The 140,102-nt window shown below is 44.2% G+C and overlaps 2 protein-coding genes across 6 annotated transcripts; both read right to left on the reverse strand.

Moving 5' to 3' along the window:
- Positions 1-12,155: 12,155 nt before the first annotated feature.
- Positions 12,156-52,212, reverse strand: klf10 (Kruppel like factor 10). Of its 4 annotated transcripts, none has more exons than XM_033018977.1 (4): positions 51,677-52,212; positions 16,476-16,715; positions 14,739-15,711; positions 12,156-14,277 (listed from the first exon to the last, which is right to left on the reverse strand). In XM_033018977.1, the coding sequence occupies exons 1-4, from the start codon at positions 51,689-51,691 to the stop codon at positions 14,027-14,029; spliced, it is 1,479 nt and encodes a 492-aa protein (XP_032874868.1). In that variant the 5' UTR covers positions 51,692-52,212; the 3' UTR covers positions 12,156-14,026. The 4 variants fall into 4 exon arrangements, with proteins under 4 accessions (XP_032874868.1, XP_032874869.1, XP_032874870.1 ...); XM_033018978.1 differs by lacking the exon at positions 51,677-52,212 and adding an exon at positions 28,632-28,842; XM_033018979.1 differs by lacking the exon at positions 51,677-52,212 and adding an exon at positions 28,640-28,836.
- Positions 52,213-58,834: 6,622 nt separating this feature from the next.
- Positions 58,835-121,324, reverse strand: azin1 (antizyme inhibitor 1). 2 transcript variants are annotated; one of them, XM_033018983.1, is made up of 13 exons: positions 121,080-121,266; positions 99,718-99,858; positions 98,360-98,437; positions 94,560-94,762; positions 78,228-78,404; positions 77,904-78,076; positions 75,732-75,866; positions 65,082-65,163; positions 64,428-64,508; positions 61,311-61,476; positions 60,241-60,353; positions 59,668-59,879; positions 58,885-59,525 (listed from the first exon to the last, which is right to left on the reverse strand). In XM_033018983.1, exons 4-13 carry the CDS (start codon positions 94,668-94,670, stop codon positions 59,399-59,401), a joined length of 1,377 nt encoding a protein of 458 aa, XP_032874874.1. In that variant the 5' UTR covers positions 94,671-94,762; positions 98,360-98,437; positions 99,718-99,858; positions 121,080-121,266; the 3' UTR covers positions 58,885-59,398. The 2 variants fall into 2 exon arrangements, with proteins under 2 accessions (XP_032874873.1, XP_032874874.1); XM_033018982.1 differs by lacking the exon at positions 98,360-98,437 and having other exon boundaries at positions 58,835-59,525; positions 121,080-121,324.
- Positions 121,325-140,102: the final 18,778 nt, after the last annotated feature.

Raw genomic sequence — 140,102 nt, forward strand, 5'->3', positions numbered from 1 at the left:
GAGTAGGCCATTCGGCCCTTCGAGCCTGCACCGCCATTCAATATGATCATGGCTGATCATCCAACTCAGTATCCTGTACCTGCCTTCTCTCTATACCCCCTGATCCCTTTAGCCACATCTAACTCCCTCTTAAATATAGCCAATGAACTGGCCTCAACTACATTCTGTCCTAATAAAAAGGTCCTAATTAAAGTTTCCTAATTAATATTCACTTCCAGCTGGAGTTGAGGAGCTCTGAATGCTTTTCCATCAGTTGCAAACCCACAAACTGGATTGGACTTGCCTGAAATGGGCCCCATACTTTCTGAAGAAGGGTCTCGACCCGAAACGTCGCCTATTCCTTCCCTCCATAGATGCTGCCTCACCCGCTGAGTTACTCCAGCATTTTGGTCCACCTTCAATTTTTCCAGCATCTGCAGTTCTTTCTTAAAGACGCATACAGAATGGCCAGTTACGAGTTCCTATGAAAGAGGAATCCAATACAGAAGGTAAACTGATATTCCTGCTGAACATATTTAGAAGAGGCTTTACAATGTTCTATTCCTGAAACAAAATCTCAAATCTCCTGCAAGTATCTCCCAGTTTGGTGCTAAGGCTTCCAAAATTGGCGGTAACTGCAAAAGCTCTCTCTGCACTGCTTGATTGCAAAAGACTTACCACGCTGTTCGAAATGGGATCCCTGCTTATTCTTCCCAGACTGATCCCAGGGATGTCAGGACTTTCACATGAAGAAAGACTGGATAGACTCGGCTTGTACTCGCTAGAATTTAGAAGATTGAGGGGGGATCTTATAGAAACTTACAAAATTCTTAGGGGGTTGGACAGGCTAGATGCAGGAAGATTGTTCCCGATGTTGGGGAAGTCCAGAACAAGGGGTCACAGTTTAAGGATAAGGGGGAAATCCTTTAGGACCGAGATGAGAAAAACATTTTTCACGCAGAGAGCGGTGAATCTCTGGAACTCTCTGCCACAGAAGGTAGTTGAGGCCAGTTCATTGGCTATATTTAAGAGGGAGTTAGATGTGGCCCTTGTGGCTAAAGGGATCAGGGGGTATGGAGAGAAGGATACTGAGTTGGATGATCAGCCATGATCATATTGAATGGCGGTGCAGGCTCGAAAGGCTGAATGGCCTACTCCTGCACCTATTTTCTACGTTTCTATGTTTCTTTAGTCCTATGCTATATAGTGGCTCGCCACAGCTGTACACATCGTTGCTCTATTTGAGTGTTAAGTGCAAGGTCTGCAGTAGTACATGGATTATCCAGCAATGGGGATTGCAGTAGGTGTTGCATTGTCTGGGTCTGTGTGCCACAGTCACAGCTTGTTGTACCCTCGATGTAGCCCCGTTTATGTATTGTCACCCTTGACCGCCCGACCCCGGTTCGCAGTTGGTTGAGACATCTCCAGGTTCAGCCAATGTTCATCAGCATCTGCTGGTAAGGGCTCTGCTGCTGGTTTGCCCAACTTGGTGGAAATAGGGACAGTGGCTAGTCTGTTCTTCCCCATCTGGAGGCGAGCTTCAGTTGGTGTTGTTTCCAATGGGGTGACGCTGGTTAGGAGGCTCTTACGAGATTTTAACCGCCTAGGAGGGGGCACATGGTTGTGTAATGGGTGTCTAACGTCTGTCAGTTGTAGCAGACGCTCTGTCCTACTTGCTACCGCTCTCCTGGTTGAGCGATGCCAGCCAGTAGGTAGTTACGTTCCCTCTGAACATAATTCAAACCATTGACAATGAGATTCAGTGGCAGAATTTCCCTGACTGTTAGTCAGACTTGTCCTTAAATGATTTTATGAGTTTAAAAACATTTTGCACGTTGCTGTAAGTGCTGGTGAAATTGGGCAACGATGCGCTGATTGAACAGGGAAGCAGTTGAGCCCCTCCTTCACAAATCAGACATAGAAACTCAGTACCTGTATGAACAAGATCCAATTTATCATACTGGCTACATACAAAGGAAGGAGAAATAATGAAGGAAAATAGATAAAATGTCTCTAAATGTTTTTTGATGTTTGTTCTGTGAGGGGCGTGAATATGCAGGGAATGGAGGGATATGAATTACAGTGCCCTCCATAATGTTTGGGACTAAGACCCATCATTTAGTTATTTGCCTCTGTACTCCACAATTTGAGATTTGTAATAGAAAAAAATCACATGTGGTTAAAGTGAATATTGTCAGATTTTAATAAAGGCCATTTTTATGCATTTTGATTTCACCATGTAGAAATTACAGGAGTGTCCCTTCCCAGCCCCCCCCCCCCCCCCCCCCCATTTCAGGGCACCATAATATTTGGGACACACGGCATCACAGACGTTTGTAATTGCTCAGGTGTGTTTAAATGCCTCCTTAATGCAGGAATAAGAGAGTTCTCAGCACCTAGTCTTTCCTCCAGTCTTTCCATCACCTTTGGAAACTTTTATTGCTGTTTATCAACATGAGGAACAAAGTTGTGCCAATGAAATTCACCAAAGCCATTATGAGACTGAAAAACAAGAATAAAACTGTTACAGACATCAGCCAAACCTTGGGCTTACCAAAATTAACTGTTTGGAACATCATTAAGAAGAGAGCACTGGTGAGCTTACTAATCGCAAAGGGACTGGCAGGCCGAGGAAGACCTCCACAGCTGATGACAGAAGAATTCTCTGTAGCTGTGAGGAGGATGCTAGGAGGCTGCAAGGTGACTTGGATAGGCTGGGTGAGTGGGCAAATGCATGGCAGATGCAGTATAATGTGGATAAATGTGAGGTTATCCACTTTGGTGGCAAAAACAGGAAAGTAGACTATTATCTGAATGGTGGCCGATTAGGAAAAGGGGAGATGCAACTAGACCTGGGTGTCATGGTACACCAGTCATTGAAAGTAGGCATGCAGGTGCAGCAGGCAGTGAAGAAAGCAAATGGTATGTTAGCATTCATAGCAAAAGGATTTGAGCATAGGAGCAGGGAGGTTCTACTGCAGTTGTACAGGGTCTTGGTGAGACCACACCTGGAGTATTGCGTACAGTTTTGGTCTCCTAATCTGAGGAAAGACATTCTTGCCATAGAGGGAGTACAGAGAAGGTTCACCAGACTGATTCCTGGGATGTCAGGACTTTCATATGAAGAAAGACTGGATAGACTCGGCTTGTACTCGCTAGAATTTAGAAGATTGAGGGGGGATCTTATAGAAACTTACAAAATTCTTAAGGGGTTGGACAGGCTAGATGCAGGAAGATTGTTCCCGATGTTGGCGAAGTCCAGAACAAGGGGTCACAGTTTAAGGATAAGGGGGAAGTCTATTAGGACCGAGATGAGAAAAACATTTTTTACACAGAGAGTGGTGAATCTCTGGAATTCTCTGCCACAGAAGGTAGTTGAGGCCAGTTCATTGGCTATATTTAAGAGGGAGTTAGATGTGGCCCTTGTGGCTAAAGGGATCAGGGGATATGGAGAGAAGGCAGGTACAGGATACTGAGTTGGATGATCAGCCATGATCATATTGAATGGCGGTGCAGGCTCGAAGGACCGAATGGTCTACTCCTGCACCTATTTTCTATGTTTTTATGTTTCTATAATAAAAAAATCCCCAAACACCTGTCTGACAGATCAGAAACACTCTCCAGGAATCAGGTGTGGATTTGTCAATGACCACAGTAGCAGAAGACTTCATGAACAGACTTCATGAACAGAAATACAGAGGCTACACTGCAAGATGCAAACCACTGGTTAGCTGCAAAAATAGGATGGCCAGGTTTCATTTGCCAAGAAGTACTTAAAAGAGCACCAACAACCACAGCAGATGAGATGAAGATTATTAACATATATCAGATTAACATATATTGGCAAGAGCAAAGTATGGAGGAGAGAAGGAACTGCCCAAGATCCAAAGCATACTACCTCATCTGTGAAACACGGTGGTGGGGGTGTTATAGCCTGGGCATGTATGGCTGCTGTAGGTACTGGCTTACTTATCTTCATTGATGATACAACTCTATCATCTGATGGTAGTAGCATAATGAATTCTGAAGTAAAAAGACACAGCCTATCTGCTCAAGTTCAAACAAATGCCTCAAAACTCATTGACCGGCAGTTCATTCTACAGCAAGACAATGATCCCAAACATACTGCTAAAGCAACAAAGGAGTTTTTCAAAGCTAAAAAATAGTCAATTCTGATTGGCCAAGTCAATCACCTGATCTAAAGTCAATTGAGCATGCCTTTTAAATGTTGAAGAGAAAACTGAAGGGGACTAGCCCCCAAAACAAGCATAAGCTAAAGATGGCTGCAATACAGGCCTGGCAGAGCATCACCAGAGAAGACACCCAGCAACTGGTGATGTCCATGAATCGCAGACTTCAAGCAGTGATTGCATGCAAAGGATATGCAACAAAATACTAAACATGACTACTTTCATTTACATGATGTTGCTGTGTCCCAAACATTATGGTGCCCTGAAATGGGGAGGATTATGTATAAACACTGCTGTAATTTATACATGTTTAAGAAAGAACTGCAGATGCTGGAAAAATCGAAGGTAGACAAAAATGCTGGAGAAACTCAGCGGGTGAGGCAGCATCTATGGAGAGAAGGAATAGGCGACGTTTCGGGTCGAGACCCTTCTTCAGACTGATGTCGGGGGGGGGGGCGGGAAAAAGAAAAGAAGAGGTGGAGACAGTAGGCTAGTAGGAGAGCTGGGAAGGGGGAGGGGAAGGAAGGAGAAAGCAAGGACGATCTGAAATTAGAGAAGTCAATGTTCATCCCGCTGGAGCGTAAACTACCCAAGCAAAATATGAGGTGCTGCTCCTCCAATATGTGCTGGGCCTCACTCTGGCCATGGAGGAGGCCCTGGACAGAAAGGTCAGATTCGGAATGGGAGGGGGAGATGAAGTGCTGAGCCACCGGGGGATCAGGTTGGTTCGTGCGAACTGAGCGGAGGTGTTGGGCAAAGCGATCGCCAAGGCTACGCTTGGTCTCAACGATGTAGAGAAGTTGGAACAGCGGGTGCAGTAGATGAGGTTGGAGGAGGTGCAGGTGAACCTCTGCCTCACCTGGAAAGACTGCTTGGGTACTTGGATGGAGTCGAGGGGGGAGATAAAGCAACAAGTGTAGCATTTCCTGTGGTTGCAAGGGAAAGTACCCGGGGAGGGGTGGTTTGGGTGGGAAGGGATGAAGTTGACCAGGGAGGGACGAATTTCATAAGACCCGAAATGTCACCTATTCCTTCTCTCCATAGATGCTGCCCCACCCTCTGAGTTTCTCCAGCATTTTTTGTCTACCTGTAATTTCTACATGGTGAGACCAAAATGTATAACAATGGCCTTTATTAAAATCTGACAATGTGCACTTTAACCACATGTGGGGTTTTTTCTATTACAAATCTCAAGTTGTGGAGTACAGAGGCAAATTAATAAATGATGGGTCTTTGTCCCAAACATTATGTGCAGTTAGAAGGGATTAGTGCAGTAGTGTTCTATGTTTTAATCTCGTAGGTTTATCTCTGGTGACATGTGGAAGGGAGCAGTGTATCAGCCCAATGGGAAAGTGTGCTTTTAATAGTCAATCTTTCGTTCTATTAGCAGTAATGAGCGATTGTGGGAGCATCGGGTTGCTCTGTCATATCAGGTCACCTAAACCAAATGATCTCACCCACCCCCATAACTCAGCTAAATTAGTAATGCTGTTTGTACAGAGTGATCTCACCCACACAGCTCATTATGAGAAGCAGTTGCCCATACTGGGATCTGCACTTCCAATCCCTTCCACTAACATCAGTAGTCGCTCCTTGTGTTGAATGATCTCAATCTGTTGCTCATCTAACTGTCCCGCATTGAGCAATCTCATCTCATTAAGATAATATCAGTAATAGCCTTTGTATACCAAGTGATCTCACCCAACACACAGCTAACATCATTAACAGCCCCCTACAGAGCTATCTAGCAGCACCCACCCACCAATGACCTGCTTGTTGCTGCCCAGTCTGGTTTTGCCATTCTAACCTTCTCACAACCTTAGTCTAGACATAGACCAAAGAATTAAACCTCAACAATAGAACACTGTGGACTACCTCACCATGGACTCCTCTTCTTCCTAATTGTGTTCCTGAATCCCTGAAGGTGGAATCTCGTGTAGATAGGGTGGTAAAGAAAGCTTTTGGTGTGCTGGCCTTTATAAATCAGAACATTGAGTATAGAAGTTGGGATGTCCTGGAGGAGGAGCCATCCTGGGGAACGGCTGCTAACCAGCAGCTGTCCGTTCAATTCACTTTCTTTAATTAGTTTTTAGTGAATTTTGTCCTATGTTTGTTGGGGAATTTGACTTTTTTATGTGGGGTGGAAGGGGGAAACTATTTTCTAGGTCCCTACCTGGTCGGTGAGGCAGCTTTTTCCCCGGGCTACACCGTCAACCCGTCCTTGCGGCCTACCAGCGGGAGTGGAGCGGCGTTTTCCTGGCGGGGACCGCCCAGCACCTTCAGCTTCGGTGGCGGCACAGCGCTAGAGCGCTATCGCGGAGCGGGCGATGCCTTGCCTGGGTCGCCGCGCTGGGTCGCCGCGCTGGAGCTGAGACCGCCGTGATCAACACCGTCGAGCTGCGGGACTGTGGAGCGGCCAGACGCGGGCGGCGGTGCCGACTTTAACATCGGGAGCCTCGGAGCACCAACCGACGCGGCCCTGTCGGCTTCGGAATGCCACGGACTCCGGTAGGGAATCGGCCGTTCCAGCCGTCTCAGCCTCTGTGAGGACTCTCCCGACGCCGGAGCAACACCACCCGGCGAGAACGGCCAGGAACATCGGGCCTCCGTAGAGGCATCTGTGGAGACCTCAATAGGCCTGACTATGGGAGAACTGGGGATGGGGACTGGACATTGTGCCTTCCCCCACAGTGGTAACCATTGTGGGGGCATGTTTTTTTGTGTGTAAATTATTATTTTATTCTGTGTCTAAGATGGCTGCCGGAAGGGAGAGTGGACGCTGGCGCGGTTTAGCTGCCGCTGCTCTCTCTTCATATTGTGTTTTTGATTTTTGTCTTTGGATTGAATTCTGTCTTTAATTTGTGTACTGGTGATGTCTTTACTATTTATTTCATTCCGCTTACATGTTTTTACTCTATTTGCTAAATTTTGTAAGGTGTCCTTGAGACTCTTGAAAGGCGCCCATAAATAAAATTTATTATTATTATTATTATTATGTAATGTTAAAATTGTACAAGGCATTGGTGAGGCCAATTTTGGAATATGGTGTACAATTTTGGTCGCCTAATTATAGGAAAGATGTGAACAAAATAGAGAGAGTACAGAGGAGATTTACTAGAATGTTGCCTGGGTTTCAGCAACTAAGTTAAAGAGAAAGGTTGAACAAGATAGGTCTTTATTCTTTGGAGCACAGAAGGTTAAGGGGGGACTTGATAGAGGTCTTTAAAATGATGAGAGGGATAGACAGAGTTGATGTGGATAAGCTTTTTCCATTGAGAGTAGGGAAGATTCAAACAAGGGGACATGATTGGAGAATTAAGGGACAAAGTTTTAGGGGTAACATGAGGGGGAACTTCTTTACTCAGAGAGTGGTAGCTGTGTGGAATGAGCTTCCAGTGAAGGTGGTGGAGGCAGGTTCGATTTTATCATTTAAAAATAAATTGGATAAGTATATGGACGGGAAAGGAATGGAGGGTTATGGTCAGAGTGCAGGTAGATGGGACTAGGTGAGAGTAAGTGTTCGGCACGGACTAGAAGGGCTGAGATGGCCTGTTTCCATGCTGTAATTGTTATATGGTTAAATGGTTATGCATTAGTTTTTTTCTTCCCCGAAGCTTCTTTCTTAATACTGTTTTGTGATATATTATATGTAAGTTATGTATAAATTATGTTTTTTGTGTGTTTGTTAGTTTACGTGTGATACTGTGATACTGCTGCAAACAAGGTGTTCTTTGTATCTGTACCTCACCGTATTTGGCATTTGACAATAAGCTTGACTTCAGTTGAATTGACTTATTATCCGTGACCACTTCATTACCACACAAATTGTAATATCATTAGCAAAAACAGTGTACCAGGACCTATCCCTGTGGCACACCACTGGTCTCAGTCCCCCAATGTGAATCACAACCCTCTAATACCATCCTCTAGCACTTGCACCAAGCCCTTATTGTGTCTAACAGGCCAGCTCATCCTGGATCCTATATGGTTTAGCTTAGTTTACCGATACAGTATGGAAACAGGCCGTTCAGCCTACCGAGTCCACTCCGACCAAGGATACCCCATATCCTACACACTAGGGACAATCTACAGAAGCAAATTAACCTACAAGCCTGCATGTCTTTGGAATGTGGCAGGAAACTGGAGCAGCCAGAGAAAACCCATGCAGTCACAGGGAGAACGTACAAACTCTGTATTGACAGCAACTAGAGTCAGGATCGAACCCGGGTCTCGGGTGCTGAAATGCAGCAACTCTACCCCTAGGCCACTGTGCCGTCCCAAAACTTGGTCTGACCTTCCAGACTAGCCTATCACGCAGGATGTTGTCAATCATCATTGTTGAAAACATCAGCGGGCACGGTGCCTTACAATGCTACGTACGACAGTGATCGCAACTTCTACTGAAGTGTGAATGGCTGTTGGCTCGCTAGGAGCTCATCCGCCCTTTGACAGGTCTTGTTTTTGGTCCTTCTGGGGGTCCACAGCCCCCTCCTCACCTGGCAAACCAGGTGGGGGAGATGGTTTAGTCGCCGACTATCCGACCATGGAGCAGGTAGCACGGGATTACATGGTACCCGTGGCGGGGGAAACTTCCCCTGGTGTTGTCAAAGGCCTTGCTAAAGTCCATGTAGACAATGCCTCCAACTCTGTCCTCATCAGTTCTCTTGCCCAAACCCATGAGACGTGATCTCTACACATAAAGCAACGCTAACTATCCCTAATAAGTCCTTACCTTTCCAAATGCAGGTAGATATGTCTTTCAAAACCCCCTCCAGTAACTTTATCACCACTGATGTTAGACTCTCCAGCCTATAGTCCTCTGGTTTGATCTTCAAGTCAAGTTTATTCGTCACATACACATACAAGATGTGCAGTAAAATAAAAAGTGGCAATGATCGCGGACTTTGTGCAAAAAAACAAACAAACAAACTACAAACAGAATGGAACAGAATCACATATTCTTTTACATATTAAATATTGTGGGCGGAAGGAAAAAGGGAAACAAAACAAAAAAAACAGCAATTTAAAAAAACAGTAGAGTGGTTCAGTAAAGTTAGTCCCTGGTGAGATAGGAGTTTACAGTCCTAATGGCCTCTGGGAAGAAACTCCTTCTCAACCTCTCCGTTCTCGCAGCATGGCAACGGAGGCGTTTGCCTGACCGTAGCAGCTGGAACAGTCCGTTGCTGGGGTGGAGGGGGTCACCCATGATCTTATTGGCTCTGAAGTTGCACCTCCTGATGTATAGTTCCTGCAGGGGGGCGAGTGAAGTTCCCATAGTGCGTTTGGCCGAACGCACTACTTTCTGCAGAGCCTTCTTGTCCTGGGCAGAGCAATTCCCAAACCAGATTGTAATATTTCCGGACAAGAAGCTTTCCACAGCCGCTGAGTAGAAGCACTGGAGGATCCTCAGAGACACTCTGAATTTCCTCAATTGCCTGACGTGGTAAAGGCGCTGCCTTGCCTTACTCACCAGTGCTGCGGCGTGTGATGTCCATGTCATATCCTCAGAGATGTGGACTCCCAGGTATTTAAAACAGCTCACCCTATCCACAGGATCCCCATTTATCCTCAATGGTGTGTACGTCCTCGGATGATGTGCCTCTTGCAGTGCTTCTTAAATAATGGTACCTTAACCAGCCTCCCTGTCCCCCCCATCCTGCACCCCGGCTTCAAACAGTGCCTGACATGTGCTTGATGATTATACAAATATCTCTGCCTGCGCCCCAGTAATTTCTTTCCTAACTTTCCATAATGTCCTAGGCACCTCATGGTCAGTCCCCAGGGATTTATTCATCTGTATGTTTCAAAACATCTGTATTCTCTTCCCCAAATTCCTTCATTTCCATGAACCTCTCCATGATAAATATTGACAAACAGATTTTGTCCCTCTCCTGTGACTCGATACATTGATAGATACAAAACCAGCATCTGCAGTTCCTTCCCACACACTCCATACATTGATCCTGAAGAAGACCTAATCCCTCCCTAATATACCTTTTACTCTTAATAAACATAGCGAACCTCCTGGAATTCCTCTTTACCGTATCTGCCAAAGAAACATCATGCCCTCTTTTTCCCCCTATACCTCACATATGCCTCATTTTCCTGACCAGTGCTACAATATCCTTCACCAATCAAGGTTCCCTAATCCTGTGGGCTTCGCCCTTCACTCGAACTGGAACATGCTGGCTCTAACTTTCCCTACTTCACTTTTAACAGTCTTCCAGTTGCCAGATGTAACATATTTTCCCAGTCAATCTTTGCAAGTTCCTGCCTAATGCCTTAAGGATTAATCTTGGCCCAATTTAGAACTTTAATTGTGGAGCAATCCCATCTTATTCTATAACAATTTTAAAACTGAATAGAATTCTGGTCACTGACACGAAAGTCATCGGCCCTGCCTCATTTCCCAATAGAAGGGCCAGTTGCTCCCCTCCTGGTAGGGCTTTCTGTATATCATGAGAAAAACCTTCCTGGACACTTAACAAATTCCACCCCATCCAAGCTTAGAACGCTACAACGGTCTCGATCAATATTCAGGAAGTTAAAATTACTTACTACTACAATCCTATTATTCTTACAACAAACTATCTCCCTACATATTTCCCCCTCTAACTGCCACTGACTACGAGTGGGCCTCAAGTACAATCCCAACAAAGTGACAACCCCTTTCTTATTTTTAGGTCCCATCTATAAAGAATCACCAGATGATCCCTCAGGAATATCGCCTCCAAGGACCGCTATATACCACCAGGTGGCACCGTGATGGCAGCCTCGCCAAGTCTTTTTTAATTACTTTCGTCCCTTCCTAATTATCTTTTGTGTGTTTTAAAAGTTTGTGTTAATGTTCTCTGGTTTGTTTTATGTGGGGGTTGGGGGAAACTTTTTTCCATCTTTTACCTTGCCGGAGATGGGATTGTTTTCCGGGTCGTATCTCCAGTGGCTCTGCGGCCTAACATCATGGAGTTGGAGGCCTTGATCATGACTGACTTCGAGCCCCACCGCGGGGCTTGGACTTTCATTGGAGCCTGCGATCCCTTGCCTGGGATCGACGCTACAACCGCAGCCTGCGGACTTTAACATCAAAAGCTCAGAGTCTTGAGAGAGGCCGAGTCGGGAACTCCAACGACGCAGGTTTGACAAGCCCCGACTCGGGGTCAGATCGCCGGTGGTGGTGAGCTGACATTCCCCGATGCAGGAGCTTGATCGCCCCGACAAGGAGGCCCGCTGCCGGCTACGGAGTCAAGATCGTCCCGTCAACAGAAGGCTTGAGGTCCCTCCGATCCCGGGAGAACAATGACGGGAAGAGATTGAACTTTTTTTCACTTTCCACCACAGTGAGGTATGTGGAGAAGTCAATGTGGTGGATGTTCATGTTAAAATGTATTTTGTGTGTTCTGTTGTTTTTTATTAGTCTGACTGTATGGCAAACCAAAACATACTTGACTAATAAAGTATGATTATGATAATATTCTCCCTGATGAAAAACACAACTCCCCTTCCTCTCTTCCCACCATCTTCATCATGCCTGTAACATCTGCATACTTGAACATTGATCTGCCAGTCCTGCTCTTCCCTCAACCAAGTTTCTGTAATAATATCCCAGTCCCACTTACATCTGGTTTACAGCGTGCCAGTGATTAGATCAATAGAGGCTCAAAGGTTTCTTTCACAAGGTGACAGAAGTTTTGATGTTGTGGCAACAGTAGCTCATTAAATTCTCTTTTCCTCTTTGCCTTCTCCATTCTAGCTTCCTCATACGAGTGAGCTCCCTATATGTTGCAGGTACAAATTGTTCATCCTGGCGCTATGTGTCATTGTTCTAAAAGTGACTTTGTATCTCTTCTTCTCAAGATCTCTTCACCACATGATCTTGTGCCATCAGTCATTTCTCCATAAAGTGGTTGCTTTGATATTCTATATTTCTAAGAGAACATGTTGGTCTGCTAGCACAATGCATGTTAAAAAGGACAAGTACACATTGTATTTCCAGTATGTTTTTTTATGAATGAAGTTTATTTTTCAAATAAAAAATGTTCACTCAATTTTCTTAATTACATCCACACTTGGAGAATCAGGCACTAATTTCATCGCCATTATCCCTTATGTCTCTTTGCATTCCAACCCAATTACTCAACACCCAGTTCTGTTCCTATCATCAAAGGCATATTATGGTGCAAGTTGTTGGATATCCCAGGAACTACCCCCCCCCCCCCCCCCCCCGGCCAAAAGGAACTCATGCACCACTTGTATGTTTAATTCAGCCCTTCCTGGCTGGCTACATATCAATAATTGTATTAAATGATTACGTAAGTATCCAATCAAGTTGATAACTAGGCATTATGTGGCGGTAGGAAATCTGGGCCATCTATAATGTTTACCAGACTCCTTATCAACCATCACTGAGCTTTGAACAATGAATCCTGATATTTAAGATTTCCTTATCTCAATTGTTCTGCCTTTGTGTTGTTGAGAGAGAGATTCTACAGAGCTGTAACCACAGCGTGTAGTCAAGGCCCACAGTTTTCCATTTTATATCACAATACATGGTTAGAGGAAGCTTGTTTCCTATGATCTATCCCCAAAACGTTTCTTGATAAAACAAATATGCAAAATCATTGTAGCTGAATCATAAAACAGGTGCACTATTAAGTAAATACTCTGAAAGCAAGCAACAGATAAGGTATGGCATGTTCAGTTAATGCACCAAAAGGACATTGTCCTTACAGAAGAGTTAGTCTGTGCATAATACTGCCACAGGACGCAAAGGAATGAGACTGAACTCCAAAATGTAGAATGGAGAATGCCCCGAAAGCAACATAGACAGTTGCTAATTCTAACAGGGAGGAACCCCTTCTTTCGAGGAAGCAATGTGCTCTACATCAAGCAAAAGAAGTTCAGTAACCAAGTAGATTATTAAACAACATTGTGATAACAGTATGAAATAAATAAGCAGTCACATAAGTATTATAAAACATGTAAATGTATAAATTTAAGTGTAGCGTTAGTTATATCCCCATATTTGTGCAAGGTCTATGACAAACTTCCATCTTTGCTGAGAAAAAAGGACAGCAATTTTTATCCAAAACTTTACTTGTTACATTTGCAAATTTTAATAAAATATTCACAAAAATAACTAGCTTGAGTACTCGCCCATTTTAATCAGCATGTGGACAAACAATGGTCTTCCAGCCCTATGGTCATAACTTTATAAAGCAAAGATAAATATTGGGGCAAACATTTGTGGCAGGCACTGTGACCTGCTACAGTTGCCTGTTTCGAGTGATGCCCAATATTCAGCATCAGAACATTTGGCTGTACTTATAAATGATGATTAAAGCAATCCCACCTATTGCACAAATGGAAATTTCTACATCCATGTCCCCAACATAATGCAAAAAGTAAGTATATGGTACTACAGTGTCATTCCCAGATGCTCACTCAGCCTCTCTCAAACAGGGCCCCACATGCTCTCCAGCTTTTCCCATTACCCTTTGCATTCGCTGCCATGTGAAGATCTTGATACTTCACTTCTCTTTTCCTCCTTTCACTGCTGAGGAGTTGCACATGGTTATATAGCAACTAGTGGACATGGTTATATAGCAACTTGTCCCCTGCCATGCTCTGCTCAAAAGCACTTCAAACAGGCCTAGGTACGAGCAAGTACACCCATCAGTAGTGTGCAGCTTCTGTCTTCAACGGATGTGGCAAGAGATGGCGATTGACTATTGCACTAACCTCACCATTAAAAGACACCTTAGTTGCCACCTTCCCAAGATTTGCAATGTGCTTCTGTGCACACGGAAGCTGCAATTTCCACAAGGTTGATGTTAATGTGACTCCTTGGGCCACAGGGGTCACAGAGCAGATACTGGAGAAATGACATTGTTCAGCTTGCTCACTTCCATCTGCCAGTTCGGAAGTTTATTAGCAGAGAGGTGACGCCGAGCGTGCTTTGTCAAGTGATCGCTCCTCATGAATCGCCGTTCGCACATCGGGCACACAAACTTCTTTTCGCCTGTGTGCGTCCTGCGATGTCGGGAGAGCTCATCAGATCGTGCAAATTTCCTATCACAATCTTCCCAATTGCAACTGAAAGGTTTCTCACCTGTAACAGGATGCACAGCTTTATTTAAAATATATATTGGATACAACATGTCAAATCACAACATCAATTTTACCCTCAAATTGTAAAAGAAAAATACACATATCAAATTAAAAAATATTACTACCCTGCTTCTACTTACTCTGCTGCAATCCTTAATTACCATGTTATGAGACTACAACATTTGGTTGGTTTAATCTCTCAATTTCTGGGAAATAATGACATACACGGTAAATAAAGGTAATCTGAGAATTAAGAAAAGAACCAAGAGACAAGGAGATGGACACCACTGCACTAAGGCACTGACGCTTCCCCAGAGACAGTAGCGGCCTATCATTATTAATCTCCCAGTCCTCAATCAGTGGAGTTTCAAGAACATCTCACTTCACTGAACTCAATTCAACCTCGAGGAAACAAAAGAGTTTGATAGTATATTATAAGCTCTGAAAGTGCACTTTCCATACCTGTGTGAGTCCTTGTGTGGGCCTTCAGGTGAGAACTTTTGAAGTAGGTTTTCCCACAGCCTGGGTGAACACAGATGTGGCTGCGGTGTCGAGATACATCAATCTGTGCTTCTATCTTCTGCACAGGTGCCATGATCCCTGGGGCAGGTGCAATGGGAGAGAGTTTGGTACCATTGAGGCTGGTGACCTGTGGCTTTATGTGCTTGACTGTAGGCTGAGGCACGACAAACATCAAGGTACCCTTTGAGACCGGAGTTCCCATGAAGACAAGAGGAGCAGGGCTCAAGGCCATGTGTTTACCAGGAGTTTTGGGGATTACAGCAGTTACAACAGGGCTGCTTGTAGTGACTGGAAGCACTTGGCAGATGATAGGCAGCGGCGGGATACTGGAAGAGACTCGAGGTGACACCATCAATGAATTCTGCCGAATATGAGCATCTGCAGGAAGCTGGCTCCTTGAAAAGAGGGATTGTACTGTAGCTGGTGTGGAATTCATGGTTGAAGCTAAGCTTTGGTTTTGACTTTTATCTTCTTTTGGTCCTTTATTGGTTTCAATTACTGGTTTGATAGAAGAAATCAGTTCCTGCGATATACAGTTTCTCTTTTTACTGTCATTACTTTCCATCAATTCCTCTTCATTTCCACCCAATGCAACTGTCCTGTGTATTGCTTGCTGACCAGCAGACACCTGGGCCATCCCAACGGGACAAGATCCATCTGCACAGGGCAATATGTCAGCAGTATGACGAATAACACTTGTGGCTTGGGATCGTTGGCTCGTGGCCACATTGGTTGGAATTGGAGTCCTGGCATACATTGCATCGGTGGACACACTCACAGACGTTGCCGCAACCCTGCTGGTATGCCCGGATAAAGGAGCTCCCAACTTAGGTACAGTGGAAGGGAATTTCATTATAGGATGAACCATTTGAGATGCCTCAAAAGTAGGAGGACTATACGGTGGGGTTAAACACTAGAAACAAAGAAAACAAGAGTTGGAGTCAACCCATTCCTTTCAATACATTGTACATCTTACTTTTCCACACCAGTTTTCATTTAAAAACAGAACAGTGCGGCACTGAGAAAGTTCCGCATTCACTGATGTGGACAGGCGGTTGAGATATTAACTTAAGCCATTGTCTATCCATTGAGATGGATGCTGAAAATTCTTGAGAATGTAAATGGACAAGCGGTGCCCTGACTTCCTGACTAAAATACATCCAAATGCTACAAACTGCTGCTGGTTATTAATCTCACTGCTGCTTGTGGCGTTTGTTGTGCTCAGTGAAGGTGCCTTAGAGCAATGAACCATCCGTGAAGCACTTGGAATTTATGATGTAAAAGATGCTTTAACAAAGCTAATCCCTCTTTCTTTGCTGAATCCCTTCTCCCCCTTTCTTCAATGGGTGCATCCTGAATGCAGGGAAACCACAGCTTTATAGGAGCAAGCAGTGTTGGATACCTCCGCTTTCTTCATGCACAAATTAAATAAATATTTAGGAACTGCTGGTCAAGCCTGATCCTGATGTCCCCATGGTACTGATTTTCTGTTCCCCTGGTATTGGGACAGAGGGTAATTATATTGTCACCCAATGACTGTGTATGAGGTTCTCTGTTTTAATGGCTCAATGCATCCCACAGATACCGAATTTCCCCAATAAACCATTGAAAAGGCCATTTTTTCACAAGCTTGATCAACTCTTCTTAATAGTTTTAATTGCACCAATTGTTACTTACAAATAGGGGCAATGCATGGAAATCCTTCGAGCTGGACAGTAAACTATCTTCGGATTCCTCAGACATATCGGAGGCTGGTGTCAGTGGTCTCAGCTCAGTGTACCTTCTGGCCTCTGACTTCCAACTGCAGCTCATCGACATGAGTGCTTCGACCGCCTCAATGTCCCCCTGCTCTGTTCTGCTGCCCCAGCAATACTCATTGTCCTGGAACACTCGGAAACCCGTCTCCATTATTCTTTCCTGTTGATGGAAAAACATAAAGAGTTCTGGATTAACCGAGGATGTAGATTAATGATTATTTTCTTCTCCTAACATTTTACTCAAATAATACAAATAATTCAAGCCCAGATTGTTCTGATCAGCATCTCCGTACATGGTGCAGCATGATGAACTAGATGTCATAGTCTTACACAAAAACAGGCGACAAACAACAAATAAATCAATGTTGAGCTTTAATTTATTCATCATGTGTCCACTTCAATCTGAACATTATTTAATCCTGTCAACATTTTTAAATCAATGCAGCATTCCTCTCCATCGCCTCCTCCTGTTACCAAAACAAAGTTCCCATATCCTCCACTCTGCCTGTTCAGTTACTTTTCCTTGCCCCCAAACTGACTTAAATTGTAAAAGCTATTCAGCAAATGCCAGTCCTCTCAATAAAAAATATTAAAATCCAACACAACACCCAACTCTTTGAAAAGTTAATTTGGACTCCTTTTCCCTCCAAATATCACCCACTGCAGTCTTTTGTCTTAGATATACATATTAACACCCATTGTTCTACAAATCCATCTGAGTTTCTTCAGTCTTCAGCACCAATCCCAGCACTATCCCCATAACTCGAAATCACCTTCACCAAACCAACAAGGATACATTTGAGATGGCGAATACCATGTGTTGAATGGAAATAAAGGCATGTGCTGTTTGCATTGCATTTCCTGATAATATTCTCTGCCACAGAAGGCAGTGGAGGCCAATTCACTGGATGTTTTCAGGAGAGAGTTAGATTTAGCTCTTTGGGCTAACGAAATCAAGGGATATGGGGAAAAAGCAGGAACGGGCTACTGATTTTGGATGATCAGCCATGATCATATTGAATGGCGGTGCTGGCTCGAAGGGCTGAATGGCCAACTCCTGCACCTATTTTCTATGTTTTTATGAATAAAGTGTATTTTAAAATAAAAAAGATCTTGTATTATAAAGAAGATATTTGCTATAAAACTCAAGAGGTCAGGCAGCCTCTGTGGAAACTAAACAATCAACATTTTGGTTCTGAGAAACATTGATGGCTTTTCTTTCTAGCATTTAAGCATTCCAGCATCTGTTGCTATTTTGGTTTTCAATGTCCTGCATTACTTCTCCTCAAACTCTCATTTGAAACAATCCATATTTCAAACAGGAGTGCGAGTAATTATCATATTATCATTAAAAGGATTAAAGCCACAAACAAGGAGATTGAGGTCAGAGGAAACCTCTTTACCACAGAATTACAAAGCTTTGTAATTCATATGCCCAAATTACAGTTTATCTACCGCAACCTCCAAGTATTTCTCAGTTTCTATCAACCATACATTCCCTTACTCTTATTTCACTCCCATTCCCTGTTGCCGACATGGAATTAAATCTTGTGCCCTGGTCCATCAAGGGAACAATCACACTTCATCACAATTCCTTTGCAATATTATCTGCTTTTCTCCTGACTTGATCCTCATCATCACCAATGAAATGTTCATAATACTGTGGTCAGCTCTAGATATAATTCCTTCAGGCTTGTAAGTGCCAGTTTATGCGAAGTTCTGCTTCACATAATCCAAGCCATACTAGGTTTGCTCACCTATCGTTATAGGCACATGTTCATTATCAGAAATCTAAAATCCTTATACTCATACATCACATATTCTAGCCCTACTGGTCTCTACCTCCCTCAGCCCTTTTCGGCAGGGTTCCCTCCTAGTCAACTGCGTTTGCTACCACTCTCATCACCTTTAAAATCCTCCTCAAAAATTGTCTATTGATCCATAATTTTGAACATCTGCCAACCTGTGTTATCAATGAATGTTAATTTCTCTTGTCATCGCCTAAAGATTGCCCTGTTCATATAATTATGCCATTGGAAATGCAGCATTGTCAATTAATTTTAATACGCTAATGTTCTGTGTCATTTACTTCCATCAGATAATCACACCAGTGCCAGTCTAGGTTTGCACAACAAAATGGTACCGTTGTATGTTTTTAATTAACACAAAAAACTCTACAGCAATGCATAATGACAAGATTGCTCAGTTGAATTTCTAAATGAAATAATTTGTTCTAACTTGGTTTTACACAATTTGAGAGAGAAAAAAGGAGAATGTCTTCAGATGAAGTGGTCTTTGATGAAGAGCTATTAGATCAAGGACATAAAAGTAATTTAGCCCTGATTTTAGAATTAAAGTCATTTTTACTTAATACGTTAATCTTTATATTATTTATGGCTTAGTTGTGCTAAGTGCAAAGCAAATGCTAAGCTGATTTGGGTGGAGCATAGTTGAGCATTTTGAGGAACTGGAAGAAACAAAACATTGCTAGGGATGAGGCATAATTATACATTGGCTAGGTTAGGCAGACAGTTTATATTGTAATTATGGACATAGCAGGAGAAAATATTGGCAGAAATTTTGTATAACAAAATAATTTTGTATTAACTCATTATTACTTCAGCGACACGTTACATAATAATGATGAAATGAACCAGGAGAAACAAATTAAAGTTTTTATTTATTTATGTTTTAAAAGCATTACAAAATGTAAATCAACAGAACTACTGCAATACTACATACTTAAAGCGTCTCTATTTAATTAAAATGTTAAATGAGTGTTTTGCTTAGAAGAGATTAGTAGCTACATTCTGAAACTGATATCCATTTAACTCAATAAAGCTAATGCACAGTTTAAAAAGAGAACTCAAGTTACCCACAATTCTGTTTCATAATTTGAAAATGATGGGACTGCCTTCCCTTTTCTAAATTTAGAAACCTCTCTGTCAGTCAGAAGCTAATGTACATAGCTCAGTGCATAAATCATACATGCCTGTATAGACCTCGACTAATTCACAAATGTGGTTGTATGTACAACTGCTGCAGACAATGTTCAAATTTGTTTGGTGTAACTTTTCTGCTTCTGGGAATCTATTAAGACACAAGGAACTGCACATGTTGGATCTTGAGTAAAACACAAAGTGCTGGAGTAACTCAGCAGGTCAGGCAATATCTCTGGAGGGAATGGACAGGCAACATTTCAGGTCAGGACCCTTTTTCAGATTGAGTCACTTTGTGTTTTACTCTGGAAAACGAAACTTGTGTGGGATAAAGGTGACCAACTGATCAATGATATGTCTACTTCTGACCAATGAACTTTCCATTGAAAGTGATTTTAATAAAAAGCAACCCAGTGGCAGTAAGCCAATAATGTGTTGTTTAGCCACCGGGCCTGGCTGCAACACATACAAAACAAATATACCAATGATCTGAAAAATTAAAATCCCTTTAATCCCAACCTTGCAGAAAATATATTATTTTAAAATAAAATTGCATTGGAAAAAGACGTGCATTTAGGAATATTTCTCAAATGAACCCCAGTTGATTAGCTCTTTATCACATATCACATCACCCAGAGAGTTGTGAATTTATGGAATTCACTGCCACAGAGAGCAGTGGAGGCCAAGTCACTGGATGGATTTAAGAGAGTTAGATAGAGCTCTAGGGGCTAGTGGAGTCAAGGGATATGGGGAGAAAGCAGGCACGGGTTATTGATAGGGGACGATCAGCCGTGATCGCAATGAATGGCGGTGCTGGCTCGAAGGGCCAAATGGCCTCCTCCTGCACCTATTTTCTATGTTTCTATAGCAATAATCCCTGTTAAAATGTTTGACATTCTCTGGTCTCGGTACTGTTAAGAAAGCGTACTGTTAAAATGTCTTAACTAAATCTCAATCCACTTACAGGGAGACACTCAAATGCAGCAACATTAAGTTACAGGTAAAAGGAAACTACCAATGTACAACTACATTGTTCGTGCCTTCATGCTCTGGGATTTTAACGAACTGCGCACAAAAACTATTTCGCTGCACAACCAGGAAAGGGAAGTACATCATGACAGCTACACAGCATCAGCATTCTTTCTCAGTAAGACTGTAAATTCATTCTTTGGACTTGGGAAGAAAAATCTGCAAAAGGCACTCCCTTTAGCATGCAGCACAAATCCAAGTCCAGTTCAGACCCCTCACGTAGTTGTGAAAGGTGCCAAGGCTCTACATTGAAGTAGAGCTGGGGAATCAACATTGCTGGCCACAAATCCTACATTACAATTGATCAGATTTCAAAAGTACTCAATTGATTGTAAGGTGTTTTAGAAAATTCTGAAGTAATGTTGAAAAGGACCATACTTTTCTGCCCTACTCAGACACACCCCTCACCTTTGTTCCTACAACACTGCGATGATTGCATCGGCACGGTTTCCTGTTCTCATCCTGAAATGGGAACATTGCAGCTGTCACGACAATTTCTATCATCACCATCTTTCTGGAACCCTTCCTTTCCATGACCCCCCAACCCCCAACTCTCTCCCTCTATGATCCTGGAGAACAGAATGACAACAGTATTAGCCCACCGACTCCCACAGCACTTTGATTTCCATCCACACCACACCCTAACAGCCTCCTGCATTAACTATGCTATCCTCCATTTCTTATGCTGCCACGTTCCATACCAGTACTTCAGAGATGGCCTCAACTTCTCTCAATATAGGACTCCACTCTACAGTAACCGACAACTATGCACCTAATTTGTTCCTTCTCCTGATTTTTTGTTAACACTCATTCCCCATCTTTATAAAACCTTGACAAACGTTTCCCTGTCCCCATCTTCCATTTTATATCTCATATTCATCAGTATATCGAAGGTGAGCCCACTACCATAAACCTCTCCAACCGCACCATTGTTCTTCCTCCCAATATCCTAAGGGGAACTTTCTTTACATCTGCACTGCCTACTCCTTAATCAATTTCTCCTCCTCCCCTTCCGACCGCACATATTCATGCAAGCTTCTTTAATTTCCTCAGGTGCCAAAATGTTCTTTCAAGGTTAAATTGACATTTATTTGCATTTCTCTCAAATATTCAGTGCTTCTGATTCACTTGATGGAAGACCCAATACTGATGAGGTGACCACTTTGTGGAAATTTCCATTCAGTCTGCCTGATCCAGGGATGCCACTATCTCTTGGCTTCCTACACTACTCTAATGAAACTCAATGCGAGCTTGAACAAGGACGGCTCATCTTTCAACTGGGTACATATCAGTCTTTCAGATTCCACACTGGTTTAGTAATTTCATACCATAACCCAATGCCTTAAATTTCTGCCTAATGCAGCTTTAGGCATAAGCATATTTATACTCACTCTATGACCAACATCCCGTTGTCATTTAATCTCACCACCTTCCCAACACAGACCTTCTCTGTGTTTAAGAAAGAACTGCAGATGCTGGAAAAATCAAAGGTAGACAAAACTGCTGAAGAAACTCAGCAGGTGAGGCATTTATGGATCTCCATACATGCTGCCTCACTCGCTGAGTTTCTCCAACATTTTTGTCTACCCAGATCTTCTCTTTAGTCATTTCCTGTCACCCCTTCTCTTCCTGATTCTGCATATATTTAAAACCTACAAATATTTCATGAGAACTTGGAAAAAGGTTAACCTGAAACTTTAACTCTCCCCACAAATGCTAAAGATTGCAAGCATATGGTCTTTCTAAAATCATCTTCTGACAACCACTCGAGTTTGTCCTGCACAATTAACGTGGAAAATACCCGCAACTGCTTGCTCATATGGTGGTGGGAGAAACAATATCTATCTATCTTCTATACACAACTAAAACTTTGATCTTGTTATCTTCCGGTTTGCTCGGTTTTTCTATATGCGCAAAAACGGTACGCAATAGCGCTATGATTTTTCGCCAGCTCACTCACCTTTCTCGTGCTGCGAATGCACCAAGTTTCGTTCCGATCGATGGCTTATTGTAAAACTTAGCGAGGTTTAAAAATATTAAAAACCGCGCTGCGCAGGTCGATCTCCTCTCCTGCCAGCCAGGGCTGCGCAAATTAGTCTCTTCTCCTGTCACTTCACGGGACGGTCCTGTGCCATCGCGTCTTTACTGGAGCTGAGGGTGGCCGGCGGAGGTCTCAATTTTCGGAAGGACCGGAAGCGGCCCAGCCCGGCTCTGCACAGAGTCGGAGATGTCACCAAACGGAAAGCGGAGACTCTGATCCCAGCGAAGGGGAACAACCAGCATTCCCATCGCACCGCCAGCTCCAGCCCCTTCCCCTCTGGTCCCACTCGCTGGCTCCTGCCCCCCTTCCCCCGTGATACCCCCCTCTCCTCCATGGCTCTTCCCCAGTCTTTTCTCCGAGCTCTCACCCCCTCCCTCCTGCCCACACACCCCTCTCCCCCCACACATCCCCCTCCCCCCACAACCCCTCTCGCCCACACCCCCCTTCCCCCACAACGTCCCCAGCCCACGCACACCCCCCCTGCGCACACACTCCTCCTCCCGCCCACACCCCTCCCGCCGCCCACCCGCAACCCACCCCCCCCCGCCCATACACACCTCCCCTCCCGCCCACATACACACCCCCTTCCCCACACACCCCTCCCCCACAACTCCCACCCCCCCGCCCACACAAAACCCCCCTTCACTCGTCTCCCCCCCCCCCCGCCACACACCCCACTTCCCTCCCACACATGAAGAGGAGGGGGAGTGAGTGCTGGGTGATGAGGGGAAATGAGCCATGCCTGCGCAGTTAGTGGCTATGGGTGAGTGGTAGAATATTGCATTGGGGGAACGGGTTGTGTTGGGGAACCAGGCCTCCCGTGTGACTGGGACCCAACGGGTTCCACTTAATCCAATGTAAGAATAAATGGGAAGAAGGATGTTGTGCCTGGAAGGAAAGGAAAACTTGGAGGGGATAGTGGGGGATCCAGTGAGCAAGGGCATGACTAGGATAAACATAGTACAATGGGGCAATAAGCATTGGGTAACCTTTGACCATCAGTAGCCTAAAGCCTGCCAGAGTTACATTAGGAAAAAATCTAGTTTGACAAAAACATTAATGATGGATAGTAGTTGAAAGTCCAAGGACATGTGGGGAACAATTAGAAAAAAGGCATTATTGGTGAGAAAAGTTATAAGCTCAGCACCATGGGAATGGTCGAGAAGGAGGGAGACCAAGTGTTCAGAGTTTGTGAAAAAGACTATAAAACAATGACTAGACTATGACTAGCTGGAAGAAATTGCTACTCACACAATATCTGGCGCAAGTACCCGCAGCACATGCAGATTTGAGGTTGAGATCAGCATGTTGATAGTTATAGGGTTCAGGCAAGCACTAGAGAGGAGAAGGATCTTCTGAGGTACATGAGGAAGCCGGCTGCATCTTTGGAATAACATAGTGGAAGTTGAAAGAGATGGAAGGGGGTGGGAGAATGAATTCTAAGGTAGTCCAAGCCCAAGGAATGAGTAAAGAATGCTGCTGTTGAAGATGAAGTGTCTGCAACCAGGTAACTTGGAACTGTACCCAGTAGTTATAGTTCCATGTACTTAGCCAACTGTGTCAAACAGTGTCACAATCTACTAAGGATAAATTACTATGGTCAACTTGACACGATGATACTAAACACAAAAAAGTCATTGCCAAACATCCAAAGTTTTAGAGTATCAAATTCACTAGGCTCATACAAAATAAATTGATGATGGTTACAATGTCTTGGCTTCATCCAAAATAATTAATGCAGCATTTTGATATATTTGTGCGGAAAGCCAGAACCAGATTTGTCACATTCACTTGTAGATCAGAGAAAACTTGCAATTCAGAAGAAATCACATCTCTGCCAGATGAAAAAGAGCAAGTTACATACCCTCTTGCATCAGGTATGTAACACTGCATACTGCAGCATTTAAAGTAGTCATCAGCACAGACACAGGCCACTTGTTCCACAATGTTGATGCCAATCATTGAGTATCCATCTACACAAATCCCATTTTACAGTATTTTTTCGATAGCTTTCTATACCTTTGTGGTTTGTGCTTTTGTAGATATATCTTAAATATTGTGGTTGTGTCTTAGGCAATGCATTTCAGATTCCAACCACTCTCTGGCTGCAAAAAAATCTTCCTCCGTTTCCCTCTACTCCCTTCACCCCATAGCATATATCTATGCCCTATGACCTCCTTCGATCACTTCTGTTCCAGGGAAGACAATTCCAACCTCTTTGCTCAATATTCCCAGTTCGATGGCTCTCCTCTGCACCTTGAAGATAGACACAGAAAGCTGGAGTAACTCAGCGGGACAGGCAGCATCTCTAGATAGAAGGAATGGGTGACATTTCGGGACTCTTCTTCAGGCTGGTTAGGGATAAGGGAAACGAGAGATATGGAATGTGGAAAGATAAAGAACAATGAATGAATGCAAAAAAGTAACGATGATAAAGGAAACAGGCCATTGTAAGCTGTTGTAGGGTGAAAATGAAAAGCTAGTGCGATCTGGGTGGGGGAGGGATAAAGAGGGAATGCCAGGGCTACTTGAAGTGAGAGAAATCAATATTCATACCACTGGGCTGTAAGCTGCCCAAGCGAAATATGAGATGGTGTTCCTCCAATTTGCGTTTAGCCTCACTCTGACAATGGAGGAGACTGAGGATGGAAAGGTCTGTGTAGGAATGGGAAGGAGAATTAAATTATCCAGTAACCGGGAGATCAGGTTGGTTCAGTGAGCTGAGCGAAGGTGTTCCTCGAAACGATCGCCCAGTCTGCCTTTGGTCTCGCCAATGTATACGAGTCCACATTTTGAACAATGGATACAGTAGATGAGGTTGGAGGAGGTGCAAGTGAACCTCTGCCTAACCAGCCTCTCCTCATAACTGAAATACTCCAACCTAGTCAACATTCTGGTGAATATTCACCGTGGTGCAATCAGTGTATGGTGAACAAAACTGCACAGTACTCCTTCTTACACATAACCAACATTATATAAAGTTGCACCATAGCCTCCGTGCTTTTATTTTCTATTCCTTGGCTAATATGCCTCTTCATCAACTGTACTTGCTCATTCAGGGATCAATAGGCTTATACTTTGAGCTCCTCCTGTTCTTCAAGCCTTCCCCTACGATCCTACCATTCATGGTATATTACCTCCTTATCGGTTCTTCCAAAATGCACTTAAATGTTAAGGATTACTGCCTCTATTGTCCTTTTAGGCAGTAAACCCCGTGCTTCTAGCACTCTCTGCAACATTATTTTCTCCCCTCCCCACTGATTCTTGAACCTATTACTTGAAATCTATATCCGCTGATTATTAACTCTTCTTCTTAATAAAGAGGTTCTCTCCTGCCTTATCACGGCAACTCTTAATTGTGAGCACTCAAATAAATTTGTCCCACACCCACGGAAAGCAACCGCAGCCTATTTGCTAAAATTTCAGTTAACTTTAGGATCTCTAGTGCAATCATATCTTTCCCATCCCCTCATCAGTAATTTATGAAATGCTCAAGTTATGGTCTAATTGGTATTGCAGGTTCTAGCATTACCTTTGTGCTCTTATGTTCTATGCCCCAGTTATAAAGCAAAGCCTCCTATAGGAAGCAGCATAACAGAGAACACCCTTATCTATGGGCTGTTCCCATGAATGCTTACTGAGACAAACATCAACTGCTGACAGAAGAACATCAACTCAGTGAAAGATGTAAAATAAAAACAGAAAATGCTGGAAATGCTCAGCAGGTCAGATCGTATCTGCGGGAAAATAAACAGAGTTAATGTTTCAGATCGAAGACGTTTCATCAGCATCTTCAGTTTTCACTTACTCAATGAAAGATATACTTTGGTTTGCCTGAAATGTATTTATATTCCAGGGTAAGGTGATGTTCATGAGGGAAGACACAAAAGACTGCAGGTACTAGTTTCTAGAGCAAAAAAGCAAACTGCTGGAATAATGGGCCTGTCCCACTTAGGCGATATTTTGGGCGACTACAGGTGACTACCGCAAAATATTCAACAACTAGAACATTTTTGGCGACAGCGGCGACAATTTTTGCTGTCGTAGGTGACTTCCATTAAAACTAGTCCCTGGCAGTCGCCGAAAGAGTCGCCTAAGTGGGGCAGGCCCTTAACTCAACCACATGGTCTCACAGAACTCCTGTCAGGGTGGGCATACTTTGCAGAGATTTCACAATGGGGAAGTAAAATGAAGGCACAAAAGTCTGCAGATGCTGAAATCTTAAGAAAGTTGTTGAAGAACAGGAGACCTCTCTTTACATGGATCCACCCATCCATCACTTGCCGGCTCTTACCCCATCCCTTCCCCATACCTGTCTCCTAGCTAATTCTCGGACACTTCAGTCTTAAATAATGTTCCGACCCGAAATGTCATGCGTCCATTTCCCTCCATGGATGCTACCCCACCTGCTGAGTTGGTTGAGCAGTTTGTTTATTATCCACGAGTGAAAGCTGCTGTCTGGCACATTCCAAGATGCAAGAGAACATGCCGAGAGCAGAGATGCAATGAAGCTTGGTGCAGGCGCCACAAAGAGTTTGCGGGGTGTGCAGGAAGGACCAGTCTAGGGTCCACTGGACACTGAGGAGCTGCATCCTGTAAAGCAGCCTCTCAAATACTTCATGGACATATTGTTTAGAGGGAAATGAACCTTTGAAACTTTCTAATAGAATGTACTGGTTTGATGTCACTATGAATTAATAAAAAGATGTGTACTGATTATATTGCATATTCTGTACACATTTATGAATAAGGTATGTTTTCAAATAGATATTAATGAAAGTGTATTTTCAACCACGTTGATTCAGCAGCTATTTTTAAAGATCAGAGTATGCAGTCCGCACCTCGGTACCCTCCCATTTATTCTATTAAATATTTTACCCTTGTTCCCCTCCCCAAATTAACGCCCTCACTCTTCCTCTACCATACCCTGCAAGCATTTAACGTTATACGTCTTATTAGGAGCCCCCTAGATCGGCTTCCCTTTGCAGTGTTTTAACACAAAGTCAATGATTTGGCTTTTAGTTCAGATGTACGTCCGTTACGGCGATCTGGGTTTATACTTAGGTTCCTAGAGAGTGTAAAAAAAAATGCAAACATCCACGCAGGTACTCTTCGGCAGCAATCTCCTCACTCACCAACACGAATGATGAGCAGAACAAGAGCCCTGCCCCCGCCCCAGCTAGAGTCTGCGGGAGGAGGATTGGCGCAGATCCGAGCCCACGTGAAGGCTGCGTGCTGAGCCGTGTGCGAACTTGAACCAGTCACCGCGGCAACCTTTCACCCACTTCCAGACAAGCTTCAACTCACACTCCCCTCCCCCGGAAAAAAAAGGCAGAAAATAGGCAGCGGCGTCACTTGCACAAGTGCAAATGATTCGTAGGGAAAACCCAGCACTGAATGCTGCAAACTATTGTGCAAGATTGCAGGGGGAAAACATCCCCTTGTTGACGAGTTTAAACCTGGAACCGGCATTCGATAGACGTGCATTCAATTTAAAACGAACTCGTTTATTCCCTGAAGAAGGGGTTCGGCCCGAAACGTCGCCTCTATCCTTCGCTCCATAGATGCTGCCTCACCCGCTGAGTTTCTCCAGCACTTTTGTCTACCTCCAGTTTATTCCCATTGACACCGGATGGGTGAGAAGGGATGAAATCACTAGGCATTTAAAAAAAATTAACAAATACAACACAAACCTCTGAGCAGCAATATCCAATGGTATTGCTGCTCAGAGGTTTGTGTTAGCAACTGAATAAACCTTCGTTAGAATGAAACATTTACATAAAAGTTCTCTAAACGCCTACATTATAATAGACTAGTTTTCACCAGAGTCACCTGCAATGAGTGAAATTATTTTGGATTCAGCCAAGAAAAGCGGTACGACTAGTATGACAAGATTATATTCTTATATTCTAAAAGCAAAGATACTAGAGGAGCTCCTTTAGTATCTTTGATGAAAAATACCAAATAGATTCACTGAACATTAATCCCCGGGGAATCACAAAACGGATCAAGGGAATTGGATGAGAGGGGTTGGACTCTCTTTATTCTACTCAGAAAGGAGAGATACTCACTCACACGCAGCCTAAGCGTTGCCTTTCACCGGTGAAACTCATGCATTGGGCGCAGACGCGCTCTCTCAGAGACAGCACCGTGGTGCAGACACTACTGTTGCTGTTGCTGCTGCTGTTGTTGTTGCTGCTGCTGCTGCCACCTTTGCAGCTGTTGACACCGGCTGCTCGCGCCCCTGCCCGGCCCGGGTTCCATTCAGGTGGAGCGCGCGGGGGCGGGGGCGGCGTCGATGGGCCCGGCCAATCGGATGGACAGGCGTGCAGCGCGGCGGCCAATGGAGGGGCGCGAGCTGCGTGATCAGCGGCTGGCGGTTGGCATGACCGGGCGGTGGGGCCCGCGCTGCCTCGCGCGCCTCCCGGGGATGTGCGAACCCGTGTGGGCTCTTGCCTGCTCCAGACCTGACTCAGTCACAGCACATGCCCTGACTCACCACGCACCATAACCATGCACCACACAAACAAGTAAACAACTGCAAAGAACAAAAAGCACCACGTCTGATTGAACAAACAAGAGGACATGATTTGAGAATTAAGGGACAGAAGTTTAGGGGTAAACATGAGGGGGAACTTCTTTACTCAGAGAGTGGTAGCGGTGTGGAATGAGCTTCCAGTGGAAGTGGTGGAGGCAGGCTCGATTTTATCATTTAAAAATAAATTGGATAGTTACATGGACGGGAAAGGAATGGAGGGTTTTGGTCTGAGTGCAGGTAGATGGGACTAGGTGAGAGTAAAGGGCCTGTCCCACTTGCATGCGTCTAGCGTGACCAAAGGTGGTGGCTTGAGGCGTACGGCCTCGCGGGGCCGGCCCCACTTCCAACCGCGGAGCCGTCTGGAGTTGTGCGGTGCTGGTCCCGACATCATACTCACCAATCAGCTGGGCAGGAGGCGGGCCGACTGAATTTGGACGTGGCACGGCGGCGGGTGGTTACGTCATCACGCAACGGCACACTGGGCGGTGACGTCATCGCGCAACGCCACTCGCTAGGCGGACGCCATCAAGACGCTGCGTACGTCCTTCGAGGCGCTGCGTACGACGTCGAGACGCTGCGTACGGCCTCAATGCGGCTGCGGGCCGACAGGCCATTGCTGCGCGGAATTTTTGGACAGTGTCAGTTTTTTGGAGCCCCGCGCGATGTCGGGACCAGCCCCGCACAACTCCATATGGCTCCGGCGATCGAAGTGGGACCGATCCCGCGAGGGCGTACGGCTCAAGCGACCATGTTGGGTCGCGCTCGCCGCATGCTGGTGGGACAGGCCCTTAAGTGTTCGGCACCGACGAAGGGCCTAGATGGCCTGTTTCCGTGCTGTAATTGTTATATGGTTATTTAGACGTGCAGGGAATCAGAACTTTCTTCATGTGTAGGAAGGAACTGCAGACCCTTGTTTAAACCGAAGATATACACAAAAATCTGGAGTAACTCAGCGGGACAGGCAGTATCTCTGGGTAGAAGGAATGGGTGATACTTCGGGACGTCTGAAGAAGTGTCTCGACGCGAAACGTCACCCATTCCTTCGCTCCAGAGAAGCTGCTCGTCCCGCTGAATCACTCCAGCTTTTTGTATCTATCTTCAGAACTTTCCCAAATTACATTGATATGAAGAGAATATGGCTCAGGAGAAAGAGCAAATTAAAGTGAGTTGATCATGTGAGTTGATCATGGGGAACAAGGATATGGCGGACCAATTGAATAACTACTTTGGTTCCGTCTTCTCTAAGGAAGACATAAATAATCTGCTGGAAATAGCAGGGGACCGCGGGTCAAAGGAGTTGGAGGAATTGAGTGAAATCCAGGTTAGCCGGGAAGTGGTGTTGGGTAAATTGAAAGGATTAAAGGCCGATAAATCCCCAGGGCCAGATAGGCTGCATCCCAGAGTACTTAAGGAAGTAGCTCCAGAAATAGTGGATGCATTAGTAATAATCTTTCAAAACTCTTTAGATTCTGGAGTAGTTCCTGAGGATTGGCGGGTAGCAAACGTAACCCCACTTTTTAAGAAGGGAGGGAGAGAGAAAACGGGGAATTACAGACCAGTTAGTCTAACATCGGTAGTGGGGAAACTGCTAGAGTCAGTTATTAAAGATGGGATAGCAGCACATTTGGAAAGTGGTGAAATCATTGGACAAAGTCAGCATGGATTTACAAAAGGTAAATCATGTCTGACGAATCTTATAGAATTTTTCGAGGATGTAACTAGTAGCGTGGATAGGGGAGAACCAGTGGATGTGGTGTATCTGGACTTCCAGAAGGCTTTCGACAAGGTCCCACATAAGAGATTAGTATACAAACTTAAAGCACACGGCATTGGGGGTTCAGTATTGATGTGGATAGAGAACTGGCTGGCAAACAGGAAGCAAAGAGTAGGAGTAAACGGGTCCTTTTCACAATGGCAGGCAGTGACTAGTGGGGTACCGCAAGGCTCAGTGCTGGGACCCCAGCTATTTACAATATATATTAATGATCTGGATGAGGGAATTGAAGGCAATATCTCTAAGTTTGCGGATGACACTAAGCTGGGGGGCAGTGTTAGCTGTGAGGAGGATGCTAGGAGACTGCAAGGTGACTTGGATAGGCTGGGTGAGTGGGCAAATGTTTGGCAGATGCAGTATAATGTGGATAAATGTGAGGTTATCCATTTTGGTGGCAAAAACAGGAAAGCAGACTATTATCTAAATGGTGGCCGACTAGGAAAAGGGGAGATGCAGCGAGACCTGGGTGTCATGGTACACCAGTCATTGAAAGTAGGCATGCAGGTGCAGCAGGCAGTGAAGCAAGCGAATGGTATGTTAGCTTTCATAGCAAAAGGATTTGAGTATAGGAGCAGGGAGGTTCTACTGCAGCTGTACAGGGTCTTGGTGAGACCACACCTGGAGTATTGCGTACAGTTTTGGTCTCCAAATCTGAGGGAGGACATTATTGCCATAGAGGGAGTGCAGAGAAGGTTCACCAGACTGATTCCTGGGATGTCAGGACTGTCTTATGAAGAATGACTGGTTAGACTTGGTTTATACTCTCTAGAATTTAGGAGATTGAGAGGGGATCTTATAGAAACTTATAAAATTCTTAGGGGGTTGGACAGGCTAGATGCAGGAAGATTGCTCCCGATGTTGGGGAAGTCCAGGACAAGGGGTCATAGCTTAAGGATAAGGGGGAAATCCTTTAAAACCGAGATGAGAAGAACTTTTTTCACACAGAGAGTGGTGAATCTCTGGAACTCTCTGCCACAGAGGGTAGTCGAGGCCAGTTCATTGGCTATATTTAAGAGGGAGTTAGATGTGGCCCTTGTGGCTAAGGGGATCAGAGGGTATGGAGAGAAGGCAGGTACGGGATACTGAGTTGGATGATCAGCCATGATCATATTGAATGGCGGTGCAGGCTCGAAGGGCCGAATGGCCTACTCCTGCACCTAATTTCTATGTTTCTAAAGGATAATCGAAAGGATTAGATAAATTGACATTGTAACCTCAAAATTAAGACAGGAAGCTTTATTTTCTAGAGCTAAGTGTGTGCAAATCACTTTTATTTTCATAATAGAAAACAATGGCCAATTGGGTCACTCTAGAACATCAACATGGCTGTGAAGGACCCTTAGAAACAAAGAACCACAAATGCTGGTTTACAAAAAAGACACCAATTGCCGGAGTAACTTAGTGGGTCAGGCAGCATCTCTGGAGAACATGGATTGGTGACGTTTCTGGTGCAGACCCTTCTTCACATTCTTGCTTCAGACCCTTGCTTGTCAGTTGCCATCCACTGCACCAGGTTCCAGGCCTATCCGGTTCCCAGCTACAGGATCTCTCTTGCCCCATTACTGGCCAGACTTTAAAAAAATCGAAACAGGTCTTATGGCCCAACCCACCCATCCTGACCAAGATGCCCCATCCAAGCTAGTCCCATGTGCCCACGCTTGGTCCATATCCCTCTAAACCTTTCCTATTTTATGACATTTTCCTATTTCCGATTTGATGGATGGCTTTGCAGGAATCAGAAAATGATGTGCAATTATGCTTCTGAAGAAGAGGTGCTGACTAATAATGTTATTGTCAAGGGACCTTTAGGGAGTGTGACCATAAAGTGTACTATTTTACCTTTGGATTTGAACAATGTACAATTAGGGCCTTTAAAGTAGCAAACGGAGATAAAAGATGCCAGAGTGTTTAATCGTCATATGCATCCAATCAGAACAATGAAACTCGTACTTCCTGTAGCTTTATATGTAAAAGAATATGTGTGTGTTTATAGTTTGTTTGGTTGTTTGTCTTTTTGCACAAAATCCGCGATCATTGCCACTTTTCATTTCACTGCACATCTCGTATGTGTATGTGACGAATAAACTTGACTTGACTTTAAAGGCACATTGAAGCCACAACATGACAAATAAATATACATAAACAGTAATGTAATAACATCAGTTATACGAGGTAACCAAACAATAATAGTTTAAAAGATTAAATACATAGTGCAACCTTATACAAAGTCCATACTAGTTTGGTACTGAAGTAGGCTGTAGTTAGGATTGTGAAAGGTGTTTCGAGGACCCAATGATTGATGCAAAGAAACTGTTCTTGAACCTGGAGGTCACAGTTCTCAGTCTTCGGTATCATCTTCCCAATGGTAGCTGTGAGAAGAGAGCATGGCCAGGGTGGTGGGGGTCTGATGATGTTAGCTGTTTTCTTGATGCAATACTTCCTGTCGATCCCTTCAATGGTGGGGAGGTCAATACCTGTTATGGAGGACAATTGCCACCACTTTCTGCAGCCCCCTTCGTTCTTGGGCTTTCGAATGACCAAACCATGCCGTGATGCAACCAGTCAGTACACCCTCCACTATAACTGCAGAAATTCGATACAGTATTCGGTGACATGCTGAATTTCCAATTCTTCTAAGGAAGTAGAAGTTTTCTTTGTGATTGCATCAACCTGCTGGGCCCAGGACAAATCATCCGAGATGTGCACTCCAGGAACTTAAAGATGTTGACTCTCGTTACCGCCATTCCACTGGTGAAAACAAATACATGGTCTCTCAGGTTTTCCTTCTATTAAGGTATGTTGGGAGATTTAACTGTCTTTGATTGGGAGAGTACATGTGACAATGGATGGGCAAAGGTTAGCATTTAAAGAAATAGTGCACGAGTTGCAAACAAATATTTCTTCCTTTTAGGCAGAAAATCACAAAAGGAAAATGATTACTCAGCAGCTGATTAGATAAATTAAGGATAGTGTTAAATTAAAAGAAGTCTTGTTGAGTTGCCAGAATTAGAAGGGGACTGACATTGGGAACATTCTGGAATTCAACAAATGTTGAATATGAAGAAAGAAAGAATATGAAGCTACACAGGTAAGAAATATAAGAGAAGAGTACAGGAACTTTTATCAGTATTTAAAAAGTGAAGCCAATTTTGATCCTTACAAGCAAAGAACAAAGAATTTACAATGGAGATACGGACTGTAACCAACTACCGGAGCAGCCCCCTCTCAAGCGGAAGTGCCGGCACCTCCCTAGCTGATGACCTGAACTCTTTCTACGCTTGTTTCGAGATGGGCAACATCACCCCAGGCTTGCTGGCTAATGACAACACCGCCAGCGTGCTGGCTAACAAAGCTGGAGGGAGGTCCATCGCTGGGGATGTGTACACATTCACGTTGTCCGAGCTCAACGTGAGGAGGGCTCTGACACGTGTGAACACGAGGAAAGCTGTAGGCCCAGGTGGCATCTCGGGGGGGGGGGGGGGGGAACTCAAGTCCTGTGCTACGCAGCTAGCTCCGGTGCTCACTACAATATTCAACCTCTCCCTGGCTAAGTCCGTGGTCCCTGCCTGCTTCAAAAGATCCATCATTGTACCTGTACCAAAAAATGCCTCCCCAGCCTGTCTGAATGACTGCTGTCCGGTGGCCCTCACCTTGGTAGTCATGAAATGCTTTGAGAGGCTGGTTAAGAAATACATCTGCGCCTTCCTCCCTCGCAACATGGACCCGCTACAATTCGCATACCGACCGAACAGATCCACGGATGATGCAGTCTCCCAGGTTCTGCACACTGCTCTCTACCACCTTGACAGCCAGAAGGGGGGCTACGTGAGAATGCTGTTCATTGACTACAGTTCAGCCTTCAACACTATAGTCCCACCAGACTTGCTGAGAAGCTGCTGCAATTGGGGCTCAACACCCCCGTGTGCCTGGGTCCTGGACTTTCTCACCGCCAGGCCCCAGTTAGCCAAGATGGGAGTAAATACATCGAAGTCCCTCACCCTGAGCCAGGATCCCCCCAGGGTTGCGTCCTCAGCCCCCTACTGTATTCCCTGTATACACATGACTGTGGCCAGGTTCAGCTCCAACTCTATAATCAAGTTTGCTGATGACACTGTGGTGGTGGGCCTGGTTTCCGATAACGATGAGAAGGCCTACCGGGAGGAGGTGGCTGATCTGGCACTCTTGTGTCAGAACAACAGCCTCCTCTTGAACATCAAAAAAACTAAGGAGCTGATCGTGGACTTTAGGAGGGCACAACATCCGAGGACGTACACACCATTGAAAATAAATTGGGATACTGTGGATAGGGTGAGCTGTTTTAAATACCTGGGAGTCCACATCTCAGAGGATCTGACATGGACGTCACACGCCGCAGCACTCGTGAGTAAGGCAAGGCAGCACCTTTACCACCTCAGGCAATTGAGTAAATTCAGAGAGTCTCTGAGGATCCTCCAGTGCTTCTACTCAGCGGCTGTGGAAAGCATCTTGTCTGGAAACATCACAATTTGGTTTGGGAACTGCTCTGCCCAGGACAAGAAGGCTCTGCAGTGAGTAGTGCGTTCGGCCGAACACACTATGTGAACTACACTCACCCCCCTGCAGGAACTATACATCAGAAGGTGCAACTCCAGAGCCAACAAGATCATGGGAGACCCCTTCCACCCCAGCAACGGACTGTTCCAGCTGCTACGGTCAGGCAAACGCCTCCGTTGCCATGCTGTGAAAACAGAGAGGATAAGAAGGAGTTTCTTCCCAGAGGCCATTAGGACTGTAAACTCCTATCACACCAGGGACTAACTTACTGTACCAATTTACTGTTGTGTGTCTTTTTAAATTGCTGTTTCTTCTTTTTTTTTCACTCCCACAAATATGTAATTCCATTCTGTTTTGTAGTCTATTTGCACAATCCGCAAGCATTGCCAATTTTCATTTCACTACACATCTCGTATGCGTATGTGACAAATAAAATAAACTTGACTTGACTTGAGATAAGAAAATGTCAGAGGAACTAAGCTGTTAATTTGCATCTGTCTTTATGTAAGGATACACACAAAACCTGCTGGACATGTCAGAGAGTCATGAATCTAGCGAGTATGAGGACTGAAGGAACCAAGTAATGGTAAAAAAATAGAACGAGAGATTCTGTGAACTTGTGGGCTAATAATCTCCAGGATCTGGTGATCTCCAGTACATCCCAGAGTTTTGAAAGAGATGGTAGATACACCAGTTATCATCTTCCAAGCTTTTGTCTCTGGTCTCTGCTTGTAAAGGGCTCATACTTGGCTTCACTTTTTAAAGTATTCATAAAAGTTCCCATGATTTGGAGAGAAGCAAATGTGGCCCCCACTATTTAAGAAAAGAGGAAGAGAAAAACAGAACTGCTGACCCATGACAGTGGTCGGGAACGTACAAATTATAATTTATGGTCTTTTATGTTGAAAATATTAAACATAAACAATGGCATTGAGCAGAGGAATTCTAATCCTGTTTCATATGTCTTTATCAATTCAAAGAATTCGTTTTTTTTTCACTTAAATTTTAATTGATTTTTAAGAGATATTTTCAAAACAGTGCAACACCATCACCATCAATAAAACAAAGTAAGAAAAACAGCAATCAAAATAAAAAAATATGCAGATAGGGGAAATTTAAAAACTGGAATAAGACCGTAATTAAAAATAATTAAATTAAGTACCAAATTAAAAAAAGAAAAACCATTACATTGATTAGTTATCTGGAGATAATTCAACATTCATACAAACATATCATCTAGTTCTATATAACGCAATCTTCCCATATCTAGCTCGGCATTTATCTAATTGGTGTCATGGCTCAAATAAAGAGTCCATTTTTCCCAGATCTTCTCAAATGAATTCTCCTCGACTCTCAAGGAATATGTCAATTTCTCCATATTAAAGATGTCTCGCACAATTTCTAACCACTGTTCCTGTTTTGGACTTTTTTCATTAAGCCACTGCCTGGTAATAGCCTTCTTACTTGCTGCAAGCAAAACTTTAATCAAATATGTATCTTCTATTTTTACACTATTTTTAATACGCCCCAGATACATCACAGGGCAGGTATATGGGATTTTATAACCCAAGATATTATTTACAGCTGCATTAACATTTTCCCAGTATGGCCTTATCTTTACACAGTTCCAGAAAATATGCGAGTGGTCTGCCTCCGTACTCCCACACAGCCTCCAACAGTGTTGTTGGACAGCAAGTTGTCTGCTTTTTATTTTGGGTGTTATAAAAAAGCGAGATAGATTCTTCCAGCAAAATTCTCTCCATACTAGTGAGCTTGTGGATGAACATTGTGTTTCACACATTTGATACCATTCTTCTTCTGTTATTTGAATCTTTAATTCGGCTTCCCATTTTGTTTTTATGTAGAGCATTGATTCTCCCCCGCTTTCCACCAGAGCTTGGTAGAAAGCAGAGATGACCCGAAACCCCTTCTGTTTGTATGCATCCACAATCACCTTGATCACATTATTCGAAGTTTCATCTAGTTCTGGCCTTATCTCTTTTATAAATTAGTCTCTTAATTGCAAGTATCTAAAAAAATCTTTGTTTTCGAGACCATACTTTGACTTTAAATCTTGGAAGCTCATAAACTCGCCATTTTCTGAAACTGTATACATTGCCGTTATGCCTTTTTGTGCCCATTCTTTGAATTTTGAATCATACAACCCTGGCTTAAACTTTGAGTCATATGCGAACCACTTCAATGCGTGAACCCCTTTTTATAATTTGTATTTTTCCACTATAACATTCCATATTTCTAACGTAAATGCTACTATAGGATCCATAGCATGTCTCAAAGCCCCTCTCAGATATTTGTCTCCCACCAAAATCTGGGTCTGGTAACCCTGTATCTCCCTTTCCATCGAGATTCATAATCAGGTCTACACCAACAAGCCAGAGGTCTGAGTTGAGCTGCATAAAAGTATTTCTTCAGATTTGGTAAAGCCATTCCACCCTTGCTTTTCGGCAGTTGAAGTGTTGTTAATTTTATTCTTGTTTTTTTGCTATTCCAAATGAATCTAGAGATCATTTTATCCCAGGCTATGAATTTATCTCGGGGGACATTAATTGGGAGAGATTGGAATAAATATAGTAGTTTAGGTAGGATATTTATTTTTACCGTTTGTATTCTGGCACTGAAGTCTAGAGGAAGGGTCGACCACCTCTCAACATCCTTTTTGATGTTTTCTTCAATTTTGTTATAATTAGTTTCAAACAAGTTGGAAAGTGTTTTGGTTATAGTTACACCAAGATACTGCATCGTTTTAGAGTTCCATTTCAGATTATATGCATCTCTGATTTGTTGGGATGGAGAATAATTGAATGAAAGAATTTGTGTTTTTGTTATATTCAATTTATACCCTGAGTAGTATCCATATGTTTCAAATAGGTTCATTAGATTTGGGAGACATATATCTGGTCGTTCAAGAAAAATAATGATATCATCAGCGAAAAGACCAATTATATGTTCTTTCCCCCCTATTTTGACCCCCTGCAGGTCTTCTCTCTGCCTTATTGCTTGTGCTAAGGGTTCGATATACAAAACGAAGAGAGTAGGAGAAAGACAGCATCCTTGCCTTGTGCCCCTCTCTAACTGGATCCTTTTTGATATGTTTCCATTTACCTTAATCCTAGCTGTAGGCTCCTGATATATTGTTTTAATGCACCGAATTGCATCTTCATTGAAACCAAATCTCCTCAGTACTTCATATACGAATACCCAACTAACACTATCAAAGGCTTTTTCTGCATCTAAACTGACCAGGACCATATTTGTATCCTTTTTTTGAGCATTATCCACAATGTGGAGGGTTCTTCTAATATTATCCTGTGTTTGACGCCCCCGAATAAATCCAGTTTGGTCTTCATTAATCAGATCTGGTACAAAAGTCTCGAGTCTTTTGCAAATGATTGAGGTAAATAGTTTGTAGTCTACATTTAAAATTGAGATTGGCCTGAAATTTTTACATTGCTCTTTGTCTTTGCCTTCCTTGGGTAAAATGGTAATAATTGCTTCCTTCCATGATGGAGGAGCCCTGCCCTCTTTAAGGGTCCAGTTAAAGCAAGACGGGAGCAGAGGTGTTAGCTCTTTCTTAAAGGCTTTGTACCATTCTGGTGGAAACCCATCGCTGCCTGCTGATTTACTAGCCTTGAGTCTACTGATTGCAGCTTCCAGCTCATTAACCGTAAATTGTGACGTAATGGTATTATTTTGTATCTCACCAATTGATGGCAGATCAAGTGAGTTAAGAAAACTTCTCATTGTCCTTTCGTCAGCTGATGGTGGTTTAGAATAGAGTTTCTTATAGTATTCTTCAAATATTCTTTCTATCTCATCTGGCTCATGTGATAATTGATTGGTTTTAGGATCTCTTATTTTATGAATTGTATTAGAGGCCTGCTGTTTACGCAGGCGTCTGGCCAGGGGTCTAGTTGCTTTTGGACCTGCTTCATAATAGGTCTACTTTACGAATCTTGCCCTTTTTTCCATATCTCCCCTGAGGATCTCATCTATCTCCCCCCTATTTTCCTTAATCTGTTTTAGTACCAACTGATCCTGTATGTTTTTATGTTTTTTCTCCAATTCTTTCAGTTTTTCTACTTTATGTTCATACGTAGCTAGCCGGGCCTTTTTTTGTGATGATGTCAGGGCGATCAGCTTTCCACGTATAACTGCCTTCATAGCATCCCACAGTATTACAGGATCCACATCCCCGTTATCATTTTCTTCTATGTACCTTTTTATCTCTTCCCTTATTTGTTCCACATTTGCCTTATTATTCAAAATACCCACATTGAGCCTCCAAACAGTATTTCTTTGTCTACTATTCAGGTGTACTGTCAAGCTGATCGCACTGTGATCAGATAACCATATAATAACTATAACAATTACAGCACGGAAACAGGCCATCTCGGCCCTACAAGTCCATGCCAAACAACTATTTTCCCCTAGTCCCACCTGCCTGCACTCATACCATAACCCTCCATTCCCTTCTCATCCATATGCCTATCCAATTTATTTTTAAATTATACCAACGAACCTGCCTCCACCACTTCCACTGGAAGCTCATTCCACACCGCTACCACTCTCTGAGTAAAGAAGTTCCCCCTCATGTTACCCCTAAACTTCTGTCCCTTAATTCTGAAGTCATGTCCTCTTGTTTGATACATCTGCCACCCCGATTTTACACTCTGTGATCCTGTGACTTTCACCCGTATTCATTAAAAAGTAGTCAATCCTGGAGTAGACTGAGTGAGGTACTGAATAGTGTGTGTAGTCCCTTTCTAAAGGGTGAAGTTCTCTCCAAACATCAATTAGGCCCATTTCCTGTACTGATGTGTTAATAAACTTGGTCAGATGCATCTTGGGTTTTTTTAGGCTTGTTGTATCCAAATTATGATTAATGACCACATTGAAGTCCCCTCCACATATCAAAATACCTTCATTCTCTAAAGCAATAATGTCAAACAGAGTTTTGAAAAAACATTTGGTACTCTCTGGGGGGGCATATACATTGATCAGTGTCACAACTTTGTTTTCCAACTTTCCTTTAACTAATACATACCTTCCCTCTTTGTCCCTGACTTCTTTATGGCATTCAAATTGGACTGCATTTGTAATAAGGATAGCCACTCCCCTCTTTTGGCTAGTTTTATAGGAACTATAAAATGCATTTCTAAAGCCAAAGCGTTTTAGTTTCTCATGTTCTTGTTGAGGCAGGTGGGTTTCTTGTAAAAATAGTACCTTGGGCCTTTTCTTTTTTCAGTTTAGCCAGGACCTTGCTCCTTTTAACTGGACTATTCATCCCATTTACATTGAGTGACACCAATTTGATAGTATTACGTGACATTTAATTTACCTACTCCTGTCTTGCATTCATAAATCTCCAGATAACTTGAAACTGTGCCGGTCTGAACATCTGGACAACATGTGCCAAATAAAAAAAATAAAATAAAAGAAAAAACAGTTGACTTCCAAGTAAGGGTGATTCCTTTCCACCCTGAGTCCCCGTTGGCAGGTATAGGGGAAAGCCTCCTCCCAGAGGGCCCCTCACTAGAGGTGAAACACTCCATTTCACGCATCCTAGTATCGTCCAACGTCATCCGATAGCACTTATTTTTTAGTCCAAAAGAATTTGTGACACAATAAAAGCTAGTTGGATGGGGTTTGCTCAGACTCCTGTAGTCGCTCTCTTGCTGTCTCACTCTCATCTTCGCTCCTCTTTCCAACTCTCTGCCATGTCAAAGCCTGGAGAAGACGCTCCATCTCTGGGTCCGCCAGCTCCTCAGCGCTGTAATCAGGTGTCTCCACGGAGTAGCCTCTCCTCCTCAATTCCTGCGCTGCATCTTGTGCACTATGATATGTGCATGTTCCTGAGTCCCAGTGAATACGCATCTTGTCCAGCGGGGTCTGGAAGCGGACACCTCTCTCCTTCAGGGCCCTCTTTATTCCCTTATATGCCTTGCGCTTCTGGACAACCTCCGTTGCATAGTCGTGGTCAAATGATAGACGTCGCCCGTCAATCATTATCTTCTTTCCCCAGGCCTTTTTCAATACCATTTCTTTGGTATTAAACTCCAGGAAATTTACCACTATAGACCTAGGTGGTGAATTACCCTTCCGGTTTGCGAGCCAAAGCTCTATGCGCGCGCTGGATCCGTACGTTGGTGTCCGTTGTTATTACGAGTTCAGTTTTTAAAAGTTGCTCCACAAATTCAGACATGGATTTGCCTTCTTTCTCTTCAGGTACGCCGTAGATGCGAATGTTATTTCGTCTAGACCGTCCTTCCAAATCAGTCAGTTTTTCTTGCATGGCTTTCTGTTTTTTCATAGATTTAAACAGCACATTTTTCACAGCCATGTTAATTGTCTCAGCCTCTTCAATTCGTGCTTCAGCTTTGTTTAGTCTAGTTTCATGGGCGTGGATTTGTTTGGAGTTTGCAGAAAGTTTATGATAAATTTCTTGCTTCAGTACTCTTAGTTCGGTTTTCATGTCTTCTTTGATTTCTTCTTTAAATTTATGTAAGTCCACTTTATATTCAGTCCTGAAGTCATGTATTTCCTTACTGATATTGTGTAGCATTGAGCGCACGGTTTCTGCCGAGTCATCTTTTGAGCTTTGTCCATCTCCGGTGAATTCTTTCTTTCTCGTCCGTCACGTTTCTTTTGACTTCTAGTTGTCGCTCCCCCACTCATTCCAAAACAGAAAACTGTGAATTATGTAGCAATTCGTGAATTAAGGGAGGCTAGTTTTAAACTTGCTATCGGGAGCTCGAAATTAAGCAGCCATCTGCTCGCGTCGCCACCGGAAGTGATTCAAAGAATTCTAATAGATGAATTAAACATGATTTTTTTTTTCATGGATCCATCTCTGCTCAATCATTATTATTTTCTAAGTGTCTTAATACAATCTCCCCGACGGTTGGTGACACCAACAATGTCACAATATCAAGTTAATGGTTCCCTGTTTTCTCTTATCCACCTTCCTTAAGCAGTGCTTACCTCTAATGGCAGGAATCAATAGAATTTTGGAAGATGCTAATCAGAGCATCCACTACCTGAATTGCCAATAGACAATAGGTGCAGGAGTAGGCCATTCAGCCCTTTGAGCCAGCACCGCCATTCAATGTGATCATCCCCAATCAGTACCCCGTTCCTGCCTTCTCCCCATATCGCCTGACGCCGCTATCTTTAAGAGCCCTATCTAGCTCTCTCTTGAAAGTATCCAGAGAACCGGCCTCCACCGCCCTCCGAGGCAGGGAATTCCACAGACTCACAACTATGTGTGAAAAAGTGTTTCCTCATCTCCGTTCAAAATGGCTTACTCCTTTTTCTTAAACTGTGGCCCCTGGTTCTGGACTCCCCCAACATCGGGAACATGTTTCCTGCCTCTAACGTGTACAAACCCTTTATAATCATACATGTTTCAATAAGATCCTCTCTCATCCTTCTAAATTCCAGAGTATACAAGCCCAGCCGTTCCATTCTTTCAGCATATGACAGTCCCGCCATCCCGGGAATTAACCTTGTAAACCTACGCTGCACTCTCTCAATAGCAAGAACGTCCTTCCTCAAATTAGTGGACCAAAACTGCACACAATACTCCAGGTGTGGTCTCACTAGAGCCCTGCACAACTGCAGAAGGATCTCTTTGCTCCTATACACAATTCCTCTGGTTATGAAGGCCAACATGCCATTCGCTTTCTTCACTGCCTGCTGAACCTGCATGCTTACTTTCATTGACTGATGAACAAGGACCCCCAGATCCCATTGTACTTCCCCTTTTCTCAACTTGATACCATTTAGATAATAATCTGCCTTCCTGTTTTTGCTAACAAAATGGATAACCTCACATTTATCCACATTAAACTGCATCTGCCATGCATCTGCCCATTCACCCAAACTGTCCAAGTCACCCTGCATTCTCATAGCATCCTCCTCACAGTTCACACTGCCACCCAGATTTGTGTCATAAAAACATAGAAATTAGGTGCAGGAGTAGACCATTCGGCCCTTCGAGCCTGCACCGCCATTCAATATGATCATGGCTGATCATCCAACTCAGTATCCTGTACCTGCCTTCTCTCCATACCCCCTGATCCCTTTAGCCACAAGGGCCAGATCTAACTCCCTCTTAAATAGAGCCAATGAACTGGCCTCAACTACCTTCTGTGGCAGAGAATTCCAGAGATTCACCACTCTCTGTGTGAAAAATGTTTTTCTCATCTCGGTCCTAAAAGATTTCCCCCTTATCCTTAAACAGTGACCCCTTGTTCTGGACTTCCCCAACATCGGGAACAATCCTCCCGCATCTAGCCTGTCCAACCCCTTAAGAATTTTGTAAGTTTCTATAAGATCCCCCCTCAATCTTCTAAATTCTAGCGAGTACAAACCGAGTCTATCCAGTCTGTCTTCATATGAAAGTCCTGACATCCCAGGAATCAGTCTGGTGAACCTTCTCTGTACTCCCTCTATGGCAAGAATGTCTTTCCTCAGATTAGGAGACCAAAACTGTACGCAATACTCCAGGTGTGGTCTCACCAAGACCCTGTACAACTGCAGTAGAACCTCCCTGCTCCTATACTCAAATCCTTTTGCTATGAATGCTAACATACCATTCGCTTTCTTCACTGCCTGCTGCACCTGCATGCCTACTTTCAATGACTGGTGTACCATGACACCCAGGTCTCGTTGCATCTCCCCTTTTCCTAATCGGCCACCATTCAGATAATAGTCTACTTTCCTGTTTTTGCCACCAAAGTGGATAACCTCACATTTATCCAAATTATACTGCATCTGCCATGCATTTGCCCACTCACCCAGCCTATCCAAGTCACCTTGCAGCCTCCTAGCATCCTCCTCACAGCTAACACTGCCCCCCAGCTTCGTGTCATCCGCAAACTTGGAGATGTTGCATTCAATTCCCTCGTCCAAATCATTAATATATATCGTAAATAGCTGGGGTCCCAGCACTGAGCCTTGCGGTACCCCACTAGTCACTGCCTGCCATTGTGAAAAGGACCCGTTTACTCCTACTCTTTGCTTCCTGTCTGCCAGCCAGTTCTCTATCCATATCAATACTGAACCCCCAATACCGTGTGCTTTAAGTTTATATACTAATCTCTTATGTGGGACCTTGTCGAAAGCCTTCTGAAAGTCCAGATATAACACATCCACTGGTTCTCCCTTATCCACTCTACTAGTTACATCCTCGAAAAATTCTATAAGATTCGTCAGACATGATTTACCTTTCATAAATCCATGCTGACTTTGTCCAATGAATTCACCACTTTCCAAATGTGCTGCTATCCCATCTTTAATAACTGATTCTAGCAGTTTCCCCACTACCGACGTTAGACTAACTGGTATGTAATTCCCCATTTTCTCTCTCACTCCCTTTTTAAAAAGTGGGGTTACATTAGCTACTCTCCAATCCTCAGGAACTACTCCAGAATCTAAAGAGTTTTGAAAAATTGTCACTAATGCATCCACTATTTCTGGGGCCACTTCCTTAAGTACTCTGGGATGCAGCCTATCTGGCCCTGGGGATTTATCGGCCTTTAATCCATTCAATTTACCCAACACCACTTCCCGGCTAACCTGGATTTCACTGAGTTCCTCCATCTCATTTGACCCCCGGTCCCCTGCTATTTCCGGCAGATTATTTATGTCTTCCTTAGTGAATACAGAACCAAAGTAGTTATTCAATTGGTCTGCCATGTCCTTGTTCCCCATGATCAATTCACCTGTTTCTGACTGCAAGGGACCTACATTTGTTTTAACTAATCTTTTTCTCTTCACATATCTATAAAAACTTTTGCAGTCAGTTTTTATGTTCCCTGCCAGTTTTCTTTCATAATCTATTTTCTCTTTCCTAATTAAGCCCTTTGTCCTCCTCTGCTGGACTCTGAATTTCTCCCAGTACCCTGGTAGGCTGCTTTTTCTGGCTAATTTGTATGCTTCATCTTTTGTTTTGATTCTATTCCTGATTTCCCTTGTTATCCATGGATGCACTACCTTCCCTGATTTATTTTTTTGCCAAACTGGGATGAACAATTGTTGTAGTTCATCCATGCAGTCTTTAAATGCCTTCCATTGCATATCCACCGTCAACCCATTAAGAATCAATTGCCAGTCTATCTTGGCCAATTCACGTCTCATACCCTCAAAGTTACCTTTCTTTAAGTTCAGGACCCTTGTTTCTGAATTGACAATGTCACTCTCCATCCTAATGAAGAACTCAACCATATTGTGGTCACTCTTGCCCAAGGGGCCACGCACAACAAGACTGCTAACTAACCCTTCCTCATTACTCAATACCCAGTCTAGAATAGCCTGCTCTCTCGTTGGTTCCTCTACATGTTGGTTTATAAAACTATCCCGCATACATTCCAAGAAATCCTCTTCCTCAGCACCCTTGCCAATTTGATTCACCCAATCTATATGTAGATTGAAGTCACCCATTATAACTGTTTTACCTTTGTTGCACGCATTTCTAATTTCCTGTTTGATGCCATCCCCAACTCCACTACTAGTTAGGTGGCCTGTACACAACTCCCACTAGCTTTATCTGCCCCTTAGTGTTTCGCAGCTCTACCCATATCGATTCCACATCCTCCAAGCTAATGTCCTTCCTTTCTATTGCGTTAATCTGCTCTCTAACCAGCAATGCTACCCCACCTCCTTTTCCTTTCTGTCTATCCCTCCTGAATATTGAATATCCCTGGATGTTCAGCTCCCAGCCTTGGTCACCCTGGAGCCATGTCTCCGTGATCCCAACTATATCATAGTCATTAATAGCTATCTGCACATTCAACTCATCCATCTTATTACGAATGCTCCTTGCATTGAGACACAAAGCCTTCAGGCTTGTTTTTACAACACTCTTACCCCTTATACAATTACGTTGAAAAGTGGCCCTTTTTGATTTTTACCCTGGATTTGTCTGTCTGCCACTTTTACTTTTCACCTTGCCACCTATTGCTTCTACTCTCATTTTACACCCCTCTGTTTCTCTGCTCACACATTTAAGAAACCCTTTCCCTTTAACTCCATCCTCAACTATCCCATTTAACACCCCACCCCACTTATTCAGTTTAAAACCACCCGTGTAGCAGTGGCAAACCTGCCTGCCAGAATGTTGGTCCCTCACCTGTTAAGATGCAATCCGTCCCTTTTGTACAGTTCCCCCTTACTCCAAAACAGATCCCAGTGATCTAAGAATCTAAATCCCTGCCCCGTGCACCAGTTCCTCAGCCACCATTCAGGTCCCGTATCTCATTGTTCCTGCTCTCGCCAGCACGAGGAACTGGAAGCAAACCGGAGATAACAACCCTGGAGGTCCTGCTTTTCAGCATTTTTCCGAGCTCTCTAAAGTCACACTGCAGAATATTCATCCCCTTCTTTCCGATATCGTTTGTGCCGACATGCACTACCACTTCCGGCTGTTCACCTTCGCCCTTGAGGATTTACTGCACTCTGTCCGTGACATCCTGGATCCTGGCACCAGGAAGGCAGCACACCATCCTCGAATCCCGTCTGTTGCTGCAGAAACCCCTGTCCGTACCTCTCACAATGGAGTCTCCCACTACAATGGCGTTGCCTGACTTTGGTCTATTTGGTTTTGGCTCAACAGCCCTATTTGCATCGCAAGCCAGTCCGCCGCTCAGTGTAAAAACGTCTTCAGTCCCGACAGCTTCTAAGTGGGTGAACATGTTCACAAGAGGTACAACACCCGGGGACGTTTGCATTCCATGCTTCCCTCCCTTTCTCACCGTCTCCCACCTTCTCTCTTCCAGTACCTTAGGTGTAACAATCTTACTGTAGGACTTGTCGAGGAGCGACTCCGTTTCTCGGACGAACCTGAGGTCATCCACTTGCTTCTCCAGTTCCCCAACACGGTCCTTCAGGAGCTCTACCTGGATGCACTTCTCACATTTGTAGCAGCCAGAGGCATCAGCAGTGTCCTTGACCTCCCACATACTGCAAGCATCACATTGAATCAGCTTGCCTGACATCTCCTTCTTTCGTCTCTCTCTCCAGCATGCCGCTCCCTAATAGCCGTCTTGTTTATATTGACTGATAAATTGCCTAATTTACCAATTTACAAACCAAATTCCTCAGTTTTCAACTGTTTCCCCCCCCCCCCTCTGACTCACTTCTAACTCCTCCCACTTGGGCTAGAGACAATCAGTGTTTTCTCTTGCTTATCTTCTTCTGCTGTTGCTTCCAAATTCACAGCAGTTCTGAGTCATCTGCAAATTTGCTAACATTGTTTTGAATCCCTTCATCTAAATCATTGATGTATATTGTAAATAGCTCCGGTCCCAGCACCGAGCCTTGTGGTACCTCATTAGTCACTGCCTGCTATTCTGAAAGGGACCCGTTAATCCCTACTCTGTTTCCTGTCGGCCAACCAATTTTCTATCCATGTCAGCACTCTGCCCCCAATACCATGTGCCCTAATTTTGCCCACTAATCTCCAATGTGGGACCTTACCAAATGCTTTCTGAAAGTCCAGGCACACAACATTCACTGGCTCTCCCTTGTCCATTTGCCTAGTTACATCCTCAAAAAATTCCAGAAGATTAGTCAAGCATGATTTCTCTTTCGTAAATCCATGCTGACTCGGACCGATCCTGTTACTGCTATCCAAATGTGTGGCTATTTCATCTTTTATGATTGACTCCAGCATCTTCCCCACCACCGATGTCAGGCTAACTGGTCTATAATTCCGTTTTATCTCTCCCACCTTTCCTAAAAAGTGGGATAACATTAGCTACCCTCCAATCCACAGGAACTGATCCTGAATCGATAGAACTTTGGAAAATTATCGCAAATGCATCCACGATTTCTAGAGCCACTTCCTTAAGTACCTTGAGATGCAGAATCATCAGGCCCTCATGATTTATCAGCCTTCAGTCCCATCAGTCTAGCCAGCACCATTTCCCGCCTAATGTGGATTTCCTTCAGTTCCTCTGTCACCCCATATCCTCTGGCCACTAGTACATCAGGAAGATTGTTTGTGTCCTCCTTAGCGAAGACGGATCCAAAGTACCTGTTCAACTCATCTGCCAATTCTTCGTTCCCCATATTAAATTCACCTTTTTCAGTCTTCAAGTGTTCAACTTTGGTCTTAACTATTTTTGTCCTCTTCACATACCTAAAGAAGCGTTTACTATCCTCCTTTATATTCCTGGCTAGCTTACTTTCGTTCCAAATCTTTTCTCCTTGTATTGCCTTTTTAGTTATCTTCTGTTGCTCTTTAAACATTACACAATCCTCTTGCTTCCCGCTCATCTTTGCTACGTTGTACTTCTTCTCTTTAATTTTTATACTGTCCCTGACATCCGTTGTCAGCCACGGTCGCCCCTTACTCCCCTTGGAATCTTTCTTCCTCTTTGGAATGAACTGATCCTGCACCTTCTGTATTATTCACTGAAATACCTGCCATTGTTGTTCCACTGTCATCCCTGCTAGGGTATCTTTCCAGTCAACTTTGGCCAGCTCCTCCCTCATTGCTCCATAGTCCCCTTTGTTCAACTGTAACACTGACACCTCCGATTTACCCTTCTCCCTCTCCAATTGTAGATTAAAACTGACCATATTATGGTCACTACCTCCTAATGGCTCCTTAACCTCAAGTTCCTTTATCAATTCCGCATCATTACATAACACTAAATCCAGAATTGCCTTCTCCCTGGTAGGCTCCAATACAAGCTGCTCGAAGAATCCATCACGGAGGCACTCCACAAACTCCCTTTCTTGGGGTCCAGTAACAACCTGATTTTCCCAGTCTACCTGCATGTTGAAATCACCCATAACAACCGTAGCATTACCTTCACTACATGCCAATTTTAACTCCTGATTCAACTTGCACCCCATATCTAGGCCACTGTTTGAGGGCCTGTACATCCCATTAGGGTCTTTTTACCCGTACAATTCCTTAATTCAATTCATACTGACTCCACATCTCCAGTTTCAATGTCACCCCTTGCAAGGGACTGATTTTCATTCCTCACCAACAGAGCTACCCCACCCCCTCTGCTCACCTGTCTGTCTTTTCTATTAAAGGTATAGCCTTGAATATTCAGCTCTCAGCCCTGGCCCTCTTGCAGCCATGTCTCTGTAATTCCCACAACATCATACTTGCCAATTTCTAACTGAGCCTCAAGCTCGTCCACTTTATTTCTTATACTCCGCGCATTCATATACAACACTTTGTCCTCAGTTTTCACCTCCCCTCTCACACCGCTCGCAATTGGCCCTGACCTTACTCTCTTATCCCTTCTCGAACTTTCCTTCCCATTAATTTGGGAGTCTTTGTAATTTTTCCTGTACTCACTTCCCCTTCATCTTTATACTCCCAATTTGTCCATCCCTCCCCACTATACAGGTCACCCCTACAGTCATGTCGTCATATACACCAACAACGGAACAATGCAATTATTATTCGCAGCGGAGTAACAGGCAAAGGCAATACACACAGATTAAATATAATAAACAAAAAACCCCAATAAATTAACAACCACGGTGGTGCTGCGGTAGAGTTGTCGTCTTACAGCGCCAGAGACCCTGGTACGATCGCGACTACGGGTGCTGTCTGTATGGAGTTTTACACTCTCCCCGTAACTGCGTGGGTTTTCTCCCACTCCAAAGTACAAAATTGTAGGTTAATTGGGTTGGTATAAGTGTAAATTGTCCCTAGTGTGTGTAGGATAGTGTAAATGTGCGGGTATCACTGGTTGGTGCGGACTTGGTAGGCCAAAGGGCCTTCCTTGCTATATCTCTAAACTAAAAATATACTAAACAATAATTGTGCAAAAAAACCTGCAGTCGTTAGTGCAAGTAAAGTCTAAAGAAGTTCATAGTTGAAGTTAGTATTGTGTGATTGAACCTGATGATTGCTGGGAAGAAGCTATTCTTGACCAGGTGATCACGGCTTTCAGACTCCTATGCTTTCTTCCTAATATGAAATGAGAGCACGGCCAGAGTGGTGCGAGTCCTTGATGATATTGGTTGCCTTTTTGAGGCAGCATGTTTGATAGATTCCTTTGATTGTGGGGACGTTAGTACCTGTGATGGACTCGGCAGTGTCTACCATTCTCTGTCATCTTCATTCCTGGATATTCGAGTTGCTGAACTAGATCTTGATGCAACTGGTCAGTATGCTCTCTACCATACACCTGTGGACATTCAAGAGAGTATTTGTCGACATACTAAATCTCCTCAATATTTTAAGAACATAGAGGCGTTGATGGGCATTTGTGATTACATTAATGTGCTGGGCCCAGGACAGGTATTCAGAGATGTGCATGCCTAGGAACTTGAAGTTGGTCTCTCGCCCACACTAACCCATCGACAAAGACAAGTTTGTGGATCCTCAGCTGTCCTCTTCTAAAGGTAACTGTCAATTCCTTGATCTTGCAGATGTTCAGAGCAAGATTACTCTTCTGGCACCATTCAATCAGAATTTAAATCTCCCTCATGTACCCTGACTCACCATTACCCGTTAGTCATCCAATAGCCACTTCTTTCAAAACTTTGAAATGCAGATCATCTATTGGAATTTGTTATACACTAATCTCAAACCTCTCACCTGAAAGTACTTCGCTCTATACCCTGGTGTATAAGCCTGCCTCCTTAAATGTATAAACTGCTCTCTGTCGCCCTGGATGAATACATTGTTATCTATTCACCTAGGTGTGTATTTTGTGCACTACTCATTAACTCCCCGACTCAATAAATTGCTCTCTACTCACTGGCTGCATATGCTGCCTTATATACTTCTGCATGCATTTAATACTGTGTCCCTTAATAAATGTACTCTGTCCCCCAGCTGCCTATACTGCTCTCTATCCACAGTGTTTGTGTTGTGGTCTCTGCAGTCTGTCTCTGTGTGTGGGTATCTAACCCCTCTGCTGTATGTACAGTCCCTTTGGTATTGGTATTGATTCATTATTGTCACAAGACAGTGACATTTTTGACTTTCATGCTGTCCAGTCAAATCATACTAGACATGAGTACGAAAAAAGATACACAAGTATAACGAGCAGTGAAAGAAAAAAATAATCAGAGAGCAGAATAGTGTTACAGCCACAATCAACTGGTATCTGTGTGGTTATCTTGGGACATTAACTTGGTCTGGCTGTTTATCTCGCTGGCTGTGGATACCTCACTCTATTCAATGAGCTGAATGGACAATCTGCACCCCTAGTGGATGTGCTGCTCTCTGTTCCCTAGACTGACAATTTCCACAAGTTCTCACCTTTACATAGTCCATCTCTGACTCTTCTCTTCCCACAGTGCAAAGGATGATCCAGGTGAAACACTGATTCACTTGCACTTCTTCCAATCTAGTGTACAGTGCTCGATGCTCAAAATTAGGTCTCCTCTATATCTGAGAAATAAACAGATTGGGTAACCAGTTTGTGGAGCACCTGTACTCTGTTCATCAGGGAAACCCTGAGCTTCGCCATTTAATTCACCATCCCACACCCCTTCTGACCTTTCCTTCTGCCTTCAGGATTGAAATCCAATGCTTGCTCGAGGAACAGCATCTTATATTGTGCTAGGACACATCTTCAACTTTAGAAACTTACCTTTTCATTCTGTGTTCATTGGAACTGACCACTTCTCTGCCACCATATTGGTTGTTTAATTTTTTTTTAAAATTTTTAGTACCGTTTGGAATTGGGAATCACCTAGGACTGTTTGTGAAGGCACGTCAGCCAGCAAATTTCCATTTGCACTGCAATGTGTAAATAAGGTGGCATTTCAGTTATATGTCATTATTGATCAAAGGCAGACTTGCATGTCAAAGGCAGACTTGCACGTCTGAAGAAGGGTTTCGGCCCGAAACGTTGCCTTTTTCCTTCGCTCGATAGATGCTGCTGCACCCGCTGAGTTTCTCCAGCTTTTTTGTGTACCTTGCATTTCTTTTGTTCCTTTCAAACGTAATGCATGGTGCTTCCAGTAGAGCTGCTGTCTTATGGCTCCAGAACCCCAGGTTTGATCCTAACCACCAGTACTGCCTGTGTGTAGTTTGCAGTCTCCCTGGTGGGCATGTCCTACAACCTTTCAATGAGCAATGTATTACTCAGACAAAGAAGCTTATCCTGACTTTAACTGCCACCTAAACTAACTTTGAATCATAGCACCATTTAGCATGGAAACAGACCCTTCAGCCCAACTTGTCCATGCCGACCAAGATGTATCAAATAAGCCAGTCCCACTTGCTTGTATTTGACCCATATCCTTCTAAATTCTTCCTATCTATGTTTCTAAATGTTTTTTTTTTTAAATGCTATCATAGTATTTGCTACCTGAACTCCCGGTGGCTCAGCACTTCAACTCCCCCTCCCATTCCCAATCCGACCTCTCTGTCCTGGGTCTCCTCCATTGCCAGACTGAGCAACACCGGAAATTGGAGGAACAGCACCTCATATTCCGCCTGGATTGCTTGCGTCCGGATGGCATGAACGTTTAATTCTCCCAGTTTTGCTAGCCCTTGCTGTCTCCTCCCCTTCCTTAACCCGCGAGCTGTCTCCTCCCATCCCCCCGCCCTCGGGCTCCTCCTCCTCCCTTTTTCCTTCCTTCTCCCCCCCACCCCCCATCAGTCTGAAGAAGGGTTTCGGCCCGAAACGTCGCCTATTTCCTTCGCTCCATAGATGCTGCTGCACCCGCTGAGTTTCTCCAGCATTTTTGTATACCTTCGATCTTCCAGCATCTGCAGTTCCTTCTTGAACACATAGTATTTGCCTCAACTGGCAGCTCTTACATAATCCCACCATCTTCTGAGTGAAAAAGCTGCCCTCTCAGTTTTGTATTAAATATTGCTCCCTCATATAAACATATGTCCTCTCGTTTTTGATTCCTTACCCTGGGTGACTCCGTGCAGCTTGCTTCTCTCTTTCCCAGTTCTGAAAGTCTTGGATCTGACCTACTGAGTGTCCCTAGCATTTACTTTTATTCCTGCTCCCTCCACCAGTTGTATCTACTGCTAACACTCTCTCTCTTCCTCCCACTCTCCTCCCTCCCAGCATGCCCATGTTGCATTTGCATAAACGCTCATTAATTGTTCATTATCCCTCTGGCTGCCTGCACTGACTTGCTCATCCTCTGGAATTGTGCAGTGCCTACTATTCCTCTGGCTAGATTTACACATCTCCATGCTCCTGGCTACATCTACCACCCTATTTCATTGCACCTGGTCAGTATTCAGATCTGCAAGCATTGGTCTCTCTTCTCCTGCTACATGCACTGCTTTCTCACTTCCTGACTTACCACAGTCTCTTTGTCTGCATACCCTGCTCTGTCCCAGTGGCTGCACTGACAAAGATAAGCAAACACAATTCTGAGACCCCGACAGTCAAAAACTAGGAAATTATAATAAGGAACAAAGATAGAGCAGATTGAACATATACTTTGGTTCTGTCTTATCAAAATAGGACACAGATAATCTCCAAGGTATGGTACACAAAAATGCTGGAGAAACTCAGCGGGTGCAGCAGCATCTATGGAGCGAAGGAGATAGGTAACGTTTCGGGCCGAAACCCTTCTTCAGACAAGAAGGGTTTCGGCCCGAAACGTTACCTATCTCCTTCGCTCCATAGATGCTGCTGCACCCGCTGAGTTTCTCCAGCATTTTTGTGTATCTTCGATTTTCCAGCATCTGCAGTTCCTTCCTGAACACCTAATCTCCAAGGTATGTTTGGAGACCAAGAGTCCAGAGAGAGGAAGGAACTGGAGGAAGTTGCAATTGTAAAGAAAGAGTTTTGGGGAAATTAATGCAGCTAAAGGCAGACAAATCCCGAGTCTGATAATCTATATCCCAAAGTACTAAAGAAAGTGACTCTGGAAATAGTCGACAATTGATGGTGATCTTCCAAAGACTTTGGAGCAGGTTGGACCAGTTATTCATAGTATATATGAATGATTATGTGAGGGATCTAAATATTTGTAAGTTTGCAGTCAACACAAATTTGATGCTGAGGATGGGGAGCTGTGAGAAGGATGCAAAGAGATTACAATGTGATTTGAACAAGTTGGATGAGTGGGAATATGCACTGGCTGATGCAGTTTAACATGAATATTTTGTGAAGTTTCCCACTTTGTTTCTAAAAACAGAAAGACAAATTATTACTTAAATAGTGATAGATTGCAAAAAAGGAAAGGTGCAGCAAGACCAGGGTGTTCTTGCACACCAATCGCTGAAAGCAAGTTTTCAGGTATACCAATCATTTGGGAATGCAAATTTTATGTTGGCCTTCAAGGCAAAAACATTTAAGTACAGGAACAAAGAAGGTTCACAGGGCCCTGGAGTCACTCAGATGGAATTCAGTTATAAATCACTTTAGTTTATTGTCACCTGTACCGAGGTACAATGAAAAGCTTTTGTTGCTTCTGGGCCAGTTGCTCTTCACAGGTTTACCCTCAAGAAGGCTGATCTAACCTCTGCTAGTCACCCTGGGGAGAGGCACACTGGAGTCTGAAGGGTCAGATGTCTTGGTTTTAAAGAAATATCTTCCCCAAATCCTGTAGCACATCCTTCAGTGGTCATCATTCTCAAGAAATGTAACTTGTTCAGGCATGCAAATGAAATAAGAGGCTGGACATTCTGTGCAGAATGACTCCCCAAAGACTTTATCATCACCTGTAAGGCAGATAATGAATAGTTTGCTGCAAACATATGAAAAAGCAGCTATCATTCAACACAAAGGAAATATTATCCCTCTACCTCTGCTGTTGTACTGTTTCTACAGCAAGAATTTACAATCTATATATTATTAAAACTCTTTGTTGTGCCGGCAATGACACTCTACTCTGCTTTTTCCTATCTTCTTCCAAACGCTAGGCCACAGCCTTCTCATTTTCACATATTCTACTCACATTTTTCCCGTCAAAGCGATAAACATCTTCCCGTCGCATTCTGACCCATATTTCCGAAGTTATTCATGATTTAAAGTTCCAAAAAAGCCTAAAGCGTTTTCTCAGGGAGCATCCAGTGATGATGTCACAATGCCTCTCACAGTGCACCAATCACAATGGGCTCTCAAGCAGTCCAGGCCCTGTCGCTACCAAAGATAAGACAAAATGCTGGAGTAACTCAGCAGCATCTCTGGAGAAAACAGATAGGTGATCACCTCACCTTTCTATTCTCTGCCTGACCCAGTTACTCCAGCATTTTGTGCCTATCTTTGACAGAATTTAAAATTCATAATTTGACTCAATTCTAAACATCAATGTGCATCCCCCCCCCCCCCCCCCCGACCTACCTACTGGATGGGCTGGCCTTTCATGCCGGAGACTGATCAGAGCTTCAGCAGCGGCGCAGCACTGATTTACCATCGAGGAGCGGGCGATGCCTTACCTGGGATCAGCGTTTGACGCTCCGGAGTGCTGGGCCTGCTGCTTCAACATCGTGGAGCTGTGGTTTGCGGGGCTTGTAGCCGCGGGCGGTGCCGACTTCAACATTGCGGAGTCCTGGGATCCCTTTGCCGAGGGCCGCCAGTGTGAATCTCCGCCAAGCTCGGCCTGTGGACTTCAGGAGCCGCAGTCTCCGGTAAGAAGTGGCCGATTCGGAAGTCCAAGCCGCTGAGAATGTTCTTCCGTTCAGACATCGGAGTTCCATCATCCCGGCGAGAGGGCCCGAACATCGGGCCGCCCGTAGCAGTGACTGCGGAGGGCTCGGGAGGCCCCGATGACGGGTGAACAACAAAGAGGATGACTGAACATTGGTGCCTTCCCTCACAGTGGGAAACTATGATTCCGCTGTGTGGGAATGTTTATGTTAAAGTCAATCGTGTGTTGTGTTCTTTTTTATTCGTATGGCTGTATGGTAACCCAAATTTCACTGTACCAATTGGTGCATGTGACAATAAATGTAACTTGAACTTGAACTGGTTGTATTTAGATAATAGACAATAGGTGCAGGAGTAGGCCATTCGGCCCTTCGAGCCAGCACCGCCATTCAATATGATCATGGCTGATCATCCCCAATCAGTATCCCGTTCCTGCCTTCTCCTCATATCCCTACTCGGCTATTTTTAAGAGCCCTATCTAGCTCTCTCTTGAAAGCATCCAGAGAACCTGCCTCCACCGTCCTCTGAGGCAGAGAATTCCAGACTCACCACTCTCTGTGAGAAAAAGTGTTTCTTCGTCTCCGTTCTAAATGGCTTACTCCTTATTCTTTAACTGTGGCCCCTGGTTCTGGACTCCCCAACATCGGGAACATGTTTCCTGCCTCTAGCGTGTCCAAACCCGTAACAATCTTATATGTTTCAATGAGATCCCCTCACATCCTTCTAAACTCCAGAGTATACAAACCCAGCTGCTCCATTCTCTCAGCATATGACAGTCCCGCCATACCGGGTATTAACCTTGTAAACCTACGCTGCACTCTCTCAATAGCAAGAATGTCCTTCCTCAAATTAGGGGACCAAAACTGCACACAATACTCCAGGTGTGGTTTCACTAGGGCTCTGTACAACTGCAGAAGGACCTCTTTGCTCCTATATTCGATTCCTCTTGTTATAAAGGCCAACATGCCATTCACTTTCTTCATTGCCTGCTGTACCTGCATGTTTACTTTCATAGACTGATGTACAAGGTACCCCAGATCCCGCTGTACTTCCACTTTTCCCAACTTGACGCCATTTAGATAGTAATCTGCCTTCCTGTTTTTGCTACCAAAGTGGATAACCTCACATTTATCCGCATTAAACTTCATCTGCCATGCATCTGCCCACTCCCCCAACCTCCAAGTCACCCTGCATTCTCATAGCATCCTCCTCACAGTTCACACTGCCACCCAGCTTTGTGTCATCTGCAAATTTGCTAATGTTACTTTGAATCCCTTCATCCAAATCATTGATGTATATTGTAAATAGCTGTGGTCCCAGCACCGAGCCTTGCAGTACCCCACTAGTCAATGCCTGCCATTCTGAAAGGGACCCGTTAATCCCTACTCTTTGTTTCCTTTCTGCCAACCACTTCTCTATCCATGTCAGCACTCTACCCCCAATACCATGTGCCCTAATTTTTCCCATTAATCTATGTGGGACCTTATCAAATGCTTTCTGAAAGTCCAGGTACACTACATCCACTGGCTCTCCCTTGTCCATTTTCCTAGTTACATCTTCAAAAAATTCCAGAACATTTCTTCAAATGTTGCCTTTTATGCATCCCTGATTTTCTTCACATCTTTTGCAGGTATGTATTACAGTCAAGACCTTAAGCGCGGTACTCCTTCAATCTACTCTTTTTAAACATAGTTTAAATTGTATATAATATTCCTGTTAAATATGTTGAGCCATTTATCCAAACTTGGTGCAGCACATTTGTTTTCAGAGGTATCCTATTAGCAAATGTATTCAAAACCTTGTTTAACATGTCTATTGTTCTTTAATTATAGTAATTACTCACACTTCATGATTCCCTATACATGAACAGTTGCAGAGCTTTCCTTGATCAAACATCGAAAAACATGTTGTGTTCGAAGGTCAAATAGAGGTATATATTTCTGTGAAAAATACATCCCACCACTTCTTAAATTGGAAGAAATCTCACAAAGAAGCCTAAAGGGATTTAAACCCATCGTAGGTCGAGGAGCAGCTGTAGTATTGCCTAATCGTTTACAATGATAGAAAAGTAAGGAAAACAAGGCTTAAATGCATGGAAGAGCTGATTGTCTTCTTCAAATGACTCGTCGATCAATGTTCAATACGTCGCACAAGAACTACTTCAAAATCACACTTTGCTTCTCTTGAATAACCTCTGCTTCCTTCCATGGAGCCAATTTGCTACCCATCCAACTATCTCTCCTTGGATCCCATGCAATCTAATCTTCCAGCGCAACCTACCATGTTGAACCTTGTTACTCCAGCTTTTTGTCTATCTTCGATTTAAACCAGCATCTGCAGTTCCTTCCGGCACTGGCCTAGTACACCAAAGCTTGGATTTTTTAGTTTGGATAGGATTAATATTTCATATGCAGTCAACTCAATAGTCGTGAATGTGGGTAACAAAAAACACCCAGAAAAATAGCTCTGCAATTACAGCTTTTAAATACAGCACTAAAAATTTCAGATAAAGCAGTAAGATGTCAAGCCTACTGTCTACAAAGGTAAACACCAAGATGTCTTTATATAAAAAAAGATGTTTTATCAATGCAAGTGTACGCGTTTAAAAATACCATGAGCAGAACATGTAGGCCAGCTTGGATTCTTATCTGATTTTTGTAGTTGTTTTACATTTATCCAATTCAATCAACAAGAATAATCATAAGAGGACCTTAAGTTTTCAGTTAGCATGGCCTTTCAGATAATGTTTTGTACGGCAATAATTTAAAATGAGCAGTAGATTTGCAGATTTTTGTTCTTTAACAAGTCTTGGTATATTTTGCTCAATTAACAAAGAGCCAAAATGAAGCTATATAATTTTATTGGAAATCAATAACAGGGACAATAGATCATATAAAGTTTGCTGCAATTTTACATTTATTAAACTACAGAATGAAGCACATATTATACACATCCTAAACATTTTACACATCAAATCTTTCAGGTTATTCTGTTAAATGGGTAAATGAAAACCTCAAGACATCTATAACAAGAATATCTGTATAAAAAATGTGAATATGTAAACTGTTTAAGCAGGGAACCCTGTGAAAGGTTTCCACCTCTTCCAAGTCATCCATTTTGTTGCATATTTTATTGTTGGTTTGTGGGGGGGAGGGAGAGGGAGGGGGGGAGAAAGTAAAAAGTTACATCAACTCACAGGCTTCATTTCAGATGGTTAAAATGTTAATTTTTTCCACATGACCACTTGTAGTTATTCTAGCCAATTTCTGCCTGGTCCCGATTAACTATTTCAAGTGTTCAAGTTAAAATTTTAACAAAAATTAAGAAAGCAGGCTTGTTCCACTGGTTTCCTTCCATGTTGGAATGTCAACCAGACATGCGACTGAACAGAACTGCAATTCCATAACTTAAACACTGATGCCAGACAAACTAGTAGCTGGAAAACCACCTTCCCGGCTGAACTGAAAACAAGAAGGCACACACGAGTTCTTCACAGATGTTTCCAAGGTTAAACCAACTTCCTGCATCCAACACCTGAGACAAGAGAAAATCCATCAAAGATGAACATGTTAAAAAAAAAAGTACACTTATCTGCTGAATTTCAGCATGGTGATTAGTTATTAATGCTGTGGCTTATCTTTATGATAATTTAACAAGTCTATTTTGAGTTACTCACCAATCGCTTGTTGACATCACACAGTAAATGGGCAACTTCTGGAACTCATTAAAAGTAGACTGCTTTAATGTGTATGCTCCCATGTTTTCAAAGATGACCCAATCACCGACACTTAATTCTGGTAGAAGACAATGCTCCACAACCTGATCAAGCCCATCACAGGATGGTCCCCACAGGCTACTGGCAAATACTGGCTCTCCTGAAATAGGTTTCTATTAGAGAAAAGGGTATATCAGAATGATTTTTCAGCTACAATGAATTATCCCATATTTATCCAGAAAGCATGCTTGACATAACTTAAACCAAGAGTATCTGCAAAAATAATCTTGTATGTGTGCTAAATGAGTGTACTAAATGAATAGCAGCCTTCCAGTATTTTTACTTCATAGAGGTCTTGCATTCCGAGGCTGCCAGTACTCTCATTATATCAACCTGCTTCAAGTTCACAATTTATATTATAGCTACCCGTACTTATATTTTATACTTATGTTTATATTTAATGTAAATGTTTCACTGTATTTTACAAAATATTTTTTTTTTAAACTGATTTTCATCATAAAATCATTAACCCACCTTGTGAAGAATTGGAATAGCATTCACAGTTCCGTACAGATTGTTAACAAAAGAGCCATAAACACCATCACTGATGTAATACATGAAGAATGGTTCATCATTCATGGACGAAACTAAGGGATGAAGAAATTATGATTAATATTCTGCAGTCAATTTTATTAATTCATGTTTAGTATAATAAAACCGTCACTGAAGACTGTAGGTCAATAGATTTGAACACTATCTTTCCAAAGAAGTCAAATTCAATCCAGATTGACAGGATGACTGTCGAATAGTTTGTAACTTTACAAAGGATAAGGTTTAAAAGGAAAGTTTAGAAAATGTTTTCAGGACTTAAAGAGTATTAAGAAGAATTGTTACAGAAAACACAAATAGTGCGTGAATTCAAAAAGTGTTAACTCTGAGCCTTACTTCAAAAACCACAAATACACAATGAGAGAGGGGGAAAAAACAGGATGAGGCCAGGAAGGACTTCTTTCAGACTGATGAATGCCAGGGACTATCTTTTTGGCGGTGAATGGGGCATAAATCATTTGAGATCAGTAAAGGCATTTAAGAAATTGTAGTCTTAATCGTAGAATTAAGAAACTGGGGTTAAATTAGGTGATTGGCCTCCTTAAATCTTTTGAAGTTTTTAAAATGGGTTCAATGTGCTCCCTTGAGTGTCAAAAATCTGCATTTAAAAATGCGAATCCTCTTTTTGAGAACCTTCAACGGACTGAAAATACAGGCAGTGGTGTAACTGGGAGTGAATTATTGAAGACAAGAGTATACATTTAGGTTGATAATAAATGTACACTTTTGATGAAAAATTGAATTCTACTCAAAACCTAATGCTGCATTCAATCTATATTTTATGTTAAACAAGGTTGGGTGCTTAGCTTTTTCTAACATATCAAACCAAAAACATATATAAAATAAACTAATTATTAGACACTGGTGTCAACCACTGGGATAGCATTACAGACAACTTCAGAATATGTTGTATAATTATCGTTTGAATTAATAAATGGAGCAAATTGCATATTGTTCAACTAACAATGACAGCCAGTGGAAATACTTGTGATTACCTTCCGACTCATCCTGTGAATCTCTTGCAAGGGTCTTCTTGGCTACTATGTTAACTGCTAGAGTGAATGCCGAATTCACATAGTAGCTACCGGGTTCAGCAATAATTTTAATACCATTTTCGGAGGGAAAGTAAATCTCAAGGAGTGGAGTAATGGCATCAAAAAACTATCAATGGAGAAAAATAAATAATGAAAACACAATCACTTGCAAATTATATTAATACGTAGGCTTGTTTAATAATGCTCTAAAAATAGTCATTACATAGAAACATAGAAAATAGGTGCAGGAGTAGGCCATTCGGCCCTTCGATATGATCATCCAACTCAGTATCCCGTACCTTCTCTCCATACCCCCTGATCCCTTTAGCCACAAGGGCCACATCTAACTCCCTCTTAAATATAGCCAATGAACTCAACTACGCTCTGTGGCAGAGAGTTCCAGAGATTCACCACTCTCTGTGTGAAAAATGTTTTTCTCATCTCGGTCCTAAAGGATTTCCCCTCTATCCTTAAGCTGTGACCCCTTGTCCTGGACTTCCCCAACATCGGGAACAATCTTCCTGCATCTAGCCTGTCCAACCCCTTAAGAATTTTGTAAGTTTCTATAAAATCCCCCCTCAATCACCTAAATTCTAGCGAGTACAAGCCGAGTCTATCCAGTCTTTCTTCATATGAAAGTCCTGACATCCCAGGAATCAGTCTGGTGAACCTTTTCTGCACTCCCTCTATGGCAATAATGTCCTTCCTCACTGCCTGCCATCCTGAAAAGGACCCGTTTACTCCTACTCTTTGCTTCCTGTTTGCCAACCAGTTCTCTATCCACATCAATACTGAACCCCCAATACCGTGTGTTTTAAGTTTGTATACTAATCTCTTACGTGGGACCTTGTCGAAAGCCTTCTGAAAGTCCAGATACAGGTGCACAACCTTTTATCCGGAGTTCCGGAAACCGAAAAGCCCCGAAAACCGGACATTTTTTCCAGGATGTCGTCTGCACACCAAAGCTCGCGTTTGGCGCCAAACTTGACCCGAAACGACCCACGGTCAACCCAGGTCTGTACTACTGTAGCGGCTGCCTTCTCCGGGGAGACACTTAAACATCTGTAAATCATTGCTTAAATGTTAGTCAGTTAGTTTGGAGGGCTTTTATGTGAGGGGGGGGGGTGAAGGGGGAAACTTTAATTCTTAGTCCCCTACCTGGTCGGAGAGGCGGGGAGCGGGCAATGCCTTACCGGGTCACCGTGCAGTAAGCTCCGGAGCGCTGTGGCCGCCGACTCCCAACATCGAGGAGCTGGGGCTGCGGGCGTCCGGCCGCGGGCGGTGCTGGATTTGGAGCGCCGCGCAGCCAGGGGTAGAGTTGGCGGGGTCGGAGCTACAACCGGCGCCGCCCGCAGCCCCAGCTCCGCGATGTTGGGAGTCGGCGGCCACAGCGCTCCGGAGCTTACTGCACGGCGACCCGGTAAGGCATTGCCCGCTCGCCGCCTCTCCGACCAGGTAGGGGACTAAGAATTAAAGTTTCCCCCTTCACCCCCCCCCCCCACCACATAAAATCCCTCCAAACAAACTGACTAACATTTAAGCAATGATTTACAATGATTCCCCGGTCTCCGGGAAGGAGGCAGCCGCTCCAGACTTTTCAAGCCGCCCGCGCTACCTACCTAATCTACGCTAAAAATCTTCCATTCGGAAATCCGAAAAATTCCGAAATCCGAGAAGTGTCTGGTCCCAAGGCTTTCGTATAAAAGGTTGTGCACCTGTATAACACATCCACTGGTTCTCCCCTATCCACTCTACTAGTTACATCCTCGAAAAATTCTATAAGATTCGTCAGACATGATTTACCTTTCGTAAATCCATGTTGACTTTGTCCAATGATTTCACCACTTTCCAAATGTGTTGCTATCCCATCTTTAATAACTGACTCTAGCAGTTTCCCCACTACCGATGTTAGACTAACTGGTCTGTAATTCCCTGTTTTCTCTCTCCCTCCCTTTTTAAAAAGCGGGGTTACATTAGCTACCCTCCAATCCTCAGGAACTACTCCAGAATCTAAAGAGTTTTGAAAAATTATTACTAATGCATCCACTATTTCTGGAGCTACTTCCTTAAGTACTCTGGGATGCTACTTCCTTAAGTAATCTGGCCCTGGGGATTTATCGGCCTTTAATCCATTCAATTTACCTAACACCACTTCCCGGCTAATCTGGATTTCACTCAGTTCCTCCATCTCATTTGACCCGCGGTCCCCTGCTATTTCCGGCAGATTATTTATGTCTTCCTTAGTGAAGACGGAACCAAAGTAGTTATTCAATTGGTCCACCGTGTCCTTGTTCCCCATGATCAATTCACCCGTTTCTGACTGCAAGGGAACTACATTTGTTTTAACTAATCTCTTTCTCTTCACATATCTATAAAAACTTTTGCAGTCAGTTTTTATGTTTCCTGCCAGTTTTCTTTCATAATCTATTTTCCCTTTCCTAATTAAGCCCTTTGTCCTCCTCTGCTGGCCGCTGAATTTCTCCCAGTCCTCTGGTAGGCTGCTTTTTCTGGCTAATTTGTACGCTTTTTTTTTAAAAGATGTTTTTATTAAGGACAGTGCATATTTATAAACATTTGCATGCAATACGCAAGATTATAGCTATAGGCTAATTTCCATCTGTAGTCCCTCTGGTAAACCAGGTTAACACATCACAACACATTCAATCCATAAGAAAAGAATCAAAACAAAACAAAAGACAAACAAAAAACATAACAAAACAGACAATAAAGTTAAAAAGAAACAATAAAAGACTGCCAGATGATTATATTACGGTAGATTATGAATACAGGTTTGATATTCCAGTAACCATTTTTTGAGTTGTTTTGTAAATGTGGTGATGGTTGGCAGATCCCGTATGAAGCAGGGGATCGCGTTCATCTTTTGCTTTGATAAATAAACTTTAAGAACAAACCTATCGCTATTATTTGCGCATCATGAAATTATTACAATTCATTTTACATGCAAGGTTTGATATTATATAACATTATACATGCAGGAAATTTTTGCTATTATATAACATTATACACGCAGGACATTTTATCCCAAATTTGGAATGTTAAAACAAAGATCCTCCATACCTTTTCAAGCTGCAATTCACCATCTGTTCCAGAAAACCCACCTCCAATGTCCAGCAGATTCATGTCAAAACCAAGCTCTTTCTGTAACAGAAAATATGAGGAATCAGGAAGTTAATCAATTTCCCTTTAAAACAATATTAATTTGTAAATTGTATTTTCTTGAAAATGATATGAAAATATAAAATACAAATATAAAATCACAGTGGATTACCTTAAAAATTTGAACAAAATCAATACAAACTAAACCTAAAGGCAAGGATAAGTTGAATTGTTCGGCAGTTCCAATGGTCATAACCTGGAAATATGTTCCAATCTGACTCTTCAGAGCAGAGAAGCAGGAATCATACATCACACTCTTCAGAGCAGAGAAGCAGGAATAATACATCACATGTACCATGGTCACTATATTTTAATGTTTTGTATCAAATTGGATTCAATTTTTGATATATTGAATTGATATATATACGTTGAAAGCCAAATAGATGACCCATAAGGCATCAATTTACAATGACCATATTTTGTAATGCAATGGCAATCATTTATTGAGCAGCACCCTCTACTGTTTAAATTCTGCACTGTGAACAGCATACTTCAAATTGTATATTGTCAAGATAGCTTATGTCAACAAAATGTACAATTAAACAGGATACTTACAGCCATATCAAAGACACATCGAGCATCAGCTAATGCATGCAGATAAGTCTCTATATTGCTGTTTGAACTCGAAACATAAAACCTGTTGAAAATTAAAAAAGATTGAATTTACTGACATTGTTCTAATTATTCACTCATTTTTGCAAGCCTGTCTTCAATTAGATATTACAGTGAATAAGCTAGATATCTCATCTAGATACCTAGATATTTTTTAGCCTAAATATATATATAATACTTTTAATAAAATTAAACACGCTAAATTATTAAAGTGCCCTGGTTAACTTGAACTCTCTTTACAGATATCACCACTGTCCTATCCGCTCGTCTCCTATCCTCTGCAACTAAAAACTTGTTTTCACGCTTTCCCAGTAATGACAAAGGGTCATTATGAAAACATCCTTATGATAATTCTCAATACAGGTGTTTCGCAAATATACGACCTCAGCTCCTCACTATAGTCCCACTACACATACGACTATGCAGCCAAATTCTGCTCTAACTCCATTTAAAAGTTTGCAGATGAACCACCGTAGTGGGCCAGATCTCAAACAATGACGCAATGTAGTACAAGAAGGTAAAAAGAGCTGAGTAAGAGATCAAGACAACCACTCCCTCAATGTCAACAAGACGAAGGAACTAGTTATTGACCTGATATGAGGTGGTTTACTCATCCCAGTCAGGATCAACGGTGCTGGTAGAGATAGTTGAGGGCTTCAACTTTTTTAATATCACCCACAATTTGTCCTGGACCAACCACATTGAAGGCACAGCCAAGAAGGCATTTTGCCATGTCTCCTATAACTCTTTCCAACTTCCACAGATGTACCACATGTCGGGATGCATGACAGTTCAGTTTGAGAATAGCTCTGAACAAAACTATAAGAAATTGCAGTTGTGGAAGCAGCTCAAAATAGTCTCCCCATGTCCCAATCGACTCCATCTACACTTTACACTGCCTTGGGAAAGTAGCCTTGAAAGTAATCTAGGTTACACCAATCATTCCTCCTTCTCCCCTCTCCCATCCGACAAAAGGTACAAAAGCTTAAAAGCATGTACCGCCAGATTCAGACAAAATGTGTAGGAAGGAACTGCAGATGCTGGTTTACACCAAAGATAGACACAAAATGCTGGAGTAACTCAGTGGGACAGGCAGCATCTCTGGAGAGAAGGAATGGACGGCGTTTCGGTTTGAGACCCTTCTTCAGACACAATCAGGGGAGAGAGAAGAGATATGGAGGGTACGAAGGTGTGGAAAGGACAGATCAAAGGAAATGTACAATGGTTTAATTATGGCTGAGGGGAAGTTGACAACAAGGCATACAAACAGTAAAACTAATCAGGAGGACAGTGAAACGTCGAGTATTAGGGTAGGAGGGGGGACAGGAAGGGTTACTTGAAGTTGGAGAAATCAATATTCATACTGCTGGGTTGTAAATTAAGATAGTAGTCTCTATTTTCCAACCTACCTCATTGCCACCTTTGTACTTTGTTAATCTGCACTCTCTTCCAAACTGTAATGCTATAATGTCATAGCACAAAATTCTGCACTGACCTTTTTCTCTTTCCATTAGATTTTGACTGGTGTATTGTTTGATTGCACTTAATGTATGAATTGATTGGATAGCAACTAAGTTTGTCATGGTATTGTGGCACATATTACAATAAAAAAAACAAATAACACCAATACTAGACTCCATGTGGATAACAAAAATAAGGAAGCTATCCATCACCAATGCCACTTGCAGTAAGACTGCAATAACGTACAGTGGTCACTCCTTCAGCTTCAGTCCAAGTTTCATCCTAAGCACATAATCTGCAGAATATTAACATTATAGATCTTGGCTCGCTGCAAACTGGCTATATTCCAGATCACTGGTGATCCTAGACAGAATTCCTACCAACTATCAACGCCATACATCGGCCCATAATCACAATTATTGACATCTTACAGCATGCCAGTACAAAACATCAAATACAATTATCTAAAGTGTAGGAAGGAACTGCAGATGCTGGTTTAAACTGAAGATAAACAAAATACTGAAGATAGGCCCTTCTTCACTCCTCAACCCGAAACGTACCCATTCCTTCTCTCCAGAGATGCTGCCTGCCCCATTTAGTGTCTATCTACAATTATTTAAAGTGTGAATAACAAGGATGATGTGCAAATCTCTATTATTGCAATGTTATAACTCAAGCTGCATGAGGAAATTTAATTTGAATGTATTTTCAGGTGTTCACCAATTAAAAAAAAAATATTCTCATTGTTAAGCCAAGACTTTTCTTTCTCCAAACACAATCATTTTACCCTATGTTACCAAAACAAGAATGTTTTTAAATGCCATTTATCACATCAAAACCACAATTTTCAATGACACTTCTGTACCAGGCACCAAGTAAACACATGAGCTATGCCCCTCCTCCTCTCCCCCCCTTCCCCCACCCACTCCTTAGAACAATTATTTAGTATATCCCAGTCTCAGCTACATTGCTATCTTTGAACTCTCATTTCCAAAATCATGCTTTAACTTTTTTTTAAATGGCAAGGATGATCAGACCGAAAAGGGGGAAATAATACATTTTTATACTAATGATGCAGTTTCAATTCGAGGAAAAGCAAAACCTTCCAAATTGAAAACTGCATAACATAGCTCTGCACAAATGTATCCATTCATTCCCTTCCCCACTCTGTACACTTAGAACATTCATACTCTTGGCACTGGATAAATAACTTGCAACGGTTGGTCAAAAACAAGAAGATGCATTGGGACAGGTATAGGCAACTGAGATCAAGTGCATCCCTGGAGGAGTTTCAGGAACTGAAAAAGGAGATCAGAGGGGCAAAAAGGGGCCAGGAGATAGCTCTGGTGGGTAGCATTAAGGAAAATCCCAAAAGATTTTATAAATACACTAGACCAGGGGGGACCCGTTGGGTCCTGTCCCGTCAACGCGCGGTTGCAGGGGGAGGTGGGGGGGCTGCAGCGTCACACACACACGAACCACCCTCCACACACACAGGGGAGGAGGGGGCGAGTGAGGAGGGGGGCGAGCGAGGAGGGGGGCGAGCGAGGAGGGGGGGCGAGCGAGGAGGGGGGGCGAGCGAGGAGGGGGGGCGAGCGAGGAGAGGGGGGCGAGCGAGGAGGGGGGGCGAGCGTGGAGGGGGGGCGAGCGAGGAGGGGGCGAGCGAGGAGGGAGGCGAGCGAGGAGGGGGGCGAGCGAGGAGGGGGGAGAGCGAGGAGGGGGGAGAGCGAGGAGGGGGGAGAGTGAGGAGGGAGAGTGAGGAGGAGGGAGAGTGAGGAGGGGGGAGAGAGAGGAGGGGGGTGAGAGAGGAGTGGGGGAGACAGGAATGGGGGAGACAGGAATGGGGAAAGAGGCGGGGGACCGGCCAATCATGGCTTACGCGAGGGGAAGCCCACCCACCAGCGTGAGACGATCGGGCTGGGGAGACGGAGAGGTGGTCGTCCCGTGAGGGTAGATAGAGGGGAGAGAGGGAGGGAGGAGAGGGGGTGAGAAGAGGAGGGGGGGGGGGGGGGGGGGGGAGGTGGAGGGGAGCCGGGCGAGTTAGTGGGCTGCGAAAAGCGGAGAGAGAACCGGCCTGACTGGAAACCCGCAGCTGGAGTGAGCGCGCTGGGGAGTGGCGTGGCTTCACCGGCCGCGGGGAGAGAGAAAGTTCTTCAGCGCGTGAGCGCTTGTGACCTCGCTATCTGCAGAACTTTCTCGTTCTTTCTGCACCTTTTGAAGAACGGGGCGGGGGGAGGGGGAGGGGGGTGTGGTCGTGGGGAAAGAGGGGGGGGGAAGAGAAGGAAGGGAGCGGGGAGCGTAACTGGCTGCGCATTGAAAATCTGCGCAGCTGGTCGCGAGCAGCAAAGGCATTGGGACATCAGCAGCTGGCCAGAGACTATTTTTAAAAAGAACGTCAGTTTGGTGATGAATTTTAGTAAATATCTCGGGAAATAAATGACCAAATTTACAGAGGAGTGCATTTCTAAAATCATAAGGTAAATATCTACTGAAATATGTAAAAAGTTCCCCGTTATTGTGACATCAGCACCTGGGCAGCGGTAAGATTTAAAAAAGGTCAGATTGGTCAACAATTTTAATTAAAAAAGTCTGGGAAATAATTGTCCAAATTTACAGAGGAGTGGATTTCTAAAATCACAAGGAAAATATCTACTGAAATATGTAAAAATGCCCCTTTTCGGCGTCTGGTTTTCGAGGAGATGCGTTTCACAAGCGAAATGACACACACACACAGTTTTAAATTATACTAGACCAAGTGCAGACCCGTTGGGTCTGTTCCCCCAACGCGTGTTTGTGTGGGCAGAGAGAGAATAGGGAGGGGGGGGGGCGGCATCACACACACTAACTACCCCCTTGATATTAATAATATTATTAATTTGCTCCGTTTACCCCATAACCGCCCTATTCACTGACGCATAGCCCCCAACTCGCAGGCGCGTCTAGAGAGGGGGGGGGGGGGGGGGGGGGGTAGAGAGTGAGGGCAGAGAGAGAATAGGGAGAGCCAGAGCGAGGCAGAAACAGAAGGGCAGGACAGAGGGAGAGGGGGGGTGGAGGGGAGGAGGAGAGGGAGAGTGGGTGAAGATATGAGAGAGAGATCGGAGGAGGGGAAGAGAGAGAGGGGGGCTGAGATGGGGGGGGAAGGAGTGGGAAGGGGAGAGGTGGTAGGAAAGGGGGTGGAGGGGAGCGGTGGAGGGGGAAGGGGGTTTAGGGGAGAGGAAGGGTGAGAGAGAGGGAGGGGAGGAAGAGAGAGGGGGGGGAGAGAGAGAGAGAGAGAGAGGGAGGAAAGGGGCAGCAGCCCGAGCGTGAGGCTCGGAGCAATCTGAGGGCGGTGAAAAGCAGCTCAGGGGGACCAGTCGATCGTGGCTTCCACCAGCGTGACAAAGCCAGGCCGGGGGGCAGACGATCGTGTATAGGATCTTTGGTAGAGAGGAGAGGGGAGAGAGGGAGGAAGGATAGGGGAGGAGGTGAAATGTAGGTCCCTTGCAGTCAGAAACAGGTGAATTGATCATGGGGAACAAAGACATGGCAGACCAATTGAATAACTACTTTGGTTCTGTCTTCTCTAAGGAAGACATAAATAATCTGCCGGAAATAGCAGGGGACCGGGGGTCAAATGAGATGGAGGAACTGAGTGAAATCCAGGTTAGCCGGGAAGTGGTGTTAGGTAAATTGAATGGATTAAAGGCCGATAAATCCCCAGGGGCAGATAGGCTGCATCCCAGAGTACTTAAGGAAGTGGCCGCAGAAATAGTGGATGCATTAGTGATAATTTTTCAAAACTCTTTAGATTCTGGAGTAGTTCCTGAGGATTAGAGGGTAGCTAATGTAACCCCACTTTCTAAAGAGAGGGAGAGAGAAAACGGGGAATTACAGACCAGTTAGTCTAACATCGGTAGTGGGGAAACTGTTATAGAGTCCGTTATTAAAGATGTGATAGCAGCACATTTGGAAAGTGGTGAAATCATAGGGCAAAGTCAGCATGGATTTATGGAAGGTAAATCATGTCTGACGAATCTTATAGAATTTTTCGAGGATGTAACTAGTGGAGTGGATAAGGGAGAACCAGTGGATGTGTTATATCTGGACTTTCAAAAGGCTTTCGACAAGGTCCCACATAAGAGATTAGTATACAAACTTAAAGCACACGGTATTGGGGGTTCAGTATTGATGTGGATAGAGAACTGGCTGGCAGACAGGAAGCAAAGAGTAGGAGTAAACGGGTCCTTTTCACAATGGCAGGCAGTGACTAGTGGGGTATCGCAAGGCTCAGTGCTGGGACCCCAGCTATTTACAATATATATTAATGATTTGGACGAGGGAATTGAATGCAACATCTCCAAGTTTGCGGATGACACGAAGCTGGGGGGCAGTGTTAGCTGTGAGGAGGATGCTAGGGGGCTGCAAGGTGACTTGGATAGGTTGGGTGAGTGGGCAAATGCATGGCAGATGCAGTATAATGTTGATAAATGTGAGGTTATCCACTTTGGTGGCAAAAACAGGAAAGTAGACTATTATCTGAATGGTGGCAGATTAGGAAAAGGGGAGATGCAACGAGACCTGGGTGTCATGGAACACCAGTCATTGAAAGTAGGCATGCAGGTGCAGCAGGCAGTGAAGAAAGCGAATGGTATGTTAGCATTCATAGCAAAAGGATTTGAGTATAGGAGCAGGGAGGTTCTACTGCAGTTGTACAGGGTCTTGGTGAGACCACACCTGGAGTATTGCATACAGTTTTGGTCTCCTAATCTGAGAAAAGGCATTCTTGTCATAGAGGGAGTACAGAGAAGGCTCACCAGACTGATTCCTGGGATGTCAGGACTTTCATATGAAGAAAGACTGGATAGACTCGGCTTGTACTCGCTAGAATTTAGAAGACTGAGGGGGAATCTTATAGAAACTTACAAAATTCTTAAGGGGTTGGACAGGCTAGATGCAGGAAGTTTGTTCCCGATGTTGGGGAAGTCCAGAACAAGGGGTCACAGTTTAAGGATAAGGGGGAAATCTTTTCGGACCGAGATGAGAAAAACATTTTTCACACAGAGATTGGTGAATCTCTGGAATTCTCTGCCACAGAAGGTAGTTGAGGCCAGTTCATTGGCTATATTTAAGAGGGAGTTAGATGTGGCCCTTGTGGCTAAAGGGATCAGGGGGTATGGAGAGAAGGCAGGTACAGGATACTGAGTTGGTTGATCAGCCATGATCATATTGAATGGCGGTGCAGGCTCGAAGGGCCGAATGGCCTACTCCTACACCTAATTTCTATGAGAAGAGTAGTGGGGGGGGGGGGGGAAGAAGAGGAGCCGGGCTGCCAAATGGGGAGAGAGAGAAGCGGCTTCTGACTCTGGAAACCCACAGCTGGAATGAGCGCTCAGGGCTTCACGAGCTGCGCCAACAGTGGTGAGAAAATTCAGCGCATGATCCTATAGCTGAACGGAGCTGTATGAGGAGAACTTGTGAGGAGTAGATTCAGCGCGTGAGGAGTCATTGCCCCGAGATCTGTAGAACAAAGAAGCTATAGCGGAACGGAGCTGTAGAATGTTTGTTCTGCAGAACTTTCTCGATCTCTCTGCGCCTTTAATGCACAGCGGCCGGGGGGGGGGGGGGGGGGGGGCCCAGGACGCAGGTGGGCCTGGATTGGTCGGCATGTGGGCATTGTGACGTCAGCAGCTGGTGAGTGCCGTTTATATTTTAAAAATTGAGTTTTGTGATCAATTTTATTCAAAATCTGGGGAAATAATTGACCTAGAAGTGGATTTCTGAACATAAGTTAAATCCCTACCGAAATTGTAAAAATTTCTGCGTTTTTGCGTCTGGTTTTCGAGAAGATACGTTTAACATGCAAAATAACACACACGCATAGTTTTAATAGATATATGATATAATATATGATAGAGGAAAAAAAGGGTAACTAGAGAGAGTGGGACCTCTCAGGAAACAAATCGGTCACCTCTGTGTGGAGCCATCCAAGATGGGCTAGGTCCTCAATGAGTATTTCTCCTCTGTATTTATCGAGAAGACAGTAGGACGGAGGAACTTGGGGCAGTCAATAGAAGTGTCTTGAAAGCAGTCAGTGTTACTGTCGAAGAAGTACTGAAGGTACTATCGTGTATGAAGGTAGATAAATCTCCAGGGCCTGATCGGATATATCCGAGGACATTGCGGGAAACTAGATAGGAAATTGCGGGATCCCTGGTCGAAATTTACGAGTCGTCCTTAAATACCGGAGGGTGGCAAATGTTGTGTCTCTTTTCACGAAGGGCTGCAGGGAAAATGCTGGGAGCTATAGGCCGGTGAACCTAACATCTGTAGTTGAAAAGTTTCTAGAGAGGATTCCGAGGGATAGGTTATACAGGCATTTTGGATGGGCAAGGGCTGATGAGGGCTAGTCATCATGATTTTGTACACAGGAGGTCGTGTCTCACAAATCTGATAGATTTTTTTTGAAGATGTGACCAAAAAGGTCGATGAGGGCCAAGCTGTAGATGTTGTGTACATGGATTTCAGTAAGGCATTCGACAAGGTTCCGCATGGTAGGCTGCTCTGGAAGATAGGTTGCATGGGATCCAAGGAGAGATAGCTGAATGGATAGCAAATTGTCTCCATGGAAGGAAGCAGATGGTGATGGCGGAAGGTTGCTTCTCGGACTGGAGGCCTGTGACTAATGGTGTACCTCGAGGTTCGGTGCTGGCAATTCTGGATTTAGTGTCCAATGAACCAGATATGATAAGAGAACTCGAGGTAAAGGAATTGCTTGGAGGTAAAGGAACCGCTTGGAGGTAGTGGTCATAACATGATTAGTTTTAATCTGCAATTTGAGAAGAAGGTTAAATCAGAAATGTCAGTGATGCAGTTGAACAAAGGGGACTATGAAGGCATGAGAGGGGAGCTGGCCAAGGTAGACTGGAAAGGGATCCAAGCAGGAATGACGGTGGAACAGCAATGGCAGGAATTTCTGGGCATAATCTGGAAGATGCAGGATCATTTCATTCCAAAAAGGAAGAAAGATTCTAAGGGGAGTAGGAGGCAACCGTGGCTGACAAGAGAAGTTAGGGATAGAATAAAACTAAAAGAAAAGATGTGTAACACAGCAAAGAGTAGCCGGAAGCTAGAGGATTGGGAAACTTTCATAGGATAACTGAAGGAAACAAAACGGGCAATACGGGCTGAAAAGATGAAGTACTAAGGGAAGCTGGCCAGGAATATAAAGAATGACAGTAAAAGCTTCTTTAGATATGTTAAAGGGAAAAAGAGTAGCAAAATCAAATGTGGGTCCCTTGAAGGTAGACACGGGTGAAATTATTATGGGCAACAAAGAAAAGGCAGAAGAGTTGAATAGGTACTTCGGATCTGTCTTCACTAAGGAAGACACAAACAATCTCCCATATGTACTGGAGGACAGAGGATCTAAGGAGGTAGAGGAACTGAAAGAAATTTTCATTAGGCGAGAAATAGTATTGGGTAAGCTAATGGGACTGAAGAATGATAAATCCCCTGGACATGATGGTCTGCATCCCAGGGTCCTCAGGGAGGTGGCTCAAGAAATAGTGGACGCATTGGTGATCATTTTCCAATGTTCAATAGATTCAGGATCAGTTCCTGTGCATTAGAGGATAGCTAATGTTATCCCACTTTTCAAGAAAGGAGCGAGAGAGAAAACAGGGAATTAGACCAGTTAGCCTGACTTCGGTGGTGGGAAAGATGCTGGAGTCAATTATTAAAGAGGTAATAATGGGGCATTTGGATAGCAGTAAAAGGATTAGTCCAAGTCAACATGGATTTATGAAAGGGAAATCATGCTTGACTAATCTTCTGGAATTTTTTGAGGATGTGACAAGTACAATGGATGACGGGGTGCCAGTGGATGTAGTATATCTAGACTTTTAGAAAGCCTTTGATAAGGTCCCGCACGGGAGACTGGTGACTAAAATTAGAGCACATGATATTGGGGGTAGGGTGTTGACATGGATAGAAAATTGGTTGGCAGACAGGAAGCAAAGAGTGAACAGGTCCTTTTCAGAATGGCAGGCAGTGGCGAGCGGAGTGCCACAAGGCTTGGTGTTGGGGCCGCAACTGTTTACCATGTATATTAATGATTTGGAAGAGGGATTTAGGAACAACACGAGCAAGTTTGCGGATGACACAAAGCTGGGTGGCAGTGTGAACTGTGAAGAGGATGTTAGGAGGTTGCAGGGTGACCTGGACAGGTTGAGTGAGTGAGCAGATGCAGTATAATATAGATAAGTGTGAGGTTATCCACTTTGGCGGCAAAAACAAGGGGGCAGATTATTATCTCAATGGGGTTAGGTTAGGTAAGGGGGAGGTGCAGCGAGACCTGGGCGTCCTTGTGCACTGGTCACTGAAAGTTGGCTTACAGGTACAGCAGGCAGTGAAGAAAGCTAATGGAATGTTGGCCTTCATAACAAGAGGATTTCAGTATATGAGCAAAGAGGTTCTTCTGCAGTTGTATAGGGCTCTGGTGAGACCACATCTGGAGTATTGTGTACAGTTTTGGTCTCCAAATTTGAGGAAGGTCATCCTTGTGATTGAGGCAGTGCAGCGTAGGTTCACGAGATTGATCCCTGGGATGGCGGGACTGTCATATGAGGAAAGATTGAAAAGACTAGGCTTGTATTCACTGGAGTTTAGAAGAATGAGGGGGTATCTTATAGAAACATATAAAATTATAAAAGGACTGGACAAGCTAGATGCAGGAAAAATGTTCCCAATGTTGGGTGAGTCCAGAACCAGGGGCCACAGTCTAAGAATAAAGGGGAGGTCATTTAAGACTGAGGTGAGAAAAAACTTTTTCACCAAGAGAGTTGTGAATTTATGGAATTCCCTGCCATAGAGGGCAGTGGAGGTCAAGTCACTGAATGGATTTAAGAGAGAGTTAGATAGAGCTCTAGGGGCTAGTGAAGTCAAGGGATATGGGGAGAAGGCAGGCATGGGTTATTGATAGGGGATGATCAGCCATGATCACAATGCTGGCTCGAATGGCAGAAGAGCCTCCTCCTGCACCTATTTTCTATGTTTCTAAACTTGAATATTTGATTTTCAATGATAACATAGCACATGGTTTAGTTTCATGACGTCTCAGGATTGGATACAATGGAAATTTAAAAACACACTCACCTTACACCAATCACCTGAATCCCTAGTTCTTTGGCAGATTCCAAAAGCTGCCTGCAGTTCTTCAACGTAGCTCCAAACTTCATACCAATCACATTTTCTTCATTTGAATCAGCAGTTGCAATGTCTACCAAGAGCCTAAGAGAAGAGGAAGATGATTGGGGCACAGTTGGTTTACATCATCATATGTGTAGCTTGAAGACTGTCAGAAGTATGAAGATTATGTTGGCAGAAGCTTCCACTTTCAAGGTCTGAATCTGAACCTAAATAAAAACAAATCCTGCGCAGGAGAGAAAACTGATGATTAGGGCCTAGATGTGTTGCTACACGTAAAAGGACATGGAGGAGAAAAAAAATGTAGTAAACCAAGACTCAATTGTTTCATCAAAAGAGTTGACTGGACACTGTAACAAAAGAATTTAAGAACAATAAGCCAATCAAGTTTAATTCCAACATCAAACAGCAAAATCTTTGCTCAGTATACTATTTTATCTAATTACCAAATCAAACACTTGTTAGTTACATTATTGATCTATCTATCCACATAATCGCACCTAATATTACAATTATTCTCAGCTACTCGACTAAGATGGCAATATAATGAACCATTTGTATCTCAAAGTTTGGGCATGTGGGGAAGTAGTCCATTCCTATTAGTTGCCAATATTCCTGACAGAAGGCTAGAACGTAGTGCCAGTCAGACTGAAATCTGTAATGTTCCACCAATGCTAAGGTGTGGGTTTGACATGAGGAATGAATGCCAACTTTGAAGATACCTGTCCTCCAGTATCTTGTCTGTGGAATTTCATCTCAGCACAAGCTTAGGAAAAATACTCTTTCTAGCCCTTTTTGTCATTTGGTTTATGCTTTGCATGTTATAGTCAAAATTTGGCAGATCCTTTCAATATTATAAACCTTTTCAATCCACCAAAATGCATTTTAGTAGATGCAGTATTATGGAGCAACCCACTATTCAATTCTAGTATTGTAGCAAATCAGCTACAAACAGGCTACAGTTATACAGAAGCGTCAAAGACATGCAATGAAACTGGCACATCTGTACAGTACAGGCATTTTAATGTAGGCCGAGCATCAACTTTACAATCAATTTCTTTCTAGGGAATATATTTAACTTTTACTTCATTTTCATGGGGATGAACATTATCAAATGAAGCTAGTTTTGGAAAATATGTCTTCTGCTCCACTTGTTTCATATTCAAAAAGCTGCTGACATCTCTGGCACCAGAGACTGGAGTTCAGCAAGTACTATACAGGGTTAGTCATGTTTCCTGTATTATGCCACCTGACATGATTTTTACTTCTTGTAACCACCAATATGTAAAATTGGTAACTGCCCTGCAGCAAGTTAAGGCAATATTTTGGGTGGTATAGTATCCAACAAGTTAATTTATATCTAATTCAAGACTTTGCATGGACCATTGTTTTAGCTTTATTTTATGAAAATTAACAGCCAATATTTGTACAAGGTTTAAATATTTCAAACCAAGGAACTTGTTTAAATATATGACAATCATTTATAGCTGGAGCAGTTTCAATCTCCCACTGAAATTTATCTCCGTTCCAATTTCCCTCCAGGGATGATTTATCGTATCATATATCAACGTGATTAGGGTTTAAAAAATAACACTTTAGCCTGGATTTCATGTCTTTTACCAATAATAGAAAGGTCCACGGTACTCTATAAAAACCTGAAATGATCCAATTCAAAAACAGCCCGCCGAAAAGGCAAAGTTTAAGCATTTATTTAATGTGAAAACTCAATGTTCATATATAGAATGTTCACAAAAATCTAGAAAATATCTACAAAAAATGTTCAAGCTTAGTGAATGTTGAACGTCTTGGATATGTAAAGCATTATTTGATAACCTTAAATACTTTACTGTATATAATAGTTTGGGAGGCAAGATAAAGGTGACTTCAGGTGGCACAGCTCCTAAACAAAAGGGAGTTCATTTGTGTCTGTATTCAAAGCCACAGAAATATTTGAAAGAATATATTAACAATTTTTATTTTTAAATCTGGCAGTTTAATTGCTAACTTGTCAAGTTTTTGAACAGTTAATGCTACAAGTATATGAAGGAAAAATAATATTCTCATTTATGCTAAAGAATGTGCTACTGAATATTTTGGTTTTGGTTAGCTTTACACACTTACTTGGCACTGGGATGGTTACGTGCAATTTTCAGAAGTTCAGCCTCGTTATCGCAACTCATGATATTTATTCCCTTTTTGGCTGCATACTTAATCTGGGAAATCTGCTTGCATGGGTTTATGTAGATAATATTGTCAGATGTAACACCCAAGCTTTGCACAAGTGTTATTTCATTCTGTGTGAGAAAATATACATGATCAGACAAGAACATTATTATTTATTAGTAATTTACATGATTTTGTAATTTAATTTACATTTTTAAAGAAAATTTCAAAACTATGAAATAAAAGCAAGATAATGTGAATTCAAACTATAGCAACAATCACCTTATTTGCGCAGGCAAAACCAGTTCCAAGAGCTGCCAGAACTTCAATTACAGATTGACTGCTGTTACACTTGACAGAGTAAAATGGTTTCACATGCGTCATCACGTTCTGCCATCGAATGTTCTTCTTCATAACATTCCCAAGATCAGCAACAAAAAAAGCATTCCTTTCAGTTTGCTAAAATTGATTACAAAAATATTAGTTTCAAGATGAACTCTTTGCTAATGTGGCTTCAGTTATTTACAACAAAATTTCAGCGGACATTTTTCAGAGCAATAGCTGTAAACTAAAATATAATGCCACCATGCCTGATTGGCTAATTTACTGGAGAAGTCCAGCCATAAACATGATGATCATAACCAAATTCGTTTCCCAAACCGTGTTGAAATAGTTGGTTTATGCAAACTAATTGAATCCTATCCATTGAACACTCTTAAAATGAGGGTGTGAATGCCAAATTATAACATAATTCCAGATAAATTGTCTCCTGGAAGCAACTATGATCACCAAACTTAATAGAGAATAAAGGAGAAATTTACATACAACTTTTAAATGGGCAGTCAGTTAAATTTATTTTGGATAGAATGCTGCCACTTGATAGTAATGCCACTTGGCACTGGTGCAAATCAGACATGGAGGCCAGGATGTCTAAATCATGGTGTTATCAATTTTCTGCCTGTTAAGAATGCACCAAGAATGACATATCTATGCACTTATCTTACAATCAGAGAGAAAATGCAAGTTTAAAATCTCTTCAATAAATTCTAATATTTTTAAATAGTCCCACTGAATATAAACTGGGATAATATATCCTTAAGTACTGTGAACGAACAAAAAGGTTTCTGGAGTATAAAAAAATAAAATTCTGCCCAAATCCACTTTTCAATAAATGCTAACATGCATGTGTTAACATAATAAGACTAATTTACATTAATATCCTCTTGTCAATCAAAAACTATTCTTAAAACAAGTTAATCATTTATAGTGATAGAAATGTCTGGATTTTGAGACACAGGCAATGCCAGTTTTACTGCATCCCCATCTGAATACGAGTCAATAAACACGGTTGATTAAAAGACTCGTGTTCAGATGAGGCGTGTTCACATTATGGAAAGTAGCATGAGGGGGTTTTCTGGGAAAGCAACCATCCATCAACCCCCCACCCTTGGAACGTAGTGGCGGCGGCGCCTCTACCATTTTTCATTGGATTGTCTCCTCAGAAATGCAGCTGTGGAACAAATCAGAACGTATCGAATATTATGGCATTACATTGTTCTGAAACAGGCGTAACGTTTCAACAACATTTGCACAACACAGAATAAAAAGGATTTAAATGGTTCTTTTACTGATCTACATATTTTTTATTTTAATCAAAGCATCATTTTTCTAAGAGAGCTGGGGTGGGTTTGATTGTACAGGTGCACAACCTTTTCTCCGAAAGCCTTGGGACCAGACACTTTTCGTAACTCGGAATTTTTCGGCTTTCGGAATGGAAGATTTTTAGCGTAGATTTTAACGGCTGGCTCAGTGGTAGTGCTCGGCTCATATCCGCAAGGTCGTGAGTTTGCACCTCGATCGCGAGTTTGAGTCTTCAATGTAGTTTTTTCTTGCAGAATAGGAGAGAATAGGGAGGGTTAGGCTGGGATCATTCTCTGCAAGATGATCTTAGTGCGGGAGACAGGTGTAGGAGAGGTGTACTGACCGTGTGGGCAGAACTTTGGAAGTGATTGCCCACCATTCTCAAAAGCCGCTGTGTTTCCCTGTCCCTCCAACACCAGAGGAATCCGCTCCCGATGGGCCGCTACGGTGACAAGTGGCAGTTCGCCCACAGCCCGAGCTGCGCCACCCCAAGAACAAGACGTACCTTGCACACCATCAGCTTCTGCCCTACGGTGAGCGTGTTACTCTGGAGTTGGAGCGGGGCTGGGCTGGAGTTGCTGATCTGGGATCTCCGTGCTTGCAGTGGGCCTGGGGGTCGGTGTCCCGATGAGGGGGCGCAGCTCGGGCTGTGGGCGAACTGCCACTTGTCGCCGTAGCGGCCCATCGGGGAGTGGCTTCTGGTGGTCCTGACGTCTCTCAGCTCCTCTCCAGGGGGGAGGCCGGAGACGTCAGGACCAACAGGAACCCGCTCCCCGATGGGCCGCTACAGCGACAAGTGGCAGTTCGCCCACAGCCCGAGCTGCGCCCCCTCATCCGCAACCCGAGTTCCTCTGGAGTTGGAGCGGGGCTGGGCTAGAGTTGCTGCTGGCTGTGAGTCTCTGGGATCTCCGTGCTTGCAGTCGGTGTCCCGTTGGTCCTGACGTCTCCGGCCACCCCCCTGGACAGGAGCTGAGACTGGGAACTGTACCGCCCTTGCCCCCTCCCTCTGCAACTGCAAACAACCCCACTCTCCTGCAACGGCGGTACAGTTCCCAGTCTCAGCTCCTGTACAGTGGGGTGGCCGGAGACGTCACAGCCCGAGCTGCGCCCCCTCATCCGCAACCCCAAGAACAAGACGTACCTTGCACACCATCAGCTTCTGTCCCTACGGGGAGCGTGTTCCTCTGGAGTTGGAACGGGGCTGGGCTGCTGCTGGCTGTGGGTCTCTGGGATCTCCGTGCTTGCAGTGGGCCTGGGAGTCGGTGTCCCGTTGGTCCTGACGTCTCCGGTGACTGGCACTGACCTGCTGGCATCGCCGATGTGAAGACAGTGCAAAGCCCCCGCGCCGGTGCAATGGGCGGGGAGCTGGAGAGGGGAGGGAAGGGGTCACACACATGGCCGGGAAGCAGAGGGGTGTAGGTGGGGTGAAACTGAAGGGAGCGACAATCTGCTGCTGCCTGCCCGCTGAGTTAAAAAGTTCCCACGCAAGACTCGCGATACACTGTGTCTACCGTGGGAACTTTTTAAACTCAGCGGGCAGGTAGCAGCAGATTGTCAATTATTAACCCTCCCGCGCAATATACCCTCACCTTCTCTTTTATGAATGGGGATTTAGTTCCCCTTTCTTCGAGGACCGACCGGAGGTTCCGCTGTCACCTCTGCGGGCCGCCCTCGGTGAACGTCTTCAAGGACCTTTCTTCAAGGACCGAAAAAATGTCCGTTATTCGGAGCTTTTCGTTAATTGGAATTTCGGATAAAAGGTTGTGCACCTGTATAATAATTAAATGAGAAATGCTGTGCAGGCATTTAGTTTGGAGTGGGGGTGTTCATAGAAAAACACCTGCAGCGCAATCTTCTTTAACACAGACCTCCTTTTTTCATTGTATCCAGTGTTACAAGCAGAGATGCATTCCCATGTTATGCTTTTCCTTTCATTTTATTGGCGATGAAACCCACCACCATTATTAACAGCCGCGGTTAGCATCAGACTTGAGGGATGGATAAGGAAGTGAGAGAACCCCCCCCCCCCCCCTCACAGTTTTTGACCATTTTTATTTTTAGTTACCAGTACTGTGAAGCAATGAGATTTGGGTATCAAAGCCGGGTCCCTCCTTTCTGACACTCCTGGGCTGTTCATCTATGCCGCATTTCCTCCGATGCGAAAGGATAGGTAGTGTAGAAGAGTTCAGCAGATAAAGGGATAAAGCATGGTGACTTAGTGGAAGTGGAGTAAAGACTGCAGAAGCAGGCTATGTAGCTCCTCACAATGCAGTGCATCAGAGAAAATGCCTTGCAGCTGAAGAGTGCAGCAGCACTACACGCTACAGTACAAGTTCATGTCCTCAGACTGGACAGGGCATGGCAAAGGTGGGACTTGGCTGTGCCTTACAACACAAGTAAAGTGATGTCATGCCCAAATCTTATTGCTCAACATTATTAAAATGGACAAAATTTGTTGCTTCTTTCTTTTGTGTTTTGTATTTATCCCCCCCCCCCCAACCACCACATAAATTCTAAGACCCAATTTTATTGCATACATCCCAATTTTTAGGGAGTGATCTGCAAATTAAAGGGTGAATTCCTGTAACGCAAATGGCCGGATCACCTGTAATTAGGCAGTGGATAGAGTCATAGTCATACAGCATGAAAACAGGCCTTTCGGCCTAACTTGCCCGCTGACCAGCATGCTTCATCTACACTAGTCCCACCTGCCTGCATTTGGCCCATATCCCTCTAAACCTGTCCTGTCCATGAACCTGTACAAATGTTTTTAAACGTTGCAAAGTACCTGCCTCAGCTACCTCCTCCGGCAGCTTGCTCCATAAACCCACCACCCTCTGTGTAAAAAAAGTTACCCCTCAGGTTCCTACTAAATCTCCCCACTCCTCCCCACCCTCACCTTAAACCTATGTCCCCTCGATTCCCCAATTCTGGGAAAGAGACTGTACATTTACCCAATTTATTCCTCTCATGATTTTGTACCGCACAGGGCTCGAAATTAGCGGTTGCCCGGGTGCCAATGGTCACCCAAAGTGCCGCCGGGCAACCTAAATGCCGAGTCATTTTGCCCGGCTTGGCATTGCAGATACTGGTTTATACCGAAGATAGACACAAAAAACTGGAGTAACTCAGCGGGTCAGGCAGCATCTCTGCAGAAAAGGAATGTGACGTTTCGTGTCAGCGGCGACGAAGACTGTAGTGCGGGCCAAAGATACTAGGTGCAGGGTGACGGAGGGTCGGAGCAAAAGACGGGCCCCTCACGCACCCCCCCCCCACCTGCCCCGACAGCGGTCGCTGCTTGTCACTCCGCCAACGGCGATAACCACTTTCCGCACGCCGAGGCCGGGAGAAAGGAAGGGGGAGGCCCCCTTCCGCCATCAGAAGCACCGCTTGTCCCCGCACCTTCCTGTTGGCTGGCGGAGGAGAGGAAGCGGTGGCGAGGAGATCCCAACTGCCTCCCCCTTTGGCAGCGGGGCGATGATGCCGGTGTTGGCCGAGGAGCGCTGACCTCTCCCTCTCTCAACCCCCCTTATCCAGGGACTCCTCCTCTCCATCCAGCACTGATCCCCATTCCCGCCTCTATTCAGTCCTCACTGACATATCCTGTGCTCGCCCCCCCCCACCCCCCCCATCCCGTTTATTCATCCTGCACTGATCACCCTATCCACCTCGCATGGATTCTCATGCCACTCCCCATCCATCCTCCACTGGTCCCCCAATTCATCCTATACTCTAGCCCGTGCTGTCCCCTCCCCCCCTCCCCTTCCTTCACCCTCTAGCTGTCTCCTCCCATCCGCCCGCCCTCGGGCTCCTCCTCCTCCTCCCTTTGTCCTTCTTTCTTTCCCCACCCCCTATCAGTCTGAAGAAGGGTTTCGGCCCGAAACGTCGCCTATTTCCTTCGCTCCATAGATGCTGCTGCACCCGCTGAGTTCCTCCAGCAATTTTGTGTACCTTCATCCTATACTCACCCCCCCCCCCCCTTTCCAATCCATCCAGCACTGCCTCTTCCCATTCATCCTGCACTGCACCCCCTATTCATCCTGCACTGCACCCCCTATTCATCCTGCACTGGTCTTCAGATCCATCCTGTACTGACCCCCCCCCCTCCATTTATCCTGCACCGTTCACCCATCTATCCTGTAGTGATCTCCCCATTCATCTTTTACTGATCCCCTCATTCATCCTGTACTGATCCCCCCCATTCATCCTACACTGATCCCCCATCCTGTAGTGATCCTCCCCATTCATCCTGTACTGAGCCCCCCCATTCATCCTGTACTGAGCCCCCCCATTCATCCTGCACTGATCCCCCATCCACCCTGTAGTGATCCCCCCCCCCCATCCATCCTGTAGTGACTCACCCATTCATCCTGCACAGACCCTCCAATCCACACGGTACTGAACCCCCCCATTCATCCTGTACTGATCCCACCATTCATCCTGCGCTGACCCCCCATCCTGTACTGATCCCCCCCATTCAAGAAGAATGGGGGGGGGATCAGTCTAAAGAAGGGTCTCGACCCGAAACGTTGCCTATTTCCTTCGCTCCATGGATGCTGCCTCACCCGCTGAGTTTCTCCAGCATTTTTGTCTACCCCCATTCATCCTGTACTGATCCACCCATTCATCCTGTACGGATCCATTCATCATGTACTGATCCCCCCCCCATGCATCCCATACGGATCGAGGACCCACCCGGAGGGTCGGTAAGCAGACCGGCTGCGGGAGGGGGAGACGGGAAGAGTGCACGTTCTCGACAGTTGGAGGCCTCTGGGTGCCGCTCCCAGAGGCAGAGCACATGGACTGCACACGGGCTACAGCGGTGGAGCAGCAGTGGAGCAGTGGCCGACCCTGCAACGTCGCCAGGTCAACAGACCTTCATGGTCAGATCAAGATCCTTGCACCTACAACAAATGGGACTAGAAAATAGTGCCAAACTGGCAATGCTGTATACTGTATTACTGCTATACACTTGCACTGTATCTGAGATGCCTATCTAATATGTATCTAAGTGCTTATGTATAGTGATACTTGTACTGAACTGTATACAAAAATGAATTTCACTGTGCCTCGGTACATGTGACAAATAAAGTTCCATACCTTACCACCCACATTATTGTGACGTTTTTTTTTTGGCAGTATATAAAGTTCCCAAGTTTCAAAAGATTGCATTAAAGATATATTTTTATAGACAAAAGGCATAACTATATAACTGACAATGGTTTATATCAAATTAGGAATGGATGTTAACATTTCAGATCTTCTTCAATAAACATACCATTAAAATATGTTATTAGATTCTATTGCAGAGAACAAATGTCACTTGAAATTTAAAATGCCACATGCAATAAATCAGGGGTCGGCAACCTTGTTCTGCATAGGGGCTGGACTGGACCCATGTCTGTGAGCAGATGGCGGGCCACATCTATCACGTGTACACATGGATCCTGCCCCGGATGGCAGGCAACAAATCACATGCTACATTGATCCCGCCCCTTCGAGGACGCCACCCGGAGCACAGGCCAAAGATCATAGAGCGGAACAAGATACTCCACTCTGCAGTATATGCACTATGCAAAATATGCAGCATCAACAATGCCAACCATTTGCACGGGTTTGTAACTGAAGGTGCTGGGTACAAAGGCAAGGAGGTTGTGTTGAAATTCGTTAAAACATTGGTTTAATTAAGGCTGGGATATTGGGCACTGCACTGTACAGCGCGAAAGCACGGCAGAGAGCGCAAACAAGATTTACTAGTACAATGTAGGAAGGAACTGCAGATGCTGGTTTACATCGAAGGTAGATGCAAATTGCTGGAGTAATTCAGCGGGACAGGCAGCATCTCTGGAGAGAAGGAATGGGTGACGTTTCTATTGTTTCTATCTATGTCTGTCTGTGCGGGGTCCCTGAAATTACGGCAAAATAGTACGCGATAGCGCTACAATTTTTGGCCCACCTTACTCACCATTGTCCTGTGGTGTAACTTTGCAAGTTTCGGTCAGATTTATGGTATATTTTACAAGTTATTCACATTTTTAACTTTACAAAATCCAGTTTGAGAAAGAATTACTTCAACTTGAAGTGGCAGTTGGCAGCTATGATGTAACAATGGGATCTAATTTACATAAACTGCCCATCCAGTGCGAGAGATTTGTTACATTGTTGTAAGGAGAGGGAGTAGGGGAGGAGGAGAAATGTTATTTAAACATTGTGTTTAATGGGGGCGTGCCATAGGGTAGAGGTGAGGAGTGGGCGAGAAGGGACATAGAGGGAGAAGATGGGGGGGTAGGGAGGGGAGAGGGGTTATGGAGGGAGTGACTGAGGGTAGGGGAACGGAGAGCGAGGGAGAGGTGAGGGAGGGAGTGGAGGAGAGAGAAGAGGGAGGGTGAAGAGGAGGGGGGGTGTTAGGGACGATGGGCGAGCGGTAGAATATTGCGTTGGGGGAACGGGACTCAACGGGTCCCACTTGGTCTAGCATCATATACTGCTGAGGGAGGCAGGGGAGTGCTGGACTTTTACATTCGGGAACGGCATAGAGTTGGAGGACCAGGCCTCCCTTGGGGGCTACGGATATGGAACGGGTGCATTGTGCATTGTGGGAGCAGACCCAACGGGTCTGCACTTGGTCAGATACTTATTAAAAGTCTGATCTTGTATGTATGTATATGTGGTTGTCTATACATCTTTGCAAAACCACTACGCGGTAACTATTACATTTTTACATATTCTGATTCACATTTTTCCCCTCTAGGCAGACACCTTAACTGAACATTTTATGCTTTATTTCTCGACTTATTACTGATTAAAGTAAAAAAAAAATCAAAACACTTTGAATTTAAAACGAAGTTTCAAATGATGACATCACAATGGCTTGGCTCATTAACATAATCTTCCATGCGTTTCGAGTGACATCACCGCCCCCCCCCCCCACCCCTCCCGGGTTATTCACACTCCCCACCATCCCCCCAGGGTTATTTAAATACCCCCCTCCCCGGGTTATTCACATCTCCCGCACCGCCCAAAAAGACGCCACCGATGGAACAAAGGACAAGCCCGGGGATGAAGTCGGGCCCTGGACTGGAGACTGCGGCAGCCGAACTGACAGCTGCAGTCTACAGCCAGGGCCGAGATGAGTACGAGAACTCATGAACTGAGGGTAAAGCAGTGGATGTTGTATATATGGATCAGTAAGGCCTTTGACAAGGTTCCTCATGGAAGGTTGGTTAAGAAGGTTCAATTGTTGGGTATTAATGGTGGAGTAGCAAGATGGATTTAACAGTGGCTGAATGGGAGATGCCAGAGAGTAATGGTGGATGGCTGTTTGTCAGGTTGGAGGCCAGTGACTAGTGGGGTGCCACAGGGATCTGTGTTGGGTCCACTGTTGTTTGTCATGTACATCAATGATCTGGATGATGGTGTGGTAAATTGGATTAGTAAGTATGCAGATGATACTAAAATAGGTGGTGTTGTGGATAATGAAGTAGATTTTCAAAGTCTACAGAGATTTATGCCTGTTGGAAGAGTGGGCTGAAAGATGGCAGATGGAGTTTAATGCTGATAAGTGTGAGGTGCTACATCTTGGCAGGACAAATCAAATTAGGACGCACATGGTAAATGGTAGGGAATTGAAGAATGCAGTTGAACAGAGGGATCTGGGAATAACTGTGCACAGTTCCCTTAAGGTGGAATCTCATGTAGATAGGGTGGTAAAGAAAGCTTTTGGTGTGCTGGCCTTTATAAATCAGAGCATTGAGTATAGAAGTTGGGATGTAATGTTAAAATTGTACAAGGCATTGGTGAGGCCAATTCTGGAGTATGGTGTACAATTTTAGTCGCCTAATTATAGGAAGGATGTCAACAAAATAGAGAGTACAGAGGAGATTTACTAGAATGTTGCCTGGGTTTCAGCAACTAAGTTACAGAGAAAGGTTGAACAAGTCAGGTCTTTATGACAGGACAACCGGAAGTGGCGGCGCTGTGATACAGCTGTGGCTCGCCTGCAGTTTGTCTGTTTTTACTTTTTATGTTGTTTTTTTTTGTCTAGTTTAGTAATTTTTTTGGTTATTAGGTGGTGTTATGTGTGTGGGGGGAGGGTGAAACAGAGCTTTCTGTCTCTCCCTTCGGGGGAATGCGACTTTTTGTCGTATCCCCCTTCTCTTCCCCCGTCTGCGCTGAGGCCTAATGGCGGACTCCAACCTGCGACCGACCTCGAGGGTCCGGAGGTAGAGCCAGCCAGGACTCACCAACGCGAGGCTGGCCGTCTTCGAGCTGTGGCGGCGTTCGGGCAGCGGCACGACTCGGCGCTCCGGTGAGGGTGGACGGTGCGGAGCTGAGACACTCCCGTGCGGCCGGCACGGCTACCGGCTGGAAGGCGCTCCCGTGTGAGCAGCCCGGTGCGGGGCTGAGACACTCTCGTGTGAGCGGCACGGCTACCAGCTGGAAGGTGCTCCCGTGGGGGCAGCCCGGTGCGGGGCTGAGACGCTGCCTTGTGGGCGGCCCGGTGCGGAGCGGAGACGGTGCTACGGCGGCTGAGGCGGCGGCGACGTGGATCCGGGGCTCGGCCGCGGGCCAGTGGAGACAATGTCGGGAGCTCGCAGGTCACAGGCTGGTGCCTGTTTTCCGAAGCACCCGTTGCAACAGCTGCGGGCAGCTTCGACCACCCCCCGGGCCGCGGAGCTTGAACCGTGGGACTGATGCCATCGCCCGGTGGGGTATCGCCTCGGCGCAGAGGGAGAAGAGGAGGGAAGAGACAGTAACTCTAAGACTTTTGCCTCCATCACAGTGAGGAGGTGTTTGGTGAACTCACTGTGATGGATGTTAATTTGTGTTTATTGTGTTTTGTTATTATTACATGTATGGCTGCAGGCAACAGCATTTCGTTCAGACCGAAAGGTCTGAATGACAAATAAAGGATTCAATTCAATTTATTCTTTGGAGCGCAGAATGTTAAGGGGGGACTTGATAGAGGTCTTTAAAATGATGAGAGGGATAGACAGAGTTGACGTGGATAAGCTTTTCCCACTGAGAGTAGGGAAGATGCAAACAAGAGGACATGACTTGAGAATTAAGGGACAGAAGTTTAGGGGTAACATGAGGGGGAAACCTCTTTACTCAGATAGTGGTAGCTGTGTGGAATGAGCTTCCAGTGAAGGTGGTGGAGGCAGGTTCGATTTTATCATTTAAAAATAAATTGGATAGTTATATGGATGGGAAAGGAATGGAGGGTTATGGTCTGAGTGCAGGTAGATGGGACTTGGGGAGAATACGTGTTCGGCACGGATTAGAAGGGCCGAGATGGCCTGTTTCCGTGCTGTAATTGTTATATGGTTATAGTCCGAGTTCCAGGCCTGGGTAGGTGCTGCCGGGTTGAGCTGGGGTTGTCCCCCCGGGTTATTCACACCCCCCAGGGGTTATTCACACCACACTCCCCCCCCACCCCCCCCCACCCCGAGTTAATCACACACCCCTCCAAAAGGCAGCCAACACCTTTCCTCTCTACCCCTCCCCACCCCCATCCCTCTACCACTCTTCCCCCTCCTTCTCTACCCCTCCCACTCCACCACCTCCCCCTCGTTCTCTACCCACCCACCCTCTCTGCCCGCCATCCCCCTCTAGCCTCGCCTGCGCAGTTGGAGGCTATGCGTGAGTGGATAGGGCGGGGGAGGGGGAAAGGAGTGAATGAATAATATCAGTATGTCATGGGGGGGGGGGGGGGGGTGTTTGTGTGTGTGTGTGTGTGTGTGTGTGTGTATATGGGAGGGTCAGTGTGGGTGTGTGACGCTGCAGGCCGCCCCCCCGCAACCGCATGTTGAGGGGACGGGACCCAACGGGTCCCACTTGGTCTAGTATATTACTAAAACTCTCATCTTGTTTGTTAGCGAGTCTGTCTGCGTGTGATTCATGCCCTGAATTATGCCAAAACGGCACAATTTTTGGACCACCTTATTCAACATTTTCTTGTGGCGTGGTGAATCAAATTTTTGTTCAGATCGACGTTACATTTTACAAGTTTTTCACATTTTCAACTTTACAAAATCCAGTTAGAGAAAGAATCACTTGACCTTGCAGTGCCAGTTACAGCTATGACATCACAATGGGATCTCATTTACATAAACTGCCCGGCAGCAGTGCTCCACCCGACAATGACGTCACAATAGTATCTCATCTACATAAATTGCCCGCGAGCAGTTCCAGCGCACAATTACATCACAATGTGATCAGCAGCTTTCACATCAAGGGGGGTAGGGAGGGGAGAGAAGTTATGGAGGGAGGGAGGGAGATTTAAAAAACAAATCTGTTTTAATCAATTTATTGGGGGTAGGTTTCATTTATAAAACAAAAATTCCAGATTTTCTTTGTGTGGGAGTTGGATGGGGGGAGGTGAGCACCTGCCCAGTTGGGGGCGGTGGGTGAGTGGTAGAATATTGCGTTGGGGAAACTGGTGAGTGGTGGAATATTAGGTTGAGGGAACAGGGCCCAACGGGTCCCACTTGGTCTGGTAGCTATTAAACATCTTGTCTTTCAAAAACCTGCAGGGGGGGAAAAAATGGATATTAGGAGTCCGAAACTCCCAAACCCCCTGTTACCATTGATACAGTTGCTTTGATTATGCATTTATTATGCAAGAGATTGTTGACGCTGGACGCTGGACGCTTGAGCAAAGATTCTGATCTTCAGACTGAAGAAAGGTCCAGACCTGAAATAGAGCGTGCCCATTTTCCTTGACATATGTTGCCTGGTCTAGAGTTCCTCCATCAGTTTGATTTTAGAACTCAATTTTTTATATTGCAAGGCTCCTTAGAAAACCAATTATCACATTAAAGCAGAACTGGCTGTACTTGTTTATCGAACCATAAAGCACATGTTCACACCAGCTCTTTGCTCCTCGTATTCAAATAATGATCCAACTTTCCCAACCACTCCCTCTAGCCATGTTCTTGGCAACTGACTTTTGCTAAAACAAACTGTTTTAAAATGTCTTCTTCAGAATTTCCTCAGTCTTTATTGCTTCTGCTAAATATATTATCCCAAATGTTTCCTCATAAGTCTCTTTCCATACCATATTGGATGAAATATTACTTGCAGTCCAGTGATATAGTTATAATGAAACTTTGTTCAATCAATACCAGAAAAATAGGTTACCTTCTTAAAGAAGGATAGACAGAGACTGATTAATAACTAGCAAATATTAATACCACAGCACACTGTGAGCATTAATGAACATGTGATCATTTAAACCCACCTCTCTTGTCCCTTATAATTGTAGAGGTCTTAAGACTTGTTATTCACAAGTGTTTTCCAACATCCCAACCAAAGTTTTGGTGGGCCCGGCTCCAAGTACGCACAACACAATTAACATTCTCATCCAGGAACGGATAGTCTTATGTTGATTGCTACTTTTAAGAAGTCATTTCTGAACCAAGAATTTTACTTCTGGTCAAGTAATCCACGATGCATTGTGGTAATGCTTAATTCACAATTGCTTATGCTTAAATTACATTCACAACTTTATAGTACAGAGCACATGGGTAAAACTGAACCTGTAGTTAGCAATTTTATACACTAAATATCCCAAAAAGTCTCATTAACACAGTGACATGGTCCGAGCAATTTTCTGCCTACATCCGCAGCACTCCCACACAAAACTATACCTGATACTCACTTATCTCCATTGATACTTCTCCAAGGATTGCCGTATAGTTTTTAATCTTTATATCTTTAAAATGTACATTGTAAAATCTATCAGCTAATCATTGCCATGTTACAGCACAAAAAAAAGTAGTGATGTACTGCTACTCAGTCCTAGTGTATGATAAAAAGGGTTTCAAATTAGGGTTCTTACAGTACAGGTGATCTTTCAGCTCATCATACCCAAATCTTCCAAACAACATTCCCGTTGGCCCTAATCCCCCATAATTTTCTTTTAGTAAATATCCAAATCCTTTAAAAAGCTAGGATTAAAGTTGCTCCCACCACTTTAAGATATTGCATTTATGATCGCTAACCAGTGCATCTATATCTGCTATTTTCTCTGCAGCTCGCCTCTGACATCCATTTGCATTGAAACTCAGAAGTAGTAGGTCAGATTTGGAGCAATTAATTGGCTGTCTATTCGGCCACTGGACTCCTTAGAGGTACTAAGATGTATTAATTAAACACAAAAAACATGACTGCATTCATTTTTAGTGATTAGCATTTGCTTGAAGGGGCAAATGCACACAAGCAGTTCACTTGTTTTACTTACTTAATTTCTAATATTTAAAAGTGTTTTTATTGAGCCTATTGGGGTTTGTTTTTTTTAATCCTCTTGACTGACAGTTAATGAGTAGCCTGAAGCATCCAATAGCAGTTGGCAGCCCACTGATTTTGAAGGTCAACACTTTGGTACAAAGGGTCAGCTCTGTTTGTCCTCTGGATCTGTAACATGCTGATTTAAGTGGGAGGCTGCTGCACATGCCAAGTTTTTGCAGCTAGATGGATCCTGGTTGATTAATAGTCTTAAATTCTTGTTCTCTGTCAGTACTTTTGTTGATGGGAAGAAAATGCCCCCACAACATGCCTCACAGATGCAAGGATCCTGGTTTAATCGCACACGCTTGCTTGCTATCTGTGTGGAGTTTGCACATTGACAGTAGGTTTCCCCCCCAGGTACTGCAGTTTCCTCTGATGTCACAAAGGCCTAGTATGAATTCCCCAATACTGTAGAAGTGTCGATAACAAATTAAGTGTGAACTGAAAGACAAGCAAGATAAAAATAGGTTGCAGGAATGTTGAGGAAAAAAGCAAAGGTAATGCTCTTTGAGCTGGCAAAGGCCCAATGAGCTGGGTAGCCTCCTCCTGCATCTAGTCCTCCATGAAAAAGATTCTGGGATATGCCAAATCTTCAATTTGTTGCAGAGGTAATTTAAAAGACTGCACCAAAATCTTTAAACTGACATGAATGTTCTGTACCTTAACACTATCCACCTGTCATGGATCTCTTACACGAACTCAGCAAATAGCAATATCAGATTTAGTATCTACACCTTGAGAAATTGTTCCACATTTCTAATACTGCTCATGTTTTGAAACTTCTTTATTAAATAGTTAACTCTGGTTTTAAAATTTGTCTCCTCTGAGATTTTCATCTCAGCAATGGAATTTTCTTTCTACTTCACTGTCTCTCTAACTATTGAATCCATAAATAAATCGAGGCGATGCAAATTACATGCTCATCAGTTGCAACTTATCTATGTGATATTTTGATGATTCTTCACCATGCCTTGTCAATGCCAATGTGCTTTTGGAGATGTAGTCTGAGAATTACACACAGCATTTCATACGAAATCCAGTCAGGGCTTTGGGGCTCCGTTGATAACAAAGCAGTTAAATTAAGTACATTTTTTACCTTTAAAAGTAATAGTCTGTCTGCATATTACACCATTTTTTGGAATACCTCCCATTGTTCAATTATAATTTTACCCAACAACATTAACCAGACTACTGTCATCAATGGCAGTCAGCTTGCAAAATAAATCAGTATCTAAATCTAGAAACTTTAAGATTCTTCTTTTCAAGCTGAATTTGGCCACAACCATACAAATGTCTGCCTCATCATCATTTATTAGACATTATAGGCATTCACTTGAATACATTAGTAGCACTTTTATCAGTTTGAACGTTATGGATTAGAAACATTATGCAACATTTATAAATTGAAACAGTTAATTAATCTATCTGGTCACACAATCAGCAAGGCTTCTCACATTACATCATTTAATCCGAGCAAGATATCATTTTATTCCTTTCTCCTATGTATTTATCCAATTTCCTTTAAATGTGTCCTTGCACGGTGCATAAACATTGAAGTGTGTACATTTTAACAACGATACCTTGAGAAATAAACATTTTCAAACTGGGAATTTGGATAGCCACTTGTTCTGTGACTTGATTAGATCTTAAATGGGGAGCCACCATCGACTCCACGGTCAAAAAGGCCCAACAGAGGATGTACTTCCTGCGGCAGCTGAGAATGCACAATCTGCCACAGGCAATGACGGTCCACTTCTATACTGCCATTGTAGAGTCTGTCCTCATCTTCTCCATCATGGTCTGGTTTGGCTCAGCCACCAAGCACGACATCCAGAGGCTGCAGCGAATCGTTCGATCAGCTGAGAAGGTTGTTCGTCAGGAAGGGAGCGGGTAAGATCATCTCTGACCCCTCTCACCCCGGCCACAAACTCTTTGAAGCACTTCCCTCTGGAAGGCGACTCCAGACTGTCAGAGCCTCCACGGCCAGATATAAAAAACAGCTTTTTCCCCCGGTAGCTTTACTCAATAACCAAAAGTCTGTAGCGCCCCCCCCCCCCCCCCCCCTTTGCTCTGGTATTTAATTTAATTCACATGTTTAAACTATAATGTTTTATTCTTCATGTTTTAATGTTTTATTCTTAATTATTTACCGTATGTCGTGTTGTTACTTGCAAGCAGAGCACCAAGACAATTTCCTTGTATGTGTACATACATGGCCAACAAACAAACAAATTAACTGATAAATAAATATCAATTCCTTATATAAAATACAATGTTGAGTAATATTGTCACTGGATCAAAATAAATAGGTTAGCTTTGTGTGAACTCCACAAATGCTCATACTCTGAATCTTATGTACACAGTTAGATAAATTAATAATATTACAGAATTGAAGGTGTAAACATTCCACCTAGTAGAAAACTTTTTTTTTAAAATACGAAGAATGTTAAACAGACATTCCAAATCTCTGGGTTAGATATAATGCTTGATACACTGAAACAAGGTCATAGCTTTTTCAAACCAGCAAATTATTTTAGATTATATCACATTGCCAATCAGAAACTATGGATTTACATTAATTGGCTGGCACCATGAAGGTGCTGAATTGTCAGGATGACAGGATAGTTCTATTCTTTTGTATCATATGAATCTGTACATTCAACTGTGTTAAAATATTCTTACCTCAAGTGTATGGTCACGAATATGGTTGTCAATAACATCATTAAGTGTGGTTTTTTCTTCCAGAAGGTCAAAGGGGTAGGTTTCTTCAAGTCCAACAAATCCTTTCATCATTGGGTGATCCACAAGCCAACGCTCCTAAACCAAACACCAAGTGAAGGTCCTCACCGAGCCTTCAATATCGGGGTTTTAAAATATGCAACAAACTGCAAAAGGAAAAAAAAAAATCTTCTATTACTAAGCATCTTAGACCTTCTCTAAAACAAATTACTACATCAAAAAACATTTTCAGAAACCCAGAGATATTAGTTATCCTGAACGTTTCACTGACTCTTATTCTCTGCAACATTTGCCATATAATTCCTTCATTGTTCAAAACATGTTTACTAATTTGCCATGAGCTACTTTTTAGTATGTTCCAATTTTTCACCAAGTATTGGTTTAGGTTCATAACGATATAAGGTTTATTGTATGTCATTCACTGGTATTATTTTCTACACAATGAATAGATTCATATTTAGGCCACGTGCCAGGACAAAGAATGTTGACAAAACAATAAACAGTTTCTAAATAAACATACTTGCAAATGTCAACTGATGAAAACATCAAATATTTGATTTACAGAAATGTACATATCCCAGACAAACTACAGAAAATGAACACAATTTTTTTTAATATAATTATTTTTGCGGGCAGGATGCAATACTTCCATTCATACTGACATTTTACATTTGATTGCAGATGGCAAAAATATATTAATGACAAGTTTTAACAGATACAAAGCACAATGGATCCCAACTAGGAAACAAGAAATCTAGGTACAATCTAGGCTGAGTTAAGAACTTCGACAGATGCACAACAGAAAGTATACTGGAGGGTTACATCATAGTTTGGTTTAGGACAGCTCCGCCCAAGACCGCAAGAGACTACTGCGTAGAGTTGTAGATGTTGCCAAGTGCAACACACAACCAGCCTTTCTCCCCATCAACTTCATCTATACCTTGCTGCCTCAGGAAAGCAGTCAATATAATGAAGGACAACCCACAGCCTAGTCATTTTCTTTTCTCCCCTCTCCTGTCAAGCAGAAAATACAAAATCCTGAGAACACAAATCACCTTATTTCAGAACAGTTTCGTCCCCGGTGTTATCAGTCTCTTGAAGGAATCTCTAATATAACAAAGGTGTATTCTCTGCCTCTCAATTTAGCTCGGCGTGGCCATTGCACTTTTATTAAAAATCTGGACTTTTGTGGTTCTAACATTAGTTTGGTTTAATTTATTGTCACGTGTACCGAGGTAGAGTGATCCGTTGTACTCATATATGGTACAAAGTCCCAAACATGATCAAGATCAAACTAAAATCAAAAATTGCTGGGGTTGCATGTCAGGTAGTATCTGCTGAAAATGTAAAGCAGAACTTATGTTTTGGTTCAATGAACTTTCACAACCTTGATGACTTGATATGCTAAATTCATTGAGTAATTTCCAAAATGTTTGATTCCTCTTTTATTTGGTATTGCTAGTTCCCACTGCTCTCCCACCAACTGCATCCATTACAAATGTTCTATATGCAGAACTACCTCAAACGATGACAAACTTTTTCCTGCATTTAGCCCATTTTGTCTTTGTTAGTTGAAAACAAGTTGCCCAAATGTATCTTCCTTTTCAGAAGTTAGTCGCCGTGCAGGCCACAACTCTTCCATGTACACATGGTATCATTTACATCTAACAAATATTTATATGCAAAACGCTTGAGAAACTCAGCGGGACAGACAGCATCTCTGGAGAGAAGGAATGTGTGACCTTTCAGGTCGAGACCCTTCATCTGACTACTCAGGGTAAGGTTAGACAGAGGTTCATTTGCCCCTCCTCCAACCTCATCGACTGTATCCGCTGTTCAAGATGTGGACATCAACGAGACCAAATGTAAACTGGGCGAACGTTTCGCTGAACACCTTCGCTCAGTCCGCCTGGACCTACCGGATCTCCTGGTTGCCAAACCTCTTCCCATTCCCACATTGACCTTTCTGTCCTAAGTCTCCTCCATTGTCAGAGTGAGGCTAATCGCAAATTGGAGGAACAGCATCTCAAATTTTGCTTGGGCAGTTTACGACCCAGTGGAATGAATATTGATTTCTCCAACTTCAAGTAATCCCTGCATTCCCTCTCTCTCCATCTCCCCACCCAAGTTGCACCAGGTTCCCGTTCTCACCTAGCAAACAGCTAACAAAAGCCCGTTTCCTTTCTCATTGTTACTTTTTTTACATATCTTTCATTCATTTGTTCTATATCTCTCTATGCCACCGTCTGTATCTTTCGTTTCCCTTTCCCCGACTCGTCTGAAGGGTCTCAACCCGAAACATCACCCCTCCTCGATGCTGCCTGTCCCATTGAGTTACTCCAGCATTTTGTATCTATCTTTGGTTTAAACCAGCATCTGCAGTTCCTTCCTACACATAACAAATATTTTTGTTTTGCTCTGCTTCAATTTTTTTAATTGTCTCATCTTCACACTTTCTAATGACTATTTAAAATCTGATCACTGATCTTTAATTCCTCACAGATACTATTAGGTTTTATGGCTGTGCTGGCGGACTGAGGAAAAGAACGGTGCTGGTGACCGGATTGGGGCCTTACATCTCGTGCCCTTGGTTCCGACAGTGGTTATGGGAGGTACCTTGGGGCATGGAGGCTGAACGATAGCCGCGAGGGTTGGTGTGTTTGCGGATCGATTGTCCCGATCGAAGTGTCGGTGGAGTGGGATGCTGGAGTCAACCTGGGACTCAATTGGATCAATCACCGCTCCAAGTGGCTGTGTGTGGATTGAACACAGCCTGCAGTGGCACAGAGTGGAACGTCGACAACCGCATCTGGCCAAGCCGGCCCCTGTAACTCCAAGCCAGTACCGCCTCCTAGGACAACAGGCCTTTATGATAAATTTAAGATTCTACATGTTTTACAAGTTTGAACTTGAAGAATACATGATGGTGCCGGAAAAGTGACGATTCTTATGTACTGCCTCAGTATAATCTATTACTTTTACACTCTGGTGCTTGTGCTTAAGTATAGCAAGACTTTTACTGAACTACATGCTAAAAAGAAATTTCACTGTACCCAGGTAGATGTGACAATGAAGTGCCATTAAATTGAATTGGTTACCATAATATGTATCCTTCTGAGTCCCTCAATTTTACAGAACTCCAAGTATCCTCACTGCCCCTGATTACTGTCCCCGAATAATCTGGGCTTTTTAACTGACAGTTCAGCTCGAGCCATAATTTGTCCGCCAAAGATAAACAATTTTCTTCCCTTAAGCAGAACAATGTTACAAGCTCCTCTACCCTTTGGTGCCATCAGTAGCCAAGAGAATGGGAAGATTGCAGTTAGGGCTTGCACAATTGCCTCACCAGCCTGAGCTTTCACCCAGCGATGGTCAATAATCCATTTACAAGAGTTGCCAAATCCCATACAAAATCATCTTAGGTTGATCCCACCCTATATTTCATTCACTCTTCTCAACTTCAACATTGGTGTCATCCCCTTCTTGAGTGATGTTCACAAAACATTAAGAAACGTGGATATGTCATCTCCCACCATGCTCACACTTTTTGCTTCTGAATATGGCAGCCTAGTTTCTTTGTTATTGTTTGCTTTTCAGAATCATCTTTGAATTCTGTCTTTAACCTGATAATATTTTTCATACTTTCCTCTTTTCCTTTTAATTTCATTTCAAGTTTACGTGCACTTCTAGGTTTTCTGTTGGTTCTTCAACTAACCAACACAAGATTTTTTGACTTATCTCACCCTCTCTGCACTTCGTCATCCAGGCGGGCTCTTGATTTGGCAGTGCCACCCTACTTCTTTGCGAAAACATGTTTATCCCTACAGAAAAAAAATTTACTAACAGAATTTTCAAACACACAAAATCATACTGGTTGCTTTGATCATACAAGGATTCACTCACCAAATTCCATTCCCATTTAGGTTCAATGGCACCTTCTCAGGAAGACGATAGATTTATACTATTTACCCTACTTTTCAAAATTTTCTATAGTCTTGTCAAACCTCATCATTGGAATCCTAGTGATGTAACTCCCCTCTCTGTCCATTCATACTTCCAAAAACAGACCTCACTCAATCCTCCAAATTCTTGCTCGAGCTCTCAATCAGGTTCCGCCCTCAAGGTTCTGTTTGTTGGTCTCAAACCCCCAAATTGTCTTTAATTGTCATATTAGCCTCCCCTCCCATTGGCCTCATAGGCAAGATCCACCATATTCTTTCCGTCCTTATTGCAATACTGTCACGCAATTCCCTGTAACAATATATAAAAATGCACGTTTTAACTTACGGAGATTTGAACTACCAAAGGAAGTTTGGAATGAGTCATCTCCTTGCTGCCACATGTAGTATTGTACAAATAGAATGTGACAGAATGCACATTTTAAAAAGTACCTATCACTCATTCAGTCTTTTTATTGAACTGTTCTGCTGGTATATCAATGCAAGGTCTGTTCAGCACACAAGACCACAATTATTTGCATTCCAAAACTGATTTAACAGTAACTTAGCTCTCTATTTAACATTTTATGCAGCAATCTATAGCCATAGCCGAAATTCTAATTTGACTTGAGTCACAAAGAATATTACCCCCCACCAAAAAAATGTCACAATCTAATTTCTCAAGCTCACTATCACTGAGCACGTTACTGTGAATGAGAATTTGACTCGTGCTTCCAAGATAAATATTAAAAACTGATTTAGCTTTAGTTTAGTTTGGTTTAGAGATACAGCGCGGAAACAGGCCCTTCATCCCACCGAGTCCGCACCGACTTGCAATCCCCGCACATTAACACCATCCTGCACACACTTGGGACAATTTACACTTATACCAAGCCAATTAACCTACAATCATGTACATCTGTGACAAAAATCCCACCACAAACTGTCAATTACAAAATGCAAGACCAATTTAGTCAAAAGAACATTAGTTGCTTTCACTCAGACCAAGTGCTCTAGAGAAAGGCTATTATCAGCTGACTTAGCAATCAACTCCCAACATTATCCATTTCAAATTTAACATGCATGTAAACTCTTTTCTAATCGAGCAATACGGTTGAAACAAAATATAAAAGTTATTTTTACATAACTCTAGCAAGACTTACATGGACAAGTCGGGAGATGGAACACCACCACTATCAGCTGGGGTCCCAAGGAGGCTCGGCGTTGAAGTCGAACTGTTCTCTGTAGAGTGCTACTCCCGGACCTTCTGTATAACTGTTATACACCCAACCAGAAATTTTGCCCTGTAAAAAGAATGACAATAATACATTAATAAATGCAGCTAGCCAAGTAAATTTAAATTGGTTCAAAACACTGCCATTATGCAGACTAGTACCTTCAAACTCCAGTTAAAAAAAAACCACACCAAAAAAAAAAATCTGGGTCAAGTGAATCATTGTCCTAACCTCCATTCATTTATTTTTGATGTGTTAATTAGCATGAGACAAACAATTGTCTGATAATTTCTCAAGACAAATAATTTGGCAAACTCAATTGACCTCAATTTCACATCAGTTTTGGAATAGAAAATTATTTCCTTCCACAAAGGTTTACCCGTCAACTAGGAAGTTAAAAGCAGGAATTGTCTACTGGTATTCATGAATCATGTTGGGGTCTGAACTGTTCAGCATACAAGTAATTTGGATGAGCAAGACATTTATGTTAAATGGAAGCACAAGTAGGTTTCATCAGAATATAAAGTTATTGCACCATTTAAATGAGGTTTAATGGACAAAACTGACATGTGGAGATCAGTGAGATCCAAGAAAAAACTGGAATATATCAAATTCATCTGAACTATCTCCTGACACCTCTCTCCCCTTTCTTGATATCTGTCAACATTACGGGACAGGCTATTGACTGACATCTACAACAAACTTACTGACTCCCAGTTATCTGGACTACACTTCCTCCCATTCTGTCTCTTGTAAATATGCTATCCCCTAATCTCAAATGCCTCTGTCTCCATCGCAACTGCACCCAAAATGAGGCTTTTTGTTCAAGGACAGAATAGTAAATAAGCCAAACTAAACACCAGAGATGTCCTCATTCTTTAGTGAACCTTGTTTTCAACCCAACTGTCTTAGAGAGATCCCTCACCCACGTCTCCACTTCGTCCCATAGTTCTGCTGTTGTTCATCCTTCCCACAGACGCAACAAGGATAGAGTTCCCTTTCACCCTCCAAAATGATCCAACCATTAGTCACATCTCCCATCCCCACCCTCCACAGAGATCATTCTCTTTGCAACTCCTTGATTCACTCATCCCTTCCCATCCAAAGCACCCCCTTCCCAGGTACTTTCCCGTGCAACCATAGGAGATGCAACACTTGTCCATATACATCCTCCATCACCTACATCTAGAGACCCCAGCAATCCATCATGGTGTGACAGAGGTTCACATGCACTTCCTCTAACCTCACGTTCCGAATCCAGTGTTGTCAATGTGTACATCGGTGAGATCAAATGTGGACTTGGCGACCATCAGCGCTCTGTCCACCAAGACGTCGGGGATCTCCCGGTTACTAACCTCTTCACTCTCCTTGCTGGATCCCTGGCTGACCTTTCAGTTTCTCCACTCCCCTACATTCCTTCCTCTGGCTACACAATTTACAACTATTCTATCCCCAAGCTTCACAATTTGCAATCCTTCCTTTGGGCTCACACCTGTTCTTTACATTTTTCCTGCCATCTTCACCCCACAATCATTCTGAAAAAAGGTCCCAACCCTAAACATCACCTATCCATGTTCTTCAGAGATGCTGCCTGACTCACCGAGTTACTCCAGCGTTTTGTGTCTTTCTTTGGAATATATTCATGGCAAGAAAGCAAATAGTCATAGAATGATACAGTGTGGTAACAGGCCCTCTGGCCCAACTTGCCCACACCGACCAACGTGTCCCAGCTACACTAGCCCACGCTAGATTCATATCCCTTAAAACCTGTCCTATCCATAGGGGTATCTGTCTGTTTCTTAAATGTTGGAATAGTCCCTGCCTCAATTTGTTCCATACACCCACCACCTTTTGTGTGAAAAATTTAGCCCTCAGATTCCTATTAAATCTTTTCCACTTCACCATAAACCTATGTCCTCGATTCACCTACTCTGTGCAAGACTCAAGAGTTCAAGAGACATTTATTATCACTGTGCATCTATCCGATCTATTCCTCTCATGATTTAATACACCTCAATAAGATCACTCCTCATCCTCATGCTCCAAGGAATAGAGTCCCAGCCAACTCAACCTCTCCCTATAACTCAGACCCCCTAGCCCTGGCAACATCCTTGAAAGTCTTCTCTGTATCCTTTTCAGCTTGACAACCTATAACATGGTTCACAGAGCTGAACATACTCTAAATGCAGCCTCACCAACGGCTTATATAACCGCAATATGACCTCCCAACTTCTATACTCAATACGCTGACTGAAGGCCAATGTGCCAAATGCTTTTTTGTCCACCCTCTCTATCTTCAAGGAACCATGCACCTACACTCCTCTAGATCCCTCGGCTCTGCACTACCCAGAGCCCGACCATTCACTGTGTAGGTCCTGCTCATGTTAGACTTCCCAGAACGCAACACCTCATATTTCTCGGTATTAAATTCCATCAACCATTCCTCAGCCCACATGGCCATTCAATCAAGATCCTGCTGCAATTTTTCACAACCATCTTCCCTATCTGCAAAAGCACCCACTTTTGTATCATCTGCAAACTTGCTAATCTTGCCGTGTATGTTCTCATCCAAATCATTGATGTAGATGACAAACAGTAATGGCCCAGCACCACACAGGCCTCCAGTCTGAGAAGCAACCTTCCATCATCACCCTCTGCTTCCTTCCATGAACCAATTTTCTATCTATTCAGCTAACTCTCCTTTGATCCCATACGATCTAACCCATCCAGAGCAGCCTATCATGCGGAACCTTGTTGAATGCTTTGCTGGTCCATATATTTAACATCTATAACTCTGCCCTCATCGACCTTTTTGGTCACAATAGACAATAGACCACAGGTGCAGGAGTAGGCCATTCGGCCCTTCGAGCCAGCACCGCCATTCAATGTGATCATGGCTGATCATCCCCAATCAGTACCCCGTTCCTGCCTTCTCCCCATATCCCCTGATTCCGCTATTTTTAAGAGCCCTATCTAGCCTTCTCTTGAAAACATCCAAAGAACCCGCCTCCACCACCCTCTGAGGCAGAGAATTCCACAGACTCACCACTCTCTGTGAGAAAAAGTGTTTCCTCGTCTCCGTTCTAAATGGCTTACTCCTTATTCTTAAACCGTGGCCCCTGGTTCTGGACTCCACCAACATCGGGAGCATGTTTCCTGCCTCTAGCGTGTCCAAACCCTTAACAATCTTATATGTTTCGATTAGATTTCCTCTCATCCTTCTAAACTCCAGAGTGTACAAGCCCAGCTGCTCCACTCTCTCAGCATTTGACAGCCCCGCCATCCCGGGTATTAACCTTGTAAACCTACGCTGCACTCCCTCAATAGCAAGAATGTCCTTCCTCAAATTAGGGGAACAAAACTGTACACAATACCCCAGGTGTGGTTTCACTGGGGTTCTGTACAACTGCAGAAGGACCTCATTGCTGCTATATTCGATTCCTCTTGTTATAAAGGCCAACATGCCATTTGCTTTCTTCACTGCCTGCTGTATCTGCATGCTTACTTTCATAGACTGATGTACAAGGACCCCAGACCCCGTTGTACTTCCCCTTTTCCCAACTTGACACCTTCACATATTCAAAAAACTCAGATTTGTGAGACACGACTTTCCCACGTACCAACCCATGCCGACTTTCCCTAAACAGCCCTTGTTCGTCTAAATGCCTCTATATCCTATCCCTCAGAATACTCTCTATTAACTTTCCAACTACAGATGTTAAGTTCAATGGCCTATAGTTGCCAGCATTTTCCCCTGCAGCCCTACTTGAATAGAGGCTCAACGTTTGCCACCCTCCAGTCTTCCGGCACCACTCCTGTATTAAAGACGACTCGCAAATTTCAACCAGGGCTTCCGCTCTGGTTTCCCAGAATGGCCTCAGATATATACGATCAGGCCCCAGAGATTTGTCTACCTTCATACACGATAGTACCTTGAACACCTCTTTGACCGTGACACTGACTGCTCTCAAGACACTCCCATTGACTGCCCCAAGTTCCTCTGTCATGTTTTACTCCTCAGTAAATATAGAGGACAAATACTAATTGAGGACCTTGCACACCTCCCGTGGTTCCATACAGCTTTGATTACTGAGGGGTCCCACTCTCTCTCTCTCTCTCTCTAGTTACCCTTCACCCACTTTTTAGATTTCTAAAATCTCTTGGGATTGCCCTTAATGCTATCTGCCAGAGCTATCTCCTGTACCTTTTTTGCCCTTCTGAGTTCCTTTTTTACTTTGCTCCTTAGTTCCCAAAACAAAATCATGTATGAAGGGACACACGATCACAGCTGCCAATGCCTATCCCATGCGTCCTTCTTATTCTTGACCAATGCCTCAAATTTCTCTCGTCAGCCAAGCTTCCTTACATTTGCCTGCCTAGCCCTTCACTCTAATGTTTAAGAACAATTGGGTTTAGGAGCCAATCCATATAAATTTCTCAAAGATGGTACACAGACAAAATAATCATAAAGGCCAATTGCATCTTACTATGGATATTAGCAGAGCCAATTTTGAAAATAGATCTATTTATTGATCAAATTTCTAGCTATTCAGGAACTCTAAACCATAATTCTCACACTCAGTTTCTAAATTTAGGCTAAAGAACTGCCATTTCCATTTTATTCTTATTTGTGACTATGGATGGAAAGAAAAACTTGGTAATGCAGACTTCTGACAAGGGCTTGTCTTACAGATCAAATCTAAAATTCAAACATGTTTTTATCTGAATTTGATTAATAAGAGTCAAGGTGACGTGTTTGGTGCAGATTAAGACAGAATGCATAGCAGAATTCCAAATTATTAATTTGGGTTGTAATGCATTCAATCTAAATGCACACCGATCACGAGTCACCTCGACTTATTGGTAACACTTTTTGCCTTAATGATGAAGGCTAAATACTCTACTTCAGAACAGCCAAGACGCCATAAACCTGGCAACACTGAGAAAATTCTGTATTGTTGAAGGTATTATTTATCACATGCAACATTAAACCCAGTTGATAGTTATAAGAGACCCAATGTTCAAAGAATAGTGCAATTTTCTCTCATCATCACCTAGTATTCAATGGGCTCTACTGAATTTTATCAGTCTGCTATAAAAATGCTGCCTTCTTATGAAAAAGTAAGGCTTCACATAGCAAACTCCAACAAATTTGCTGCAAACAGATTCTTTATTTTGCTATAAGACAATGCAGAAAGGTGACATAACAGCCACACAAAAGCATGCATTCCTAATCCCTTTGTATAAACCCTATACTCACACCCATGTGGCCAAATTGAGTTCTAACACCATCTAAAAGTTTGTAGATCACACCCAAGTGGTGGTCTGGATCATGAATAATGATGAGACAGAGTTCAGGAAAGAGAGAGAGAGAGAGTAACATGGGCTGAGGATAACAACCTCTCCCTGAATGTCAACAAGACAAAAGGAGCTAGTTATCAACTTCAGGAAGCATGGTGGCATACATGGTCTGATCTACACCAATGGGGCTGAAGTGGCAATGGTTGAGAGCTTCAAATTCCTTACCCATGATTTGTTGTGGACCAACCACAATGAAGCAACAGCCAAGAAGACACTAATGCCTCTACTTCCTCAGGAAACTGAGGAAATTTGGCACGTCTCCAATAACATACACAAACATCTATAGATGCACCATAGAAATATAGTCAGGTTGCACCACAGCTTGGTTTGGGAACAACTCTGCCCAAAACCGTAAGAAATTGCAGAGTTGGGGAAGTAGCCCAGCCCATAACAAAGACCATCCTCACCACTGACTTCATGGCCACTTCACGCTGCCTCAGTTAAACAGTCACCATAATTCAAAATTTTCCCCATCTCAGTCATTTCTTCTTTGCCCCCTTCTCCTATCGGGCAGAAGATACAAAGCTTTAAAGTGCAGACGACCAGACTCAGGAACAGCTTCATCTCCTGTTATCAGGCTTCTGAACAGTTGTTCCATTTGCTAGGGTACAGTTCAATATTCCTCTATCTCGTTGCAGATATTGAACTTTGCCTCTGGAACTGTTGTGCTATAATGCTGAGAACTATATTACGCATATCTATATCTGCACCCTTCCCTTTGTTCTACCTATTGCACTTGAGTGTGGCTTGATTGTATTTCTGAATAGTATTTATCTGATTTGGATTAGATTGAATGTAAAATAAAGCTTTTCACTGTACCTCAGTACATATGACAATAATAAATATAAACCTAATCTCTGCACCCATCTCATAGCCACCTAGCATTTTGTCAGTAAACTTGGATACATTAAACTTCAAGAGTCACTCACCCAAATCATTGATATAGATTTTAAGTAAACTGCTGTTGCCCCAGCATTGACCCCAATGCCACTCTCCTAGTGACAGCCTCTGCGTCACCATTACTGTCTGAGGCCGAATATACAACCTGCACAATATTTCCTGCCCCTTCCCATTTCATACGTCAACCTAATCTAATTCTTGATTTTCTAAGGTAGTTAAGTTATTTCCTCTCAAATTACCTTTACCCATTCATATCTTCTATGTGCAGAACTCAAGGCTTTTTGCTATAATGCCATTGAGTCTTTGGTATATACCCTCAATTTACAAAAGCATTTTTGTTATAATCAAGGGTGCACCACTCCTTAGCATAAAGTATTTTGTATACACTATACTGTTGTCAACATAGACATTACAGTTGTTATGATTTATTAACATTTTAAGCATCCTTCAAGGATATTTAAAAAAAAAAACAATTTTAATGAATCCACTTTCACTGTTATCATAACTATTAAAAACTGAGCAGAATACATTTTGTGGAGCAGCAGGACATATTATTTTTTGTGAATATTAATAACTTATTATATCATTGGCAGTATCACCAATCTTTCATGCTTTCAGAATAAAACACAGCCTGTCTTCCCTGCAAGTCCATTACAAAGGGTGTAGGACTTAATCACTGAGTTTTATAATAGTATAAAAAAACAAAATTAATATGGCAAGACTTGAAAGAATGTGAAAGGGGAATGAATGTTCTAGCCCAAACCTTAAGAAATGTGTAAAACCTAATATCTGGTCAGGGCTCTCACTTAACTTTTTTTCTCTGTTGCCAGCCGGGCAACCTTGACTGCTTTTTAGGTTGCCAAATGACAGTTTAGGTGGCCATTTAAGACAGTTTGCATGATGCGTGCGATAATGTGCTCGGACGAAGTGCGTAGTTACCAGTCGGAATTATACTCAATGAAGCATTCACATATTATGTTCAAGAAGGAACTGCAGATGCTGGAAAATCGAAGGTAGACAAAAGTGCTGGAGAAACTCAGCGGGTGCAGCAGCATCTATGGAGCGAAGGAATTAGGCAACATTTCAGGCCGAAACCCATCTGGGTTTCGGCCCGAAACGTTGCCTATTTCCTTCGCTCCATAGATGCTGCCGCATCCGCTGAGTATCTCCAGCACTTTTGTCTGCATTCACATATTATTTCTGCTTCAAATAACTCACAAACTAAACATATTCACCAATCAAGACATGATATGTACAATGACATGCAGCAAAATTATAATACAATATCTCAACTCTTTTTACGCATTGCAATTAATGCAATTTCTATTAGTTCTTTCCACTTACAAACAAAAATGTGGTTGGATTATTCAGCATATGATCAACCTGTGTCAATAAATCCTGGACCATGGTAACATATATGCTTAACCATGCACACTACAGATTGATGCAAGCATGTTTTCTGTGAAGGACCGAAAATTACCATGACGTGGCCATAGCATGGGTCGTTATTGCTATTGGTACAGAAACACTCTCGCTTCCCACATAATTTATCCACAACAAAATATACAGGTTGCAAGGAAATTTCTAAAGGCATTTTATGATAATAGCTGTTAAAACCGACTATACCCATCTGACATGTTAAACATTACACTGACAAAAGATGGCCAAAGGACATAACTGCAGCAAATGTTCTTTTGGTAATATGTTTAAAGGTGTCAAAAGAAATAATAACATTGGGAATTAAAACACATTTGATTGCATTCCGTTATCAAACATAGCCAATGTTCGCTCTGAAGACCATGAAGCACAATAGGGTCAGGGTGTGTGTGAATCAGTGCGGGGTGAATAGATGTTGAGAAGTCAATCGGTGCGGAATGGATGGATTGAGGCAGGTGAATTAGTACGTGTTGTCAGTACAGGATGAATGGGTGGGGGGGAGACGAAAATGCTGGAGAAATTAAGCAGGTGAGGCAGCATCTATGGAGCGAAGGAAATAGGCAACGTTTCGGGTCGAGATTCTTCTTCAGACTGTTCCCCCCATTCTTCTTGAATGGGGGGGGATCAGTACAGGATGGATGGGGGGGGGGGGGGGGGGATCAGCACAGGATGAATGGGGGGGGGCGGGGATCAGTACAGGATGAATAGGGGGGGGAGTCAGGACAGTGTGGATCGGAGGGTCTGTGCAGGATGAATGGGTGATCACTACAGGATGAATGAGGGGATCAGTAAAGGATGAATGGGAGATCAGTACGGGATGAATGAGGGGATCAGTACGGGATGAATGAGGGGATCAGTACAAGATGAATGGGAGATCAGTAAAAGATGAATGGGGAGATCACTGCAGGATGGATGGGGGGGATTGGTGCAGCGTAAATGGAGGGTGGGTCAGTACGGGATGAATGGGGGGATCAATGCAGTATGAATGGGGGGGTGAAGTGCAGGGTGGATGGGAAGGGGGGGGGTGGCAGGAGAATCAATGCGAGGTGGGTAGGGTGATGACTAGATTGGGGTGTGGGGTAGATGGGGAGGGGAGCACAGGGGATGTCAGTGAGGACTGAATAGAGGAGGGAATGGGGATCAGTGCGGGATTGAGAGGAGGGGTCCTAGGATAAGAGGGGTGGAAGGGGGCGTACAAGAGAGGGAGAGAGAGAGAGGGGGTGGGGGGGAAGGGGCAGAGGAGGGGGGGGGCGGAAGGTCAACGCTCCTCGGACAACATCGCCCTGCTGCCTTTGCCGTCCCTGTCCAACGCCAAAGGGGGTGGCGGTTGGGATCTCCTCGCCACCGCCTCCCCTCCTCCGCCAGCCGACAGAAAGGTGTGGGGCCGAGCGGTGCAGCTCAAAGATCCTATAGCTATATCTTTGGCGCAACTGTTTCAGACGGCGGAAGGAGACCTCTCTCTCCCTCCCTCCCTCCTCCTGGCCTCGGCGTGCGAGAGGGGTTGTTTTGAAAGCGTCTTTGGCGGATTTGCAAGCAGCGGCCGTTATAAGGGCGATAGCGGCCGCTGCTAGCAAATCCACCAACGGCGCTTTCAAAACAACCCCTCTCGCACGCCGAGGCCGGGAGGAGGGAGGCCTCCTTCCGCCGGGCTGCTTTGCGGGGCGTGTCATTCGTTCCAACCCTTCGTCACCAAGCACCTAGCATCTTTGCCCCGCACAGCCGCCGCCGACACGAAACGTCACGTTCCTATTCTCCAGAGATGCTGCCTGACCCGCGGAGTTACTCCAGTTTTTTGTGTCTATCGGTATAAACCAGTATCTGCTTGCCAAGCCGGGCAAAATGACTCGGCGTTTAGGTTGCCCAGCCGGGCGCTTTGAGTGGTTAATTTCGAGCCCTGCTGGTTAATGAGACAGCAAATGCATATACTACGGGAGAAAACTTTCCTAAGCAGTGAAAACAGAATCAGCATGGAAGGTGGATATTCTCCTAAACATAAACAAGTGCTTAATGCAAAAGAGTGCCCTTTTAAAAGATGCCTTCACGTACTTTCATCTCAAGAGACAAGAAGACAATTTAAGGGTTTGAGGCAGCCCTCCAAAAAAAAAAAAATGTCTCCTCCTTACAAACAATGCTTAGGGTAAAGGGGCTGTCCCACTGCGGCGACATAATCTGCGAGTTTAGAAGAGTTTGCCCTTGACTAAAACTCGCAGCAATGTCGACACTTGGTCCTATGAGATCACAGGAACTCTCCTTCATGCTAGAGGGAAGTTCCCGCATACTCGCGGCCTCAGCCAGGTCGCGAAAAAATCTTCAGCATGTTGAAACATTTTCTTTTTAACTCGTAGTGCAGTGGTGTGGGGTCGCTACTTAGTTACAGGCAGTTGAGGGCAGCCGTAGGCAATCTCCTTCGCTGACCTGGCATTTTAATTGGTTAATTGGAGTTTTCAGGACCAAGGAAAACCGATCGGTAGGTTAAATGCCCACTAAACTTTATCAAACGTTGTCTGACTTCTTAAAAGTGTCTCCACTCCTTCTCCCCCATCCCCCCCTCCGCGCTCTCTAAAGGACTTGCTGTAAACTGTGCAGCCGTCTTTTACCTTCTTCTTCATCGCGGGTGTGAATTTCAGACAGCGCTCCCCCGCTTTCCCTGGCCCCCACCTTTGCGATGTGTTTGTGTGTGTGCGGTCGATCGATCCAGCTCGCGGTTTCAACGCGGACGGTCGATCCAGCGTGAGGTTTTCCAGACGAGTGCCCTCGTGCTTGAAGGTCGAAGACACTCTTCTTAACTCGCGGATTAGGTCGCCGCAGTGGGACAGCCGCTTAACTGTAAGCGTAAGTCTTTTGGAGAATTGGGGCTCAAAGGGACTTCCACTTAGGGGGCATAATATTCTAACAACAACACTAGTTGACAGCACTGCTCCTTCAAACTTGTATTATTTTGTTTCTCACCCTCCTCAAACTGTATTGTACAAAGAATAACCTTGATGATAAAGCCTCGTTTATCAATCTCAAATTACAAGAGCTGGATCCATCTGGGAAGGATTTTTGCCCTCAACACTTCGAGTCATGGAGTGATAGTGTGGAAACAGGCCCTTCAGCCCAACTTGCCAACATGTCCCACCTGCCCGCATTTGGTCCAGATCCTTCCAAACCTGTCCAATCCATGTTCCTGTCTAACTGTTTCTTAAATGATAGGGATAGTCCCCGTCTCAACGTCCTCTTCTGGCAGCTTGTTCCATATACGAACTCTCTTTTATGTGAAGAAATTACCCCTCAGATTCCTATTAAATCTTTTCCCCATCACTTTAAACCCATGTCCTCTGGTCCTCGATTCACCTATTCTGGGCTAGAGACTCCGTGCATCTACCTGACTACTGCTCTCATGATCTTATACACCTCTATAAGATCTCCCCTCATCCTCCTGCACTCGAGTCCCAGCCTACTCAACTTCCCCCTAAAGCTCAGACCCTCTAGTCCAGGCAACATCTTCGTACATCTTCTCTGTCCCCTTTCTACTTTATTCTAACAACCAAGGAGCAGGCGTTATTGCTATGTTCAGGACTTGCTTCTTGTTATGCCTAATGAGATATGCCATTTCAGAGTTAAGGGTACAAAATCGAAATGGCTAAGTAAGTGCATGTCAGTGAAGCTTGGGACGACAAACCCCATGCAACAGTGAATGCTGCCTGGACCATATATAATCAGTATATATAAATGACTCCAGCTGTCACAAATTGCTCAGATCTGTTAAAATCTGAGTAAAGATCACAAGAGGAATAAGTCACCAACACACATCACCACCAAAACAGCTCACTGTGAAAAAGCCTTAGAAACCATTTCCAAAATTGAGCTAGTGATAGCCATTTTAAAGACAACAATCCTACAACATGAAATGTGGTCATATGACAGAAAATACTTTGCGTTTATCAATGAAGGATTGTTTAGATTTCCAGTGGCATCTACTTTAAGGCTCATGAAAAGTTATTTGAAAAATCCTCACCATCCATACTGCAAATTGCAAAGCTAAGATTCAAAACAAGCAAACTCCATTAATATGTAGGAAGGAACTGCAGATGCTGGTTTCAACCGAAGATAGGCACATAAAACTGGAGTTACTCAGCAGGACAGGCAGCATCTCTGGAGAGAAGGAATGGTTGACGTTTCGGGTCGAACCCTTTCTTCAGACTGGTTAGGAATAAGGGAAACAAGAGATATAGATGATGATGTGAAGCAATAAAGAACAGTGAATGAAAAATGCAAAAAAGCAACAATGATAAAGGAAACAGGCCATTGCTAGCTGTTTGTTGGGCGAAAACAAGAATCTAGTGAGACTTGGGTGGGGGAGGGATAGAGAGAAAGGGAATGCCAGGGCTACCTGAAGTTAGAGATATCAATATTCATACCACTAGGCTGTCAGCTGCCCAAGCAAAATATGCTATGCTGTTCCTCCAATTTGCGTTTAGCCTCACTCTGACAATGGAGGAGACCTAGGACAGAAAGGTCTGTGTGGGAATGAGAATTAAAGTGTTTAGCAACCGGGAGATTAGGTAGGTTCAGGCGGACTGAGTGAAGGTTTTCAGCAAAAGGGTCACCCAGTTTACGTTTGGTCTCGCCGATGTACAAACCCCCATTTGTGTAAGAAAGAACTGCAGATGCTGGTTTAAATCAAAGGTAGACACAAAATGCTGGAGTAACTCAGCGGGACAGGCAGCATCTCTGGAGAGAAGGAATGGGTAATGCTTCGGGTTGAGACCCTTCCTCAGACAGATGTCAGGGAAGTGGGTAGGACAAAAATGAACAGCTCTACCTCTCACATCATGCACCATCATCTCAACAGGAAAACCACCATGGAGAACACTTTTCCAAAGTACTCAAATAATGACATCTTAATTTTAACTGTAACTAGACCAAGTGCAGGCCCGTCTGCTCCCCCAACGCAATATTCCACCACTCACCCGTTCCCCCAATGCAATACTGCACCACTCATGCAAAGCCCCAAACTGCGCAGGCGCGGCTCATTTCCCTCATCCCCCAGCACTCCCTCCTCCTCTTCAATCCCAAGAGAGGGAGGGGAAGGGGTAGAGGGGGAAGAGGGGGGGGTAGAGGGTGGGGGTGGGTAGAGAGGGCGGGGGGTAAATTGGGCGCTGGAGGTGTGTAGAGAGGGAGAGGGTGATTAATATGTGAAAATTTCTGTGCTAGTGCGCGTGGCGTTTTGATGGTAGAAAGACACAGACGACAGACATACATACAAGATGAGACTTTTACTCGTATAGAGATTATTAGACATTTATCATTTCAGAGGTGACACAGGTGATCAATAAGGGTATGGCGGTGGATGTGTTTGCACGTATTTTAGTAAGACATTTTATAAAGTCCCCCATTGTACACTGATCCAAAAGATTAAGATGCATGGGATAAACAGAGAATTGATCATATGGATTCAGAACAGGCTTGCTGATCGAAGACCGGGGGTTATGGTGGAAGAACAATATTCAGGCTGGAGGTCTGTGATTAGTGGATTTCCACAGGGATAGGTGCTGGTTAACAAATCATGAAGGGAACATAAAGAGGAAGGCTTTCTGTTAGCTGAAAACTGGCAGGGTCTATAGTACCAAAAATGAATTGCATTGGAATGAAATTGATTTGATTAGCTTCCAGAAAGAGCATTAGTAGCACAAGTAGAAACTAAAGTTGACAGAGTATATGCACGAGTCCACAGGTGACTTTTCTCAAGAAGAGTCCAGCACTAGAAACAGCATGAGAGCAGGAAGGCTAATTTTGAGGTGATGAACTGGGATCTATTGCAGTAACAAAACACTTAGAAGAATGACAGAAATGCAGATTACTTTGACGTGGCAAAGATTAGGATAAACATGCGTCTTTTTGTACTTGTAAAAAGATGTTAGCATCAGAATTAATCAGAAGAATTTCACATTTAATTCTAATTGCACAACTTTTCAACTTGCATTGCACAAGTGCAAGATTCAGCCAATACACAAATGACTATACATATTCATCAGATGAAATACTGTGGGAATATCAGTAAGAAAGCAAGGAAAAATCAACTCCTAAAAAGATTCCTGTTTATTCTTAACTAAATGCATATTAAAATGACCTAACAGTTAGTTTGAATGCATGTTAGTTGGCGCACTAGAAACTTGGAAGTGTTAAATGTGCAATATTCTATAATTCAAAGGACACTTGTGTGGCAATAAGATTTGGTATCACATGGCATGGAAGCAGTTCTGTGCAATCATCGTACCAATTCCTTCAAATCAACACTAATCCTATTTTATTCCCCCAATTCTATCACTCACTTACACACCAGGGGCAATTTATAATATCTAATGTATCAACTGCACGAGCTGAGATATGTGGAGGAAATATATGGATATATGGAAACATATGAGATATATGGAGGAACAGGAAGTGTTAAATTCTGCCAGAGCTCAGAGTGAATCCAGGTTATTGGAACAGTGGGACAATAGCTCTACTATCTGGCCACTGTGCTGGCCAATTGTGGAAAGTACAAAATCATGCTAAAATATTTAACACGTACTGCCCAATGACAGTACTAGTATTAGACTACTTTCGGAATAACAAGTTACATTTAACTCGTAGCAAGATTTTGAAAGGATAAATTGATAAAACGGAACCATATACACACATGGGAAAATGAATTAGGTCATCCTATAACAAAAGATTTGTGGGACGAAAGTTTACAACATATACATCAATGTTCGTTAAATGCCAGACATGCTTTAATATAATTTAAAGTCTTACATAGATTACACTACTCTAAAATAAAACTAAATAGAATCTTCCCACAAATCTCTCCTATTTGTGATAAATGTCTACATCTAGATACTAATTTAACACATACGTTTGCAAATTGTATAAAAATTAAACATTTCTGGACTGATATTTTTGAAATAATTTCAGGTTATTAATACAAAACTGGATCCAAACTCAAAATTAATAATACTTGGAATATCAGAGCAAAGTTTAACACTCACAACAAGCCAAAGAAATTTCCTCGACTACAGTATAATAACCGGGAAAAAATTAATATTAAAATTTTGGAAAGGCCCTACAACCCCCACAATTAAAATGTGGATTGTGGAAATGTCGGAGACCCTATATCTAGAAAGAATTAGACTTGTCTTAATGGACAAACAAGAACTTTTTGATAAAATATGGGCTCCATTCATTAATTATCTGACGGGATAGATTGGCCCAGCACGAAAACCCAACTGAAACTTGAACTCAGGATTAGATGAAAAGTCATACTTTATAATCTATGAACCTATCTCCAATGACGTATTATAAGTAATCCATTCCACCTTTTTTGTTTTTTTGATATTTGTAACTCTTTATTCTCTCTTTCTCTCTTTTTCTATATTAAAAAAAAACACTAGAAGTAGAAGTAATCGGCAATTGAAAATTTTAATAATGTATGACTGATGTATATGAAAAGTTTTTTTACTATAATATGAACTATACTTTATAATATGTCTACTTCTAATAAAAATATTATTAAAATTTTTTTTTTTTAAATTGTAAATTATAATGAATCCCCTCATAAAAGATATTACAATTTAGTATCCATGTACATCTCCATTGCAGGGAAGGGAACATTAACTAAAATAAGCCCAATGTTTAGGTTTCTTTAATCCATATGTAAACTGGACTTCAGTTATACTGCCTGTTTGGAATTCAGGTTGAATAGTACTTTAAACTGCTAATTACACTATGCTGTCATGATGCAACACACCCAATTTGCTCAAGAGTAAAGTCTATTTGACGAGCCTCAATTCATTTCAGCTGCTATTTTTCTGTGCTGTCACTGGCACAGCTCATCCACTGACTTCTCCTCCCTTATATGGCACATGCATTTGAAATTGTTTCCTGTTAACATCAATTCAAAGTAGTGCATACTAATAGTCCATTTCAACCAAAAGCATCTTCAATCATTTGTTTGCACGAAGACATTTAGTCTCATGTCTAAATTCAATGAGATCATGGCTGATTGCCCTTTGCCCAGCTTCAGGTTACAAAATGCAATCACTTTCCGATTTAGAAATCATTGACCAGACATCAATTGCTGCAAATTTCTATCCTCTGTGTATAGATATCCTCTGTGTATCCGATAGTCCTGGTTCTCTTTCTTTATCCTATGCTTCCTGGTTCTTACCAGGGATTTTCTCTCAATTCCCTTTAGTACTTACTTATTACAATTAATTCCCCAACTTTCCAAGTCTTCAAACTCTAACCCTGGAAATCCTGTCTTCATTCTACCATTTTTTAAAAAAACATTTCACTTCAAGAATATTACTCAAAATGTTCTAGGTTTGGGACTTCATTCCCCTTGTACTCTAGTCTTCTCAAAGGGAGCCAGCACTGTGTATACCTGTCAAGTGCCTAACCACTGCCTGACATAACTGACCTTATGTTTGGTTTGGATCAAGCTCAAAAAAAAAAAAAATGTTACGTCCTTGGGTTACTAAGGACGTAGCTTTTTATAAATACATTTTAAAAATCATTGCCTCTGGATGGAATTACATTAGTCTGGGAGTAGTTTGTGTATCCAAGATAAGGGTTCTGCAGACTTATGAGCTGGAATTGGAAGTTATTAATTGGGTGCAGTTTATATATTATGCAATACATTCAGTAAAGTCCACATAAAACTGTCAAATCGGTAGAACATCAAACTGAAACAGCAGTGCTCTCAACGGTCTCGTCTGTAACCAGCTCCCAATGTGACCCAGTGACATGCATCAGGTCTGGATATTGAAAGAAATAAAGTTCTCCGTGATTAGTTGGGTTTAATTTTCGCTCCCCAATAGATCACGATGCCACAACAGTTAGTGGGTTCACCACCGACTATTATTTCAGACTAAGAATAACATTGTTAGATCACTCTTAATTCTGTATTTTCACCATTTAGAACATTTGCAATTATATTCTCCATGGTCCAAAGTAGGTGACTTCATATTTTGCTTATTTAAATGAATACGCTACATCTATTAGTAGAGCCAGATTTTTGCCATAAATGCCATGTGCCTTTTCATGCCTTTTTTGATGGTGTCACCAGGACAATGCCTTTTGCACGATCGAGTGCCTAAATCGGCCTTATTTTGCCGTTTAGCTAAAAGGTCATGCTCTTTTTAGTTATACTGTGATTACAACGACGTTTTCTATGTTAACACATTAATATTAATGTTATTATTAACGTGTTAACATAGTATAACTTACAAGTCCCTTCCCACCTAACCCACCTAGGAGAGGGGGTGGGTTAGGTGGGAAGGGACGAATTGGCCAGGGAGTTACGGAGGGTAGCAGACTGGGGAGGAGATGAGCAGATGTGGCCAGTGGCGGGATCCCGTTGGAGGTGGCAAAAATGTCGGAGGATTATTTGTTGTATGTGACGGCTGGTAGGGTGAGGACAAGGGGGACTCTGCCCTTGTTAGGAGTGGGGGGGGGGGGATGGGGAGTGAGAGCAGAGTTACGGGGTACAGAAAAGATCCTGGTGAGAGCCTCATCTATAGTAGACGAGGGGAACCCCCATTCCCTGAAGAATGAGAACATCTCCAATGCCCTGGTGTGAAACACCTCATCCTGGGTGCAGATGCAGCGTAGATGGAGGAATTGGGAGTAGGGAATGGAGTCCTGACAGGAAGCAGGGTGGGAAGAAGTGTAGTCCAGATAGCCATGGGAGTCAGTGGGTTTATAGTGGATGTCGGTCAGTAGTCTATCACCTGCGATGGGGATAGTGAGGTCTGGAAATGTCGGAAATGGTCCACGTGTATTTTAGTGCTGGATGGAAGTTAGTGGTGAAATGGATGAAGTCAGTGAGTTGTGTGTGGGTGCAGGAGGTAGCACCAATGCAGTCATCGATGTAGCGGAGGTAGAGTTTGGGGATAGGGCCCTGGTATGCCTCGAACAAAGATTGTTCGACATACCCTACAAAGAGGCAGGCATAGCTAGGGCCCATGTGCGTGCCCATAGCTACGTCTTGTATTAGGAAGAAATGGGAGTCGTCAAATGAAAAGTTGTTAAGGGCGAGGAAAGTATCAGTAGACAGGGATTGGTTGGTTCTGCGTTCGAGGAAGAAACGGAGGGCTTTAAGACCGTCCTGGTGGGGGATGGAGGTGTAGAGTGACTGGACGTCCATGGTGAAGATGAGGGAATGGGTGCCTAGAAAACAGAAGTCATGGAGTAGACGAAGAGCATGTGAGGTGTCTTGAACATAGGTAGGGAGGGATTTAACAATGGGGGATAGGATGGAGTCGAGGTATATGGAAATAAGTTTGGTAGGACATGAACAGGCAGAAATAATGCATCTGCCAGGACAGTCAGGTTTGTGGATTTTGGGTAGAAGTAAAATCGGGCCGTGCGGGGCTGGGGAACAGTGAGGTTGGAGGCTTGGGAGGGCAGGGATGACGTCAGTGATAGTGCTAGATAGTGGCCTAGAGCTCATCTGTGGGGTCAAGGTCCAAGGATAAGTAGGTGTCGAGTTGGCGCGTGACCTCAGCCGTGTAGAGATCAGTGCACCACACTACCACGGCACCTCCCTTGTCGGCAGGTTTGATCGCCCAGTTTGGGTTGCTGCAGTGTGAGTGGAGGGCTGTACGTTCAGGAGGGGAGGTTAGAGTGAGAAAATGGAGTGGAAAAGTTGAGGTGGTTGACGTCCCACTGGAAGTTTAAAATAAAAAGGTCCAAAGCCCGTAGATGGCCATGAGGGGGGAGTCCAAGAGGAGGGGGTCCGTTGGACATGGGAGAAGGGTCATCACTGGGGGGGGGGGGGGGGGGGGGGGGGCGAGGGCTCCTTCCTCAGAACGCTTTGATGCGGAGGCGACGGAAAAAGAGCTCCACGTTGTGTCAAACGTGGAACTCATTGAGGTGGGGATGGATGGGAGCAAAGTTGAGGCCTCTGCTCATGACAGACCATTCGGTATCAGAGAGGGGGAGGTCAGGGGGGTGGAGATGGTGAACACACGGCAAGGATGGGGGTTGGGGCCGGAGGAAGGCAGGTGAGTGGACTGAGGCCAAGGTGATGTCTGGTGGGGGGGTGGTCGGGGAGGAAGGGGGTATGAGGACTATAATGTGTGTGTGTGTGGGGAAGCTGGGGTCATATGGTTTGAGGGGGAAGGGGAAGACCAAGTGGAACAACCACTGAGGTTCCCTGTGTTAGGGGGACGAGCACTAGAACCCAGACACGGCAGTCAGACCCCGTGATGTCAGAGTCTGCAGCGTGGAAACTTCTGGCCCGGTGCTGAGCCTAGGACTCGGGTTAGGCGACCTGCTGGAGAGCGGTGGAGTGGCGAGGGTCGGTGGAGTCGATGGTGGAGGCCCGCGGGGAGTGGAGTCCGGGTCCATGGGCAAAGCGTAGGAGGTCCCGGTCAGCGGATGGCCGGTGAGGCGCCGAGGTTTGACAGCGCAGGTGAGGCGGAGAGGTTCGGCCTTGTCTCTTAATGCTCCCACCAGTTCTTATTTGACATTAAGTCATTACAAAATGTAGACATGCAGGGCTCGATTCCATATGATTCAACTCATTACAAATATGATGAATAGTTGCAGGCAGCATTGGCAACATCCTGCTCAATTGAGTGTGTATCAATTTATCCCCACTCCAAGTTCTGACCTATCAATGCAACATGAACAAAACTGAAACCATACTTTCTTTCTGCTTGTAATATTCATCTTAATTGTCACCCACTGATTTAACATTTGTACAATCGCCAAGAGCAAACAAAAAAAGGCCACCTTCCTGGATGATGATTGGAATAATTAGTTGAGGTGTGAGCTGTGGTAGGGTAAACAATGTGCAACGTTTAGAATGTAGTAACTTCTGCACCATCAAACTAAAACAAAATACACGAAGTTACCTGAAACATTTACGAAAGCTCTGAGTAACTTGACTCGTTGACAATATTAAAAATGATCTTTGGTTGCTTAGCTGGCCCGGCACTGACTGTGCACCCTGCATCCCCGGCTCCGCTCCGCCTGTCCCGCTTCACTATTATTACCACAGGCGCAGCAGGCGCTATTGTCCACACGCAACAATGCCCAACAATCTGACCCGTGCTGGCCCCAACCGGAACATTTTCACCACCGACTATTATTTCAGGCTAAGAATAACAGGCGCACACTTTCCAATCATATCGCACCGGCGCGCCTTTTTCAAATCCAGAAACGGATGGGCGGGGAGTAATTCAAACAACATACACAATTAAACTATTACAATTCATTGGAACAAAAAGCTGTTTTTATATAAATTATTATCGGTGTGTTTATGTGTTTCCATCTAAAGGTTTAACGAGATTTAGGAAAGTTTGTTTAGAACGATAATATTGGGAACTAAAAAAGTTGACGGGTCAGGGTGAAAATTATGTTTGCCTTTCCTCCCAAAAAGAGATCTGGCTTCAAGTGTGGGAACATTTCTCATCAAACAATTGGAACAGGAAAAACCATCAATCAAAAAACATTAAAACACGGCTCACAAAAAGTTTCCAACGTTCCCGTTATTTCGAAACCATGTCCCAGCTTGCATTTTATTGTTATTTTCCTTTCGGGGAAGGGGTGGATTATATGAATGGATACAAGGCTCTGGAGGACGCCAAGCCAGCTCCCGGATCGAAGCGGCCGCCTCCAACTAGCGATTCACAGGGACAGGTGTTGCGGCAACTCGCCCCAGACAAGAGGGCGGGCGGGCGGCCATCACTGCGCCACTTGTCATTGTAACGTAGTTGAGGACAGTGGCAGCCCTGCTTAGCGGCAACTACAGCCAATAGATATATGTACAGGGCGGGGGGAGGGGTGGGGGTTAGACAGGGGTCCTCTCACGGTCAGTACTATCAAGCCCCGGTGCGCTAATTGTGACAGAAACGAGGAACGAAATGGAGGCCAGCAATTCCCCTTCCCCTCCCCGTGGTATTCATTCTAACACAGGCAGGCTATCCTTCAGAATGACACGTCGTGCCGACAAGAGGCCAATTACGCGGCCATGTGGGAATGTTTTACTTATTTTTTAAAACAATTAGCCCACTTTTAAATTAAAAAGTACAATTCCGGTGGTGGCGGCGGCGCTCTGGGTGAAAGTGAGACTTCCAACGTTGGGGTCTGGCTGACGCGTTTGGACTGACAGCCCGTGGGCGAACCAGGGGCGGGCGGGCGCTGCGATCCGGGCCGGGGAGGCGGGCGGGCGGGCGCTGCGATCCGGGCCGGGCCGGGGAGGCGGGCGGGCGGGCGCTGCGATCCGGGCCGGGCCGGGGAGGCGGGCGGGCGGGCGCCGCCGCTATTCCCAAGCGAGCCGGAGCTTCATCGTCAGGCACCCAAGGCCGAGCCGAGCGGCTGCTCACTGAGTCCCGGGCTCCTTCCTTCCACCATGTCCTCGTCTCCCGGCGTAACAGTACCCGCCCCCCCCCCAACATCCAGCCCCGCTCCGTGATCCAGACAGAACCCGATCTAAACACGACGCAGCTCTTTGTCGATAGCGACACCATTATGAATGGAGAGTTTACACATATCGGAAACATGGCATCTTTGGCGTTCAGAGACTGAGAGAGAAAAAAACACCACAATGTACTTACGCGAGATAACGGCCCAAAAGATTTGATAAAGCGTTTTCTCTTTTTAGGCGAAATTTTCAAAGAGTAATAGGGGGACACTCAAGAGAAAGACGACGACCGCTCTTTGCCATAAAAGCTTGTCCCGGCTGAAGAGAGGAAGGAGCGACGCATGCAATCTCTCATCGACAACGGACAGCGTGTAAAAGGAGCAGCCGCCCGCCCAGCACACGCTTTTAAAGCCTCGGTCTAGTACCCGGATGCTGATGCCACCTCCTCCACACCAAGGTCCTGGTTACCACAACAACCGCCTGCCCGCCGGCCGGCCTGTGCTGGTGCCTGTCGGGCCAGCAGCGGGTTAATCTTGCAACAGAGCCCCCACTCAAGGGCTGCCTGCCACTTCTTCTTCTATGTAGTTTTTTTTGGCGGTTGGCAAACAACTTTTTAGTGCATTACCGCCACCAACTGGTATGGAGTGTGGATCAAATAACATTATAACTTATATATATATATATATATATATATACAATTTCTTCACCTCTTCACCTCTGCCTATCCTTAGCCCCACGTCCCCATCCTTTTCATCTGTGCATTAATCGCCTCATATTGTGTTTTGAATTGAATTCTGTCTTTACTTTGTGTACTAGTCATGTCTCTACTATTTATTTCATTCCCCTTACATGTTTTTCCTCTACCTGCTAAATTTTGTAAGGTGTCCTTGAGACTCTTGAAAGGCGCCCATAAATAAAATGTATTATTATTATTATTATATACTAATAACCTATATCTTTCCAAACAAATTGGTTACCCTGAGAAAAAGCATTAGGATTTGATAGCACTTATATGAATTCTTTTGTAAAATATCTATTAAATCAAATTGTACTTTTTCTTTTCTTAATCGTTCACTCATTTGTCTTCTTTCTTCCTCATACCTCTCACAATGTATAATGACATGCTCTATTGTCTCTTCTTGCCCACAGTATTCTCATCTGCCTGTATTATGCTTGCCTATTATAAAAAAAGTGTACTGTTCAGACCAGTGTGTCCAAATCTGATTCTTGAAATTACTGTCTCCTCTTTTCTGTTTTTTCCTGCTCAAGGGCTGCCACTGACGATAGCCTCTATAAATACATAGGTATACATACATAGTATTCCATGCAGTTGGTATGTTCATAGGCTTGAGCGCCCGAGTGTCTTCACGCCATCACGTTCAGCAGCTGGACGCGGGGTGGGATTTTCCTGCATTCGTGGGAATTTCCTGCATTATGTACATAGGGAAAAAAAATCATTAATCCCCGATTTCGCTCCAGTTTTTACCCCCGCGGGTAAAAACTGGAGCGAAATCGGGGATTAATTATTTTTTTCCCCCTATGTACATAATTGAGTTTCATAAAATTATGAATCATTATTTAAATTATTTGGCGGAATTCTTACTATTTAAAAAAGGTTTCGACTCGAAACGTTAGCTATCCATGTTCTGCAGAGATGCCCGACCCGCTGAGTTACTTCAGCACTTTGTGCCCTTTAGTGTAAGCCAGCATCTGCAGTTCCTTGTTCCCGAAATAATTATTGTGTGTATAAATGCATGAAGTTATCATCAACCACGGTAATAGACTTTTTCACTTCACAAAAGACTGTGCAATATACTTCACAAATATGATTGGCCACTCTTGGTTAGTTTGCTCTTGGATGATATGCACGCTGTGATCTCAACTGACATGTGCATAGCAGACCCACTCCCAATGCGGACGAGTATTGTGCAGGACTATAATTTACGCCCCCCCACGTGTTTCTTAGTCTTTCTGTTTACAGTACCGCGTCCTATCTCCAGCTGGAGTGGTACTGTTCTGTGGGACAAATGAGAAACTGTTCGACATGTTTCACCTCTCTTAAAGAACCAAAGTCATCCCAGTATGCACACATTTTGGGATTGAACTCCGTCATTGGTAAATTACTGTAACATGATGGGATTTGCCTTGTTCTTAAGATCTACAAAACAATGACCTCCTTTGAGATTCAATATTCCATCCAGTGTGCCAGCACAGCGTGGGTGTCTGAGAAGATTAAGATCTCAAACAGGGTGCAAAAATAAATCTACTTGGCAGCAATGGACCACCACTCTCCTGAGGCTTTTGATACCTGAACTCCCTAAATCACAATGGGTTTCATTTACTTATGACATCACAATGGGACAGGGGTGAGAGATTGCAACCTTCACATGTTTCCACAATTGCAATCAACCTGGCGTGCACAATCAAATAAGATCAAGTAGAACAAGTTGTCCTACCCCTCTACCCCCCTCGCCCTCTACCTCCCTCGCCCTCTACCTCCCTCGCCCTCTACCCCCTCCCTCGCCCTCTACCTCCCACTACCACCCCTCTCCCTCCACCCCTCCCTCTTTACCCCTCCCCCTCCCTCTCTACCCCCCCTCTCTAACCCCTGCTCTCTACCCCCTGCTCTCTACCCCCTGCACTCTACCCCCCCTCTATCCTCTCAACCCTTCTCTACCCCCCTCTCTACCCCCCTCTCTCTCTGCCGCCCATCCCTCTCTGTCCCCTCCCTTTCTGCCCCCTCCCTCTCTTCCCCCTCCCTCTCTGCCCCCCTCCCTCTCTGCCCCCCTCCCTCTCTGCCCCCTCCCTCTCTAGGGAGTGGTGAGTATTGGGACCTATGCAGGCCCGTACGAAGCTTTTCAAAAAGGGGGGTGGCATGACAGGATTACAAAAAACTTAATGTGAAATCATGTTCGTGCAGTGCACATCACGAGCTCGAAGTGTGAAGTCCCTCGATGCCAGGGTCCAGGGCCTGCTTAAGCACCCTGGAAGCTCAGGGGTTTTAGATGCTTTCTGATCCATTCTGAGCCTTATTTTGGAGCATTTTTGCACCAAATTTATGACCAATATTTCAGAAATTAACAGGAATCTGAAGTAGCTTTTTCACACAAAGGGTGCTGGGTGTATGTAACAAGCTGCCAGATGAGGTAGTTAAGACTGGGACTATCCTAATGTTTAAGAGACATTTGGACATGTACATGGATAGGATAGATTTAGATGGATATGGGCCAAACGCATGTGAGTGGGACTAGTTTAGATGTAACATGTTGGTCGGTGTGGGCAAGTTGGGCTGAAGGGCCTGTTTCCACACTGCATCATTCTATGACTAAAAAGTGAAGAAGAAAAATGCATGTAGATAAGTAGAGCAGATTTGAAAGAGGAGTGAAATGTAAAGGCAGAGAGAGGTTTATGGGTGGAAAGGAACATAGGAAAGGAGGGGGGAGAGTGGGCTTGGGCCGATGGGTGAAGGGAAAATAGTCACAAAGTGCTGGAGTAACTCAGTGGGTCAGGCAGCATCTGCGGAGAATATGAATAGGCGACGTTTCACAGAATGCTGGAGTAACTCAGCAAGTCAGGCAGCATCTGTGGAGAACATGGATAGGTGACATATCACAGAGTGCTGGAGTAACTCAGTGGGTCAGGCAGCATCTCTGGAGAAAAGGTATAGATTATAATTCGGGTCAAGACCGTTCTTCAGTAATATTCATGATGTGCCATGCATAGACATTCCTGAATGTTACCCAAACCATCGTGAGCTACTTTGTTACGGTGCTTGCCCTCTCCTATAACATCTCTGCTGCCTTGGGTGATGCAGGACAGGACACAAGCTTTGGGACATGGTGTGAAGCTGTTGCCATCTGTCCCAGCCTGGAAAAAAACAGGATGGAGTGGATTTGGAGAGGATGTTTCCACTAGTGGGAGAGTCTAGGACCAGTGGCCACAGCCTCAGAATTAAAAGACATTCCTTTAGGAAGGAGATGAGCAGGAATTTCTTAAGTCAGAGGGTGGTGAACTGTGGAATTCATTGCCGCAGACAGCTGTGGAGGTCAAGTCAATGGACATTTTTCAGGAGGAGATTGATAGATTCTTGATTGATACGGGTGTCAGAGGTAATGGGGAGAAGGCAGGAGAATGGGTTTGAGAGGGAAAGATAGAGTCATAGAGTGATACAGTGTGGAAACGGGCCCTTCGGCCCAGCATGTCCCATCTGCACTAGTCCCACCTGCCCACGTTTCATCCATATCCCTCCGAACCTGTCCTATCCAAGTACCTGTCTGTTTCTTTAATGTTGCGATAGTCCCTGCCTCAACTACCTCCTCTGGCAGCTTGTTCCATACACCTACCACCCTTTGTGTGAAAAACATACCCCACAGATTCCTATTAAATCTTTTGCCCTTCACCTTAAACTTATGTCCTCTGCTCCTCGATTCACTTACTCTGGGCAAAAGACTCAACCATATCTATTCAAATCATGATTTTATACACCTGTTAGATCATCCCTCATCCTCCTGTGCTCCATGAAATAGAGTCCCAGCCTACTCAACCTCTCCCTATAGCTCTGGCCCTCTAGTCCTGGCAACATCCTAATAAATCTTCACTGTACCCTTTCCAGTTTGATGACATCTTTCCTATAACATGGTGCCCAGAACTGAACACAATACTCTGAATGCGGCCTCACCAACTTCTTATGCAACTGCAACATGACCTCCCAACTTTTATACTCAGCCTGACCCGCTGAGTTACTCCAGCACTCTGTGAAACGTCACAGAACAGGGCAAGATTAGCAAGTTTGCTGATGATACAGAAGTGAGTGGTTTTGCAGATAGTGAAGATGGTTGTGAAAATGTGCAGGATTGCAGCAGGATCTGGATCTGGATCAATTAGCCAGGTGGGCAGAGGAATTGTTGATGGTTGCATGGTTCCTTGAAGGTCGTGTCGCAGGTATATCAGGTGGTCAAAAAGTATTTTGGCACTTTGGCCCTCATCAGTCAGAGTATTGAGTATAAAAGTTGGGAGGTCATGTTGCAGTTGTATAAGACGTTGGTGAGACCGCATTTAGAATATTGTGTTCAGTTCTGGGCACCATGTCATAGGAAAGATGTCAAACTGAAAAGAGTACAGAGATCCCCATCCTGAGTCGGTTCCATCAGGGTTGTGTCATCCGCAAACTTGAGAAGCTTGACAGAGGTGTCTGTGGAGGTGCAGTCATTGGGTGTGAAGTGGTGATTGTAGTGGGGTGGGTGTAGAAGGGCCCAGTCTTTGCAGACTGAGGTCAGGCTGTGAGTGGGTGTGAAGTGTTGGTTGGGGTGGGAAGGGGTCCACTCTTTTCATACTGGAGTCTTGCCTAAAGTAGGTGTGAAGTGGTGAATGGGAAGGAGTGGGTGCAGGGTCCATTCTTTGCAGACTGGGGTCTGGCTGTGTTTGTTGGGGAAGGGGTACCAGGGTTACGTTTCTGATTTTCAAGCCTGCAGTAAAACTCATTCAGGTCGTTCGTCAGCTGACGATTGTCCAAAGAGAGTGGGGTTTCCTCTTCCAAACTGACGAAGAGTCATTAACTGAGAACTTGCTCAACTTCTCAGAGTACCTTTCCTTGGCAGCTCTGATTCCTCTTCTCAGCTCTTTATCGATTAGGCTATCTTTTAACTCTTTAACGATTAGGCTATCGGCTTGACGCATATTTGCCCCCACCCCCCCCCCCCCCCCCCATCTCAAAATGGAAATGTTACATCTGTATATAATTATCCCATTAAAATGTGTATTTATGTCACAAACTATGGAATTCATATTTTTCAGTATTGTTATCAAGGAAAAGAAAGCAGTTCCAATCGTTTGATATTATTTGATATTGTTTAATATTATTCATATGGAGGAGAAAAGATAATAGCTCTAAAACCTACCTTAATTTTGCAATCTTGCTCAAGATAATCCCCTTTCCCTCTCCCCTCTCCCCATCTCTTTCTCCTCTCCCTTCCCCTCTCTCTCTCCCCCTCCTCCCTCTCACATCCCCCCCTCTTTCTTGTGGGGTGGGGGGGCGAAGATGAAGTTAGCGCGGGCCCAGCGGGCGGGATGAAGGTGGCGTGGGCCCAGTGGGGGTAGGCGGGGGCCCAGCGGGTGTCAGTGGGGGTGGCGTGTGTCCCAGCAGGTGGGTCAGCGAGGGTGGTGGACACCAGTGGGGGGTGGCGTGGGGACCGCGGGGGTTGGAGTTAGACCAGCGGGGATCAGCGGTTTGGCGGGGACCAGCAGGGGTCAGCAAGGCGTGGCGTGGACCCTAGCAGGGGTCAGCAGGGGTGGTGTGGGCCCAGCGGGGAGTCAGAGAGGTGGAAAGGGTCAGCGGGGATGGTGTGGGCCCTGCGGGTGGTATCTGAGGCCAGCGGGGGGTGGCGTGGGCCAGCGGGGGTGGCATGGCCAGCGGGGGTGGCGTGGCCCAGCGGGGGTGGCATGAGCCCAGCGGGGGTGGCGTGGACTCAGTGAGGGTCAGCGGGGGTTGCGTGGGGGGGAAGATGGCTTGGGCCCCGGCGGCGGGGGGAGGCGAGGGGAGCGGGCTCCGCCGCAGCGGCGTCTGGTGTTGGGGTTACAGCCGTTGGGTTCAGATTCAGCCACTCCCACCGGGGACGGGAGAACAGGGAACTGGCCATTTCCAAAGTGGAAACGTTGGGGGGTTTTTTCCCGATTTTTTTGGTGACTTTTTTCTTAGGGGAAAAAAAGGGGGGTGCGGTCGCACCCAACGCACCCCCCCTTCGGACGGCCATGCTATGAGTGAGTGGTGGAGTATTACGTTTGGGGACCAGCCCTCCCCTGTGACGCCAGGCGCCCCCCTACCCATCAATCTCTACCCCCTTCTCCTCCCCCTTCCTCTACCCTACCTCTCTACTCCCCTCACCCTCTCCCTCTCTACCCCCCTCCCTCTCTAACCGCGCCTGCGCAGTTGGGGGCTATGCGTGAGTGGATAGGGCGGGGGATGAGGGATAATGTGCAAATGAATGATATTAATATAATATCAAGGGGAGGGAGGTTAATGTGTGTGAGTGGGGTGGTTTGTGTATGTGACGCCGCAGCCATCCCCCCCCCCCCCTCCCCCCCACGCAACCGCGCGTTGAGGGGACCCGACGGGTCCCACTTGGTCTAGTATACACCAAAATTCACCAATACTCAAATTGGAGAGTGAGGAGGTCTAATGACACCACTGAGAACCTTGAATCTATCTATGAGTGCACCACCCTCCAGAGTATTTATTTGCCCTCACTGTTAAGCCCTGGTCTACCGTTACAAAGGTAACAGTCTTTGATACCACACTGATCTTCATTAGCCACCTACAAAACCAGAGTAGAAGCAAGTCATCTTGATCAGGAACTGCCTAAGAACTATATGGATGCACATATTTCTGTTCTCACATAAGTCGTTACTAATCACCTGTAGTTCCTTGTGCCTCTAATCATCTTTATTTCATTTGGTACATATTAATTAGCAGGTCCTCTATGAATTTTGTATATGCTTTATGTAAATGACTTTTTAACTATGTTACCTCATTATTAATACTCTTGAACACCGAGTACATTGAGATCTGGTTGTACTAAGTATTTAGAACACTATGCCTTTTCTCTTAACCATAATTGATATATGGGGTTGTTCATTGCCATCAGTAAATTAATTTACAAAAGCAACTGTCTTTTTGTTCTTTTGTTACAATTACAATACAATACCTTTTATTTGTCATTTGAACCTCACATGAGGTTCAAACTAAATTTGGTTTCTGCAGCCATACAAAAAAAGAACCAAGACACACACCAACACAATTCAATTCACATAAACATCCATTACAGTGAGTCCTCCTCACTGTGATGGAAGGCAAAACTTAAACATATCTCTCCCCTGCACTCCCCTCTCCCCCCCATGTCAGAGTCAAAGACAGAGTCAAAGCCCCCGGCGGGCGATGTTAAATGTCCCGCAGCCATTAAAGCCACGCCGGGTGATGCAAGGCCACGCACCGGGTCTTGGTGTTGGAGCCCCGGCGGGCGCTCACAAAGTCCCGCGGCCATTCCAAGCCGCGCGGGGCGGTGATGTAGGCCCCACTCCAGGTAATCTTCAACCCCGCAACTCGGGCGGGAGAAGTCGCCGTTGCGGAAGCCCCGAAAAGCGGTCTCCCACCAGGGACCCGCGGGCTCCCGGTATTACTGTCCACAGACCTGCGGTAGGAGCTTCCGAATCTCCGGGTGTCGGGTCACGGCAGCGCTCCACCACAGCTCCACCCGCTCCGGACTCGGCCAGCTCCGTGATGGTGAGTAAATCCACAGCTCCGCGACTGGAGCCCCAGGTCATTCCTGTTGGAGGCCGCTCCACGTTGCAGCCCCAATGACAACGGAGACCCGACAAAGAAAAGGTTGGGTCTCCCGTGCAGGGGAAAGACCCTAAAGTTCCCCCACCCCACCCCACCCCCACACACATACCCCGACAAAACAATAAAAACTACATAGAACAAGACAGAAAACAATAAAAAGACAGACGGACTGCAGAGGCTGCTGCTGACAAGAGTCGCGCCGCCCACTAGATTAATTAATAGAAACCAAATCAACAAAGCAAATATTATGTATCAAGTTAAATATTATTCTTTGCATCCATGTGACATATTCAAGTTAACAAGATTCATGGAATCAAAAAGGTAAACTCTGAGATGCTGTCGTACTGTAGATGCAGATCAAATAAATATGCAAATTATTAATTGCTTATTTTGGTCAACATTTTAAGGTGTTTTTTGTTTCAATCTCATTCCAGTCACTTTGTGCCCAGTGCATTTTTGAGTTGGAACCAAGTGTATATATTTTTTTAATTGCCCCATTAAAAATGTATTATTCAGCAATTATTATTATTATTATTATTATTATTATTATTAAAGGCAATCTGCAGTTTAAATTAAGATATGCACCTTAAGTTTGCATTTGTAACTTTGATACTGAATAGATATTGAAGATAGGTGTCAAGCAAGACTACATAATTGTTCCAAAATAGTTCTAAATGTTTTTCATTGCAGTTGTGCACTCCGATAAGCTTCCTGCTGAAGTTGTAAATTTATATATTTCTAATATTGACACTTTTCTTATCTGTTGTAGGTGCCCAACACAATCCTTTCTGCTGCATATTTGGAAACTTCACTGACCCAGTAGATCTAGCTTTCACCTCTTCCTGTATATTGCTTAAATAATCCTGGGAATAAAATTTAACGCCACAATGGAAAATAAAGTGTTGGAAATACTGAGCATAGAAACATAGAAACATAGAAAGTAGGTGCGAGAGTAGACCACCAGGTCCGTCAAGCCCACACCGCCATTCGCTCATGGCTGAACACTAAACAGACACACTTACCCACAAACAGTAGACACAAGACACAGAACACAAGACACTACCCTCCCCTTTATACCGCTATCACCCCTCTCCACCCCAAGAACCGCGTGATCTCCTGGGGGAGGCAAAAAAACGGATAAAAACCCAGGTCCAATTCGGGAAAAAAATCCGGGAAATTCCTCTCCGACCCCAATCCAGGCGATCGACACTTGTCCAGGAGATCACTCAGGTCTTACTATACTAACCATGCCTAGGTCCATATCCCTGCCCTCTCCCCGTAGCCCCTTATCCCCTTGGCAGCTAAAAAACCATCTATTTTAGACTTAAATATATTTAACGTTTCTGCTTCCACTGCTCCCTGGGGCAGTGAATTCCATAAATTAACCACCCTCTGGGTGAAGAAGTTCTTCCTCATCTCAGTTTTAAAAGAGCCCCCCCTTATTCTGCGACTATGTCCCCTAGTTCTAGTTTCCCCGATCATTGGGAACATCCTCGGTGCATCCACCCGATCAAGGCCCCTCACGATCTTATATATTTCAATGAGATCGCCTCTCATTCTTCTAAACTCCAAAGAGTAGAGTTCCAGCCTACTTAACCTTTCCTCATATGTCAATCCCCTCATTGCAGGAATTAATCTTGTAAACCTTCGCTGCACTGCCTCCAGGGCTAGTACATCCTTTCTTAAGTATGGACCCCAGAACTGTACACAGTATTCCAAATGTGGTCTCACTAATACTGTGTACAGCTGCAGCAAGACCTCCGTGTTTTTATACTCAATCCCCCTAGCAATAAAGGCCAAAACTCCATTGGCCTTCCTGATTGCTTGCTGCACCTGCATACTAACTTTTAGTGATTCATGTACTAATACCCCTAGATCCCTTTGCGTTGCATTACAACGCAGCTCCTCCTCATTTAGAAAATAACTTGCCCTATCATTTTTTTTCCCAAAGTGAATGACTTCACATTTATTAGTATTAAATTTCATCTGCCAAGTTGTTGCCCACTCACCTAGCTTATCTATATCCTTTTGCAGACTCTTCCTATCCTCCTCATCCCCTACTTTTCCTCCCATTTTTGTATCGTCCGCAAATTTTGATATATTACACTTGGTTCCCTCCTCCAAATCATTTATATAAATTGTGAACAACTGGGGTCCCAGCACCGACCCTTGCGGAACCCCGCTAGTTACCGGTTGCCATCCTGAGTATGAACCATTTATCCCCACTCTCTGCTTCCTATTTGTTAGCCAATCCTCTACCCATGCTAATATATTACCCCCAATCCCATAATTTTTTATTTTTAGCAATAGTCTCTTATGTGGCACCTTGTCAAAAGCCTTTTGGAAGTCCAAGTATACCACATCCACCGGTTCCCCTTTATCCACCCGGGTTGTTACTTCCTCAAAGAATTCGAGCAGATTCGTTAAACAGGACTTCCCCTTCACAAAACCATGCTGGTTCTGTCCGATGAAGTCATGTTTATCCAAGTGCCCCGTTAGTGTTTCTTTAATAATTGTCTCTAACATTTTACCCACCACCGATGTTAGACTAACCGGTCTATAGTTACCCGCCTTCTGTTTACTTCCTTTTTTAAATATAGGTGTTACATTGGCCATTTTCCAATCCACTGGGACCGTTCCTGCCTCCAGGGAGTTTTGGAAAATTATCACCAATGCATCCACAATCCCCACCGCTATCTCCCTCAAGACCCTTGGATGTAATCCATCAGGCCCAGGGGATTTATCCTCCGTCAGTCTCATTAATTTCCCTAATACCACCTCCTTGGTGATCTTAATAGTATTTAGCTCCTCCATTCCTACCGCCCCCTGTTTATCCAGCGTTGGAATATTTTTTGCGTCTTCTATGGTGAAGACTGATACAAAATACTCGTTTAATGCCTTTGCCATTTCCATGTTCCCCACCAACAACTCTCCAGTCTCACCCTCCAATGGACCAACGTTCACCTTAGCCACCCTTTTTCTTTTTATATAGCTATAAAAACTCTTACTATTAGTTTTTATGTTGTTCGCTAAATTCCTTTCATAGTCTATTTTCCCCGTCTTAATTAATCTCTTGGTTATTTTTTGCTGACCTTTAAATGCCTCCCAATCCTCTGCCCTCCCACTATCTCTGGCTACCTTATATGCCCTTGCCTTCAGCCGAATACTATCCTTTATAGTTTTACTGAGCCATGGCTGACTGTTCTTACCCTTACCCCTTTTTTTCTTCATAGGAATAAATTTTTCTTGAAGGTTATACAGTAGATCCTTAAACGTACACCACTGCTCATGTACCGTCTTATTCTTGAGTCTGCTATCCCAGTCAACTTTGATCAGCTCAGTCCTCATACCTTCATAATCCCCCTTATTTAGACTAAGCACCCTAGCCTGAGTTTCAACCTGCTCCCCTTCTATTTGAATATGGAATTCGACCATATTGTGGTCACTTGTTCCCAACGAGTCCCTAACTATGACATTTTTAATTAATCCTGCTTCATTACACAGGACCAGATCCAAGATTGCCTCCCCCCTTGTCGGTTCTGCGACATACTGTTCTAGGAACCCGTCTCTAATACATTCTATAAACTCTTCCTCTAGTCTACCCTGCCCAGTTTGGTTTGCCCAATTAATATGAAAATTGAAGTCCCCCATGATTACAGCAGTTCCCTTTTTACATGCGTCAACTATTTGCAGATTTATGTTCTGACTAACAGCGTCACAGCTATTTGGAGGTCTATAAATTACACCCACTAGTGTTTTTTTCCCCTTGTTATTCTCTATCTGTACCCAAGCTGTTTCACTATCCTGATCCTTCAACGCAATATCCTTCCTCTCTATTGCCGTTATTCCCTCCTTTATTAAAAGGGCCACCCCTCCTCCCTTTCTTTCCTGCCTATCTTTTCTAATTATCGAGTACCCCTCTATATTTAACTCCCAGTCCTGATCCCCTTGCAGCCATGTCTCCGTAATGGCCACGATATCATAACTATATATACTTAATTGCACCGTTAATTCATTTATCTTATTTCGAATACTCCGTGCATTTAGATAAAGCACTTTCAGATGATTTTTACTACCCTTCCTTTCCGTTTTTGCCCCTTTTACATCTAGAGCTTTATCTTCACACATTCTGGATCCTCCTGTCACATTTTGATTTTCCGCTTCCCCACTGATACCCTGCTCTATTTCCTCTACCCCTGCCGTTATTACCCCCCTTGATACCTCCCCCCCGCTACTTAGTTTAAAGACCTCTCTACTGCCCTAGTTATATGATTTGCCAGGACCCCAGTCCCAGCACCGTTCAGGTGAAGTCCGTCCTTACAGAACAGATCCCCCCTGTCCCAGTACTGGTGCCAGTGGCCCAAGAAACCAAACCCATTTTTCCCACACCAGTCTTTGAGCCACGCATTCAGCTTTTTAATTTTACGTACCCTCGCCGATTTGGCCCGTGGCTCAGGTAGCAATCCGGAGATCAGTACCCTCGAGGTTCTGCTTTTTAATTTATTCCCTAACTGCTCAAACTCCTTCAGCAGATCCTCCTTCCTCGTCCTTCCTATGTCATTGGTCCCCACATGGACCACGACCACTGGATCCTCCCCCTCCCTCTGCAAATTTCTCTCCAGCATCGCAGAGATATCCTTAACCCTAGCAACACAGCCTTCGGGACATGTTCTGCTGGCCGCAGAGAACCTTATCTACCCCCCGAATAATACTATCCCCTATCACAACGGCATTTCTTCTAACTCCCCCCTCTTGAATGGCCCCCTGATCCACGGTGCTGCAGCCAGGTTGCTCATCCCTCCCACAGCCCCTGATCCCGTCCTCACATTGAGTAAGAGCCTCGGTCATGCTCGTCAGGGACAAGGGCTGTGGCTCCTGCCGCATCTCCTCCTGGTTCCCCCTACCTGCCTCGCTTATGGCCACACCTTCCTTTCCTTGCTCACTAACTACTGAATTAGTTAAACTGGTCGGTGTGACCATCCCCTGGCACCAAACATCCAGGTAATACTCCCCCTCCCTGATGTTCCGCAGCGTATGAAGTTGGGTCTCCAGCTCATCAATGCGGAGCTCGAGTTCCGCTAGCCTCAAACACTTACTGCAGCTGTAGGGAACATCTACATCAATGGTGTCGACAAATTCCCACATCTCACAGTATTGGCACATCTCCTGGCCGCCCATCTAGTAGCGGGAGCGCCTGACTCCCGCTGCTGCTCTGCTGAACGTAATGCCGCGAGAATTCCTGAGCCGTGTTGGTTAGCTTGATTGGTTTAGCTTGATTGTCGACCAACGATCCCCACACACTTGGTTTGCACAGTTGATTCACCACTTAGAATGACAGTCATGGCCTCTCCCTCACGATCTTGCAGAGTGACAGAGCAAGTTTGTCAGAATCTGTGAAGAATTAATCAGATTAATGGGTCAAATTTTGCTGGATCCAACTCACCCATGACTATCACTCCTTCCCCAAATTTGCCTCGTCCAGATGTAGAGGACTATTTAAAATTGTCCTTGGATAAGTTTGCAAAGTCCTGTCTGCTGGATGACTTTGACAAAAGCAAAGCAATGGAAGAGATTTACCTTGTCAAAACTGAGTTTTAAGTTTAATTCTATTTGGTTGATGTATGTTATTCATTAAAATAATCACAATTCTTAAATATACAAAAAGAAACACGTAGAGATAATACAAAAATCTTCAACTAAAGTATAGTAATTAAACAAACTTTTTGCCTCATCCACTGGCTCAATAATCCTAATGTTATTGGTCTTCTACTTCCAGACTAGGCAAGTGTGGGTGAGTAGTCACAGCTGTGGGTGACCTAGCGTGGGATTGGTGAAACAATACACGAGTGTATTACTCGGAATCCTGGAATGATTTGGTTCTGGAATGCAGTCGTGTGGATCGAGACTTAAATCTCAACAGCTAAAGCTGCTGGTTCCAGTTAGAACCACTGCTTAGTAATGTTCTCCTATTATTTTGAGTATGTATTTCTTTGTCAGAACCATGTTTTTTTAAATTTGTGTTGCTGACTAAATCCCTTTGTATTTTCAGAACATATGACTTTATTTTTGTTTTTCTTGTTCGCCCATTCTAATCTAACCACACTTTGTTGACAACACCGTGAGTTCAGATGTTCACTAATTTTTGCTTCCATGTCCTTTTTCTGACAGTTTACTTCACTCTACAAAAGATGTTAAATTATTACTGGTGCACAATATCTTAAGTAATGGTCATTCTTTAACACAATATAACATTTTCTAACTTAATAAACACCAAGCTCTGACAATTTATGAACTTGAAGACCATCTTTATACTTATAAAACTCTGATCCTGGATGTGTATTTATTTGTGTGTGTGTGTGTGTGTCTGCGTGTGTGTGTGTGTGTGTGTCTGCGTGTGTGTGTGTGTGTGTGTGTTTGTGTGTGTGTGTGTGTCTGCGTGTGTGTGTGTGTTTGCGTGTAATCACATCTTCGCGATAAAACAACAACATTTTGTAACATTTGTAACGGTAACATTTTTACATATTCCGGTCGACAATTTCCCCCTGGAGCCCAAATTCGCCTTATCTCAAAATTTAATGCTTTATTTCTCGAGTTATTAATGAAAATGTTCAAAAATCTGACAAAACTTTGAATTTAAAAACAAGTCTTTTGCTGATGACGTCACAATGGGTCTGCGTGCCTTCTTCCTCGCGCTGCGAGTGATGTCACCCCCCCAACCCTCCCTCCTCCCCTCCCCGTTATTCAAAAGACGCAGCCGAAGATGAAGTCGGGCCCTGGACTGAAGACCAAAGATCATAGCTGAAGACTGCAGCGGCCCAATTTGCGGTCCTTTGGTCGACGCTCGCCCACCCGCTCGCCGCCTTGCCCCCTCGCTCGGGGTCCTCGTGTCGGCGCATGATGGGGAGGTTACTGCCGCTCCCTGCCTCTCTCGCTGCCCTCTCTCTGCCTGTCTCTATCCGCTGCCTCTATCAGCTGCCTCTGCTCCTGTCCCCTGCCCTCTGCCCCCTCCCTGCCTTCTGTCTCTGCCCTCTGTAAATTGCCCCAAGTGTTAGGGAGTGGATGCAAAAGTGGGATAACATAGAACTAGTGTGAACAGTGATCATTAGTCAGTGTGGACTTAGTGGGCCAACGATTATCATGTTAATATTGGCCAAATTAAAGACACCATAAAATGGAGGATCCCTGCACTTGTCAGAATTGCTTAACCCTTGTCAGCTGAACTTTACAGGCTTTGATTGGCGCCAGCCAGTTTAGGCTCAGACTGGTATACAGGTTGGTGAGGGGTCCAGGTGTTCTCCCTGTTTCTCATAAATTGATAAAAATGTATAGCAGTTTTGCAAACAAACCTTAAATGCATCATTTCGATTGGATCGCTGCAAAATCATTGTAAATAGTATAAATAATGTTGCGAGACGATCATCCTGTTAATTGATGATTGGTCGAACTGTTGAGCCTTGGAGAAACTGTTTGAATCTCAGGGCACACGTTTCAATGTTTGTTCTTGATTGCTTCCTTCTAGCGCTTTCTTTCAAATACAATGTATTAGCCACTGTATTATTGGGTTAGGGAAATGTCTGTCATGTATGGGGTTAATCGATATCTGTAATTGGATTGTAAAGAGACCACCCCCATGTGGTTTTGCCCAACGAGGTCCAGGGACCTATAAAAGTCCACTACCACGAGGTCCTGTGTCGATCTTCTGGGAGAGCGCTTAGGATTGTGTGACCTTCTGGAGTGTCTCTGTTTGAGTGAGGCCAAGAGGGCTTGATCAGGCAGATACGAGGATCGAACCCGCAGTGGTTAGGTACAGTAGTGGGAACTGTAATTGTGTTTTGTCAAAATAATATTTAGATGCGCAAGTGCTTGACTCAGTGATTTTTGACTGAAACTAGACTGGGGGGAAGCTTAGAACGAGCAATTTACATTGGGGGCTCATCCAGGATCTCAATGGACCCCAAACACAAGTTTGCGATCAAGGGTGTTGAGCTGTTTCGATTGCGAGTGCAGAAATCGGGCCCACTGTGCGGTTTTCGCATTGGTTCTCGGCACTTCGTTAGTAGGAGCAGATCGGTCATTCGTGGAAAGGGTCCAATCGAGATCATTAGAACAGAGTCTAGCAAGCACGGGTGGGGGGGGTTAGCACTCCTTTGGGTTAGGGGCCCATAAAACAGGGCGTGGAGTAGCCCAAAACTTGGTCGTAGTTGGCAGACTGCAGTTGCTTTAACGAGAGCCTGACACGCTTCATTGGGCAAGGGGTGGCCCAAGGTTCAGATTTGGTATCCAATTGGCGGGGTATTGAAACACAGGTCTGGCCTACGTATTGATCTATCGTTGCCGGTAGCGCTGATTGGAAAGGTGGGTTCCGAATATCGGCATCGACTACTAGCGCGGAGAGGCTAGGCGCTGAACCCTCAGTGCCCAGCAGGGAGGGGTGTCTGAGTGAAGATATCTGTGTCCCTCCCTGGAGTGACGGACGAGGAATCCCGTAAAGTTACTGGGCTCGGTGGATAGAGTATAGATCGGCTGAGAATACTCTAGTTCGTTTGAGATTTCATTGGGTAATTTAGTTTGATTCGAGAGCCCGAGTATGTGGAGGGATACGCACTAAAACTAGGAGTTCGAGAACAAGTCTAGATTTGCAGAATCAAATTTTCCAAATACAGAATTTCACATTGAAGTTCTGCCCATACGGTAGAATTTGAATTCTGTGTAGATAGAACTTCGGAGTTTGTGCATGTTCGTGATCGATTCCGAATAGCGGCTGATCAACAGTGAATAGTAACCCTCTGGTCGATTGTATCAAAGGTATCAAAGGTATTTTATTGGTCACATTCACATACACCTAGGTGTAGTGAAGTGAAATGTTTCTTGCCATTTTGCAGCGGAGGAGTACAGACATAACATTAATAAGTTTTAATTTTGCCATCTAGCCAGCAGCCGTCCGTTTAAATTCGCTTTTTTTTTATAGTTTTCAGTGAGTCCTGTTTTTCGTTCGTAGGGGATATGGACTTTTTAATGTGGGGGGTAGGTGTCAACTCTATTTCTAGGTCCCTACCTGGTCGGTGAGGCAGCTTTTTCTCCGGGCTGCCTGTCGACCCGTCCTCGTGGCCTACCAGCGGGCTTGGAGCGCCGTTTCCTGGCGGGGACCGCCCAGCACCTCGGCCTCGGTGGCGGCGCAGCGCTGGAGCGCTTTCGTGGAGCGGAGCGGGCGATGCCATGCCTGGGTCGCCGCACTGTATCGATGCGCTGGAGCTCCGGTGAGCTGAGACCGCCGTGTTCAACACCTCCGGGCTGCGGGTCTGCGGAGTGGAGCGGGCGGCGCCGACTTCATCATCGGGAGCCTGGGAGCTCCAAACCGGCGCGGCCTTGTCGGCTTCGGAAGCCGCGGTCTCCAACTAGAAAGCGGCCGTTCCAGGTGGCCCAGCCGCTGAGAGGACTCTCCCGACGCCGGGGCAAGATCACCCGGTGAGAATGGCCAGGAACATCGGGCCTCCGTAGAGGCAATTGCGGTGGCCTCAATAGGCCTGACTTTGGGGTGGACTTGGGGTGGGGACTGGACATTGTGCCTTCCCCCACAGTGGTATCCATTGTGGGGGGATGATTTTTTTTGTCTGTAATGTAATCCTGTTAGTCTTTGTCCAAGATGGCTGCCGTGGAGGGACAGCGGACGCTGGCGCGCTTTGGCTGCCGCTGCTCTCTCTTCACATTGTATTTTTGGTTTTCTGTTTTTGGACTGAATTCTGAATTATCCCCCCACAATTTTAATTTGTGTCTCTGTGATGTCTTTATTATTTATTTTACTCTGATTATGTTTATATTCCTGTTAATCTACGTAAAGTGTCCTTGAGATGTCTGAAAGGCGCCCAACAAATAAAATGTATTATTGTTATTATTATTATCCCCCCACAATGGTTCCCACCATGAGGGAAGACACAAAGTCCAGTCCCCAACCCCAGTTCACCCATAGTCGGGCCTATTGAGGCCTCCACAGTTGCCTCTACGGAGGCCCGATGTTCCAGGCCGTTCTCGCCGGGTGATGTTGCTCCGGCGTCGGGAGAGTCCTCTCAGCGGCTTGGGAACCCTGGAATGGCCGCTTCCGTACTGGATGCCGCGGCTTCCAAAGCCAACAAGGCCGCGCCGGTTGGAGCTCCACAACTGGCGATCTCATCTAGAGATCCCAGGCTCCCGGTGTAAAGTCAGCGCCACCGCCCGCAGCTGGTCGCTCCACAGTCCCGCAGCTCCGCGATGTTTTCCTCAGCGATCTTCAGCTCACCGGAGCTCCAGCGCGGCGACCCGGGCAAGGCATCGCCCGCTCCGTGATAGCACTCCAGCGCTGTGCCGCCGCCGAAGCCGAGGTTCTGGGCGGTCCCCAACAGGAAACGCCGCTTTAGGCCCGCTGGTAGGCCGCGAGGACGGGTCGAAGCTGCAGCCCGGAGAAAAGCTGCCTCTCCGATTGTTGATTAGTACCTGATAGCTAATAGTACCTGAGAGACGGGAAACTGATTTACTTGGTGAAAAGTAATCTGAATGCGAAGGGTACACCTAATTCTGTGGAACAGAGAGGAGGGATAAAGGTCCCCTAAAGAAGACCAATCTTAGCGTGAGGATAGTAACATTCGGGAGGAAAAGTAGTCATTTAAGTAGTACCCCTCAGCAAAGAGTGACCTAGGAAGGGGAAAATCTTCGGTATTGGAGGGAGAGGTTCACTGATTAATAACAGCGTGACGCGGAGTTGAGATCGAGTGTTTGTAAACTGTGCTTTAAATCATTTTTGTAAATTGTAAAAATCTAGCTTTTTGTATTATTATTGTCTATCCGAATTGTGTAAATATTTTGTGTATGTAAATAGATTTACAGTATATTAAGATTTAGAAAGGTAAG

This window comes from Amblyraja radiata, chromosome 4 (assembly GCF_010909765.2).
Source record: "Amblyraja radiata isolate CabotCenter1 chromosome 4, sAmbRad1.1.pri, whole genome shotgun sequence".
NCBI lineage: Eukaryota > Metazoa > Chordata > Chondrichthyes > Rajiformes > Rajidae > Amblyraja > Amblyraja radiata.

Coding starts and splice junctions, on each gene's coding strand:
- klf10 (XM_033018977.1), bottom strand. Junction 15,712..16,475: donor TCCATGCATTGCCCCTATTT/GTAAGTAACAAT, acceptor CTTTGTTTCTAG/TGTTTAACCCCACCGTATAG. Junction 14,278..14,738: donor CCACACAAGGACTCACACAG/GTATGGAAAGTG, acceptor ATCCTGTTACAG/GTGAGAAACCTTTCAGTTGC.
- azin1 (XM_033018982.1), bottom strand. CDS start 94,670: ATGATGAAAGGATTTGTTGGACTTGAAGAAACCTACCCCTTTGACCTT. Junction 75,867..77,903: donor CGTAACCATCCCAGTGCCAA/GTAAGTGTGTAA, acceptor CTCTTCTCTTAG/GCTCTTGGTAGACATTGCAA. Junction 60,354..61,310: donor TTCACAGGATGAGTCGGAAG/GTAATCACAAGT, acceptor TTCATCCCTTAG/TTTCGTCCATGAATGATGAA.